The 144,179-nt window shown below is 42.6% G+C and overlaps 2 protein-coding genes across 5 annotated transcripts; both read right to left on the bottom strand.

Annotated features, from left to right (window-relative positions):
* Positions 1-41,966: 41,966 nt before the first annotated feature.
* On the bottom strand, positions 41,967-69,436 carry PARVG (parvin gamma). 2 transcript variants are annotated; one of them, XR_012040414.1, is made up of 14 exons: positions 69,298-69,436; positions 61,490-61,591; positions 60,917-60,981; positions 57,695-57,797; positions 56,491-56,631; positions 55,954-56,069; positions 53,786-53,841; positions 52,890-52,912; positions 50,873-50,934; positions 50,691-50,759; positions 49,400-49,501; positions 45,611-45,683; positions 43,064-43,688; positions 41,967-42,079 (listed from the first exon to the last, which is right to left on the bottom strand). XR_012040414.1 is itself a non-coding variant. In XM_072850179.1 (13 exons), the coding sequence occupies exons 2-13, from the start codon at positions 61,566-61,568 to the stop codon at positions 43,609-43,611; spliced, it is 969 nt and encodes a 322-aa protein (XP_072706280.1). In that variant the 5' UTR covers positions 61,569-61,591; positions 69,298-69,436; the 3' UTR covers positions 42,449-43,608. The 2 variants fall into 2 exon arrangements, 1 of the variants encoding a protein (XP_072706280.1); XM_072850179.1 differs by lacking the exon at positions 41,967-42,079 and having other exon boundaries at positions 42,449-43,688.
* A 2,008-nt stretch (positions 69,437-71,444) lies between these two features.
* PARVB (parvin beta) lies at positions 71,445-138,830 on the bottom strand. Of its 3 annotated transcripts, none has more exons than XM_072876015.1 (13): positions 138,478-138,829; positions 113,900-113,989; positions 110,952-111,022; positions 101,774-101,876; positions 98,242-98,382; positions 97,246-97,361; positions 90,902-90,960; positions 89,176-89,195; positions 87,364-87,425; positions 85,595-85,663; positions 83,230-83,331; positions 79,784-79,856; positions 71,445-75,113 (listed from the first exon to the last, which is right to left on the bottom strand). In XM_072876015.1, the coding sequence occupies exons 1-13, from the start codon at positions 138,590-138,592 to the stop codon at positions 75,037-75,039; spliced, it is 1,098 nt and encodes a 365-aa protein (XP_072732116.1). In that variant the 5' UTR covers positions 138,593-138,829; the 3' UTR covers positions 71,445-75,036. The 3 variants fall into 3 exon arrangements, with proteins under 3 accessions (XP_072732116.1, XP_072732133.1, XP_072732124.1); XM_072876032.1 differs by lacking the exon at positions 138,478-138,829 and adding an exon at positions 123,894-123,960; XM_072876023.1 differs by lacking the exon at positions 85,595-85,663 and having other exon boundaries at positions 138,478-138,830.
* Between the last annotated feature and the right edge of the window lie 5,349 nt (positions 138,831-144,179).

The following is a 144,179-nucleotide window of genomic DNA, read 5'->3' as shown; positions in this document are numbered from 1 at the left end:
GACACTCAGGATACCCAGTTGCCATGAAAATGGATGTAACTCCTGGCTGCTATGATGGTGGTCAGCACCTCAGAAGAAACTAAATGCAACAGAGCTATGAGAAAAGAGGATGGGTCCCAGAGAGCTGTTGTGAGATGGAGTAAACCTGCACCCTCATGTAGCTCTCCAGTAACGTCTGATGCCTTTTCTAAATGCCATCTCTTAGACTTGCATTATTTCAAGGGAATCTTGACATTCACTTGAAAAAGAATAAGCATCTAATATTTCCCCAAAGAAAACTTAGGATAATGCAAATGCTCAAAAGCTCAGAGGAAGAATCAAGAGTCCTTAATATTTATTTTTAATCTCACAATTTTTAAACATCCAGCCTTTTCTAGGTGCTCAAGGTTGAAAGTTGCATTTATTTTGCCCTTTTCTGCTTCATGTTCAGATAAGCAGCAGTTATCTAGAAACATGCTGCAGACCAGGTTTGGTTTTGGGGGTTTTGTTGTTGTTTTTTTTTTTTTTTTAATGTAAAGTAATAGCTTACAGAAGGTTACATAGAGCATGGAAATGGTGTATCGGGGTTGCATCACCAGGAACCAAAATAACATGGCACGTACAAGTGGAAATGAGTTACAGGGACTTTTGCTACTATTTCTACAGTGTTGTGCCATCATAGATGAGATTAAAAAAATGTGGTGATGGTGGGAACAGGGAGAGGAAATAATAGCTTCGAGGTAATCTCTCCTGTAAAATAACATCCAAGTTAAAAAAGAAATCCAAGAATGTCCTTTTTCATTTCCAGGGAGATAAAGGCAGCCAGAGGACCCCCACGCTGGGGGCAAGGAGGCAAGGTGGGATTCTTGTCTAACATCAACATCTGTACCTACACTCTTTTGACAGTTAATGCAGAGAAATCAGTGGTTGCAGGCTGGGGTGTACCGGTGTCATTTTGGATGCCCCCATCAGGCAGAGATGCATTTACTGCAGAAGCCTCTTTTCTGTCCTTGGTTGTAATGGGAATCTGAGTAGTTCATGGGTGTAGATACTTGGGGTGCCTAACCTAGCTGAGATCCCACCTGTGGAGGTTGCCAGGGTCTGGACACTAGTTGTCCAGCACCTGGAAAATATTTCTGCAAACAATGTGTTTTCAGGAAAGGGAAGCCAAATCTATTTGAAATACTAGAATCGCCAACACATGGGCTATTCCATCACAACATCATGCCCTTCACAGAAAATAAAGAGCATGGAACCCAGATTGTTTCTGATAAGATTTTGTCCTCCAAGCACCCCAGAAGAGTTATTGATATACAGAGGGATCACTAATCACCATCAGGATTTCCTTCGTCCACAATTTTTTTTTTTTTTTTTTTTTAAAAAAAAAAGCTCTGGTAAGCTGCACTGTAAAAAGAAGTCCAGGTCTTTAGATTTTGGGGACATGATTACCAACTCTGACCTTAATTGACAGAGATCACTTCACTTCTGGCAAGGATATGACCACTCCACATCTTCGAGCACATTTGCTCTTTAAATAAAGTCTGCAAAATTTCTCTGAAAATTTCTAACAGAATATATCAATTCAGGACTGGGGATAAAAAAAAAAACAACACTCAACTGCAGCTCAAAATAAGGCAGATGTTCCCTGCAGGATTTTCTACCTCTCTTTAAGTTACTACATAAAATCTAATCACACTGTGTAGTTGCTGCAATATGCACAACATTCATCACTGAAGTTTTCATTAGTTAAAATTCATTCTCATCAGTAAAAACACAGATGGCTCCTAAAAGCAGCTTCTTCTATACCAAACTGTCCTATCCATCTTCATCACACGCTTTGCAGGCACTTAACAGAATACTTATAAAATCTGGGCTCCTTTGTGGTGCAATGCTGAACATTTTAAAGTATATGCTGTCATTTGATCAACTGCAGGACTACAGCAAGTTTGATTCAAGGGGTGGTGTCAACGGGTTTTTTGAGATCTTTGACATCAGAGCAGCATATCTAAAAGCTATTAGTAATCCCTGTAAATTAATTCACCATTGTTGGTGAATTAATTCACCATTTACTCTATCTGTCAGTGGATAACAAAGAGCCATTTGCTCACTTAGGCTTCCAAATAGGAAATATTATTACATTTCATGAAATGCCTTTAAAAATTGTGGTTATGGTGGACTGAGTTTGTTGCCTTGCAAAAATCTGCACACCACTACTGCCGCTTTCTCTGCAAGCTACATTTGAGAAGATGCTGGGGGGGTTCTCTACCTGCCTGGGCGGACGGGCTGCTCCATAGAGCTGCTGCAGAAGGTGCCGAGCGAGGCACAAACACATGAGCTCCGTGATTTCCCTTTCCATGGGCTCCACTGCACACGTGCGCTTTGCTTTTCTGCAGATGTCTAGTAATGAGGTAAGAGCTCACAATACCAGCAGCTGGGTGGCTGGTAGCGGAGTGACATGGCGACTAATGAAACACTTGAAACAGCCATTATTCTTACGGAACTAATGAGAATTAGAGTGGAAAACTGAGACCGAGTGGAAAACTGAGACGAGTCATTCACACACCAATGTATTTATACAAATGAGATCTACCTATCCGGTCTGCTTCTACCAGCTGCTTTTGTTAAAGGTGGCTTGGGAACTAGCCTGAAAAAAGATTGTCTTAGAGTGAGAAATGATGTGCAGAATAATTAATCCTTTTTTCCTTACTTGCTTACAAAACATGTTCACATAGACAAGCACTGTCTCCCTTTTTCTTATGGGTGTACATGCTCTCGTTCTTCTTTCCCATCTAAAATATTACTTTCCCCAAGAACTTGTAGCTACAAAACATTAGACTAACATCCATCAAAAGTTATCAAAAGAACTACTAATCAGCCAAAATTACCCCTGCTAGCATCCAAATTAGCATCAGACTGATAAATATGAGTTAGTCTGGAACTGCTGACCCTGCAAAGCATGAATGGCTAAAAGGTCTTAATTTGACATCACGCAGATTGCCGCTGCACCTTGTGGCACATCAGCAACAGTCAGGATGCCATCCACGCCCTAGGAGTCAAAGTTTAATAGAATTAAAATAGCAAAGGACTGGACTTCAGAAGTGGGTTTCCTTTTCCATCAAAAACACACATATTCTTCATCTTTATAAGAAAGTTATAATGAAAAAAGTAGTGTACATTCTAATATTTAATTGGGGGCAAAAGCATTTCAGAAAAATTTCCTCATCACAAAGACAGGGATAGAGGAGAATTTAATTACAAAACTTACTGAAAACATGTTAGCTTTACTGTTCTCCCTCCTTCTGTCATATTTCTCCATTAAGCGTAACGAAAAAGCTTGCAGACCAGGTACTCTAATGAAAGTGGCAACTTACAAATCTAATATAAGCTCCTGAACATACTGCAAGCAGCAAACCTTTTAAAAAAAATCTCCCTTTGTCTCCATGACAAATTATTTCTACCCACAATTGCACTGACACACTAAGTACCAGGCTGCTAAGCATAATACGTGGCAGGTAGAGCATTGTGGTTTATCTTTGGGTCGGGTTTAAGAGGATGTAACATCACTGATTTCAAAGGAAAATTTTCAAGGTTGCATTTCATCTTATATTCTTGCATCAAAATTAAACTGGTTCTAAAAAATAAGCCCCTCCAAAACGGAATAAGTTTTGCTCAGTAAGCCAAAGTTATCAACCTACTGAGGTTATCAGAAGCACTACAAAATCCCACAGAGGCACCCAGACCTTTCAAAGTTTGATCGAAATGCCACTGGGGCATCTGAACAGGAATGACACTGGCAGCTCCCAAATTCTCAGTCTCATGAAGATGCCCACGAACATGTCCCATTCGTTTCTGTAGAGCTACAGGTGCACTGCCAGTTAAGCATGTGCAGGGCCACAACAGCATGTTGTCCAGCTATTGCTTGGGGATGCCAGCAAGTTTAGTGAAATAATTAAATAATTAACAGATTTAGTCGTTCCTCCAGTTCCTGCGCTATCCTAGAAATGGACGTCAAACCTTTGGAAATATCTTTGTTATGCAAAGGAGCCTGAGGTCAGATATTTCCACATACAGACCACTCACTGAGTATTACCAGCCACTACGATGGTGTAGCACATTCTCTGTCAGCTGTTCGCAATTCCTGCGTATGTCTGATCACTTAAGTCACTGGGTATTACTTCTCCTCATAGAGAGAGCTTTCAAAATGGCTGATTAGCACTGATAGAAGTAATATTTTGGGAACCACTCCACTGCCTGGATATTTGCTGGTAAATTTTTTTTTTGCACAAACACAAGTCCTTTCTACAAGCTCTAGAAATTAAAATAATGAAAAAGATAAGAAAATAGTTTCAAATCTAGCAGGTCAGTATGTCACCTTCATTTGATTACAAGTAATAATGGTAATCTATTAATAACAACAGCATGAACAGCAAATGTAAGAATCACAAAAATTAACGTGGTAGTTGTGGGATGATGTGAACCAAAACTTGAGAGAGGGTGCAATGCAAAATATTATAAGTTATAATATAAATTGTTTAATTATAATTAAATTCTAAGAAGAATTTAATACATTATTTTACATCTATAACACAAAAGAAAAAAAAAATCTCCATTCTTCTTTGCTTTTCTTTTCCCTAAGAGTCCAAAAATTATTTCCTTAGTTTGGACGTTAATTTCATCCAAAGGGATGCTGTGTTTTAACCAAAGACGATAAAAAGTATTAAGCCACATTGGGCTTTATGAAGTCAGAGAAGGAACTCATTAAAGATTAAATTCTGCTAGCAATCCATCATGCTGCCTTCAAGGTAGTTTTGAACTGAGGTATTAGACGTTGGGAATACATCTTTCTGTCCAATTCACACCGTGTCATTTCTGAGTTCCCATTTAGAAGTCACCCAAAACCTGTTCTGCTTCTAGTGGGAGGGAGCCCATCATCTCAGGTGCCAGGGAACAGCTCTTGAGAGCCATCTTCCTTGCTTCGACACAAACCAGTGTGTGTGATCTTCAACACGTTCCCCTGATTACAAGAGGAACCGGGTGCCTTGACACTTTATGAAACACCTCTCAGACGTATTGGGAATGAAATAGCTTTAAGAGCCATGACTTCGGGGGTATCAGTGCTTCAGCTCTTTCGCTGCAAAATGGGACTGACTGCACACTGTTCAAAACAGCATCTAAATAGATAAAAAAGAAAGCAGAAGGAAGATAATATCAGAAACCCAACCAAAAATGTTGCAAAAAAAAACCCCCAGAATGTGTAATTTGCCTCAGTTCAGAAGGAATGAATAGCAGAGCTGGGAATTGAAAGCAGAACGCAGATCTTCTGGCCTTAATTTTGAAAATATCTGTATCCAGCACTACCTTTCCCAAATGAGAACTGATAGAAAAGCAGCTGTTTGATTTCTTCTTCCTCCTAAGGAAAATCTCACTGTAAACAAGATGATAAAGTGAGGCAGGATCTAATCACGACCAAGACAACGTCTGGCAGGGCTATCAGTCTTGATGCTCCAAGAGCTCTTCAAGGACTCAAGGGAAGGCATTTGCTCCCCAGTCCATGAGTCTGTCTTAAAGGCTAGCTTTGCCCAGCTATTGTGGTAATTGGATGAAATAAATCCGTAAGGGAGCTGGGAAGGGGTGTGTCAGCATGGGTGGCAGGAAACGATTCAGTTTCAGTAATAACTGATGAAGCTGGGCTTCAAAAGCCATGCTAATCTTCACAGAAAAGATGAAAAAAAGCTTTGATGAAAAAACAAGTTTATATTTAAAAAAAACATGGAAAGGATGTCCACAATCAGTTTAAGGCAATCTGATTTCTCATGGGATTAGAGCATCTTACAACAGCAAGGAGCCTAGCCTCACGACAACAAAAGCCCTTAATTCCTGTTACATTCCAGCAGAATTGCAAAATCAGTAATGTTATGGTCTCACTATAACAAAACTACATCTGCCAATTTTTACACAACTAATCAAGAGTCTGGAATAAACCAAGGTGCAGTCTGACTCCATTTGCATCGAATCCGCTGTGTAACACAGAGACCTTCCCATGTGTAACCACCTACTATAGCTCCTGCAAACAGCCTGTACAGCCACATTGCTTCAGTGTCCGCACAAGTTTTCAAATGCTTCTGGTCCTTCCACCAGAGCCTGTTTTTCCACAGAAAGACCTCACAGTCAGAAGCCATTTTCATTACATCTTGTTCTTTTTTGTTTTAATTACCTGAGGCAAGTTGGTGATAGCTGGGGCAGTGATAACAGAATATGTAAATTAATTGTTTATTGTCCTAATCACATGGGGAGACAAGGAACTGATGTCAAGGAAACTGAATTTTATTTTTTAGGAAGAGATAGTGGGAACTAGGACAAACCAGGCTAGTAACAAAAAAATGTAAGGAAAATACTGGGTCCCTACAAACTTCACCACAGATTCTGGCAGAGGCTCAAGTGGAAATGCTTTTACAGCCAGGGAATAATCTGAGTGTGTGACAAAAATTCCTACTACGTGACGTTGAGTGAGGACCTAGAGACGGTTAAAAAGGTAAAATTTGATCTGTAGTTGTGGAGAGAACATTAATTAGAGCAATAAGATGGACTCTAACACACAACTTAGTCTGGAAAAAAATACATATTCTAAATGAATTTATGAAAGAAGACATGTCAAAACTAAATCTGGTAATGCTTAAGAGGCAAATGTTAATTTGGACACAGCAGAGCCTGTGTGGGACTCGACTTGGTACCCTGGGCTAGAGGTCAGAAAACAGGTTCTGACCCCAGCTCCATCTTTGACCCTTGAGGGATCACATATGTCAAACCTCTGCTCTTTGTCTTATTTCATTTATTCGCCAGCAAACTCTTTGGGACCAGTGCTGTTCCCCACACGCCACAGACAGCACGTCTCCATTACGTATCCAGAACATAACTCACTCAGTTGTGTCACATAAAAGCAATGAAATCCAAAGACAACAGGGCATAAAATAAAGCAGCAGATGACTTAGTGACTAGAGGAAAATCCTAGAAACATTTTTTATTGAAGAGCAAGAAGAGTAAGCGCTGCAGAAGGAGAACCACGGGAGAAAGTAACAAAGGCTGTAGGTGTTATCACAGCACCTAGTGTCTTGACAGTGAGCTGTAGTAAATGACTGGGACAGTGTAGAAGACAGAAGAGAGAAATCAAATTCAGAAGAGCGTAGGAAGACTAGCAACACTGGCAGATTCAGGCTGCGTAAAGTACAGCCTGATGCACATGAATATTCACAGGTGCCTGTTGGGGGAAATGCCAGACATGTTTTAGGCTATCCATTTGCTTTCAGAAGAAATTCTCTGAATCCTTCTTGTCCCGGGTAAGCATTTCATGCAAAATTTCCACACTGTTGTACCAGTGGGTGCAAAGTTCTTATGCAGTGTTTTTTCTTTTCTGGCCAGATAAACATAGCCCTTAACCAGGTTTCCTCTGTCGACAGGTATTCCCCAATCTTTTTTTTAAATTATGCACTTTCAATTATTTTCCTTCTAGTAATCTTCTTAGAAAAGAACATGAACATGTCATGAGCAAACGAAGCAGAACAAACACACTTTAAAATATGTGAGTATTAATAAAATCATTTTCAGTTAGGTAGGGGGAAAAAGGCAGGTAGATGACATATTTTATGTATTTATGCTGTAAGCTGCAGCACTGTATAGAGCAATTGAAGCTCACTTTAAAGGAGTTACCTTAGGTCTTGCAAGCCCTGCACCAGCCTGGTGCACAGCGTGGGGTAATTCCCTTGCCGGCAGCAGAAGTGGAACCAGTCTGCTTTGAGATCCCCGTTACTTCATTCAGGCTGCGAGCCCGTAAACTGCTTTAGCTGCCAGTGGTCCGAGTTGACACCGGGTTAAACTCAGCGGCCACATGATTTTTTTTTTTTTGCTTTTAGTTTGAACAATGATACGTGAGCAGTTGCGCGAGTGATGAGATAATCCACTGAGTTGGTGGAAGCAAGAGGTTGGTAATCCCCACTGGTGTTGAGGAGGAGTTTCCTTGCTGTTTACAAGCAGTGGGAAAAGTTTTCTCCCAGCTCAGCATCAGCTGGAGCCCTCCTGACCCTGCTCTCAATGAAAGCTTGTCATCTCTGGGTTACATGGCACAGGGCACGATAGACATGCTCCAACTCTCCATTGTGCAAAACCGTACGTACACCCAAAAGCAAGAGGCAGCTTGCAATATTTCTTGAGCATTAACCTTAGTTAAAACAGAGCCTTTAACCTAAACCTGAGGTTTTCTTTTCAGGTCCATGCTAAGGCGTCGTGGGAGTGGTGACCTTGTGCTCCCTCTCGTCTCCGGTGGGCTGGGGGCTCACCAGGGTTCGCCCTTTCACAGCCCCGGTGGCACAGACCGAAGCAGGCACTCAGCCCATGTGGGAGGGAGTGTGCGCAGGTCAGACCATGCTTCCCCCATCACACCCACACAAAATCTCTGTTCCGGGCTGAACTACTGAAGTTTTCTTTTTTCTAACAGAAAATTTGTGGAATTGTTTTCCCAGTAGCTTTAAAAGCTCTGTGTTCCTTAGGAGGGCTCGAAGTGTCATCCCTGGCATACTTTAACCAGTATATCCACATTAGAATAACATCCTATTTAAAATAAAAAATGGCCATAACCTGCAGATACAGCTCAGAAAAAATAAGAATAGTGATGAAACCATTGTTACAGGATAGCATGTTGGCTAATGCTATAAAATGGTGTTGTCACATTTTGAAGTGTTTGCTCATCCCTGGCTGTCCTATTAAGGATGAGAAATTAAGAAGTCGGAGAAAAATCTAGTGAAAGCTGCTGATTTAGAAAGCTTAGCTGTACAGAAAGTCCTAACAGCTCTAGCCCCTATATCATCCCCTCATGAAGGAGCAAAAAGTTGACCTTGTAGTGACATGCAGTGTTCTGAAAAGAGTAAAAAAGTCCTTACAGACAAGAATTTATGTCATGGACCAGAGACAAAGTATGAAAGGGTCAAGTTGTCAAGGAAGTTCAGTAAAATATCCTTTTGCGGAGACCAGCTAATCTCCTGTGCTAGTAAATTTGGAAAGGCTGATAGGTAATTTTGGTGAGCAAGGCTGAAGTGGGTGCACTACTGCCAAGATGAAGACCAGGGGTCTTACCTAGTGTTCAGATGTTTTCTACCTTTTCTAGTTAGTATATTTTTAGATCTCATGCCTCTAGCTCACAGAAGCCAAGGGACGTCTCTCTTCTTTTTTCTTTTTTTTTTTTTCTTCCTTTTTAAAAAATTTTATTTCTTCCTAGCTGCAACCTGTTTTAATACCATGATCAGATGTTAAGTCCTTCAGGGGGAGGCTTTTGTATTAAACAAGCTAGTCTAACGCTCAAATGAATGAGCACAGAGAATCAATCTGAGGAGTCAATATTTAAGAGGCTTGATGGACTGCAGTTTTGGTTATTAATTCTGCCTGACTATGGAACAAGATGTTTTTGTTTAAGAAATTACCACACGGCCTTCAGCGTCTCGCACATGTCAGTATCTTTTTTTTTTACCCAAAAAATGGTTTCCTTTCTACACTGACCATGTGGGAATTCCCCCTCATCGCTCCCATAAATCTCTGAAATTATGACAATATTGTAGTACAATGGCATGTAGAAATCACAGCTTCAGCCAGGGCCTCACTGCAACAATCCCAGCATATTCGCAAAGTTAAAAATATTCCCTGTTACAGTCTCAGTATAGGAAAGAAGGAAAAAGGAGAAATAAATAATCTCATTTTGTAGCCAAGGAACCAAAGCTCCAGGACATTCAGAAACAGCCCCCTGGAGCCAGTTAACATTTGTAACAGTCTTCAAACAAGACTCAGACTTATGTGACAAAATATCCAAAAACTGCAATTCAATTTTTAGACATTTTTGCCCCACCTAAACCAAAGTCACTCACAGAGTCCCTGAGCTGAGCACCACACTATACACCTTTTCCCTCCCTCAACCCTATCTGGTATATTAACTTCAAAGTGGTTTCCCCAATATTTAGCATAGCTGATACCATTGGGATCACGCAAAGAAGAATAGATCCCATACCCTACAATGGCCTCCAGCATGCCATGAGAAACTACTAGAAGAAATAATAAAATTTTTAAAAACCTCTACCTTAAATCTTTTTCCTTCTGCTTTTCCTTTCTCATTTTAAACAGGTCTGTTAACTTGTCCAGGTTTATCTATCAGTCCTTCGATCTTCAAATCAGCAAAACGTCCAAGTTTGTCTCTGTATCTATCTCTATTCAAACAAGCAGAGAGATATACATTTCACATTAATGTTTTGCTTAAATCCTGTAGGTCTCAATATCTTCAGAATGTGTTAGACAAGCAATAGGAGCTTAACTTTTTTACTTACTAATGACTGATAATTGATAAAAGATGATGACTAGTAAATAAATACACGACAAAAAAATCCTCCTCTTTTTATCTAGAGTAGAGGTGATGATGCCTGACTCTCCTTATTAAAAGGCTTTCCCTGACAGACAAATTCATTGAATGTAAAGAACCAGCGAGTAAGCTTTTGGACTGCTTCCTGAATGCGACAAGAATAATTATGTTCTTTAGCATAAGTCGGGGACGCGGGAACATTGCTTTGCCATTTAAAGTTTTGAAAAACTGTTTTACTGAGAAATCGCTGAGATTCCATGATATCACACAGTTTGAAGGATGATATTATGAAGTTTCAGAGGTCATTCCAGTATTTGGCCACCCCTTTTCCACTCTGGCAAAACATTGTATTAACTTAGTTAATAACACATCTCTGAATACAATAACTTAGACTTGTTGTATAGAGAGCTTGGCAGCTACATTCCCTAAGTATGTTATTTACTCTTAGCTTACTCTGTTATAGATTTGCAAAGGAAAATCCAGCTTTCTTACCTGCATTTCTTCTCCAAAGCACGAAGATACAGGGAGCTGAGACAGCGTGACTAGGAATGCAAGCACATAAGGATGCTGGAACGGTCTAACATAATTGCCTGTTACTGCCAGGCAATGGTATAAATAATTTTGTAGCTGACCAACCTCTATCTCAAGAACAGTTTTTCCTCCACTACCTTTACTTCAAGATCTTATTTTTCTGGCAGCTGGATGCCTTCTAATTTTCAGCCAGAGTACATGTATAGCTAACAAACACCTATTACTTTTTGCATTATTCCTCTATTAGCGCCAACATTTCTTTTCCATCCTGCTGCCTGCTACTCCTCCATCCCCAGACAGATAAATGCTCCCAACTTTGTGCCAGCAGCAAATTCCATTAGTGCATTCCTACTTTTTCTGCCTATATCACTAAATAAAATGTTAAATAAAAATAATTACAAAAGCAACAAACGAAGTCCGACTATCACATTTTCTTTCAAAACACCCTGCTACCTTCCCACTCCTGTTCTCTCCAAGACACCCCAAGAACATACCCAGATTGCCTTTCCCCTTGTGCACCAATCTTTTGCAAAAGGCCTATTTGCACCCCGGGGGTTCCTCCCCAACAGTGAAATTACACAACATTGCTCAGTGTTATACAAGTATTTTGAGCAACCACTGACTCCATTGCACAATTTTGCTGATAAACTGTAATGGCTTTGGAAAGGAATGTACCTTTGGCATTGCAAGACATCTTTTCTTAAGTCCAAACCATTCCTTAGTGATAAATAGTTGTGTGTGCCTGCATACATTCCTTCCACAGGCCAAGAAATCAGAGACTCTTCCAAGTGTCACTGATTACATACACATCCATTGGTCAGAGATTTATTCATCATATTATACCTATAGTTTCAGGAATGTCATCAACTAGCTACCTAGCAACCATGAAAATCACAGGGTCAGATAATTTGTGCTGATCAGACACCCAATCAGTTGATTAGCTCCAATTAATTTGGAGTTTGATTTCTTAATTTTTCAGCCACCTGTTCTCAGGGAGATTTCAACACTCCTCATGTTCCTCAACAAGAACTAGCTCAGCTAATACCACTGGATTTTGCATAGAACTCTTCCTCTCAGGAATTAAGATCTGTACTGCTTGTTACATATACAGGAGGAAGAAAAAAAATAAGAAAATCCATGTGCAAGAGTCTGTGGACACAGGAAACCCTCTTGAAGGAACTGCAACATAGCGAATTCTGCAGCAGCACATGAAGTTTCTGTGCACACTGAGTAGAAAATGTTCAACAGTATATATTTGTAATCAGTAATTTTTCATCCTCTGGACTTGACCAGCTAGAAAAAAACAAAGCGCTGTATTTATGAATTTGCCCAAACGCTGTTTTGACATGCTTTGCATTCAGAAACAAACTCTGGTTTAGTTTTGTTGGAACTTTCCTTATCCTCGCCCGTCTTTCTAGTGGAAACGATACATGATTTCTGTAGGCCAAGTTTCAAAGCTACTGCAGAAAAGTAAAAACATGCAAAGAAGCCAGAGAAGCATTACACATTCTTGACATTCTTTGTCCTCTTTTTCAAACACTTCAAAATAAGCGTAATCAATTCAAACTCTGTATGGCCCAATAAATTGCTAACAATCAAATGGTCACAAACTCCCACAATTACGATTCCAAATTTTGCATGATTCCCTCTTTAATATGTTAAGGTCCTACAATAAAAGGAGATCATATAGGAGAGGTTCCGTTTTGGAGTTTTGGCTCATATCTATACGGGTTTCTTAAAATCATTACACTAAAAGCAATGAAGATGTTTCAGGCATATATACTGATGCTATATACCAATTCTTGGCAGCGCTGCTCATTCTTCGGGGGAAAAAAACACAAAACCACAATGTATATTCCTTTTAAAGATCCAGCAAGTTTTAAACACTAATTCATAGAGAAAGCAGCAATGATTCATAGGTCATTAGAGAGAAATGCTCTCAAATGCAACCTGGTAAGGGGAATATAAGGTGGAACCAGAAAATACACAATTAACTGGGATACGATTGCTTATCTATGAGGTCTGGATGGTGGCTCCTCAGCTCATGGTGGTGAAGAACCACTTGCACAGACTCCCATTGAGCTCAGTGTTGCCTTTCGGCAGCAAGACACCTGAGTGAGGAAGGAGGGATGTTTCATTGCACTGAATTCACTCAGGACTCGGAGAATTCATCTGGCAAACCCTAATCAGTCTCTGATGATAACATGCAAACTGCAGGAGAGCCAGGACAAGCTCGGAGCACAGCTTTGGTACAGCACTTGTCTCAGCGTTAAATGTTAAACCATCACTTCATGCTGGGAGAGGCTGAATGTCTCAAGTAAACAGATGTAAGGGTTTTACCATGGGCAAAAGCTAGGCATTCTCCTTTTTCCTCATTCATGAGAACAGCAAAACCCTTTTTGCTGAAGCTTTCCCACAGGACTGAGAGAGGGGCTGACACCAGCCTTGGGAAACGTCCCTGCCAGCAGCTGCAGCCTCACGAGGCTGTGACCAGCCTAAAGCAGAGCCCACACAGAGACACGCTGACAGCTCTGCGTACAGGTGGCATTACCTGCTCTAGCTAACACACGTACCTAATAGTTAATTGAAACCGTTTGTAATAAAGGGAATGCACTGGGAAGTAGGCTTTGCCAACAGAGCCCCCATGGTGAAAGTTTCTAAGATACATTAAGCATCCAGGTCATTTTTCTCAGGATTGTGCCTCGCTCAGTTGTTAATGCGTCCGGCTTGCTGTCTTTGTAACAGCAACCCTGTGCTAACACCTAAGCTTTCCACATCACACGATCCACTGCCTTCCAGTTTGTCACCCAGCATGGAAGCACCGAGACACGTCAACTTTCCACTTGCTGTCAGAGAAGTCAAAAGGGGGCTGCAGACCCCACAAGAAGAAAAACAAAAAGAGGAGTAGGAAAATTAGACATATTACTGTCAACATTGCCCCTGCCTTGTGAGGAGACAGCACTCAAAGCTCCTGCTACTTGCAATCAACAAAAGTTCTTTTTAAAAGTTATAAGGGAAAATGGATGGACACTTATTTCATTCTCAGAGTGGCAGAAGAGGGGGTACATGATGCCCTGTAAAAGTCATGGGTATTAAGGCAATCTAAAGGTTTGAAGACTGTACCCACATAGAATATAAATGCTTAGGTAGCTATATAAAAATTATTCATTTATATGATTTTGCTTCAGGTCATGGTAAATTCAGAGTTTGGCAGAGGCTGGGATCTGGAAGCCACCATCTCTCATTGCTGTGAGATATCACCAGTTTCCTGCCTGGCTGCATCTTGCTTCATGTCTTTTGCTACGTTCCCAAAACAGCCCTCAATCTTTTTCTTTTTTTACCTGAAACAATTAGGAGTATTCTGATGTTCACAGCATACCTCCATGGAGAATCCTATTTTCATCTGCGCGTACATACAGATGCAGATAAAGATAATTCAGGAAGGCAGACTGAGGAAATGTTTCCTTAAAGAGATTCCACTAAAACGTTTCTTTTTTTTTTAATGCATCAACATACAAGTTTACCACACAACGTAAGCGCCTTAGTCATAAATACATGTATACGCCAAAACACCACCTACACGTGAAGACCACCGGCTGCGTGCTGTTAACAGACCCTTGATAATATATACATCTGAAAACAGAGGACTTGTTCCTGCTAGCTCAGGAACAAAAAAAGCCTTTCATCATCAGTGGGAGCCCTGCCTGTGCTCGCTGCTCAGGCAATGCATGCCAGAGCACCTTTGTGGAACTGACCCCCTGTTTTTCCCATCGTATTGACTCTTCCCTGCCTGCTCCCGATCGGAGATGTGACGATGCCCCTACCATATAACATGTTCAATTGTGCCATGTGTAATAAGGGTTATGCACTACCTGTCCTCTGCAACAAATATTGTCCTAATTAATGTGTAAACCCTGTAATAATTTTAAATAATATTCTGGCATGATGTTCTTGATTTTTAAAATACATTGATGCATTATGCAAAATACATTATCTCCAAGCACTGACTTCTCCCAATAAATATTGAACACACGCAAAAAAAGTCCACATTTATGACACCTTTAGGACCAAAGTACACTGGACCTTGAAATAGCTGTGATATTTGCATGGGAAAGAAAGGAAAAAAAGCATATATGGTTTTAAAAGGGTCTGTCATTTGACCCAGAAAGAAATTATGCACTCTGAGAAAAACACATGATAAGAGCTCCCAACTCTAAGGGCTTCTGTATGAAAAAATAATGAGACCCCAATTGTTTCTTCAAATACCCTGTCAAGCCGTACAGCAGCATAGCGACGGGAGCTGCTTTCATGCCATAGTCCCAGGCAGTGTGTGTGCAGTGGCTTGTGCAAACAGACGGCTGAGTCGGGATTTTAGAGAAACCACTCACACTTAAAACCCCCGTTCATGCTGCTAGCTGGAAGGAAAAAGCATCCATCTCCCCTCTACCACCACAAATACCCTCCAGACACAAACCGAAGCATGTGGGGGGCAGAGTCCCTCTTGGGACTCCCCTCACCTTCAGCTCTCCAAAGTCCCAGAGCAAAGCCATGAAAGGAACAGACGGTTCCTAAGGTTACGACAGCATAAAAATGAACGTTACTGTCATGAAGTGCTTTTAGGTGTCTGAGGGCATCATCCAGCCAATGTTGGATTATGTCTAAGGTGGAGGTACCACCACCCCCCCAGGCAACCTCCTGCCTATTTGCACTTCCATTAGAAAGGAAGTTAGGAAAGGGGTATAGAAATATAAATATTTTCTGACTTCCTGCCAGTTAAACGCATGAGGATGTTTCAAATAAATTTTTGGAAAAGAATTCCTGCAATATTGTGGGAGGACTTGAAGGAAGATGACTGCTACCCTTGATTTCATTTCAGAAAAAACATATGCTAATTTGTAGGAATTAATTTTCCCAGCTAATATTTTGACATTTCTACAATATGGTCAAATTAAAATGATAATAACTGTGTTTGGCTTGTTTATCCTGCATGATGTCTGAATGTATACTGGCGGGGGGAGTGTGTGTATGTTAATTAGTGCTGATTTGCATGAGATTAAAGCATCCGTTGTGTAGAAGCCATGAGATATAGCTTTGAATCTTCTTACCAGCCTGATTTTTAATTCATCCAGATTAACTAATAGTTGTGTGTGTCACTAAGACACTGACTGAAAGTATAACAACTCCATCTGCATCCAGAGTCACTTGAACTCACTTTGGTGTTGATGCACACAAACACGCATCTGATGAGGCAACACGGACCCACACCCTGACAGCACCTAGAGCTCAATAAAGGGAGCTAACACTTAAAAGGAGGCTCTGCTCCAAAGACATGGCCATTTCACCCCCTTGTGCAGCAATATCGACATCATTTCATCAAAGGAAGCATATTTTCTTCTAATTACCAGCCCTGCGCATGGAGACTTGGGCATGAAAATCAAACAGTACTCCTTCCTTTTCAAGTTTATTTATACAGTAGCCTGTGTGGTAAATCAGAGGCTATTTTATGCCTGCATACAACCACCAGTCTAAATCTCCAGCTTTGACCCAAGTGGAATGGTGCAACGGCTCCAGGGTTCAGGCTGGTGCTAACACCGGTCTTTCCTACAGGATTGTTTCAAACTACTGCTCCGGCTCTTTTTTCCTCCTTGATTTATTGATTCAGCACGTGTCATCTCTGCTAAGAATATACTCTGTTATCTTTACTCATGCAAATAACATGTGATTCCAGTGGTTTAATTAAAAATAAGACCACAGATTAGAAAAGAAAAATCCTAACAGGACAACACAACTGCCAAAAATACCTCCATAAGCACTGCTTCTGTTCCTTCTGAAGCCTACAGAAATGCTGACATGTACACTCAAAGCTAGTTCAAACATTCCAGAACAACAGTATCTCAGTCATGTACCCTAATTCGAGAGAAGCTGCTTGGCTTCTCTAGAGGGCTGCTGAAGTGGCATAACTGAAGTGGCACGCTTTTGACTTTACATCCTACAAATCCGACTGGCACAAGGCGCTATCTGTTGTCTCCCACACAGAAATCTGTACATCATCTTCAAGAGATTATCACCTTTTCTTAGGAAACTTTCAGGCCTGGCTGCCCAGATTCGCTTTGGATTTTTCTTTATTGGACACATTTCTAAAGTTATTTTAAAAAGAAACATACATAACTGAGGCCCATCCCAACATCTTCCAAAATAGCAGTCTTACCCCTGACCATCATAGGCTGTTTTCTATCTAGTCTTACCCAACAGCCAAGATTTTGTGTATTAGCACTACTGGATAAAGGTCATAATCTGATGCCCACTCAGTTCGCTTTTAAAGATTAAACCACTTGTAAAACTAATGCTACCCTATATCCACTAATAATTAGGTTGAGATTAAAACTCATACATATATCATGTAACTCACTTTCTTCAATTGGCTTGGTCCCACAAGGCCCAAAGAAATAAGCAGCAGTAACAAAAATGAGTTTCCATCATTGACGCTAGAAGACACACCTTTGACAACACAACATCTGTTGATGAAGGGAACGTCATATTCTACCATGCAGTCTGTAGACCTTTTAAATACTATGCAGATGCCAGACTAAACCAAAAGAAGAAGCAGAAATTAAATTCTGCAAGTATTGAATTACGTCTCCTGACTACCAGCCAGCTGCTGCTTATTTTCAGATTAATAGGCAGTATGGCAATGCTCAAGGCATCCAATCGCGTGCAAAAACCGAAGGAAACAAAGTTTGTCCAGCAGGTGACTGAAGTAAATGTGCATGTTGTGAGTTTTAATTCATATTTTTGCAAGTGACTTAGAGATATTATACTCTTCGCTCATGAATTTAGACAACGCATAGATTTTCAGCCATCATCCCACACCCTTTCAAACCGTATGAACAGCTGCAGCATGTTATAACTACTCTTTAAGTTAAACATATACTGAGAAACAAAGGATAGTTCAGATCATCACAGCACATTGCAAATAAGATTCTAAACTGGCAACTGGCAATTAACAATTCATATAACACATGTTAATATACAATCTGCTCGACCTAAATGATCCACAAGGACCTGGAAGCATGCTAACTGCAATGTTTTATCTCATGTGATTTCAAATATGCTCTATTTTTTCTAATTTAGGCCCAACCCTTTTTTTAAAATTACCAAAATACCACATGAGGGCATGAACATTGATGGGTGCATGTCAAGGTTTCCTCTTTCTAGAAGTTCTGGCAAGAGTATTTCTTGTGAATGGCAAACATTTCATTCCTTAGCAGATCATTTAGCAACATCCTAGCGCAGAACTAACTATACCCAGGACAGTAAATTATAATTTTTTGCATCCCATAAAGTTAAAAGCAAGTATTAAATTCAGGTCACTCCTTTAAAAAATGTCCTTTAAGTTCATTATCACCTCTGATTCGATGTCTCAGGTAGATTCTCCCTGATTGCACACAGTCTAAGTTCATTTCCATTAAAAATTGCTTTAAATATTTTCTCTATTTCCTTGAGCTAACACTTTCCTACCTTAATGACAGTCTTATGTCTAGTGCATAAAGGACATATCAGGAGATACGCTTCTTCTCCTTCGTTGTGGCTGGGTAGTGTGACTTCTAAGTGACTCCAATCCATTTTAAAAGCTGCGCTACCTACAGATAGCTGGGGTGAAGGAGGCTTTTAAACTTGATTGAGCCTTCTAAAAGTCATTATCTCAAATCACGGAAGAGCTGGCTGAGGCACGCTTTAGGTCAGCAACTTAATGCTTTGACTCCTGCCAGAATTCATGAAAAACTTACTTTAACTCTGATATTTTAAATTCCACCAAACCAGTGCCCTGTCCCAGACCTGGGGCGGGCTGATGGGCAGAGTGCTCGCTTTCTCCCTGGCACGGTGCTCTCTGGGGCTCCCGTTTATTAGGGGCGGCTCAGGGGGGTGCAGCCCCATCCCTGAGCTCACCAGCTCCTGGCACCAAGGGAACAGCCAGGCAGGGACTGGGGAGTAGCTGGCACGAACCCAGCCAGGGTCTGAGGAGCCAGGCACAGTTTTATATGAGAGGTGTTAGCATTAGGATCAGAAAGAGCAGAGGCAAAAGAAACGAAAGAGCCGTCACGCAACTCTCCGAGGGGTAATGAGCAAACCAATTCCGCTGGGAAAGCGGCTGAGCATTTGTGCCAGCACGTAATCCTCTAAAGCTGCCAGACCCAAAGGCTGCAGCGATGGGGGAGAGCTGCTGTGCAGCAGGCTCACAGCATCCGAAGCAAGGCAGTGCTAATAGGGGGTTGTCCACCGCCAGCACCCCAGGTAAACCTGGCCACAGATAGCAGAACAGGGTAGTAAAATGTTCAAAGGAAAATATCAGAGCTGAGGAAAACGCACTAACATCTAAAGCATATTTTTTTCTTACAAGATGCGCTATGAGCAGCAGGTAACTAATATTATTTGTCTTAAAACTAGTAGCATAAGGAAGCAGATTCTGCTACCCTCAACTCTGTTGAGTAGTCCTTATGCCTATGTAGTCCCAGTGAAATTAATTATTCTTTTCAGAGAGCAAGATGTTTCTTTACATGGGAAAGCCAGAATCAAAACCTCGGTAATTTTCAAACACTGTACGTCAACACACGCTATCTGCCCTGGCATTAAAAGAAAAAAAAAAATGGATTAACAGTGAGATTAATGAGAAAATGTGTTTGTTTGCCATGGACAACATAATCAGAGGAGAGGGAAGAAGGCAATTGCTGACACTTCTTAGCTGCATTACAGGATAAAAAATGCCTGGCAGCAGAATACTGCATTGTGACAGTCGAAGCAGTAATTCTCTTTATCTGTCTCCCAGGAAAAAATCCATTTGCCCTAAGGAATGCAGCAAACATAGAAAATGATGATATGATAATGATAAGGTAAGAATTACTGAGAAGGCAGACCAACCTGCAGAGAAAGTTAATACTTTGTCTCTAATTGAAAAGCTAAAGAATACTAGATAATCACGAAGCTCTGCAATTTAAATAAAGTTGCACGTTGTGAATGTTATCTGATACCAATTGTTGACAAAGGGGCAGCAGAGGTTCATAGAAGCAAAAACTTTCTCTGTGTTAGATGCATTTCAGCATGGAAAATTAGACAAGTCAATATCTAATTTGGTATTTAATATACCATTTGAACATTATAAATGTAAGCGAATGTTGGCATTCAGGGATGATAGTGGCGAATGAAAGCAAAAATTACGTGTAGCAGAATGCTGCTAATTTGCACATCATTAATCTTCATGCCCTGTAATTCAAACGCATAATAACAGTATTCTCTCCCCATGTCTCAGCAACAGCTGAATAACAGTACTGTACTGTAATCTCACATTATGCATTCAATTCTCTTGGAGGCAGAGCTGATAATACCAACTATTATAGAAATTGCTCAGTATTGCCTGCATAGAGCCACACTTGCGGTTGCTTATAGAACTGTGCCTCGCGTTAGCCATCTAGATGGATCTTGGGTGTCTTCCTTAAGGAGTTTTGTTGGGTTTTTTTTTTCAGATTAAAAGACAAGATAATTTACTTGCTTCTGAAAACGTGGGCTCGTGAATGGGAGATGTGTTTTTCTCTGCTGATCTTTTTGGAAAACTGCTACTTTCTGCGTTAGGGTGGCAGCTTGAACAGGGCAGTAGGTGCTTCTTCATGATCCCATATTGTTCTTGCCATCAGCAGAACAGCTATGATGTGAGAGCTAAAAAATTACCAAAGGCTCTGCCTCATCACGTCTCGCGGAGGTTCCGGGGCTGAGCAGCCAACACGTGCACCGTCTGCTTGGTGCCGCTAAGCGCGTTCCCACCTCGGGAAGGCTTTACGCCTGTTGGCAGAGGAATGTGAAGTTTGAGATCTGGAGCACAGGGTGGGCTAGGTAAGAATGAGATCATCAGTGGGAAGGCAGAGATGGACCAAAACAGGGACAAGTGGGAGGCAACAGCAGAGAGGAGTCAACCACTGGGGAAGACCGAAGCGTGGGTGCATTACACCGTGATTGCCTCCAGCACGAGGGGTGGAAGCATAAGTCCCCAGCTGTTTTCCAGTAAGCGTATCTCATCCCCCACTGGTTTTGCTTCACCATAAAGTGTAACCACCCACTGCTGCTACTGTTCGTTACCACTGCATCGTTAGCCCTAGAGCTCTCTGTGGTGGACCTGCAGCCCTGCTGGTGGTCTGCATCAGCATCACACTGAGGCTGCACAAAGGAAACAGCTTCATTTTCTTTTCCGCAACTTCAGAGAATACACACAAACATACTAAAAAGAATGTTATAAAAGCCAAAGAAGGTGGCAGCCAGCAGTTGGGATGTGTAAAACTGAAGGCATAGAGGGGGATCTGAATTCATCTCCGTTACACGTATACACAAAGATGCAGTCTTTAAGTATCTGATCACAGGCAGGTTTTCCACAGGGTGCCTCTGAAGGCATCTGCATGCAGGAGACCCCGGACGGGCAGCCTTCCTGCTTCCTCTGCCACTGCCCCCAGCTCTATTTACTACCTGCTGCTCACAGTTGCTTCTGAAACCAGAGCAATTAGCTTTCTTATGGAGTCTCCATGACATTATTGCCAACAGTACTGTATCTGTTTTTAAATAAACAGCCTCTACCTGGTGAATGAATACAACAATTAATATACACAGAGTAGCTTGACTCCAGCTGTGCTCAGCGTACCCACAAATACAGATACCAGGGTCTCAAATGAGGACACAGTTAGTGATCACCCCTGAAAAGCTGGCCTTACATGACCAAGTATCAGATAGGAACAGACCTGGGCACGGAGCAGATGTTTATTTATTATTATTATTATTATCATCATCATCATCATCATTATTATTATTATTACTACTACTACTACTATTATTATTATTATTATTATTATGCCTTAGTGTCCAGAGCTAGGTTTTCTATATATAAATCAATATTATTTGGCTTATCCAAAAAAGATATACAAATTTTTTCAGCAAGAAAAACTGAATTTCTGGTCAACCTGCACTATTTCTTTCCAATAGAAACAACCTATTTAATTTTCTATCAGGATAATTATTTTACAGACCTTTTTAATGTCATTTAGTATATGTCAATTTTCAATGAAACTACTATTTCATACTAAGAAGTCAGTAAGTTTCATTTCAAAAATCACGGAAACCAAGCTTTTACAGAGTTTTGCCATGGGAAAGGCCAGAATCCATATCTCCAGGGCAGAAATACAGTCGTGATTAGGCAATCATCTGTTCATTCACTACCCAAAAAATGCACCAGGGACATGTGCACAGTAACTTCTGTTGCTGAAGTTCTATGGCAGGGGGAAAAAATGCTTATGTGATGGTGATAGCCTTTCTGTAGTTTGTGTGCAAAAGCCAGCATGTTAATTGATCAAACTTTCTAAACAACGGCACTCCCTGACTTCGAAGCTTTAAGAGCTTTTGTTCTTAAACCCAGTTTCGTGCATATGTTGCTCTCCCCAGTAAGTTGCAGCTTTCTGATGAACTCTGCTATTTCTCATGAAGAGTCTTGACTAGTTCTGTTTTGAAGCAATTTTTGATTTTATGGGTAGCATTTAAATATTAAACTCTCAGGATGGAAGAAAAAAGAGATTATCACAGTTCCCAACAAAGCCACAGCACGAGAAGGCAGTATATCTTGATGTCTCCATCAGAGGATGCTCCACAACCTTCAGCACAGGTTTCTGATACTCAGACTCTCTTCTCTGCCTCAGCTGACCACAGGCTCAGTGTGAAGGCAGCCAGGGACAAGAATAATTAGGTGTAATTATAAAAACTGAAGTCAAGAGACTCTTACATTCCTACCAAGCTGAATATCGCTGCCTCTTTTTGAACCTCTATAACCTAACACACCACACCTGCTCCAAAATTTCACTACTTTCACAGATTATTTTTTTTTCAGAAAAAATCACATTGATTTTGTATATAAAATACCAATTCTATGTATTTATACACACATATGTATAAAATACAAGCATGCATAAATAAATAAATAAATAAAAATCCATTTTTGGTCACACACAAATTGGATAAAGGGCATGCCATGGATTAAGTGTCATGTTCACCCCTAGCCTCTAGACTAGGAATGTGGTCATCTGAATGACTATCAGGATTCACCGAACAGACTGTCACGCTGACCATGAGTGCCTGAGATTTCTACCAATCATTAAAGTGGTGAGGAGACCCTGAGAATTCAGGGGGACAAAAGACCCCAGAGCCATCTTCTGATGCCTGGGGCTCCCAGTTTAGAGTTTGTGAGATTGTAATGACATTTGTCAGTATTCAAAAATTTCATTCCTCCTTCCAAGCCATTTCTACACAAAACTGAGTCAGAATAGAGAGTTAAACCAAGATATTATTTCTGCGGCACGTTTATAAATACCCAATTCCATAAGACAGCAGATTCAAAAAGCACTCCAAAGGATTGTCCTCATTAAGACATAAGACATCATCGTGGAAATATGCCTTTTGCTGTTGAAGTGATTTCCCTGGATTACAACTGAGCGTACGCCAACGAGTTGGAAGGGTTCCCATAGCATGGGAGTGAAGTGTTTGAGGCATGCAAAGTTATGCTTTAGCACATGTTTCTGCTTAAATATACTCTAAAGGGAGTCCTTTTGGAGATGGAGAGCGAGTGTTATTGATAGTACTGCAGTAATAGTAAGTATTCATCATGTGTTGAATACCAACAATACCTTTCACTCTTACCCAGGTTATATGAAAATTAGAAACCTACAGAGAAAAAGTGAGTTGAATGTAAATAGTTTCTGATGTTACCTGAAAAATCTCAAAAAAAAAGTCAGAAGTAGCAACTCGAATTGCTAACACCGTCCTGAAGGTCTATCAGTTCATCCATTTTACAAGATAAGCAAACTGAAGTACCTGGGGTTTTTTTCCACTAATTTACTGCAAATTAGGAAAGGAACTGGACAGAACTCAGTCCCTAAGCCCTTGAGAGTGAAGAGGCTTTGAGAAAAGCCTTTTATTATATCTTTCTCATTGTAGAGGCTGAGCACCAGAGAAAACACGACCAGACAGGCAGAATCCTCAGGTAATCGGCTTTGATTATGTTTGGATCCTTTTTACTTTCGCCTCTGCTAACACTGTAGCCAATAAGCATAGAAGTCTGTTTTAAACAGATATTGGAGAAAATATCTTGCATGAGAAATATTTGCATGAAAAATATTTGCATGAGAAATTTGATGAAGTATCATGATTAGCTCAGCTGTAATAAGTGATTGCGATTCCAGGCACATTTCAGTCTCACTGCCAGGGTGATTTCTCTCCATAGAACAGATTTATTCTTCTGTTGCACTAACAAAAAAAAACAGAATAGAAATGCGTAAAGGATTAAGCCACTGGAAGGCCTTAAGGTGTCTTATAGCAATCCACTTCAAAGTCCCATTTCCAGCTAAATTAGCTGTAATTTCATAATTAAATAGTCAATCACAGAATTTCATTAAAAAGAAACATTCCCCTAAACCAATTTTTTTTCTTTAACACTCCCAGTCATTTCTCTTTCATTTATGGGTTCTTCTCCATCAGCTGGCAGGTGACAGTAACACATGCAGAATTCAAATTTCTTTCCTGCTGTGCAAAGTCTTTAGCACCACAGCCATGTGCAAATTTGACCCACCCAACCAGCTTGTGTACCACAAGGCGCTGTTTGTCTTCAATTAGACAACCCAAACCCCTCTCATGGGTATCAGTGGGTGCAACACGAATATTCAACATGGTACTTGCAGCTCCCTCGGATCTGTATTGCAACATGCCACTGATGACCTTTCTGTCAGGTGTTCAGAGCAATTCTTGTCCTGTCATGTAATTTAATATTTCCAGTTACCCTTCACTATTCTGAGAATACACGTATAGCTCCTCACCTCTTAGACATCTCACTTGAAATATGAAGTCTCCTGTGAAGTATCAACGAAATCACAGCAAGGAAGTTTTGGAGAAAGGGGCAATAGCAAGTTAAAGTCCTGATGGAACTGGTTTCTTAAGAAAAATTAAGGTAGCTAAATGTGTTGGGCTTGGCCCAAGAAAAGCTAAAAAGCATGTAAAGTAACATTAAAGATAAACAGTAGAGAACTGCAAAGAGGAATATCACTAGAGGAAGTGAAATGCAACGGAGCAAAAGAAAATTTTGATAAAATATCAAATTAAAAACAGAACAATGGTGCAATTTTCCCCATGGAATGGCTCTGCCCCCTTGCCTCAAACATCCAACACAGAGCAGCTCACCAGACTCTGTCAGGGAACAATTCTGTTATGGTAGGGTAAAATAGATATATGTATGTGTGTATACATATCGGGGGAGGGTTGTGTATAAATTTAATTTGTGATGAAGTCCTCTAAGCAGGCCACATTCAGAGGTGAAAAGGCCTGGAATAAGCTCAGTGAGTAGAAGGTAGGTGTTCTAAGCATCTCTACTTAAAAAAAATGGAGTAGGGTACAAAATCAGTGTAACTTGAATAAAAGGTAGAGGGAGAAGTAGGTACAGTAATACTCCATCCACAATGGATGGATGGCTAATAAACAGGTTTATCAGGCTAATAAACAGGTGGCTAATAAATACCATGGACATAACATTCATGACCTACCTTATGGAAAAACTGTGCAGATCAGTTAACCGGCATTTCTGAAACACTTTAGGGGCCTCAGAAAAATGGGATTTATTATATAAAATGCTTGTGTTTGGGAATTACTAAACAAAGCTAAACGATAATAGGGAGCTTGGCAGCGGTTAGTCACTCCAGGGAGTCCTCCATCCTTGCCATTTGGATACTGAAAACAAGGACTGTAAATGGAAGCAAATGAACACACTTGTAATAGAAGAGGAAAATGCATATGGTAATGAGCCAGCAAAGCCTCGGCAAAGCCAAGGGGAGCAGAGATGTGTGGCTCGGTGACTGCCACTGCATGACTCCAGCAGGGACTCGCTGGAAAAAGTGGCCTCGTACTATGCCAGGAGGAACCAACTCTCCAGAGCTGCCATGGGCCCTAGAAAAAGGAGAGTATTGCTGAGTAATTAATAGAGGTAGCTCTCATTCCACATGGAGGATTTGGACTGGTGGGGGAAGCTCTTTGAGTCCCCAGCAGTCCTCTGGCAGTAAAATGTGCCAAAAGAAGAGCTTCTGCAATCCCTTGCTGGAGGTAACTCGTTCTCTGGGATTTTTCCTCTGTCCAGCAAGGTAGTAGGCCATATTCCATGTCCTTTGTCCACGTGGGCTTGGGAACCTGACTCTGAAATAGGTATGCAGAGTGAAATCGCCTTTTCTGTTGCTCTTTAACAAAGTAAGCCAAGCAAACATAAGAAAGTCTAACACAAACAAACAGAGCAACCAGACTGCACCTCCCTTGCACTTCATTATCACCATGTTCACTTGATGCGGCCACTCCTCAGCATCAGCTGTCCCTCAGCCCCACAGACAAACCGTGGGCCCACGGCTTTATCGTGACTTGCCTGGGCAGGCTGTCCTCGCTGACCACCCTTGCTCCAGCGGGGGTGCTCCAGCAGCTGTGGAAGCACCACCTTTCCCAGGACACGTTGCAGACCGTTCTGATGATTCACTTGTTGATAAAAAACACATTCACTCAGAAAAGCCCCTAAAGTATGGCTTCAGCAAGCTGTGAGTCAAAACGGCAGTTTGCAGCATATAGTCATTTGCTTTCCAGCCCAGGAGACCTTGGGCCGCCAGCACACCACTCACCAGATAGCAGAAGGTCATCTCCCATATTTCTGCCTGCTTGTTTCCACTCCGTGCCACACAACTATATCAGCAGTCGGCTTACCCATGGTCACGGAGAGTGACACTGGTGCAGCTGAGGTGGCCCTAATTTGCTGCATGGTGCAATTAGCTCTTACACCTCAGTCCTATATAAGAATAAGGAAATAAAGAGGAACACTAATAGGCACTAGCTATAGTCCCTTGTCCAAACTATCATCTTTTGGGAGTATTAATCCATCTAGAAAGCAGTTCACCTTCCAGGCTGCTGGGGAGGCTCAGAACAAGTGCCCCAGCACTGCCCGAGCTTCAACACCGAACCGTCAGTCTGGGGACTGTGCACACACAAGGGAAAATCAGGACTTCGTGTACTTACCTGGCTCTTCTGCTCTCCCTGTGGGACTGCAGGGCCTGCCCTTCACAGGTGTGCAGTGTGAAGGAAGTTGGCGTCTCCACCACACAGCTATTTTTCACCAGAAGCTTCTGTTTTTTTAATGAAGAACAGTCATGATTGAGCCACGTTCTTCCTGCCTGCCCTTCTCCTAACACCCTTCTCTTCTGGAGTACTAGGGTTTTATATTACCAAGCTGCAAAAGCCTGAAAGTCTAGTAGAAACAAGAAGAACCCCACACACCTAAGCCTCTGCCTCCTTTCCCTGCTTTGAAGCCTCGTTCTGCAATGCCACGCTCTGCCATCCTGGTCCGCTCAGTTCAGATATGTGCATCCAGACAAGACCCTTGCTCTTGTCTCCTCGGAGCTACAGCCCTCTTTCCCTCTCCTATTTTTTTGCTTCATCAGCAAAGAACAACTATGTGTTTACTGGCTGTCTGCATCATTTCTTCCAGGAGCAGCAGCCCCCCAGCCCCTTGCTCAGGCATCGCCAGCCATCACGGATGTTTCTGCTCCTCCTCAATACTTGTCAGCTGCCAAGTCCCTTCAGGGATGCTGAGAAATCAAATGTGCCTCCTCCACATTGCCCTTCGCTACTGGAACTGACCCAGAAATCTTTATTTTCCCTACAAAAATTAGAAAAATTTTTGACCAAGAGTTAAGAGCACCTTAAAAAGAAATATTTTATTTTCTTTAGACCTCCACCTTTCATGGAGGAGAGGAGGTTGCAAATGAAAAACTTCAGTTCCCTTTACTGAACATCTGGGTCGTGAAAGGAACAGGCAGTGAGAGAAGGGTTTTTTATTTGCCTCCAGGGATAGAAAGTGGAGGAGCAGGAGGAAGGAGACAAGTGAGCAAATGTAAAAATAAAGCTATTTTGCATTATTTTACATTAATTTCCTTTTAATAGGCAAACAGAGCATTTCAAAGTAAGTTTTCCTTCAGAAGCCTTTCATTAAGAACAGCCATATTTCTGTGACACTACCTGTAAACAGTTTTTTTCTTTTCCAATGATTTATAGCTAGTTTGTTTATTTGTGATATAGTAGTTTAGTTTGCTATGCTCAATTAAACCGGCTTATGGCTTCGTTCTTTTGGTTTTTATAGCTCTAGCATCAACTGATCTAGAAGGCAATTTGCAACGGGAGGGCAAAAGCAGCAAGTTACAGCCTAAAAATAAGCCAAATAAACCATTTAATATCCACCCATAAATAGGAGAATATCTTTCTTTTCCACACCCCTGATATAAAATGGAAATATTCCTTACTACCAGCTATTGACCATAAAAGGTGCACTTTGGATTCAGGCTTCCTGCTTTTCTTAAGCATACACATGACAGCATCCTTTTGCTTTACCACATCCACTTGTGTACCAGACCTCTGGCAGAGCACTCATTTTTCTGATTCAGAAACAATTTACCAGCATAATTACAAGATGCTCTCCGTTAGAAAGATATATGTGTATGACCAGTTCCAGATATATTGTCTTTTCTTTCTATGTGTAAACAAGCATGGCTGTACAAATTCCAATGATAAGTCACCTTGTGGCCAGCCATCCTCTGAAGCTTGCTTCACAAAGCATCACTCACCACTACTTTCTAAAGAGACAAAGGCAGATGTTTTAGACTTTGGCCAGCTTGAAGAAAACCAAAGGCACATGGGAAGAGGGCTGCTAGACGAATGCATGCTAGGCTGCCTCTGTTGAGGTTGAAATTTCCATATCTACTTCTTTCCTTTGCAGAGAGACTCTGGCACTTTCCTGTCGTGAAACGTTAATCCTGTGTTGATCTACCTCTTGTAGGGTTTTTATTCTGCGGGACAATGCTGCGATTCACGTGCTTCCCAGAAAGAAATCAGTAGCAATAAGCAAGGCCTCGGGTGCGGTCTATGAAGTGTCGGGCACTGTCCTCCTGTCTGTGTGTGGTCAGGACTGGGGCAAAGGAAATAACCTTAATATGCATTTCCTTCTTGAAAAGACTGCTTCATCATAAGATGACTTTGCCTATTTTAATTGATAACAGTTTTGCAGAAGAAAGGGATATCAATGCTGATGCCATTTTGACCTCATGGTAAAGAGGTCAGGAAGCAGAGTCAGACATCCCACGTATTTAACGCAGTGGAAATATTCCTGTAGGATGTGAACCGCACCAGAAAAAAATGCTGTGCTTTGGCAACACCTGGCTAACATGGTTAAATTCTTTTTTAACTAAATAGTTGGTTACTGGAAAGAACTACTGAAAACAAGGTCCACCTCAAGGCAGTGAGTACCTGTAGGAGTCTTTAAATAAGGCAGTAACTCTGTTAAGTTACAAGTGCTTCTGTCCTTCCTGGGTAATAAAGTGCAAATCTCTTCCAGCTGAATCTTCCCTCTCCTTCAGATCTAGGGAAGAAAAGTTGCAGAGCATCTTCCAGCAGTCTGAAGAAGAAACATATTTGTGGAAAAATAATATCAACACACATCCCTACCCTAAAACTAGGGATAAGTCTGAAAAAGGCTAATTCTAGTCAAACGACCTGTTGCTGACCCAAGGCACAAATTGATAGGTAGCAAAATCTTGGGCCTTTTAGGGAGTTGGTATCAACACACACCCAGCCAGTACAGAACAGCCATGTAGTGTACTTGTGATGAGACACTCCGCTGAAGCTGTAGGCTGTCCTGTTCCTCACGCCATGTGAGCAGTGCCAGAGGCCAGGGTGAATTCACTTGGAGGATGTACACCAGACAGGTACAACTTTGGTTGCTGTGCCCTTGCAAAGACCGGTGTACGCACAGTTCCAGGGCTAAACTGAAGCGCCTGAGACTGGACCCTATGCCCAATATGGATACCAATACAACTACATCCTTCCACCAAGTTATTTTATGTATCATTACCAGAGGACTGTCACTTAAAAAATAAAGGCAAAAAGGTTCAGGAAGTCCTTTCACATCTTCTCATCATGTTCGAGCACTTACAGCACCTATAGCAGTTTCCAATACTGGGAAGTTTGAATTATCATACTGAGACTAAACCTAGCATCCCTAACTTGCACAGAGCATATCAAGTTGGGTTGTTGCACTACAAAAAACGAACTAAGCCCTCACTGGTGCTCTTCTTGATTTATGGAATGTTTCTATGTTACTTCACTCCCCAGCATGAGTGCTGAAACATGGTGTTTTGTTTCAGTGTTTTAAATCTTAGCTGCTCAGTACTGACAAGACACAAAACTTCAGCCTTTCATCTGTAAAGACTTCCTTAGCAAAGCTGCACACTACAAAGCTACCATTGTCCATCTTAACCATTCTCTTGCATGACTTTTTGATTATTAACTCTTCAGATTATTTATAAAGCAGTTTCATTTACCAAGTCCATTTCCCCCAAGCAAAGAAACGTTAAGAGAGCCAGGATGAAAGCAGAGGAACAGAAACCCTTGTTCTAGCGGCTTCACAGCACCTGGAGCTGAAACAGCTCTGAGGCAGGGACAATTCTCCCTCTAAAATACTGACAGAGGCACAAAGGAGGTGAGGTGCCTCTCTCTGGCCCCACAAAAGCTCTGTGAGAAGTTCAGGACGACAGCGGCAATGTCAGAGATCCCTCTTTCCACATCCTCGCTTCTCTGCCTTCCCCCGCCCCCAGCCCCCCATAGCACCAGAGAGGGAAGGACAAGGCAAAACCAGGCAAAAATTAAGAAGTCTGCAGCCAAAATCTGCATCTTAGTGCATTTATTGACATGGTCTAGGATTAGGTGCAAAGCTTAAAGGGAGGGGAAAAACAGAAAGAAGGGAAAAAACACCACACACAAATAACTTTATAATGGCATTAGATGCTGAGTGGGAAAGAAAGGTTAGCAGCTCTTGTCCCCTCCACACCTTTTTAAATAGCAAGGCAGTGGAGTATCCTTTGAAAGCAGATAAGCCTGGATATTTCTATTAGGAATTACTGGGAGCAAGTTGCTAATGCTATTATTTTTCTAGACCCATTATCTGAGATTTGCTCTCACTTGCCCCCCCACCTACTTGAGGCTATCGTTGAAGAATGTTATTGAAAAAAAGAAAATTCAATCACCACTTCAAAGGCTTTTTCTTGGCTTTTCTTTTTTAAGAGAATACAAAGGTTCCATTATCACAATGGCTTTCCCCATGGTAATTATCAGGAATATACCTCAGACACTGGAATCTGGAAAACAGAAGAAAGGCTGGAAGTGTGACCACTGTGCCTTAAAAAAAATAATCTTTATATAGTAACTGTCTCAATCGGCTTGCTTAGACTTCACAGTATTTCCAGCCTTACGAGTTTCCCAGGCTTGAAAACATTTATCTCAGCAGGTTGCAGAGCTTTCCGCGTCTGTCTTTATTACATGTAGTTGGACTGTCTTCATTTCTTGTTTGCAGGGGGTTGTTTTCATAGGCGACCACTGTGTGTTTTGAAAGATTCATGATCTTTCATGTGCCAGTGCACAAGCCATCACATCACTGAAAGGCAGGAGGAGATTTTACCCAAATATAGCTGTCTTCCAAGTGTCTAACACAGAATCACTTTAAAGCAACTCTGTTAGACATATTGTTTTACATTAGTGCTTTTTTCTTTTTCTTTGCAAATAAAAAGAGTATCTCTGCCTTGACTTGTAATCATGGAGAGATGTGGATTTGGAACTAAATATAATCTTTATGGTAAACTTGGTATCTCTCCTCCACCTTTAAGAAATATTCCTTAATTCAGCATGCATTTGTTCAGAGTCTTACTTTACGTATCAGAAAATGATTACTGAAATTTCTTACTTACTGGATTATTCACAATTTAGTCATTATTTTCATTTAGGCACTTTGAAATGCCATTTCATACAGAAGTTAGCCTGCAGAAAGCCAGATGAGCGTGCGCACACACCCCCTCCATACACAGCGTCAGACACTCAGATGCCCAATGAAAGAACACTTTAAAATGAAAAATAACAGAGCCTAAAAAATTCTGAAAAGGAAGTTATTTGACCTCTTTCTGTGTGCACCCATCAAGATTCCTGAGCCGGTGGATATCCCCCACGCTGTGTGTCAGGAAAACTCACGTCCCGCCCGGATAAGCCCCCCAGGCCAGCTCCCCAGGAGCGTGCTCTACATGCCGACCCATGGCTGCTCTGTCTAGGAGAGCTAGCTATGTTTTGGAACTGCTTCACATTCAGTGATCTCCAGGGCCGCGCCGGTGGCTTTATAATAGATGCCTTTACCCCGCTGAGCCTTGGGAAACATCCCTGCCTCAGCAGCCGCTTGCTGCAGAGCAAAACAAAGCACACTGGCTTGTGTGCTGAAGGTAGAGACTTTGGGAAAAGCCAGAATTAAAACAAAACAAAACAAAAACAAGAAAAGAACCAAGGACAAAACAAGAAGCAATAACTTTAGGAACTGTTTCAGCAGAGCTGGAGGGGGAGGGAGTTGCAGGGGTTTTATTCCAGGTCTCTGAAGCAGCAGAGCTGCTACCCCGGCGTAGGCGGGTGTCGTGGAGCAGTGGGCTGAGCCTGGCGTCTTGCCCACGAGCAGACCCAACAACGTTAATTGCACACCTCCGTGAACGTGCACTCCCGGTTAGAAACAAGCCTGCTTACGCGAGGAAGAAGTCGAAGGCCACTCAGGGAGGCAGCCGGTCGGGGCAGGGGGGTGGGAGGGCTGCTCCCTGGGGCTGCCTCCACCTGTCCCCCACGAACACCACCATTAATTAGTTCCTGAGCCAGGAAGCCACACCGAGTCGTCCTGGCCAAAACCGAGTAAGGATTTGGGCAGCACAGTGCCCAAGAGACGTGCTAACCATGCTCACACCTCTCCAGCTGCTCTTGCCCCAGCGCCCCTCCCCTTGCCCCGTCCCCTTGCACAGCCAGGCCCACGGGGACCCCCATAGCAGCGGCATCTCCCCGGAGTCACCTTCCTGCCCTCAGGAGCAGTGCCTGGCCCCGCTGCGGGGCTGTGAGGGCACACTTTCCTGCAGAGACCGCTGCTAGCCATACCCGCTTGCAGCACGTGGCAGCTCCCTGCCACCACCACCCGGCAGGGCACAAGGATCACCTCGTCCAGAAACAGCGGGTTTCCTTGCTATGTCATCAATCTAGTTTGCAAAGCACCTTATTTAAAAAAAAAAAATTAAAAATAAAAATCCTCATTAGAGGGCAGCAAGCCAAAGCAACCATTAAAACGCATCGTCACAGAAAGATAAATATGAAATTAAACTCACAGCCATTGGCTTAGTAGAGCTGTCAAATCACAGAAAGAATAATTTCAGAGAGGAGCATACTTCCAGCTATTAGTTAATTTTCCAGTACACTAAGTCAGGCTATTTGCTAATGGATTTTGCCATGTTTGATTATCCATCGGTTAAAAACCATTCCCCTTCCTTGAGAAGTACTGGTTGTCCACAGTCATTTCTCCAAAGATAACGCAAGCAGGATTTCCATAAACTGTTTGCTTCAGCTCCCCGATAGACAATTAATTCTTAAACCACTAATACTGGATTTGCTTCTGCGCTTGGATGAGAGGAAATCCGAGATATCGGAAAGTAATAAGGAAATATCCTTGTTCATGCCCAAATACCCTTTGCTACATGCAAATATGGCTAAGTATGTGAAGAAGCTGCCGCTGAAAAGTCAGCACAAATGTCTGCATTTAATAAAAAATAGCTTATGAGCAAATTGAAGTGAACATTTCATGCTGTTACTAGGATTCCAAATAAGGGTTTCTTGATTGGACTGGCTCCAGGCTAGCAACAAATGGATTTTCTAGAGCCACCAGGTTTATAATAGCTTTTGTTCCAGGGAAAAGTTGTGAGCAGGAGGTGGGATCACCTCCAACACACGTGTCCGTAGCTCTCCCCGTAGCAGGTCAGCACGCAGGTGCCCACACTCATCCCAGCCTTGCTGCCATTTGTGTCTCATGGGTGGCGACTGTCACTCTCACAAGCACTCGGCGACGATCCTGCTAGGCCTGGGAGCTGCTCTGGAAGGCGTCCAGGCAACATCCCTGCGAACGGCAGACTACATATTTTGAAAAGGATTTTCCGAAATGCTCTAAAATTTGGCTTAACTCCCACTGAATTCACAGTTAAGTCAATGGTGGGCGTCTTGAAAAAAAACCATCCACAAGACCCAAAAAGTACAAATTTTGGACAGTGTCAATGCTTCCTCTGGGCAGAGGGGGGAGGAGGGAAGGCATCGTCTACTCCAGCACCCGCTCCACCTCTCCTTGCACACGTTCGCCTCTGAGGGACCTTCTCTTCTGCCCTCAATACTGTGTGGTCACTTACTCCTGTGCAAAGCTGCCTGTGTAGTACCACCATTATGTGCTGGCAGCACCTCATACCCACTTTCTGTAGGAATAAACTCACAAGGAGCAAGGCAGTGAGAAGTCAGAGAACAGATAGTTTTCCAGTACGCTCAGTAAGGTTATTTGCTGATGGATTTTGACATGCTTGATTACCAATCCATTAAAAAATGTCTTTGGAAGTACTGGTCGCCCGCCATGATTTCCCCAAATGATGTTATCGTGAAGACATTATGTCGGTGCCAGCTTATATATGGTAGGACCCCAGCAAAGACGCAGGTCTGAGACCACCATTCTCAGGCTCTGCAGCAGTAGAAGCAGTACAAGATTAGGACCTTAGTAGCTGGCATAAATTGCCAGTAGCCTGCTGGTCACTAAACCAGCTTTAAGGGACCCAAACTTGAAGGTTCCCAAGCACCCAGCTTGCTTCTGCTGTGTCGAGGTTTGGGCAGGTTTCTTGACTGTACTACAATGTCCTCCTGCAGTCACCATCTCATTTGAAGGTAAGACATGAAGAACTATGACACTGCTGAGAAAATATGAATCTTCCCTGTGCACCTTCCACCTTCCCCCTTCAGTCCCAGCCAAGTCTCTTCCTCCTCCAGGCTACCTGTGCCCCCTTACTCTCCTCCTCCAGGTAACACGTTTCCCTGCAATGTCTTCAGCCCTTAAGTCCACTTCCCTCATTGCCCTGCCAGGACTCATGTCTGTCACGGGGTCTTTGCTGCTCCTCACAGGTCGTATCCTCACAGAGATGCTGATCACCTCCCCTCACCCACAAAGCTGTAGACTCCGGGCAGGTTTCACTCTTCCTGGAAACCCTAAGAGATGGCAATGACCGTGGCAAAGAGGTACATAAAATGGTAGTCCCCACGCCCCACTGGGGACACGGGCAGCTCTACTGGTGATAACGAGAAATGGCAGTCAGGCTGAGCAAGAGAAAACTGGCAAATCATGATTAATAAAAAAGTCATAATAAAACCATGCCAGCTGGCAACAGCATCGTCTGTCAGCGGGCCGGATTTGTGGGGAGGGAACCTGCTGTCGTCTGTGTCTTGAAAAACTCAGAGTCCTGTAGGAATTGCGTATAGTGAGGGTGCCAGCGCACCTCCTCCTTCCCCCACCCCCGTCCTTGCCAACACAAGTCTTACCTTGCACCTACAGACAAATCACAGCATCTGACACATGCTGGCCACCACTTTAGCCAAGGTAGTGACTGGACTAGTGGTCTGCAGAACTAAAAATACGAGTTTTTTAGGGGTCACACTGAAGAACTCAGTAATATTACTGACTCTCATCCTCTGAATTTGGCACAGATGGGTTCACAGAAGACACACCTTGGCAAATGGATTTCACATGCAAGATGTGCAACAAGGGAATGAAATGTGAAACATGCATAGTGATTCACAGCTACAGATATGATATTTTTTAAAGAAAAAGTCAATTTTAAAGACATTACCACCACTTGGAGTCACATACAACCACAGTCTGCAGGACTTTAAGCTCCTCAGATATCATCTGTAAACACTATACTGTGACTTGGTCTTTGGGATACTCAATATATTAGCTCAGCTTAATAGCAAGCGGGTAACTTGACAGTAGTTTCAGATTGTCACCCATCCGACAAAACTAGAAGAGCATTGCAAAAGTAAGCCACTTTTGATGTAAAGCCTTGAGCTGCTTGCTGAGCATACCAGACCAGTCCAGGTGACAGCCAGCTCAACAAAGTACTTCTGCCTGGATTACGCTACGGTGTTTTCGAGAAACTGTTTCAGAGAAGAGAAAAACATGCAATGACACACAGAGAGAGACATGAAGAAGACAGTCCTTCCCAGGATCCCTTCACAATATGATCATGCTCAATGTGATCAAGCTGTACACAGATTTCCTTATTATTATTTTAATGTCTATGTTCGTGTTCTTATTGTTAAGAGTAAACAATTCTTTGATTTATTGAATCTGTCTGATCATAGCTGGTACTGAATCTAATAGACTATTCTGTGTAGCTGTTAAAAGTTTGTAGACACTGTATTTTTTGTAATAACTTCTGAGATGTTTGTGTTTCTCCTATTCCAAAATAAAGGGAGGAATTATTTCAAAAATTATTTCATAAAAAGAGAATGAAAATATAATGTTGTACCAACTGGAAGGAGATTGTGGCTTTGGAACATGAATCGATTTCATGGATTTCAGGTTGTTTTTTCTACTCACACAGTCGAGACTTCTTTCCCCACCTCTGCTCAAGAGAACAAGTAGGGACACAACTTCTAACTTTTTTTTTTATTATTTAAGAAACTTTTGGTATAGCAGATGACATAAAATGTGTTAGCTGCCTACTTTTGCAGCGATGCGCAGTGAACTTCAGTAACATACTATGAGCTGAATTAAATTGTCTGCCAAAAGCAAGCAAACTTTTCTAGACAATCTGTTGTTTGACACACTGCAACCAGTAAAGCCTGTTGCACCATCTGCTCTGTATAAAGTGCATGGTTCTTGTTTTACATGGTTTCTAAACTTAGCAGTGAGCCAGAGTCAACATTTCTACAGTGGGGATCCCCTATAAGTTCTATCAACAGCTCTTGCCCTTCTGGCTTCATTATCCAAGATCCTAGAAAATCGCTTTCCCTATAGACTTCATTGCCCTTCCAGACAGAGTACACTGTCAGGAGAACCAAAAGTCTTTTCAAACCATATCGTGCTGGTGATCTCATGAGTAACTTTAAGGACTAAGAAAGCACTGAGATCAAACCTGTGGCTCTTCAAGTTCTGTAATGCTACTAGGATGCAAACTTTGCAGGTATTTGCGTCTAGAAATTAGATGCTTAAATTTCTCTTACCTGAGATACACTAATTTGGAAGAGTCTTGGTGTGAGAGCTGCATTCCTCTTGTGCTGTAATTGTCCCCAAAACAACCTCCGAGCTTCACCTTAGGAGATGTCCAGCCTTCTGTCACTGTTTGCTATTGATGAAGGCCATCATCATGACAAGATTTCTTATACAGAAGTATGTGCACAAAACCTGCAGAGTGCACAAGAGTGCAAACCTGAGGTGTCACAACTATGAGGTATGTCCTACACATACCTAATTCTACCTGCACACTGCAAACCTGGCACTTCTAGGGGAAGTTGCACTGCTACACATGACAATACAGCAGAGGGTACATTCCTACCAGTGCCAACTGGGAGACCGGTATCCAGAAATCCCACACACGACCACAAAAAATCCCAGCATACAACAACTGCGTCAGAGGATTCTGATCTGCTAGAGTTCTCAAAGATTCAGAAATTTTCAAAATCTCCCTATTCAACATTTTCCTACCAAAAAGGGAACACATCCAGGAAGACTACACACAGACACACATATATCCTAGCTGCCTTGCATCAAAAGGTAAAATGGCGATGGAAAATTGGCTTGTTACTGTGATCTGAATGTACTTCTGCATCCCTAATATACTGGGTCAGTGAAAAGATCTTCTATCTTTGATTTTTTTTTTATGTTGGAGGAAGGACAAAGGAATTCTTCTTGCATACCACTGAGAAACATTTTAAATTCTTATACACAGCAGCCAGCTGGTGTTTCCAGATTTTTTTCACAGCTTTTTTGCATTGCAAATATGACTTCTCTAGAAGATACCTTCCCAGTGACACCCTGGCAGCTCTGAGCACAGAGAGGGGAAGGAGCAGGCGCTGCAGAAAGGCAGCTGTTTGACCACCTGGGCCAGCAGCATGAGGGGGGCACAAGGAGGAGGAAAACTGGGGGGCCAAGGAGTCAGAATGCCAAAGTACTGAAATATGCAGGGGGAAGAACACATAGAAAAGTCAGATGCTAGAATGAGGCTGTAAACTGAGGTTGGTTCATTTTTTGCATAATTTTAGTTGGTGTGGCTGTAGAATAACCTGACAAAATACATAGATCTGATTCCACTAAGACTTCTTTATATTACTATGACAGTATCATAACTTAATGTGGTCCAAACTATCTAAACTCTTTTCTATTTCATAACAGAATTGCATTCTTTAGATGCATTTAGGGTCATATTATATGCTGGCAATAGTATTTCTAGGAAGAACATCCACGACAAGAACTCCTTTGAAACTTGTGGCTTTTTTACTCTGTACATTTTATTTTTCCTGGATTTTTGTCCCTAAAAGCCTGACTAGCACTGTGCTTACAGACTTTAAAATATTTATTATGTTCTCTGGCCCGGGGCTGGCAACTGGATTATGTGACAGGTGGCCCTGAAAGACATCCAAGCCCAGGGACAAACCGGCCCCCATCACCCCCCTGGACATTTCACTGAAAGTACACTCTGCAGTTTAGGATCCTGAGACACAGACTGCCCTGGTATGAAAGTGATGATTGAATGTGATGGTTGACATTTTTCATTAAAATAAAATGCTTCCCCAATGGGAACATTGGGCTTTAGATGGAAAAAAGGGGGGGACGGGGAGTTAAGTGGGGAAAAGATGAAAAAAGATGGAAAAAGAACATATGCACATTACACCATAGGCATTTCAGTCCATGTATTTCAACTCTCCATTTACCGTCACGGGCACAACTCCACAGTTGGTCTCCATTTCCCAAAAGAAACTATACCACCCAACTGCCGTGGAGCACATGCTCCCTACAGCATGAGGAAGAGCCCAGCACAGACTGCAGCTCTCTACAGGAGGTAAAGCCTGATGGTCACCTGGAATACAGGTGAAGGGGACAGCATGAAACACCTGAACTGCAATTCCCCAGCATTTCATGACAGCAAGATTTTAGGACCTAAATTTAGATAGTTCTCATCCAAGCAGCTAGCCAGTGTTCTACAGATAAAATTCATCAGTTTTTGACCAAGCTCCTCCTTTCCTCTCTAACATTTCTCTGTTATTTCGTATTATTTTATTGGCTTTGTGCCAAGGTGTGTGAAATTTGCTAAGTACAGCCTGAGAAAGGACATCAGTGGATAAAGTCCTTAAAAATTTTAGTTCTAGCCAGTGGCTGGAGCAGAATGGTTTAGGGGACTGCTGTTGTAATGGAACGACATGGGGGGGAAAGGCTTAGAAATCTGGAGGTGCTAAGGGGAAAAGTCAATGGCAAAGGTGCCCTGATGCACTTTGTTCAAATCAAAACGCCAAAGAAATAGAGGTGGTTTGTTGTGGGTTTTTTCATTTTAATATTCCAGAAAGTACAACTGGCTGATGGAGAGGACAGGGGGAACAGGGACGTTCCAGTCTACAGTCCTGCCCTCTTGATTTCACTATCTCTAGTCTCAAAACTCACCTCTCCATATATTACTCTTTGCGTTCTGCTCACCTTGTCACCATCCTAGAAAATTTCACGTAGGACAGGAAACCCATCCATCCCCACAGCAAGTAGAAGGGCTCATATACATTATTTTCTTTCCTCCAAAGTAACACTTCCATCTATTCTTTATTACAATATTAATTGACTAGAAAAAAAAAATCACTTGTGTAAAAACTGACAATGGCTTTTATTCTTTGGGGAAATTTTAGAAGCCTGAAAGAGAAAGAACAGCAAGAGCCCTTCACAGACACAAACACACACATGCCCTTCGAGCTCATGGAGAGGAAGAATTTGAATTAGCTGCTTTCATGGTTTGAAAGCCTAATTGCCAAGAGACTTTTGGAAGTGACTGTGGGGATGTGTCCCTGCAAGAAGTAACACAATAGAAACCATAGGACAAGAAAAAGAGAAGGGAAAAAAGAAGAAAGAAAGAAAAGGATAGGCATTAAGAATAGGCTCCACTTCAGAGGAGTATAGGTGCTGCTCCCACCCGTGAAGCACATTTGGGGGCTGCCAGTGTTTTCCCTCTGGAGTTTAACTGGCCAGTTCCCAGACAGGCACACCAGCAAGGTCCTGGTTAGAGGGGACCTCGACTAGACTGTAGCCAAACGAGGGCATGAAAAAATGGCTATGTAATCCTCCTCCCAAGGAGGAGAAGGGGTTTTGACAGCAGGGACAGATCCCCAGTTTGCTTTCCCAGGCTTTACAGTCAGTACCTGTCTCAGTCCCTTGATCCCATTAACAAAAACTTTTGTGCCTCCACTGCTTCCCTTAAAGTCTTCGTGGTAACTCTGCCCCTTCCACCTCTGCTTCTCTCCACAAACCCTTGCCACTCTGCCTCTGGAAAGACATCTTTATAGTTATGAGGCCATGTATTTTGGAAAGACAAGACAACAGAAAGATGACAGCAAGCAGGAGTCAGAAACACTTCAGATCTGTTCCACGTCCCAGCCATTGCCTTGCCACAAAGCCACCGTGCCACTTGTCTTTGAGACAAGGATAACAACAGAAGCTCCTGTAGGGCTCTTCTCTGGCTCAGAAATTCTTGGACCATTTACCAGTTATTTAAAAGAGAAACAGACTGCATGTTCTTCCTTGGAAACAGAGTAAGACACAGTCAGTCAGTGACTCTGTTGGAAAACTGAACAGTCATCGCAGTTAAGCTTGCATACCTAGCTACACAGCACGATCAAAAAAACCCAACACCTTAAAAGTCCACCACACTTTTCAATCACAAACAGCTTCCTATCTAGGATTTAAACATGAAAATTGTAAACTTAATTATGTGTCAATGAACAGGCTCACACAGAGAGAGCTTAGTTTCTTCAAAATATCATAGTTACTTTGCCAGCTTAAACAGTAAGCAGCTTTGTTTTTATTAACTTAGAAAAGGGAAACAGGTTATCTTGATGTAAGGCAAAAGTAGCATCTGAGAACAATAATATATCTTTCTTTTTTTCCCAGTTTCATACTATAGGAATATTCTTTTTAGCTCTTTCACTTTATATTTACTATTAAAACTATGCCAAGTCTGTGACTACATCTCAAATGTAAATAGTGCACTAGTATATTCTACACCAATTTATGGAGTGGGTGCCTGTATGATGGATTAGTAAAATTCTGTAGCGTGTTTCAGGAATCAAACACAGGCTCTTTATCAAAGTGTTCAGAGACATCAAGCGTGTTATAAATTGGCTTGCAGCATAAAAAACAGATTAAAACATTCATTTTTGGCCTCGCTATATTTTTGATTCAAGCACATTAGCTGTCATTTTTTCCCCTGTATGTTTTCAAAAGAATGACTTGTTCATAACAGGTTTAGGCAAGCTGGTGTTGGGAAGGGAATGTGATCCTTTCATTTATTAAATACGAAGAACTAGACTTCCCCTGCCAGGAGTCTGCAGAAGTACAAGCACTGGATTTACTTGTGCCAGAGGAGTGGACCACAAAACTGAGAACATGCAGAGAAAAATCCAACTGTTTCCTTGAGCAGCAATAACGATCTAGCCAGGGCAGCACCAGCTAATCTCCTCACACCACTGACTTTTTCATAGCCTCTAGGTTATGCCTAAAGTCATGCACTGGAAATGACTTCTGGTCACCAGCACCAGGGAAGAGATTCAGGTTGGCTTCCTCAGTGGAAAGGGCCGTGCTGCCACCGCATCACCACCAAATGCCCTCCTGCACCCTCGCCCCTGTTCTCCACAAGCCACATCCCAGTTTTATCTGCTCAATAATGATTTATGCTACAATCCGCTTGCCATGTTACAGCTATGGCAGCAGGGATCTGTGAAGCAAGAACAAACTTCTGAGGTCTCCCTGTCGATTGTTTGAAGCCCATTAAGGAATAAAGCAAGATACCTATGGAGACTTGCACATGAAAAAACAAGTATTTTTTACTTAAATCGTTCAAAACAGCACACACGACTAATTCACTAGGGAAGCAAGTTGATCTTCTTGTAGCTCATTGGCACCACACATTGGATTTGTCTCTGTAAAAACATAACAAGGTAATTATTGATGCAAGAAAGATTAGGCTCAGGGCAGTTTGCAGAACTCTCTCCTCCAGCAGCTGTGCAGTATTACCGTTTTCAAAGGCAGGACTTGAAGACTTATCAGCATTGCTATCTAAGGATCTTTCTTAGGCTGTGTGATCCAGAACTAGACACAACAAATTCTCATCTGTAAATGTCAGTACTCGCACTAGGCAAGCTGTGGTTTCCCGTTAACACACAGATGGAGGATCAGATCAGAGATCAAATGTCAGAGTCACTGACAACAGGAAATTAAATCAGTTTAGATGGAAGCCAAAATAATATCAAAACATCTTTTTTTTTTTTTTTTTAAATTAGATCTCCAGCTTTATGCAATATAAACATGACATAATTTTAAGGTCAAGGGAGTAGATGGAGGTTTTGAAGGAATTCTGATTTAAGACCCCTGAGAAAGACTGAGGGTGACAGCTAACAAATTGTGGCTAGCCTCACTGCATCCAGCGGCTGCTGGGATGCTTGGGGACGGTCGCTGGACAAATTCAGCTAAGAGAGTCTCAGAGGGGTTTGAGAGTCCCCGCAGCACAAGTATGCTGTCAGAAGTGGCAGAAGCTGAGAGTTTCACTAATCCTGTCCATGATGGCCTCTACTTCTACCAGCTGCAGAGGAAGCCAGCACCTATGAACCTCTTACTGGAGAGAAAGCGCGGTCGTGTTAGTCACTCCTATAACCTGCTTGACAGAGGAATCAGCATTCCCACTAGTCAGACATTACGTTAGGGCTGGAACAGGCTGGAGCTAGCCACAGTTTGGCATTAGCTTAGCAAGGAAATAAGGGCAACTTTCCATAGTTGTGCAGGAGACCTCTCTGTTACTGCACAGTCTCACGCCAGCATGTTATTCTGGGTGCCTTTTCCATATTCGAGCAGGCAAATGGTGAAACGTTTATCAAACACTTGGTAAGTTCAGATTTCATTTCAGCTACCTATTCATTTGGTGCCCAATCCACATCCTCTTGTGTGACAACAGCTGGCCATCTGTGTAAAGAAGGTTTTGAACTTGAGCTTCAAGCGTGTCTGCAATCTTCCCAGAGATGTCATGGTGGGTCTTTCACCTCTCTAGTTTCCACAGTGAATCAGAAGCAGGGAAGCAGGGAGGTTGCAATAACAGCTTCCAAATTCATCTCCAGAAGCAAAGAATCCACAGTCCAGAATAAACACACATTGCACTTCTTTGCAGCATTAGGGGAGCTCAGAGAGAACAAGAGATAGGGCTGCAGCAAGAGCTACAGCCACAGAATTACACAGTACGCCGGCTCTGGACACACACATATTTCAGTTATTCAGGCGGTTTATGTGAAACCTTGCATGAATACATACTTGCATATACAATGTTAATACAGCAAGTGTCAAACACAAGTGCATGCACATAAACAGTGGCAAACGGAGCTGGGAATCCTAAAATCAGACCATGACATGCTAGGAAAAAAAACGAAGAAAAAAACACCACCCAAGCTCTTATGCTTGCTCTTCATGTTTCTTTGGTCTTGTATTTGGAATACAAGCAATACAGAATCCGCATTGTAGTCTTCATATCTCCATTCACAATATCTGTAGATACACAAGAAACAACAAAACCAGATGGGAAGTATTAGAAATCCCTGGAATAGAAAGAGACTGCAACTGCCAAAAACAATCTTCCATCTTTCCCCAATTATAACGTGAACTTAGACAATCTAATTGTAACAAGAAGCAACACAGGAACTACACAGCTAGCAAATTATTTATTTATTAAATAAACTTAAGGAAAAGGGACCTTCACTGCACTATCTTGCTGGAAGACAGGATAAATAATGCATAGTAAGAAATAATTCTTCACTAGCAGAGAACAGAGTAGATAATGTAATAGGACTTTACAGCTTTAGGTTTTTTATTATTCTTCTATGGCAGGAATCATGTTGGGAATTACCTGACACTTTATTTTTTGGTTGTAATGTTTCCATCATGTTTTGTTGCTGTTGGCTGTTTTCTTTTTTTCATTTCGTTTTCAGCTTCCGTGTTCTTGGCTAAACAAAGTGCTCTTGTATTTAATAATTGCAGTGGAAGAGGCTAACTGATTTAGAGAGTTTACTGTTCTTCTTACAGTGCTGTAAATCACCAGGAGAAAGACTAACAATGAAACACTAGTAAATGAGATCCTTGAACAGTCTAAATAGTGTAGCTGTAATAAGTACCCTTAAATCATATTAAACTCAATCACTAGCTGAGGATTTTCCCAGTGAAGCTGAAGGACCTGCAGATGTTGAGACCAGTATTTCTTATACTGATCAACTGCGTATTTGAGGCAGTGCAGAATAGCTAGAGGGAAGGAAAGAAAGCATGGGTTTAACTCCTTCATACAAAAGGTGGATGTCCACATGGAGACCCAAGCTCACGCAGATTACTCCTTTCAAAGTTAACATAAATAGCTTTCCAAACTCCTGGCTCTATGCAATACAGCAAAAACCCCACAGTTTGTGCATGCCCATCATGCAAACGGCTAACATCACCAAAGCATCAGTGGAAAAAGAAAACAAAAGAAAAACCAAAGGAAGTCCTAAATTCTATCCTTCCCTCTCCGTGATGCCATGGGTTACATACCAAACACATGCACCCACTTGCTTATGAATAACCAATAGGGGAAGAGAGAACACTTTCTATTTTTAATAAAGATTCGATTTCCTTATTCAATGACAAACTCTTAGCTTGAGGGAGGAATGATGGGGTGAAGTTATGTGCCCTGCAAGAGGTCAGGCTAAGCAGTCACACCACCATCCATTAATGTAGCCACATCCCTCATACCACCAGGAGCTGGTAAAAAATGTTTCTGTGGAGCATTTTTTTAATTGGAAAATTGGACTCATCCAAAGGAAACTTTTTGGGTTTTTTGTGGTGGGGCAAGAGAGAGGAACATGCATGTACATTGACTCAGCAATGAAAGCATTCACTTGGATGTAGGAGGTCAAGATTCATCTCCCAGGTCTGAACTAGGCAGAATAGCAACTTAAAACCTATGAATTTCACTTTCAGGAGACTGACCCACCAGCTCTTCTGGGTTTGAATAGAGCGGTCAGTGTTTCTGATTTTCAGGACATATTCTGCAAGGTGTCCTCCTATATGAAACAAGCTCATTTTTAACACACTAAAACTTTTTATGAGATAGGAAAACAGCTTTTCCTCTAGCTCAGCTGCTGTAATTTCCCTAGGAGCTGCCACTGGTTTAAATCTTTAACAAATACTGACTTATTAAACAGTTTAAGTTTAGTGCAAGGTTACTAAACTTATAACAGTCCAACATTTTTAGTATAGAAGTAAAGATTGTTCAAAAGAATTCTCAGCTTTATTATCATTCATTCTGAGTGAGGAGCTATGGGGCAGCCATATAATGAAATCTGTGTCACACTGCAGAACCTACTTTCTTCAATTACCCTAACTTTTGCTAAGCCAGGATATTAGCAATTCTATTCCAGACAAGTTTGCATGCCATGACTCACCTTCAGGGTTCACAGAAAAATTCAGAAGACCTCCATCTGTCAGCAAGTCCAATGCAAGGTTAACATTGTGAAGCTGTGGATGAGAGAGAGAGATATCAATATAACAGAAAATATTTTCCACCCAACAGTGCAGTGGCCAGGAGGTTTTAAAAAGTATCTCTCTAGTAGCTGAAGTAAGATACCGATTCATAAATATGTACTCATATTCATCTCCTTAGTTTTGATGGAGTGCTCTTCAGAATTTCTACCAATTATCATATAAAATTGGATGTAAAATCCATCTCCAACAAAACGTATCCCATGAGGTGGGCAGAAGAACCCATTTATTTAAAAATAGACCTTTACATGTGAAAGTCTTGTGTTAATGGATGCTTCCACGGGGAAAACAGGCTAGATTAATGACTGGATCTAATAGATGCATGCAATTTATTTCTATTTTTTTAGCAATGCCCATACTCTTACCACATTTGGAACAAACGAAAAATACATAAGGAAAAAGTTCTCTATTTTTCCCTCAGAATTATGAAGATTGGAAATCTGATCAGCTATATTTGTGAGAAGTTTATGCTTTAACATATAAAGATGTCTGCACACAATAACTGTAGTGATGATACCCTTAATGTTACTCATGAGAAATTAAGCACACCTCTATGAATGAAGGCTGGGGGTTTTTTTCTGATTTTTCCTCACTTGTTTTTCTCTCCCTTCCCCACATAAAAGCAGCATCACATGCATATGCAGTAGTCATGAATTATTTTTTAACGTAATATAACATCCCATTACTAGCTTCTTACAGCTTAAGGGCAGTTGTTTACTTGGCTGGTAATTAGCAAGCTCCCTTCCTCTAATGAAGTAACAAGACCTGAACGAACTTCAATTGTCTCTTCATACATTCCTTAGGCTACTGAGCAATTTATCCTTCAGGAGGCTCATCATAGACGCTGCCATGCTGACAATAAGCACAGGGGTCCCCCACGCACAAGCCAAGCAAAAACCGTGTGCTCTGAAGTGAAGCAATAGATTTATGTTTTACCTGGTTCTCTGATTTACAAGTAACTGAGACTGACAGTTTGGATTCGGGCTTGTTTTCTTCCTCTGATAGTCAGAAGCCAGGAGAGCTTAAGCTCACAGAGATCTACACAATTTTCTGATCGAATGAATAAATCAAATGTTTTCTTAATGAACCAGCATAGGTAAAAGGGGCACATTTTCCTCTCTGTAATGTGTATGAGATTTGCAAGGAACGATAACATGCGGATTTCAAAATAAATCTTCAGACAGAAATACTGATAATTACCAAAGAAAGGCAACCTAGAAAAATAAGTCGTTTCATCCAGCTGTGCTTCCAGACTCAACAGAGTCTCTAGGATTTACAAGTGGACAGAGGTCAGGACATCTGGGGTATTTCATCTCTGGGCCTGTTTTGGCAAAAGTACCCAGTTCACATAGTTTTGATAAGCACATGGGCCTCCTCCATCGTCTTCTTCATCTCCTGACCGCACAAAGTTCAACCTTAATTTCAGCCTATTTTGCAATTATATTCTTTGTCTCAGAATACACACCTTTCTGTACACATGAGCGCCCAGAGCTAGACCTTCTTTACAGTTATCTGTAAACCTCAGGTTTTGGTAATAAACACCAAAAAAACCTGCAACAAACCTACCCACATGCAGTGTTGTCTTCTTACACCTGCAGGCAGGTCACCTCCCAAATTTACACTCCCACTTTCCTCACTCCTCCTGTCCCTCTAACATGGGCTCCTGCCCTCCCTGGCTCTAATATTTTGTTTCTATTTCCTTCTCACTATCACTGCTTCCATCCCAATTTTCTCTCCTTGTGATTCATGAGGTGTACATACCAGCTTCAAACCTCAAGCTTTCAGCTTGAATGAAAGTCAACGTGCTGCATCAATCATATTGGTGTGTATGGTTGTCACCACTTTTATAACGCAAATGACATGTTTTAAATCTCAGCAAAGGTTACATTTTCATACTTTACTGTACCAATTAACGTCTAAAATGACAGGGAGTTAGAAAGCACAGGGGAATTGAAAGACATATTTTATGTACAAATGACAGTTGAACTATGGTGGCTCAATATTTTTAGTTATATTGTCATCCTGCTTTTCATCTTGTAATGAACATCAGAGGAGAAACAAATGGTAAATACCACTTTGGCAAACTGTTCAACAATAAGTCCAGTACTTGGAAGTAACTTTGCTAAAACGAAATTACTAGGATGTCGAGAATTGTACTGAACCAGTACCCAACCCCATTGTATTCATCTCTGAGGCCAGTGTCCAGCACATGCAGGGTAAGAACTAGAAAGTCTGAGCTCTGATTTGTACCTAAAATGTAAGGGTATCTCGTTTCTTGAAAGAGATCTGTGAGGCTTGAATAGGGATGATGCAAAAAGAAAAAGGTTATCTCTGAAATTTTAAATTTAAAAAATATTCATTGACTTCCTTAGAATGAAGTTACTGGAAATATTAAAAATTTATTTCCAAGTCAATGGACCAGAGCAAACCATTTTGAAAAATGAGTGGAGGAGGAGAAAGGGAAGAAAAACAACTGCAAGGAAATGCTTTGATTTTGTTTGATTCCACCCTTCAAAATATATTTTTCCAGTTCAGCATCATCTTAGAGAAAAAAATCTGAATTTTCCTAATACTTTTAACAGTCACCAACTGATAGCAATGAATTTTTGACAAAATTTGAACCTAGGTCTCCGACAATTGTGCTTTTAAATGTTTTGATGAAAAGCTCCAGAGGAGTATTTATTAATTAATACAGGACCTCTGAGATTTTCATTGCAAATAAATACTGCCCAAAGAGATTAACTGTGGTGAGGTCAGGAATCGGACTAAAGCCTCATCTGTGCGGGGAAGCTGGAATGCAAACCACGCCAGAGGAGAGATTCCCTTCTCAGGCAGCTCTCAAGCAAAAAGGATCTGACACATTTCACCTTCAGAGATCTAAGTGAATGTAACCCAGGAAAAATAGCTATGCTTTCAAGATTTTCAGAGCTATTCAGTGACCCAAATGAAAAATCTCTACCCACACCACAGACAATTTGAAAATATCTCAAATACCTCAAAATATCTCAACATCCTAGATCTGTGTAGGAGGCATTTATGCTGGCAGCCCAGCACGCGCTACCTCCTGGCTGATGCCACCTTTTTCTTTTAAAACACTGATGAAATCTGCCTGGTAGACGTTGAAAAAGAAGTCAAGCAAGTCTGGCCCGGTAGGTTACAGCTCCCTGCCTCGGGGGAGGAAAAGATGTAAATTCTCAAGAGCTTCCTCATCACAGAGGGGGCCTTCAAAATGTTCTGGTCATGTCTTGGTTAAGGTATACTTTTAGGACAGTGTAAGGAAACCTATAGGGATCCAGTTCTGCTGTGCAAGAGGTGTCATCCACTTAAAGATGTTTTTTGCAGGACAGACTTGCAGGAGATAGCATATCAATTCCCCACCGCACAAAGCCTCTGTATTTCACTAAAAGGCTTCAGAAGTATGTATCTGCCTAACAAATGCAAACAACAGTAGTTTGCCTCCCATGAGATAATAATTAATTTTGAAGAAGACACCAACCTGTTCCAAGGTATTTTTACAGCACCAAGTGCATGCATTTGTACTGTCCCAAACCACCATCCTGCAAACACTGCATGCACACGACTTCACATGCAGCAGTTAAAGCAAGAGGCAAAGCTCTTCACTGACATACGGAAGCATTAAATACACAAGATGTTTGAAGCCTCAAGCTCTAAGTAATGAAATAACAACCTACCATCTCTGTGGTGCTGGCTGGAGTCAGGAAGAAATCTTTTAAATTCAGAAAGTAACCCTCCAGTTGTCCAATTAACAGAAGTAAGATAACTCCATCTGCAAACTGGAGGAAGAATGATCTGAATATTATTTATTACATTGGCTTTTAGTAAATTACTTCGATAAATGCCATTCTAGCAATAAAGGAATTTAATTGATACTCTGGCAAGCAGACAGCCTAATGACTCACCTCCCTCAACCCCTTCTACAGTGAACTTCGTATTTAGTTACATAAGGCTCCCAAGTTCATGTTAGTAAAAATACAACCTTGTAAAAGGACAGCTATTAAAACAAATTATTCCAGTTGTGAAGAGACTTCAGATGACCACAAGCGACAAATGCATAACTGTAAATAAAAGAAAATTGTGCCTAGTGCCTGAGATTTACGACAAAACACTTGCAAAAATTCCTTTCTCACAGTTGCCTACCAGGAAAACCCGAAAGAGCACTGGAGCACGGCTTTGCTTTTCTCCGCGTGGCATAAATCACAGGGACCGCCACTGCACCGGGGTTTTGAAGGCCCGGAGCAAAGCAAGAGCTGTGGGCTGATTTCTCCCGCAGTTGTTGCATACACTCTGCAGAAGCAGGGAAAGAAAAAGCCACGAGGGACATCCCTGAGCTCATTTCCCATTGCTCGCTCGGTCCCCGGAGAGGCACGGGGAGGACGCTGCGGCTCCCCGGCTCTGCACGAGCTGCCATCCACCCTCCCCAGAGGCAGCGGCAGTGGAGGAGGACAGCGGAGGTGCGGTTGTGCCGCTCTTCATCAACGCCCAGGGAAGTGATCCCGAGGTGCCTAACAAGCACTTCTCTTGCAATTTCATGGACTCTAAAGAAGCTTGACATTCAGAGGATGGGACTTTGAAATGTAATGAAAATCAGGCCTTCCCACCGTGAAGCAAATCCAGCATTAAAAATCACTAAGCACCAGCAATCAACTTGGCTTTCAGTTTAATTGTCAGAACACCTTTATTCCCATCCCAACAGAAAGAGCATCCACAGGAGTTGGACAGACTCCAAAAATTACTCCCTGTAGCATTACAAGGGCAGCATTCAATACAAAGCTATACTTTTTCATTACTTATTAGCTCAGAAACTTCAGAGACTGAAGCCTAATATCTTAACCTGAAGCTAGAAATAATTGTTATGTTGCCAAGCTTCAAATCACTACCACAAAAAGGAGGAATGCTAACAGTGAGGGGAAACACTCAAATGGCTGACAAAACATAGTTAACATGCAGCTTAGAGCAGGCTACCTGAGATTCGATGTCTTTCACATTTAATCCTAATTTTCCAACATGTTGGTTGACAAATTGCAAAAACACCTAAAGAAAATGGAAGGAGAGGAGAGGGTGGGAAAAAAGATTACTTTTTTCAGTGAAGTCATGAATTATGTTTTACCTTACATATTGTGATGTCTATTAAAAAAGTAAATTACCTTTTTTACAGCATCCAGTTTATCTGGAGCACGGCTAAATAATTCATCAAAGGCATCATCTTCTGTATCAAAAGAACATTAATTGGTATTATTTGGAATAACTGTCAGATCAGAGGTTTAAAGTGGCTCCAGAAAGAGAAAGGTGTTCACATATTATAAGCCAAGGAGGAAAAGAGTCGTAGGGAGATGGGGAAAAATCCTGCTTTTGTATTTATCAGAGGACAGGGTGACAGGCTTCCCTTCAGCCTGACTACATCAGAGGAAACAATTTACTTCATTCAGCTCTGTAATTTTCGCCTGCAGAGGTTCTCAAGATTTGTGCTGCCACCAGTCTGAGCAACAGCTAAGTTTCGCATCTCTACAGTTTATCTCTTTTCAGTTACGTTTTTTTAACCCTGAACCCCTGGGATAAAATATTGTAAGCAGGGAAGAAGAGCTATACATTTTACTGTTCTCTCCCAACAGAAGCATCAGTTACATCAAATTTGCAGAAAAACAGCCCCCTTCCTTCAAAAAAACACAAACTAGATACTGAGTTTGGAGACACTGCCCTTCCTCTGAAAATCCATGGACCTCAAAAATGACCAGTGCTGCCGTCCAGTTTAAAGGCAGGCACCGAGCCAGTGCCAGCAGCGCTGTGCCAGAGAACTAGCACAAGCTTAAAGATTTCCAAGGAAGTGAGATTCACCGAAGTCCCTGTGAACGCCCACCCTCTCCTCCATTTTCCGCCCAGGTTTAGCAAGAGCAGGATACGTCTCCTCACGGTAACCCAGCCACAAGACCGCTCTGGTTCAACCATGAACAAAACATTTGAAACACCCTTAAAAATCAAGGGCACTCTGGCAGCATAACTAAATGGAGAACCAGTTTCTACGGTGCAGGAAAGCAAAGGTAGCTTTGCTTAAGGAAGATTCCTCCCAAAAGCCAGCGACAGAGAAGCCTCCGCTGTGAATGGGTTTCCTCTGGTTTCTCTGTTCTCCCTGTTCGGGGGTTGCTGCAGGAGCAGTGTCAGGGAATAGGTGAATCCATCAAACAAATCACTGAGCAACAGCCTGAAAGCTGCAATGGTCTCGCAAACTAGAGAGCCCTCTTCTGGAGCCACGCTTTGGGATTTCTCCTTTGTTAAGCAAGCTGTGTTAAAAATAGACAGAGGCAACATTTTGAAGAGTGAATTGCAGATTTCTCTTTCCAGCAGAATCAGCCCACTCGAAGAAACACCTAATTACAGGGTTTTTTTCACAATTTCAGCCCACACTAGAGGCCACTCAGTGGAATAAGTGATAAATATGTATCAAATTATATAGTTTGCACCTCTGCAAAGGATGAAAACGTTAACATAAAGGGCACAGCAGAGAATTAAAACGGTTGCCTTGATTCACTGGGGATGCAACGTGCTCCTTTGCAGCAAGGAAGAGCAGCTCACACTGAAGCCTGAGCAGTACCCAGACCTTCTGCAGGCTCTGCGCATGTGCACATTTTTCACCTCAAGTGTTTTGCAGCCCTCAAAAGCCCTAAGGGTAAAATCTCGGGGGACATTGGTTCTACTGAGCTGCCATCCATAATCGAGCACCAGGAGATTTCAAAATCTCGTTTGCAAGCTGCAGAAAGGAAACTACATTGAAACTGGTAGCAACAAGGAGGCAAATTCTCAAGCCATTACGCTCATAAATAGTTCCAACAGTGAATGAGGTCAATGTGTAAATCCAAGACATACTTTGTCCCCCAGCCAGGTCTTCTCTGTTGGGTTATCAACCCACTGTATCATTTCTTGTCTCACCTCCCATTTGTTGCCTGTAGTCCACAGGCAAAGCGACCACCCAATTTCCAAACTATATTGTGTGGATATGAACACACATTAACGGAAGACATTTGGAGAAAAACACCAGGGGAAATCCATGAATCTCCATTAACCCTAGTGGGAGCATACTGATTTTATCATGAGGTAAAGAGGGATCAGAATGTGGTATATAATAGCACATAATAGCGAAACACTGAACTTGGCAATGCCAGTACTTACTTGACTGTGCTTCTAAATTCTCTCTAAAAGTGCAATAAAAAAAAGAATTAGAAAAAGCATTCAGCAGAACTAATCTTGTTCATAAGCAAAGCTTATCTGGGCCATCAGCTGTCTTGTAAAGCAGGAGATACAGTACAAAGTGCCATTAACTTTATGTCAGGGTAACCTTCCAACAGACATTTTTAAGTACACTGGGTATCTGTATAGGCTCTTGGAAGTATATGAGATTTTAACTGGCCCACAGACCGATGAACATTGATTTTATAAGCACAATCCATAATATCCTCTTCCAATAAGCTGCTCATGATATTAGAATTTGAAGATGTTCTAGCATATAAAAGATGATAGTAGGAAAATCTGTTTCTATGCTTGGGCTGATGTCCATATTTTCTCAGTTTATAAATGGTATCCTGCTACTTAACTCCGTATATAATGACAGCACCTCAGAAATTCAGCAAGCTCAAACTGAAGAACTGTCTCCTTTCTCTTTATTTAACGACACAAGAGCAATAAATTAATTGTAGATTTAAACCTCTATGGCTTTACCAAATTTCCAGTTTAGTCTGGGACAGGTGAATTTACAGTACTGGATTTTTATTACTATATTTGTTATTATATCCCATGGCAATGACAAACACTAAGCCTCAGAAACAATCATAGACATTATTTTAGACAAGTTTATATAAAGAATAAAGCAGAAGGGTATTATACCATAATAGCCAATCTGAAGAAGGGGCGGGGGGAGGAAATCAGAGAAATAGTTCACATGCATATGCATGCCTGGGTTTACGCTTTTTGTCATCATCATGATCCCAGCTATTTTTTCTAAGGGGGAAAACACCCACAATATTTCCTTTCTGATTGACAGTGTAAAAACTAGATATATCCCCTCTTACTTGTTTTCTGTGATATATTCCACCGCACTTGCTGTCTTTAATCCTCTGGAGGTGTTCTGTTAAAAAGACAATAAATATTTTCGGGTTTGTTACAGAAAAAAAAATCTGAAAGCATTAATGAGGCTTTCATTAACTCTTTGCTGCCTTAAATGATTACCAGAGGGCATTTATTCAAGAAGTCCAGTACAATTAGTACAGGCACTTTGAGAGGCTGCTGCTCCCTTCTGCTCTCTTCACTCTTCAACCAGAAATTACCTACTTCCTCATCAGAGGAAGCCAAAGGAGAAGCACATGGTCCCTCAGCTGGTGAAGTTCAGAGGCTGGCATGTTTGTCTGGAGCCTTGACGCTGCCTGGCAGCAGCAAAGCTGCTTTGGGCAGGCAGCGATTTCCTTGCACACCTCACTGCATTAAGGACTCTTCAGTTTTACAGCACTGGAGGTGGTCACTTCTGCCTTATAACAACCTCACAGCATGGCCTGCCACCCATCAATGAATCCTCCCTACAGAGGACTTGTCTTGGGTTGCTTAGATTTAGGTTGGCAATTCTTACTATTTCTGAAGCCACTTGAGACCTTTGCTTATGTCCTTGTACCTTTTTTCCTCTATATAGATCTTAGTACTCCACATAGCATCAAAAACAGTGCTTCAACCCAACTGACAGTCTGAAGAGACAGGAGAGGATGGGCACGCCTGCTGCTTTATTCAGGCACCTGGCAAACATCTCTTATCACAGAGAAGTCTTTGGTGTTTGCCACTCTCCCCTTTTAGGCAGTGAAAAACACCCTCTGTTTACAGACCGAGTCAACTCCTTTGGGTCAACTCATTGCTGAAGAGCAGCACACCCAGCCCCACCGGGCAAGAGCAGGTCCTTCCCGCAGGCATGTGTTGCAGAAAGGCCAGGACTTCTCTGGTCTCCTTTGGGCTTCCTCAACATTTCCCCCTTCCTGCATTGCCCCCTTCCAACATTTCCCCCTTCCATTTCCCCCTTCCCCTCGGCCCCTCTTCTGAGCCTCTGCCTTCATGGGCTTTCCTCACTTCTGACCTAATGACTGCCGTTCCCATCAGGGGCATTAATTTATCCTTCAGGGAATCAGCTCACAACCACAACCCCATTATCTCCATTGCGGCTCCTTTCTCTCTCTGGGTTAACAGCCCTTTCCGATGCTGCGGTTTCACAAATAATCCCTCCCGATTTCTGCACAGCTGAGGCACTCACAGCCCCATAAGGCACTAGACGGAGGGCTGCGTTACTTGGAGTCTGGGTTGTCACTGATGAGACCCACACGACAGGAGCGTCTGGCTGCGGGCAGCAATGTGCAATTTGGACTCCCATTAGATACCATAGGGACCACTCCTCTGCCAAAGTACTCGACTGGAACGGGGCCACAACGCCTACCTTTGCAGAACCAAGCCCCAGAAGAAGCTGTCCCTCCAGGACACTTTTAAACCTCCTAAAGTGACATAAGTAGCTCAAGGGCATGTTTCGTTTCAGTTCCAGTTATGATCCTTCAAAGAGGGAAGAGCGCTAGGTCATGCCATACAGACCGTGTGCTGGGCTCCCAACACCACTGAATTGCAGCCCCTCTGTTACAACTGTAACACAGCGGTGCTAATTTTTGCAATTATATCCCAAATTGTTGGATATTTGATGTTCTCCTAAAGTCCCAGAGCTGACTTTAAGAAACAAAATAGATGAAGAAAGCATGTAGATCTCAGCTTGTAGAGAAAAATACCAAAATGTGACCCCAGTGGAGGGGGAGAAAAAACTCCCTTCCCCTAAAGAAATAAATCCTCAGCGTTAAACCGGTGTCACGATTTATGAGTGCAGGCTTCTAAACACTTCTTAAAACACTTGGAGATAGTAACAGCAGAATTTCTTCTTTTTCTTTTTTACAGAGATCAACAGCTGTTTTCAGTTTGGACCATTCCTTTTTTTGATCAAGGAGAAAAAAACAGCATAGTGTTTCTTCTTTTAAAGATACAGCATCTGAACTGAGCCCAAAATGATAGTCTAGTCCAGCAAACTCAGAAATGAAAAGGCACGGTTCACAGAAAATACAAGTATCTCTTTCACAGCTGCACGCACAGTTCTCCCTAATTCTAACCAAACTAAGTCTTGTGGAAGGTCTCTAGGATCTACTGTAAGAAATATTAAAACTATAATTACCTCAATGGTGATTGTTTCCACTTGAACATTTGGAGGCATGGCCAGGTTGGGTTGGAAGTGCTTTGCTATTGCAACCAGAAGATGCAGTGTGCTCAGTAAGTCCTTTGCCAAGATAGCTTTTTCGTGTAAAGAAAGAAAACAACATTTAGTGTGCAAAACAGGTAAATCTCACTCTAAGATCCTAAATTCTCCCTGTGCAGAGGATCCCAAAGTCATGGAGGGTCATAACACATATGGGACATCAGATTGGGGTTTATATAATATCATAATTCAGCAATACGACACCTTAAAAGTCCTTTTTGTGAGACACACACACAGATGCTGAGGGCTGTTAAGTGGTCCATAAGCCACACACTTAGAGGATGCAGCCTGCATGACCCAGTCAGGGTCAGATATTCCTGTCTCACTTGTGATTCAACTAGTAATTGAAAACAGGTTGTTTAATTACTGTTCTGGCACCCCTTTGCCTCACAGCAGCCTTATAGCAGAGGAAGCCCCATGATGGATAATTTTCTCCAGTTTCACTTCTGCACCTACATTCCACAGTCCATTTCAGCTGACTTTCTTCCAGTTGCAAACACTTAGCCACAGCTTCCAGAATCACAGAGAGTTTCTGTCGCTGTTTTTTTTCTGTTAATGCGATCTTGTCAACATCCAGCTTGAAAGATCCTAGGTTTTCTTTGACAGACAGTCCATATGAAGGAGAAGGAAGTATTTTAACACCACCATAGGGAAAAAAAAAAAAAAAATCAGAAACATAAAATGACAGCAAAGCACACAAAATCTTGTTTTAAATGTTTGATACCACTTAATAGCTTCCACAGACCCACATCCCACAGCTGTATGCCTTGTTAAACTCCTGCGCTCTCTGAAAGCCTCAGTAAAATCAGTGAAGCTCTGCAAAAGGGAGAGGACTCAAATCATTCCTTGCAGCTTCATCCCCCAACCCTAGCGTTCCATGTTCCTCCTTTTCCTACTGGAAGCTACAGGAATCCAACGAGTGAATCTTTCCTGTAGACAGTGCACAAAGGTGATATCAACTCACATGTATAGAAGAAATCCCAGCTCATTACTCAGGCAAGTAAACTATGAAAATAAGCCAATCCTATTCACGCTGCTGTCCTCAGCCTTGGTGAAAAGGAGATATGATTTGAAAGACATCCCCAAAGAGAGTGAAAGGGGAAAGAAAAATGAAGTAGGGACAGGAGAGATGGAGAAATAGAAATGGACCAACAGGCTGTTCCAAGAGGTCACATCTTTATACAAGCATCTCGTAATGTAGAGAGCCTCTCAGATTTTCATCCATTTCAGCCCAGTGCTTTAGACCTAGAACTTTTTCTTTTTTTTTTTTTAAAAGGAGGAAAACATATTAATTATAGTGCTGATTCCATCCAATGTTTCTGGTAGCAACACAAGCCACCTTTGTCTCCTGGTTTACGAAGCCCTCCCTCCCTTCAGAGGCACCGTAATTTCACACTTCAAAGTTAACCTTTTTATTATGTTAACTAGCAGCTAAAAAGACCTTCTTAAAAGAATAATAATTGTATAAAAACAATAGTGGATCATCAGGCATTTGCTCAGAATTGCAGTTATCACAGATGGTCCACAGTGCCCTGCTTTCTCCATTAGTGAGAAGCGAGACTCCAGCAGATCACTGCTATTGCAATTTGTGAGGTTTATTCTTTGATCTGGAAGTTCCTCCATGATGTGCTTGCAAGTTAAACTCAAAGCAGCAGCTTACCCAAAAGATGATGAAGTACCAGCCCATCATGCAGATCTTCTTCCAGACTTTTAACTACTATGTGTTCCTCTTTCAGAGTTGTGTTAATCCAGTCAATCAATAACTGCAGAGGAAAACAAAGCAGCTGGCAGTTATATTCTTGTTGTTTAGACAGTATAGCACTCAGTGCTATATTGTGTTTCATCTTTCTCTTTAGTCCGTTATCTCATATCTTGGCTTGCTTTCAATCTCCACTTCCTTTTGCTTTTTGGTTGTTTGCTTCCTTCCACGTGCTTTTTGGTTGTTTTTTTAAAGGGAAGTTAAGTATCAGTTAGTTCTCCCTAATAATACAGGGCTCACTGGCCAATTTGGGGCAAATTTTCAAGTGAGACAGACAACTCTCAAGTCATATTCCTATGAATTTTGGAGAAATAGTTATACAGGTGGAGAGACAGACTCTATTCCCTCTTCCATCAGGGAAAAGGCTGCAGAGTACACTTCCCAAGTCCTGCCTTTATTAGACATCAGAGAATTCACACACAAATGCAACTGCCAGACAAAAGTGTGTAAGAAAAGAGGCTTCCCTCATTCTGTTGGCTGTTTCTTGTAGTCATCCATGTTACTAGCACTCCTCCCTTTCCTCTCCTATTTTCGTTTTCTTTTTCTTTCTGCAATTTTATACTAATCTGTCTCCAAATACCTTTTTTTTTGGGGGGGAAAGCATTTTGTTTATTTCACTTTCTTACGTGGCAGTCCTTCCATCGCCCTTTCCAATATCCTTCCTGCCTTTGCAAGGGGATGCTGACCAGGAAGCTAAAGGGCTGGCTACAACTGGAAAGGAGCCACGTTCCCAGTTACATCCCTTGGGCCCTGCAGCCCCTTCCCTGAGCACTGAGCTCCTACAGAGGACACCTTTCAAAGGAGCTCTGCAGCATTTCCCCAAGCATGTGTTTTATCCACATACGTTAATAAAAAGGGAAGATGACCTGCTGAAGCAGAACTGAAAAGCAGTAGCCCCAGCTGGCTGTTAACGAGAACCTCTCGAAAGAGGGATGGGTATCGCTCGTATTGCTGTTATTGCTACAAGTGAGTGTCTGGAGTTTGCTGTGTGGATAATATCCTTCTCACTCGCTGTAAACGGAGGAGAAAATTCATAGAAGATCCCTGTATGTTAGCCAACATTAACAAAAATGTGAAAAGCAGTTTGAAAAAAAAAAAAAATCTCTGAGATGCTTGAAACTGCACAAGAAACAGAAATGCCTGGCTCTGGCAATTGCCTGAACTGAGAAGTTGTCAAAGTGTTTGTAATACACTTACTTCCTCAGCTAAGAATTAACAACAATTTTCTAGAGCAGAAAGCTGTGCTCCTCAGCTAATGCTTGCAGGTTAAGACCTGGCGACGCTTTAGATGTGCAAGGGACATAGTGGTACCTCAAACGTAACAGTGCAACCATCTGGAGGTCACAAAAGCAGAAAGTACTGCTGAGTACAGATCTATGAGATCCCTCGTTTGCTATCTCGGCTCTCAACAGCTACCTCCACAGCCTGCACCTCACACAACTCTGCTTTCAGTCCAGTTGTGGGGGCCCCACTCAGCTGCAGAGCAGAGCCTTGTGTCTAAAAATTAATAAACAGGGAAAGGAGAAAAGGAATACTTAAAGAAGTTTGCTCCTGGCTTCCAAATGCAACCATCTTCTATTTTACATGCAGTTCGATATTTATAGTAACTACAGTGAGCCATTTCACATCCCCTAGTTCCCCAAAGCCACCTCAAAATAACAACGCAGTGGAACAGAGTCTTTCTCCCAAGCAAGTTTCTTTGCTTCCCTTATTCTTCCCTTGAAGATACCTCCCTCTCCTCCTCCCCATGCCCATCTCTTCTCTAGAGGAGCCATGAACTCTTTTGACCAGGAAGGCCATCAGTGGCACCAATGGGCACCCAGAGGATTGCCTCCTTTGGGACCCAATTTCCACCTCCTCATCATCCAAAGAAATTAGGCAGTGAAGAACACTGTTTCAGGAGTCTCTGACAGGAAATAGATTAAGCACTGAAGCTCACAGAAATCTTCATAAACTGAGGAAAGCTCTTCATTTTTGGCAGTCTGGAAAGAACAAATTCAGTGTCTCTGTAGACAACATAATTGCATTTTGCAGCACCACCTTTCAGATTTTCTCTTTTGTATAAAAACATTATGAAAGCCTGACACAAATATTAAATCTTTTTGATCAAATGTGCACAAAGGTTTAAGAAAACGTAATATAGAAACACACCTATTTATGGATTTATGAATGCCATATAATACGCACATCAGCACATAGCCTAAGCTGGTTTTCAGAATATTTATAACAATTTTAGTATCTCTGTAACGCAAGAAGTGCTGGTCTCAAAAGAGACATGCCACTTTTCTTCCATGAAATTTCAGTATGCTAGCCTTCCCCTGGGCTGTGCCATTAGAGAAACATGGTGATTGAATGCACAGGGGAGATTTTCAAAATTACTTGGAAATAAAGTACTTTCCCATGAAATAGGATTCATCCTTCACAGTTACCTCAAGCAGACAATGTACCATGCAACAACTTGAAAGCTCTTCTCCTGACTTTCAGTGGTGACTAGCATACCCTTCATCCCTTCTCCCTCTGCTCTATGCTATCCTCGGCAGGCTGCATTGCAGCCGAGCCAGCTGCCACTGGTGACTGGCAGACAGGAGGCAGAAGACAAGACAGAAGACTGTTGCAAACCAGCAGAGCAATCCTAAAGCTTCTTATCATGGGATCAGGACAGCAAACTTGCATGTATCCGAACATTTCTCTTTAGCCACAGCAAATGCTGATGCGGGTTTGCTTTCAATCATCGTTCGCTGTTCCAGATGGATTCTCTTTGCTATTACAAATGAAGTAGCAACTGGGTACTTCTGATGCGACTCATCCACGTGTCCCAAGTTAGGAGAGGTATCATACAAGAAGAAACTCAGTTTTTAAATCTATGCTCCGCTTTACGCTTTACACAGTGACCACTCTTGGGTGATGCAGGCATTTGAAGCCTGGTCCTGTGCAACCCCAGCCACTCTGGCACTGTGCTTAAGCAAAAGCTCTGGTTTACTTGCACGGAGCCCAACTGCCAAAAGCAGAGCTCATCCCCATCTGTAGAGAGTGGGGGACTAGGGCCAAAGAGCTGGGTAATTTACAGGGCTGAGCATTAACACAACAGGTTAAAACAACTTGAGGTTGTAAAAGAAATGGTACCAGTTTTAATTCTTCCAATTTGGGATTGTTGCTTGAGGTCGGTTTTATGAGTTTCTTCTTCTCACCTGTGAAAGGAAGCAAACAAGATCCATTACAATTATCAGATATGACTAATGCAAGTTTGCTGTAAAATCTGCTATCAGTTTAATATTACCCAATATCACTAATTGCCATATGTAGAAACACTGTCATTTTTTATTTTAACGGATTCCTTATGAGCAAGAAAATGGTATATGAGACTATTAAGACTACGGTTGGAAATTATGTTTCAATGTAATTCAAATCAGTAAGATCTAGACAGACAATTTTGGAAAGAGGAAAACAAACTTGGTCAGATCCTTATGTGTGAAATTCAAGTTTCGGTTAAAGAATCAGCTAGAATTTGTGTTGCTTCTTCATGATCTGCCTCTAGAGAGTCAGCAGCCAAATTACACACACAGAGCTTACTTACTGCTGATAGAACCATGGGACTACTGCTGAAAAATATACAATTCGTTCATACTGCACATTTTCTACTTAGTTCTTCAGGTCATCCCTTGGACCTTTTTATGTGCTGGTTCATAAAGTACATACCTTGAGCGATGACAGTCTCAGCTAGGACTTGATTAAGTGCAGCAGGCTGTGTAAACACATTTAAAAAATCTGGATCCATTGTCTTTTCTCACTCCTGGTAAACTGGTAAAAAATATAGGGGGAAAAGGAACATGATCAAAGGCATGTAAAGATGAAAATTTGTGCTAAGAAGAAAACAAACAAACTGAAGGGGTTTTTTCAGTTACTATTTCATGACTGGTGGATTGCTTTTAAAAAAAATCTGAAAATGTATTTAAATGTGGGTAAAGAAAAAGAAGTTAAAAAGAACTTTCCTTTTTTCTGTTAGTCATCAATATGTAGGAAAAAAGCCCTGAAGTACTAAAACTCGCCTTAATTCCATCTAATTCTGTTTAATCTGAAATACATTAGTAGAATCCTATTTCAACTGAAATGAAAAAACTTTCATTTCCTAGGTATCAATGGATATCTGCTATAAAAATGACCAATACTTAAGAATTATTAAATCAAGAATACAGTAGTTAAATTACTGGGCCAAGCTTATAAATATAAGCAGTTTCCTTTATTAGACCAGCTGGTATAGCTGTGGGGAAACAATGACATGTTTCTGGATAGACAATCCCATCTTCATGTTAGATTCAGTTGCATGGCTTCTCAAAGATTTTTTATTTCAAACACAGATTGGAGAACGACTTTCCTTCCCAACCCAGATGTCCTCAAATGAAAGCAGAATGACAATACACAATACAGACGTGAAAATACCTTGTTAACAAATACAAAAATACGGGTGAGGTTTTCCAGAACAGCTAGGAGTTGTGTTGGAGGACAGCAGAAGTCAGAGAAAGGAATTAGATTATTGGAGCTGGGTGGAGAGGCTGCATAGCCATCCATATGCACTGTCCTACCAAACACCCAGCTGAAGTTCATCTCTATTACCAGCAACTATCTACGAATAAGAGGCTGGCAATGCATCTCCCACTCTTCTAGAAGCCGTGACTCAAACCACAGCGCAAGCGGAGATGAGTCTGATTTTTTAACCATAAGTATGTAAGGCTGTGCCATGCTGCCTGCATAGGCAACACAAAAGATAGAGCCAGGCTCTATAGGCAGCTTACATGGTAGAAATGTTCAGTTTTAAGTGCTTGCTTTTGCAATCTTAATGTTCGTGTAAAGGTTTTTCATAGAATCATAGAACCAGTTAGGTTGGGAAAGACCTGTAAGATCATCAAGTCCAACCATTAACCTAGCACTGCCAAGTCCACCACTAAACCATGTCCCTAAGCACCACATCTACATGCCTTTTAAATACCTCCAGGGATGGTGACTCAACCACTTCCCTGGGCAGCCTGTTCCAATGCTTGACAACCCTTTCAGTGAAGAAATTTTCCCTAATATCCAATCTAAACCTCCCCTGGCACAACTTGAGGCCATTTCCTCTTGTCCTATCACTTGTTACTTGGGAGAGGAGACCGACCCCCACCTCTCTACAACCTCCTTTCAGGTAGTTGTAGAGAGCGATAAGGTCTCCCCTCAGCCTCCTTTTCTCCAGGCTAAACAACCCCAGTTCCCTCAGCCGCTCCTCAGAAGATTTGTGCTCTAGACCCTTCACCAGCTTCGTTCCCCTTCTCTGGACACGCTCCAGCACCTCAATGTCTCTCTTGGAGTGAGGGGCCCAGAACTGAACACAGTAGTCAAGGTGCAGCCTCACCAGTGCTGAGTACAGGGGCACAATCACTTCCCTAGTCCTGCTGGCCACACTATTCCTGATAGAAGCCAGGATGCTATTGGCCTTCTTGGCCACCTGGGCACACTGCCAGCCCATATTCAGCTGGCTGTCAACCAACACACCCAGGTCCCTTTCCGCCAGGCAGCTTTCCAGCCACTCTTCCCCAAGCCTGTAGCGTTGCATGGGGTTGTTGTGACCCAAGTGCAGGACCTGGCACTTAGCCTTGTTGAAACTCATAAAACCCCCCTCGGATCAGATCCCTGTCGAGTCTTCCGACCCTCAAGCAGATCAACACTCCCACACAACTTGGTGTCATCTGCAAACTTGCTGAGGGTGCACTCCATCCCCTTGTCCAGATCATTGATAGATATTAAACAGAACTGGCCCCAATACTGATCCCTGGGGAACACCACTTGTGAATGGCCGCCAACTGGATTTAACTCCATTCACCACAGCTCTTTGGGCCCGGCCATCCAGCCAGTTCTTTACCCAGCAAAGCGTACGCCCGTCCAAGCCATGAGCAGCCAGTTTCTACAGGAGAGTGCTGTGGGAAACAGTGTCAAAGGCTTTACTAAAGTCTAGGTAGACAACATCCACAGCCTTTCCCTCATCCACTAAGCGGGTCACCTTGTCATAGAAAGAGATCAGGTTGGTCAAGCAGGACCTGCCTTTTATAAGACCATTGTCGTGGTTTAGCCCCAGCCGGGAACTAAGCACCACGCAGCCGCTCGCTCACTCCCCCCCAGTGGGATGGGGGAGAGAATCAGAAGAGTAAAAGTGAGAAAACTCGTGGGTTGAGATAAAGACAGTTTAATAGGGAAAGCAAAAGCCACGCACGCAAGCAAAGCAAAGCAAGGAATTCATTCACTGCTTCCCATGGGCAGGCAGGGGTTCAGCCATCTCCAGGAAAGCAGGGCTCCATCACACGTAATGGTTACTTGGGAAGACAAACGCCATCACTCCAAATGTCCCCCCCTTCCTTCTTCTTCCCCAGCTTTAGATACTGAGCATGACGTCATGTGGTATGGAATAGCCCTTTGGTCAGTTTGGATCAACAATCCTGGCTGTGCCCCCTCCCAGCCTCTTCTGCACCTGGCAGAGCATGGGAAGCTGAAAAGTCCTTGACTAGTGCAGCAACAACTAAAACATCTCTGTATTATCAACACTGTTTTCAGCACAAATCCAAAACATAGCCCCATACCAGCCACTATAAAGAAAATTAATTCTATCTCAGCTGAAACCAGGACACCCATGCTGACTGGGCCTGATCACCTGGTTGTCCTGTATGTGCCATGTGATGGCACCCAAGGTGATCTGCTCCATAACCTTCCCCGGCACCGAGGTCAGGCTGACAGGCCTGTAGTTCCCCAGATCCTCCTTCTGGCCCTTCTTGTAGATGGGTACCACATTTGCTAACCCCCAGTCATCTGGGACCTCCCCGGTTAGCCAGGACTGCTGGTAAAGGATTGAAAGTGGCTTGGTGAGCACTTCTGCCAGCTCCCTCAGTGCCCTCGGGTGGATTCCATCTGGCCGCATTGACTTGTGTGTGTCTAAGTGGTGTAGCAGATTGCTAACCATTTCCCCTTGGACTATGGGGGCTTCATTCTGCTCCCTGTCCCAGTCTTCCAGCTCGGGGTGCTGGGTACCCAGAGAACAACTGGTCTGACTATTAAAGACTGGGGCAAAGAAGGCATTGAGTACCTCAGCCTTTTCCTCATCCTTTGTCACTGTGTTTCCCCCTGCATCCCATAAATGATGGAGATTCTCCTTAGCCCTCCTTTTGTTGCTAAAGTATTTATAGAAACATTTTTAATTGTCTTTTATGGCAGTAGCCAGATTAAGTTCTAGTTGGGCTTTGGCCCTTCTAATTTTCTCCCTGCATAACTTCACGACATCTTTGTAGCCCTCCTGAGTTGCCAGCCCCTTCTTCCAAAGGTCATAAACTCTCCTTTTTTTCCTGAGTTCCAGCCAAAGCCCTCTGTTCAGCCAGGCCGGTCTTCTTCCCCGCCGGCTTGTCTTTCGGCACATGGGGACAGGCTGCTCCTGCGCTTTTAAGTTTCCTTCTTGAAGAATGCCCAGCCTTCCTGGACTCCTCTGCCCTTCAGGACTGCTTCCCAAGGGACTCTGTCAACCAGTCTCCTAAACAGGCTAAAGTCTGCCCTCCAAAAGTCCAGGGTAGCAGTTCTGCTGATGCCCCTCCTTACTTCTGCAAGAATCAAAAACTCTATCATTTTGTGATCGCTATGCCCAAGACAGCTTCCAACCATCACATCACCCACAAGTCCTTCTCTGTTCGCAAACAATAGGTCCAGTCAAGTCCACAAGACTAAAAGAATGAGAATGCTTTAGCTTGGCAAAGACTAAAAGTCAATAAAAAGTTACAGATAGTAGAATCTAAATAGACTCTTTTACAAACTGCATTATAATGCAAGAAGTAGGATGGCTCTTTATTAAACCAAATGTATGTTGATTAAGTGCAAGAAATCAGAGTTATATACTGCAACTGTACAAATAAATGGTTGTCTGCGGAGGTGAAGGGAACTACAGAAGGATCACAGCTCTGAGCCCTGGACGATCATGGCAGCGTATGGTTTGTGTCACGGCAGCATCTGTACTAGCATGAGTAAGAGATCTCATCTTTCCCAACAGTCCTAAGAATCTGTGAAAGCCAGAGCAGAGAAGACAATCATATGATGACCAGGAAGACTTTTTACACTCCTCTGAATCATCAAATCCCAGCTGCTGCTGGACGCAGGGTAGCCGGTGGGATGGACTGCTGCTCTGCTCTCTAATTGGAGTGCTACCTGCTTGTGGATGGGAAATGCTCTCCCTTCTCTCTGAAGTTTAGTGCTGCAGGGCCACTGTAGGAGAGGGGAGGCTGACTCTTTTTGATCTTTTTTAACAGAAATGGAGATGCCCCATGTTAGAGGTTCATACAGGAGAGGACTCCTACTGTCTACCTGAGATGTCTGTATTAGGAGCCCTGTCTCTCAAGGCTCACTCTGCAATCAGCGGACACGGACAGGCACCTTAAAAGAGCAATCCAGAGCATTTAAACAAGGGTCCTGCCCCAGCTTGCATTTTTCAGTTACCTCCTCCATTCTATTACCAAAAAGACAGTCTCAGCTGCTACTACAGGTGCCTGAAGTGAGGTGCTATGATGACCCAGCCCTACAAGCACAATAGAGCAAAAGAGTTGCTGTGAGTGCTGTTGCATGCTGCCCAGTGAAGATCTCCAAAGTGACATTTCTCTCTTCGATAGCTTTATATGCCAAACACCATGGTGCTGCTCTGCAGGCTCTCTCTCACATATTTATTAAAGGCTCCAGTCAAAGTGCATTATGAACATGTATTTTAACACAGATTTTGCCAAGCCAAGAATAGAAAATAGCAATCGGATGCTTTTGCACATCAGTCTGGTAAAACAAATTAGGTACAAAATTCCCAGCAAGCCACTAGGGGAAAGGGTCACAAGAGAATTAGTTTCATTATGGTGCCTGCAAAACTGAACGCTGTCTCTAAAAAGGTGCTTGGTAAAATAAGATAGGAGAAATTGAGTCATTCAGTGCCTGAGGAACAACTGAACTATCTGAGATAAGTCTGCCCAGATGAAATTAACTGAGAGAGAAAAGTGAATTAATACAGAGCAACCTAAGGACAACTTACTTTTAAATTAGGTTTCTGACAGCTGTTATGCATTGGGAAGTCCTGCTCATAAGTCTTCTGTAATCATCTGTGTAAACCGCAACTTACACTAACTCAGCTTTGCTGCAATACTCAACCCGTGTCTCTCTCACTTCCTTTGACTACTAACACAAAGTGATGTGCACTGCCTGCCACATCCCTGGTCTCTCTTTGGCCAAGGAACCCAAACATCAGAAGCCACTCTTTAAAATTTGGAAGCCTGTAAGAAAAGGCCTGAAATTAAGAATTTGCAATACGGTAAGCTAATATCCTCTAAGGCCTCGGTCCTGTGTGTCCTACTCAGTCAGAGTGTTAAAATTGCTATACTTGGTAAGACTAGCTTGCCTAGTATCCAGTCCCTTACAGCACCCAAAAGCAGAAGCTTAGGGGGGAAAAGAACATAAACAGAGCAAGCATATACAGATACTTCCCTAAAACACTTCAACGGCCCACAGCTCAGCCTTCCTAAATCAAAACTGGGGTCCTGGTAATTAGAAGCTGTCAACACATTTACTTCCCATGAACTTCCCATTCACCCCTTGAATACGTGCATCTCCCACCGTTCAGCAGTGAGGAGCTGAACAGTGTGGCTTTACCTTGGATGAAGCACCACCTCCTGTTGCTTGCTTTGGCCTGCCACCTGCCAGCTTCCCCTGAAGCTCCCCACTACGCACAGGGGAAAGGAGACCAACTGGTGCACATTCTTCATGTCTCTGTGTTACTACTCTGTCTTATTACTTTATTACTATCCTACACCCTCAACAGTCAACTCTTTCAGAAACCGAGGAAGCTCAGCCCACATCTTAGTCGTCCTTCACAGGGAAACCACTCCGTAGTACCTTTGATCATCCCGGTCGCCCTTTTCTGAACTCTCTCCAGCACCATCACATCCTTTTGAAGCACTGGGAACCAGACCTACACAGATTTAGGGAGGTGCACCGCAGCGTTCGCTGCGTTGTTCTGCATTCCTCTTCTCCTAATTCCTAATACTGTTTGTTTTTTTGATCACCGCTGAACTGACACCTTAATGGAACTATCTATTATATCCCCAAGATCTTATTCCTAAATAGCAACGCTTCGCTCAGAGCCCATCATTTATCTGGAGAGCCAGTATTGTTTTTTCCTCCATGTGTTTCACCTCACATTTATCGACATTGATATCCCACAGCCATTTCAGAGCCTGAGAACTGACGTTCCTTAGCATTTAACAGACTCATTGCTTATTACCAATAATTAGCATTTGCGAGCAGTCCTTCATGTGGCAAGCTGCATTTCTGTGAGGCTTGGTCCTAGGCAGCAGCCTTTCAAAGAATAACATATTGCAGAAACAACGTAAAACGGAACATCACTGGGTTTGGACACCTTCTTGGGGTTAGCTGTTTAATGAGAAATAGGAAGGGATGGAGGACTAGGTTCTCACACGCAAGCTTCCATGTTTGCTGCAACCAGCCTCTGCAGCTCACCGTTCAAATTTGCTATTCAGCGCTGTGACTGACGTGCTCTTTTTTTCCGGCCTCCATCCTCCTGCACGTGTTACTTACTAGTACTTGGAGAATAGATCATTGTAGGAGACAACTGCTTGAATACTGATTGTAGAGGCATTTCATCGTGACATTTTTTAATAAAATTGAGGTTTAATTATCGGCTGTTCAAATGAAATGGCATAATTTGGTCTTTCATTCTCTGAGAACATCATAGATGTACAGGCTTGTCTGTTTTAACGTCAAGAGGTGGTTTTTTTCTCCTGTGCCACCTGCTGAGGCAGACAACAAGTGAATTTTTCTTCGGCCAAGAGATAGACTGTGTTGTGCAGTTGCACAACATTGCAGTGCCACAACTACCGATAAAACAACTAATTCTCTAGTTGGGTCAGATCAGCTCACTTTTCCTCCATGAGTCTTCACACAGCCTGGCTCCCAGATACCCCTGATATACGATATAAAGCATTAATCTGCTACCAGCGGTTTCTAGCATACAAACTAGCTGTAGAATATACACAAGGCACTTACCGATGTTACCAAATTGTTTCAACTGTTTTATTTCCTGTTTGAAAAGACAAAAGCCCTACTCTGCATTAGCTCAAACACATTTCCTAGGAACAGTTGTCTAAATAGATCACACAAAGGAGGGAACAAAAACCAAGTGGGAATGTTAATGTTAATAGTAATATTTCTGCCTTCAGAAAACCAGAATTAAAAAATAAATAAGAAAAAAAAGAGAATATGCATTGTGTGCCCAGTTTAAAACTTACTTTTACTTCCTTGTTTAGTACCAGACCTTTCAAGAGCCATTTTTGCTCATTAGCATCAGAAGAGATGTCATCTTAGCAAGAACAATCCACGTGGACACAGAAAGCCTTCCAGTTAAAAATAAAATAAAATTTACAAGCACCCAAAAGAGTCCCTTTTCCCAAACTTACTATTCTTTCCTTTAGTAACTCTCCAGCTCTTCCAAGATCTTCTCACAGCAAGCACGATGAAATTTATGGGGAGAGGGGACTGACCCCCAAGCTCGGAGCGTCCTGCGCCGAAGCTGCAGCCTCCCATGCAGGGCAGCACGATGCACACAGAGTATGCAAGAGGGAAGTTGCGCCGCACGGTACTGACTACTCTTAAAAACGAAACCACAGTCGTATCCGGAACTTAATTGTCTATGTGCTTGGTCCCTGCTGGAGACTAAAATAAACAGAAATACAAATGCAGGAAACATGCAGCTCTGCAACTCCTGAAATACCAGAAAGTATTAGAAAGATATGATCATTCTTCCATGCTACTGCACGGCATGGCTGTTTGCTAGTCTGCGTCTTCGGGGCGACTCACAGTGCACTTTTCTTTGAATATAATAATAGAACAGCCAACAACAGAAAAAATCATCATGCTGCATCACACCTTTTACTCATGGTCCCTTGACCATTTTATAAAGCTCAGCACTATATCAGCCCTGTTCTACCTACCTGGTAGAAGGAGAAACCTAGGCAGAAGGAGATTAACTCATTTGTCCTTAGAGAGCTAGTTAGCCACACCAGGGCCCAAAATGCTCACCTGAGACAAGAGTTATCTCCACTAGGCAGTGCTGCTGCTCTTCCTTCCCTTTTCCACCATTGATTAAAGAGGGAAAGCTCCCTACAGCAACCACTTTCCCTGGACATTTCCACCAGGTACCAGTTACATTCATTAACTCTTCCAGAAAGCACAAGCAACTCTGCAGTCCTCCATGCAATCCCCAAATGAGACTGTAGACAGCCAACACTAATTAAGCTGGTCTGGTTTAATGCTGTTAAGGGACTCACTCCTGTGTTTAGCTCCATGCCATTGACAAGAACGGATAGTTTGGCATGAGCTAAATGGGATAAAGGAAAGTGGGTTGAAAACAGATGTCCAGCTGCCGTGAATTCTTAGTAACTGAGAACTTAACCCAAAATCGTTAATCAAAGGGCAGACTTAACTGTATTTTCTAAGCCGATCACAAGCACAAGAATACCTCAAATTAGCAAAGACCCAGGGTACCTTCTTACCTATGCAGAAGTGCATGCCACAGCCTAGAAATGTAGTAAGTAAAAAACAAAAGGAAGGTATAGTTGGAGATGCTATTGGGAACTTTGGACAAATCCAGTTTCCTATCAGCAGGCAGAGGAGCAGGAAGAATTAAACGTTGGGAAATCCATCTGTAATTACTAGGTCTCTCCCTCCTTCAACTGGCAACTCAAAGGACTTCTTTCTTGAAAGCCTCATTCACAACACAGCACGCCAGTGCTAAAAGAACAAGTCTGAAACACACATAATTGACAAGCATCTTTTTTCCTCCAAAAGCTGATGTTGCCACAAGTGCATGAAGTATCCTGTCTTCTGTAAAACAGCACTAGTAAATTCTGTATCAGAGTTGCATTTGATTCCATGCCCATCTCCCCCCCGGAGTCTTTCTGTACATTCCCAAAGCATACCTCATTGCACACACACACACCCCCACACACCTGGCCCTCACATAAAAATAGCCACTGAAGAACAATTCAAGGAACCAACAGACTCCCACCAACAACAAGTTCTAATAATGCATTTTCCTGCTTCTCCACACGGCCTTGCTTTATTGGAGAGCCACGCTATACTCTCCATACCAGAGCAAAGGGAAGCACACAGGTATTTTCAATGTCACTCCAGACTTGGGCTTCTGGCTTCCCAAGTGCTCTGTAGACCCATATGGGACTGGCTTCAGCATGCCAGACTTCCCTCCTGTGCTGCTGCGGAAGAACTGGGCCCTAAGTCTTCTAACAGTATCAGAGAGTGTAATTCAGTTATTTTTCTCTTGTGGAAGGAAAAAGGTAAACAGCTTGATCAGGTCCAGTAGCTGAGCAATATAAAAAAAAAAAAAAAAGCAGCTGATGAAACCTACCAAAGAGCTTATTTGTGTCTGCCCATACAATCTCATCAGCTGTACCAGGGCCAGAAACCTGAGATCACTGCTTTGCTAGGTCTGCATAGGTCATCATATATCAATGACCCTTGATGAAGAAGACAGCTGAAGCCCAGCTTTCAAAAGTTCTTCCAACAGATTTGTCCATTTAGCCAAAAAAAGATGTAGAAAACCAAGTGATCATCATTTATTTATTTGAATAAATAGTACAACTGTCACAAACCATGCACAACACTCCTGCTGTGATTTTTAGCAAACATAGCATTGCATTGTAACTTGCTTACAGTACACAACTCCTGTCACAAAGCTGGATGTCTCCAGCATATGACAATTCCAGAATTTTATCTGCAAGGCTGGTTTTTAGTAGTTAGAAGTCCAGAGTAAACACTGTTAAAAACAGTAGAAAAGAGTCTTTAAAAATACATTAATACTGAAAGCACTGGGGTGTGGGGAAGAGGGGTAAGAAGCCCTGTAAGATTTAAACTGATTTTAAAAAATCTGCCACTGTTGGTTTTTCATCTTGAGAAACAGGATGCAGCTGAGGAGTATCTTGGCTTCTTATGTGGTAATATAGCTCACTGGAACTGAGTATGTCAAGCAGATGCACCTAAAAGGCAAGTTGTATAGACTGGAAAAGACAGACATTCATTAAGTACTTACAAACGTGGAAGCTTAAATGCTGCAGAGCATTCAGCATTCCAGATGAACTCAACAGGATTCAGATCTACCCCACTGGCACCCAGGGAACATATCTAAAACTCCAGTAACACAAAGAGTTCATGAATAGCAATAACATTTTTAACATTGACTTATCTTTTTGAGAGGAAAAGAAGTAAGCATCATGCATATGTAAGAGAAAGGCATGACAAAAACAGGTGTTTAGAGAAGCTTTACCTACACTGCTGTTCCTGTAAACTGGACTGCTTGAAGCTCAAGTTCAGTTAAATCCATCCTGCTCCCAATTTGGTTAACAATAAATACAGCATCTACAGGAAGAGTGACCTGGCTAGACAGCAAGGAGCTAAGGAACAAAACAATGTATTTTCCTTATGCAACATTTACCAACAGACTTGAAAACATAACAAAACAGGGTATCACACCTGCCCCCAATCTGTCCAGGGCATCAAGCCTGCAGTCTTGACTGACATGGATATTAATTGAAGGAATGCTAAAAGGGACCCATGCCTCAGGTTGTAGAGGAAGGACCCGGGTTTCTGCAGAGTGACCAGAAACACCTAATTGAACAAAACAGAGACTGTCTTAAAACTTGGTGGTATGTTCACATCTGCTCACATGCAATGAGGATGCCAGCTGTAAATCCCCATCTCAGAAACAGCCACCCCCCCCAAAGCCAAACTGCTCTTATCAATCTCCTCTTGTTACTTTCTGTTTGCTTTTGATATTAATATTGCTTGCAATTTCAAAAACCAGATTTCTCTGGAGGTCTTTCCCAGCATCTCAGAGAATATAAACAGCATTGGCACTTCCACATCAGCTGAAGGGAGATGGGTGGAATGACAGCTCTTTAGCAGACTTGTTTCCCACATATAACACTGCATTAAATTAAAAGTTCAAGACACCTTTCAGTTCAATCACCTTCCAGCTTCATGATACCCCTATTTCACAGCATGAAAGTTAGACCAATTTCATTAACTTGCCAGGAGAGCTAACTCACCAGGCCTTGGTGCCTCTGCAAGTCTCCTCTGTAATAATTGCTAGCGTCACCGTAGAGTCTAGTGGCCCCATCTGAAATTCAAGTCCAATTGTACTAGGCTCTGTATAAAAAGTGGGAGGTCAGCTCCCTCCTGAAGTACAGACAATCAATGATTCCCCACAGAACCTTATAGGGTAGAGGAGATCTGAATTTTTAATGGAAAGAAAGGGCAATTTCCTTCCATCTTTGTTCTGGAGGTATGAGAGGAGGTGACCCAAATAAATCAAATACTAGAACTCAGAACCCAAAAATGTGAAACAAAGAAGCACAAGCCTGTTTCTCTCCCTCTGAGATTAAAAAAAATGTTTAAGGAGGGAAGGAGAAAATCCCAGTTGTAAAATTATACCATTCAAATAGCAAGTTTCCTCTTGAACTCAGAAAGGTAAATAAAGGTTGGCATAAGAAATCCACTTTTAGGGAAAAAAGATGCCTACTTACAACGGGACTCAAGTGAGCCCATGGAGCAGGGCAATGGTACCCGCTTCCTCTTTGGGGCACTCAGCCCAAGTTTTGCACAAAATCATGGCTGCCCATAAAAGAAAAGTTGCTGCTGTGATACATAAAAGCAGCAGTCAAATCTCTCCCCTATGCACCTCAAGGAAAGGAGTGCTATTATATGCATATTCCACAAATAATTTACTCTGGAAATTATATTCCCATTTCCTTTGCACAGCTCACCTCAAAAATCTATGGCTTATGTTTCAGCACAACCTCCTTGTAGACACCACTACACCTGCACATCCCCAGCCAGGAACAGCTCCACAGATGAAACCTGTTAAGTACTATGAGGTAACAAGACTCTATCAGATAAATCTAGCAATCTTTTTTTAAAACAGATTCCTGCTAAAATCCATAACAGCTTAAAAGATTACAGGACTAGGCCAGAGCCTAGCAGAGTATTTCTTGTGATGGCACAGGACAATTCAATGAAATTAGTTTAAAGCATAACTGATCACTGAAGAGCTTCACAGGTAGTGCTAACCATCGGCTTGCACTGTGTATACGACGTCTTGCATAGCCCAGCACAATCCACAAGTAAAGGCAAGCTCTTATTTATACAGTAATTCAGTTTTACTCTTTAGGAAAGAAAATACATAAAACTCTGTTTATAAAAGCCTGACCCTCAGAACTGTACAGCTGCTAATAAGTCCAACAGGAATGAATCTGACCCTTTAACTCAGCTACGTGAAATGAAGAGTCAGCCTTTAAACTGCCAAGCTCATTATACCACATGTACGTTTCAGAAAGGACTGGGGGCAAAATGCATTAATCCATCCTGCACCTATTTGACCAGCTCCTGACCGACCTGATTAATGCTGCATGCTTAACAGATGACAGTGGCTCTAGCAACCAAATTTATCCCAGAAAGGAGATTAAATAAAAAATAGGCATCAAAAGGTTAGCTGGTCATCCCATTGCAAGACTTATTTTGTGTAAACACTGAATGGAAATAACACTGAGCAGTATGAGGTTAACACAAAAACTGAAGCTTTTGCCATTAGCTTCAGATAGTGCCTGTAATTCCCCCCAGTCCCACCCACCCAAAAGAAAATAAAAAACCTTATTTAACAGAAAAGGCTCAGCTTCTAAATAAATTCCAATGCTGATTTCCTACTGCTAACACTTAAGCCTGGTAAATTATCAAATGCCAGTGGCAAACAAGGAGTATGCAAAAGAAAGTCTATTATAGAAGCAAAGAGTCTGCAGCCATGAGGAAGGTCTCATGTTTTCCCTGCTTATTAGTTAGTGGTGTATCTCCTTTATCAAAAGAACATTTGTTGATGATAACAAACAACAGACTCAACAGTATCTTTTGGTAAAAGTGTGAAATATCTACACATTTTCAAGTGACTAGAGAATACACATGCATTATTTTCAGTGGGATTGTCATACATACAGCTACAGACAGACCACATCAACTGTAGAAAGAATGCATGAAGTATAGCATAAGGCACAAAGGGAGTGTGCAGAGGGTGTGTTTATTGTAATTTCTGCCTATGGAGGTTGGAAGGATGAAGACCTCAGCAGCTTCCAGGTTCATTCAACATTCTTGTACTTTGTGAACAGGTTGTACAGAACCCTGAGGGTAGACTTCAGGTCCAAGTTGACAACATCTGTGGAAGAAAAGGAGAAATTCTTAATTTGCTTTTTGTTCTCCCTTGTTTGCCCTCAAAGGAACAAAAGTCCCCACATCTCTGAGCCAGTGGGATCAGCAACAAAAAACCCCACAGAGTTTTGATCTCCCCAAGTCAAGCTTTTTAAACGTCCCATATGATGCATTTCAAAACACCTTCATGATAATACAGTTACAGCTAACTTCTCTGGGAAATGGAAGAAAGATAATTCCCTTCCTCATCTAAAATTGGTTACAGCGAAAGTCTACTCCTGTCTGAGACCTGGGATAAAGGCTTTGGGAAATACTACCCGTGACTTTAATAGGCCACAGAAGCAGCAAACAAGTAGCATATACATCATATGAGATACTGAACCTCACACATCCACAACTCTGCAATGATACAGTCCACGAATAAACGAAGCCTGAATTCTCTTAGCAGACTCAAAGCTTTCTATAATCTAATATCCCTTCTTAGCATGCTAGGCCAGAGAACAGGTCTGGAACAGTCCTCAACAAAAAGCTTTTCTGCTAGCACCTCCCAACCTATTACTATAATAAAATGCCAGGAAATACCACAGACATGTAATCCAGGGACTATGAGGGGAGGCATAGCACAGAGAAGGCTGAGAGGTGGAAAGGTTGGATATAATGTGTAAGGAAGGAGGAGGAGGAAGCCAAAAATACACAGTAAACTATATATGGAAGCAGAAGTAAGGAAGAACAGATAATTTAAAAAAATCTTTCAAAGAACTAGGAAGACAGCAAACAGTTAACAGACTAAGTACAATTAACGTGAGGTCCAGGGGAAACACCTACTGCCTGTTTTGAAGAATCATTGCCAGGACCTCTCCACCCTTCCCTCCCATCCCATACTGGATAACACCCTAACCCCCACACTTCATCTGGTATTTTCAGTAACCTCTCAAACTTTTCTTTCTACCTCTTTCGTGTATTATTTTACATATTTCAATTATGGTTTTGTATTTTGCATTTGCAAACGAATCTTCGGCTGACCCAAAGAAAAGAAAGGTCCTAACTGCTGTGAAGTAATACACCCTGAAAAAAGAGAAGTCTTACCTGGATAACTGAAATATTAAATATTTCAAGGTAGTTGAAAGTTCAAACAAGGAAGTTGCTTACTACCACAGAATCCTCAGTAAGATAACAGCCAGAATCAGCATTGGTTCCTCTGCACCAAGACCCAGTTCCCTCAGAAATGGATTTAAAATGTAAATTTAGCCATGAGACACAACACTTCGCAACAGCCATGCATTTCTAAAGATGGCGAATTAAGGCAAACAACTGCAGAAGAGGCAACTACCAGAAAATTTGACCCACTGATGCTGGCAGCCACTTTTGCTTGCTAAACAAATAAACAAAATAGTGCTGACACTATGAAAATGCCAAAAAAACCTGGCCCAAACAGTTAGCTCTGTAGTGGTCAGAGATTTTTAGTGTATTTGCCCTATTCCTCCCAAACGGTTTCCTTCTCCCCATGCCATCCATCTTCAGCCTTCCACTGAAAGCAGGATGGGTCTTTTCCCTGAGCCACCATAACCTCCATCTCAGCTGCCAAGGCACGAAGCGGTGTGATCAAGTCTTGTAGGGTTCAGTTCCTGCCTCTGGCTGACATCAGTTCAGAGGCAGGAACTGCCTATGCTATAAACCAAGATCAAGGTGCCAGTGGAGATCTAGAGGGCAGAGCAGAAATCTAGAAATCTAGAAACAGAAATCTAGAGGGCAGAGCAGAAACATCGCTGGAAGCCAGAAGAAGAGTTAGGAAACCAGTTCACGTCCCAAAGAGAGAGCAGCTGGGAGTAAGAGGCAGCGAAGTGCCAGACCAAGAACTACGGGCACCAGAAAGAGCACAAGCAGGAGCTGGAAGGGGGCCCAGATCTGCAGCACTGGGCTGGGCAGGCACCCTGTCCATCTGCCCTCATGAAGGTATTTAAGGCTGACTCCTACTAATCTCCAACAGCAATTTGAGCTAAATACCGGCTGCTGATCACCCCTGGTGACTACCCTGAGGAATGAGAGGTATGGGAGGGCCCATCACTAAAAGAAGGAATGGATCCAGCTCTTTTATTTGGCAGTGTAATGGCATGTAAATTTAAGGTCAGAAGAAACTATTGTGGTCATATAGTCTGACCTCATGTACAACCCAGTCCTTGCAGAACTTTGCCTTAGAAATCCTGTATTGAGCTTACTAACCAAGCTGTGGTTGAATTAAAAAAATAAGCTTAACATTGCATGGGTTTTTGTTTTCTTTTTTCTTTTTAAGTCTTCCAGTGGTAGAAATTCCACCTCCATCCCTTGACAATTCACACTGATTGTTAATTACCTTCACTGTTGCAAAAGTTATACTGTAATTCTAGTCTGACGTTTTCCTAACTTTCAGACCTTGTTATGCCTTTGTTTCCTGCATTAAAGAGTACAGTAGTGTGAGATGCATCCTCCCTGTGTGGGCGATTACAGTGTTCCTCGTTGATCAGCTTTGAACAGGCATTCCCAGGAATAAGCATATTCTCAGCCTCCCGTTTCTTATTGTAAGATGAAGCATGCACAGTCATTACATTACCAACAACAACTAATAAAATGTTAACTGAAAGTGGCCATAAATCATCAAAATAGTTTAAATATTCCATTAATTAAAAACTTTCACACTCCATAACAACCCCGTTAGAGGCTAATAAATTAATCCACTACAACATACTTTTGCTGCAATAACTCAGCATCAGGTACTGCTGCTGGCTCAATCTACTGAATTGGGCTGGAAGAACACAGAAGAGGAGCTGTCCTGTATGCTCCTATTTTTGTTTATCACCTGTACAAAGACACACTAAAATATTAAACAAGACCTCTTTCTTCCAAGCACTGCAGAAAGCATGGGCTATAGAAATAAAAATTGTGATGTTCTACTCTAGACAACGTTTTACATGAAAATCCTACAACCATGCATTCACCTAACAGGTTTTCCAGCCTATTTAGGAATGAACAATAGATCAGTACGGCATTAACAGAGTATACCATACACAAAACTTTTTGCAGAGCATGGAAGTCTATGACAAAATGAATTCTTGTTCTAAGAAACACATATTACATGACTGTACTGACTCTCAAGATCCTACAGAGGATTCCATGAAAATACAGTGACAAGCAAAGCCCAAGATGTTACTGTCCTCTCCACAGAAGCAGCTTTTCAAAAGCAACAGTCAGTTTTACAGGTAATTCCAGCCACACAGACACCACACGAGCACACTCACTCCAACAGCTGTGAACTATTGCTGCCGGGAGTGGGTACACACACAGAAGAGGAAGGAATACACACAAGAGACTGTACATCCTGCAGCAGCGAAAAGCAAAAAGCAATGTTCTATGAGCTAATTTGGCTCTCTAACTTCTATTAATAATTAAATTTTCTATCAGTAAAACACTGAAACATTCTGCTGCTTACTGAATCTACACACCTTGTCTGACGCGAACAAAAGATCTGCTATAGTGTCCTACCACTCATGATAGTGTAAGGGTCTAAGATAGCCTTATGGGAAGGTAATCTCCTCTGTTAGATCAACTGATTGAAACAAAACAAAGAAAAAGGACAAGCTTTCAACTAGAGAGTCTTCTCCTAGGTTTTTAACATTTTCTCTCTCTCAAAACAGGCTTATCTAGCTTACCTGGTCTCCTACTGCAATCTCTTTAACCCTTCCATTCAAAAAACTGCCATTCCTGATTGTGCATTCATATTTCTCCAGTTTCCTTGTCCTCCTCATATACCCACTGACTCAGCTCCAATACTCAGAACACTCCTTTACTTTCCCAAGTCAGTGTCTTGTTTCACTGAATTTTTCAGGAGCACTTTTCATCCCCAAATTTAAAAGAACAGCACTGACACGATACACATGCATTTAATATCGTCTTTTGCCATTTTTCCCCACTAAAACCAGCTCCACTATTTGTTAATCTATTTACTATCACCACTTCGTCTCATTTTAAGTCAGACTGAACATTTCTTGGGGGCTCCTCATTTTTCTTTGTTCTGCGGAAGCCTCTAACACATATGTAGTTTGTAACACCAGGAATAAAAATTGCTCATTTAGCAGTCATAAAGTTTTAATTCCTCTTTTTATGCCTAGTGCAAGCAACAACACAGACCTCATCATTAATTGCAAGGTTCAGAGACTTTAAAAGAAAACTCAGTTTTTACACTTTTCAGTTCTGACTCCCAAGTCCACATAAATCAAGAAGAGAGTTTGCTACCAGTTCTCCTAAAAAAAAAACAAAAGCCTTTCAGTTATCTGTCACTGAAATCTGATCACAAGAGTCCAAACTAGCACTAACTGTAAGAATTATGAGAATTAGACCATGAAAAGCTTCCTGCTTGGATTGTTACTGAGAATACCAGCTGAATTTATAATATAGCACTGAACAGCTCTTGGATCATTCACTAAAGCTAGACTTGTACACCTCAGTGAATCTATTCCAGACAAGAAACACAGGTAAGGATATACCCCAGACACAGACAATGAATGCTTTGGAAAACCGTCAAGGGGCGCATTTACAGCTCCACTTTGTGGTACTACCGCTACTGTCTTCAAATGGAGTTGCACTTCAAATGCACTTGTTATTATGTCTTTATATACAGTTTAAAGCCACGCGGCATGTCCATACCTTCAGGGCGAGCTTTTGGTTTCTTTAGTCCTCCATCTTGCATCAGCTCAAAAGCAAAGGAAACATTATGGACCTGAAAGAGGTAAAGTGTTTAGAATCTTAAAGTTATATAGGCATTAAAAACTTTAATCAAATTTTAAAAATGCTTTGTTCTCTCTATGCTTGATATAGAGAATAATTCTATTTAAATCAATATTAAACATTTACATGTTTAAACATGGCAGAAAGTAGATATGAGAGACTAAGAAATGAAAGCTTGTATCATTATAGGGCAAATATTCACTTTTTGATACAAAGGAAGTAATTTAAGATTTCCAAATTTCAAGTGTAAAAATGTGACTGGGTACCACATGAACCAGGAAACCCCATTAAGCCCTGATCTCAGTCTCTATGGCAGAGGCCAGAGAGCTCCCAGTAACAACTACAACAGAGCTGCACTTTGTTGAGTTCTTCCTGCCTGTACCCAGGATCAACATTTCCAACTCCAAGGCAAGAGATCACTTGCCATCCAGGCAACAAGGAATGTAACAGAAGTGACATAACTGAACAGAGATGAGAAAATACATATGGGTGTGTAAGAAAGAAGAAATAAGGACACTAAATGGAATTATTTGCAAACAGCATTAGTCTTTCCTGCATTATTATCAGCTGCATATGAAGCAACATCAACATCACATCATCAAGGAGCCAGGCTGCTTGTTGCATGACCTTGTGCTAATCCCTTAGTCTCTTGATGCTTTGGCTTCCTCTACTTGAAAACAGAGATGAAAGTCAAACTAAGTTTCTCTAATGAAGCAAATGCTTCAAAAAATGCTTGGTGGTGGCAGTTCCTAGACAGACTGTTCAGTGAACTTGCAAAACAAGCAAGGCACAACTGTACAGAAAGAGCTTCCTGAAAAGCCACCAAGGATCATACATGAACATAAAGTCAGAGGAAACAAAATGGACAAAAAGGAAAAATGCAATAAAGTGGGTGCCTTCTTTTAATATCTCCTTTGAGGAGCAAACATTGTGGTCTGAAGAGATCTGCATAGCAGCTTTCTTGTCCATGATTACTGAAATTTAAGCAAGGTAATTTGGATTATGAATTCTGTGCATTTTTGTTGCTGCAAATGACAGTTCTGGAGATACATAGCAAGGGGAAGAGATTTAATTAAAGCTACTCATCTTGAAAATCAGGGAGTTACACATACAAAGCTCCCCTACAACAAGGAAAAAAAGCCCCTTTCACTGCTTATTGCTCAGGACTTTATTAATCTCTTTTTACCTGCTACAGTTCCTCCTCACTCACTGTGACAAAACCAATCACTTTCAAAATGAAAATATTTTTTCCTTTCCCAAAAACACAGAGTCTACCTCTCCTTCTTTGATTTACAAATCCCCTTTCCTCAAGGCAGAGTCTCCACACAAAACCACATTACTTAAGGAATACTGGATAATCTTTATGAATTTAAACCATTAACAACAAAATCATAACTGAACAGGTGCTGGCTACAACTCAGCATCCTGCATTTCTACAAGGGCGAAAATTCAAGATACTAGGATAAAAAAAGCAAGAGAAAGCTATAAAGGAGAGCTTGTATAAAACATAGTAGATGACCATTTTCCCACTGCTCTATCAAGTTCCTGTGCAGTATACAACATTCAAAATTAACTAATCCCCATCCTATCCACACACTTAACATCTAAAGAAGCCCCTCTTACTGGAGCCTGATTTCCTGCCTTCAGGGAGCCCCTTTAAGCTCCCAAATAGCAACTAGTCACCTCCTGAGGAAGTCAACAAACCCTATACAACCTGTAGAACCAGCAGGCTCAGCACGTTAGCCTGGGTCTGCAAAGGTGCTTATTTGGTGCAGCTCAATTTCCTCTTGCAATGCTGCTATGATCCACCCAGGCAAAGCTGGGTTATTGTACAGATGATGAAGTCTCATCCCTCAGGAAGCATGTACCTTTGCTGAGGGGTGCTTGACAGCAAAAATCTGTGCTGAAGTCATTATGAAAAACCCACTATTTTAAACAGTCCTCGCCTTACAAAGCATTCAATCTTTTAACTTTTGCCAGTGTTTCCACTCTTGACCTAGCCATCTCCTGCTCCAGCTCAGCCAACACAATACTTGCATCCTCTCCACTGCAGAACATGGAAGAATAAAAAGCAGGGGGCAGATGCAATACTCCAGCACAATCAGGCTCAGAGTATTCTGATACCAGGCACCAAATATACACAGATGTGTGTGCATGTCCAGGAACAATTGCAGAAAGAGGCAAACATTTGGTTATGACAAAAAAATATGTGTTAAGCACTCTACTCATTGTTAACACTAGGAAGGACACAGGACAATGGAGCAAGCGTGGGGCTAAGAGCAAGACACTTATTTCGTCTCCTTCCGTTTCTAATACCCTGATTATGAGTAAGACAATCTAAGACTCAAAGAATCCACTCTTCTTCCTCAAAGCTCGTTTTGTCTGAGACACTGTTAGGCAGTGAGTCATTCACTCCTTACCAAACAGAAAGAAATATCCAAAGACAACAAGCTAGCACATTCTCTCAAAAGTTAAAGTCAGCAACATTGGCAATGATCCTGCCGGGAACTGGACACAGAACCAGATGTCTGTGCTCACAAATTGACTTCAGACAAGCAATTTTTTTCATGCTCCCTCCCTGGCAGGATCAGGGCATCCATCTTGACTTTAGATCAACTCCAAAACATGTTACTTGTGAGCACTCAACATATAGTTTCTAACCCCAGATCAACCAAAGATCATGGCCCAGGTACCACCTCTTCTACTACAGTATCTCATTTACGTACCAAGTAATGATATTTATTCGCTTGGTTTGTAGGAACATTAAATAAACTACAGAAAAATAACTAATGGTTATTAGGCAACTGACACTAATGAGATGAGGGAGCAGTTTTTAGGGATGACATTCTGTGACCTTGGGAACAAGCTCTATCCATGTCAATCCCAGTGTATAGGATGCAGCTAAAGCAGAGCTTCCCATCTCTCACCTTTTGTTTTTCTTGCCTATTTACACAGTACATACTAGACAAGGCCAGGCATCAGCTCTGCTGTCTAGCACAATAAGGCATCCCTGAGCACAAAAACACTTCAGGCAGTACTACAATTTAATAAATCACTTGGATTATGCAAAGTACTATACAGTACAAAGCACTTATTACTGATTTATTAATTCCAGATATTCATGAGCTTTACGTGTCGTTTGGTGCTAGCAACAGAATACCTTTCTTCCTTAACTATGGGGAATTTACCCATTCATTTCACAAGCAACTTTTAGTGGTATTAATTATCAAGTGTCACAGCCAGTACATCCTTGCTACAGCTCCTGAAAAGAAGAATATACCAGGTTCTGATTTACTGGGCACAATGACTGGAAAATATCATGTGGTAACAAAGCAAAAAGAATATAACCTGGAGTTTCTACCTACCTTTTGATCAAAACTTTCAGGTGTTAAGTAGAAGTTGTGAAGTGGAACAAAGTAGTCTTCAAGGAGACCCATGAGCAAAACCAAGTAAACACCATCTGCAAACTAAATAGAAATACTGATGACATTCCTAGGTGAAAGCATCTGTTGTCAAATAAGCATTCATAAACAAGCAGAACAAAGAATGCTTGGCCCAAATTATGTACTTCGATTTCTACCACTGTTGTTTGCTAGCACAGAAGTGTAAGATGGTTCAGGAGTCACAGACTGCTCCTTTCAGGCATAGCAAGGAATTGACAGCAAGTGTAACAAGCATTTAGGGCTTTGTTTCATCTGCTCCCTGGATTCACCTATACCCTTGCAAAGACCAGTGCAGCTGAGCAAGCTAAATCAGTCCCTTCTTAAGAGCCTGTTGATATAGCTGCTTTCTTGTCAGTTCTCTAAAGAAAAGAAAAAAAACACAGGATACAAGGCTTTCTCCCTACATCTGGTAGCATTATTTCCTCTACTCTCATTTCCTGAGCAAAACAAGGAAGCCCATCAGCTATCACTATAGCATTAACCCATGCAAGATCATGTGCCAACAACTATTTAAATTACTTACATACAGTAAATAGCTCTAAGCAGAAGAAATTAAAAGCGATTCACCTGGGAGTTATCTACAATTTGCACTCCTTAGTTATGCAGAGTATTTGGTCTGAAAAGGCATGGATTGAAAACAAGATCTTCTTTATCTCCAGCCAGTTACCTATTTACTAGGCTACTGAATACTTTGGGGTGAGGTTAGAGTACGTATGTCTGTTCTTGATTTTCCTCACATTCATTTTATTCGCTTGAGGAATCCTGCCTACTTCACTACAATATTTAACAAAGCTTTTCTATTTTAAAAAACACAAGACTTCCTGTGAAACATGGTTCCACATTATATACTCCCAGTCCTACTGCTACAGTACCTGGTCATTTCAACTACAATCCCTCTTAAGTTGTGTGTGCTGGACATTCAAATCTGTGCCCTTAATCAGAACTTGAAATTAAGTCTCCCCTGTCACAAGTAGGAAGTTTAACTTCACAAAATAAATTTTTTTTCCAAGTCAAAAGAGATTATTTACAGTTTCAGTAAATACTAAACAATATACTACTTTCAGCAATACTGTTCAGTATTCCTACCAGATAGGACAACTACTTACTGGCTAAGGGGGGTAATGTTATGTGTTTCTAACAGACTTCTCACTTGTGATCCTGATATGGTATATGTGACATCCTCTAACCTTTTTAAAAATAAATTGTTGGGTACTTCTAAGGCATTAAGCAACAATTTCTTGTGACAGATCAGATCCAGTCACCCATTTATTTCAGCAAAGCTATAAAATAGCAGTGAATGACTGGTATTAAACTAAGCCAGGCTCAAAAAATTACCCATACTCCTGGTATAATTATCTAGATGCTGTGCTTATTTTTTTTGCCGCGACAATAAGATAACCATGTCTCCACAGTTCAGTGAACGCTGGAAAGAATATCTGCTTCCGCTTAGCCAAGCCCATGCCTGAAAATTGCTTAATTTTATCTGTAAAGTGAGAACTACCCCACTGACACTGAAATTCACACTTACTTAAGGTTTCCAAGCATATTCAGTACCCAGTTCCTCGCTAGAGACAGAGAACTCCTGCGAGTAGATAGTGGTGGTTGACAGTCACCTCCGCTAGCTTTAAACAAACTAACCTGGATACCACTAGCAGTCAAGCCACTGCCATACAGGAGCTCTGAGTCGTTAATCCACACTGCTGAGAAGCAAGCACAGTGCATGTGCTCACAAGACAGCAGGGTAAAGAGGAAGATATGAAGGCCTTTGCTGCACCAGCAAAATTGTTTCCAGTCCCACTTTGATGTGGTCAAAGCTAACACTGATATCTCTATGATGAACTGCACACTGCAGTCCACAGTCCTCCTGAGAGCCCCAGGCAGCCAGCTATTAAGAGCTTATACCAGTTCATCATGAACCCTCACAGCCAGAAAAGACACAACCCACCATCCACCCATAACTACAGCAACTGCTTTGCAGCACTCCACTTTGATCCGAGAGACAAGTCGCCCTGAAATCCAGCCATATTCTACAGTCATTAATATGACCCTATTAAATATCCAAGAATTTCACCTTATAATACAAATCAACAGCAACATGAAGTATGTGTAAACATGAGTAAAGGAAGCAAGCATCAGTGAATGTCATTGCTACTTAAAAGACAAAGCCTTGATCCCATAAATTAACATGCCCAAAGATAAACAGTTCCATAACAAGGTTTTATGGAGCAAGGGCCTAGATTTGGAACTTACACAGTTAGATTACATACAAAAAGACAAAGTCCCCTACCTGGGTTTCTAACTCCGTTACTTCCAAATTCAGTTTATTCAAGTGTTTGTTCACAAAGGTGATCAGAGACTATAAAAAAAACCACCAGAACCAGTGATGTTAGACACTACAGTCAGTGCCTATGTGAAAGGGTTAACATAATCTTTTAAGACATTTTTTTAAGCTTAATAAATATGCATGTGTGCTATTTGCTTTTGCATAAATAAGTACATAAAACTGAAAACAACTCAGTCATATAGTCATTTTTGTTGCACCATATGCCAGAAGTCACCAGATGGTGCTATTACATACAGCTTACTAGTTATTTTTCCTAGCGCATAAAGCATACTTTAGTGTCGTCGGAAAAAGCTGTGATGACATTGGTTCTTTTGTAGGTTCTTTGTGAAGATGAAGCAAGCAGTAGGTGCATTTACTGTCCACACTAATCTCTTCTGTTCTTGGAGAAGATCCACTGCCTGGGAGCAAGGCATCAGCAGCACTGAGCTAAGACTCCCAAGAGAAGATGCTAACAGTACACTGCTCTGCACATATCTCTGTTCCTGGAGTGATATGTGCATATCAATTAGCAAATTACAGTCAGGATGTAACCCAAGTCTGGCATTTCTATTCCAGCAGGAAGCAGACATGCAAGATCCTGCTACTATGAGCCAGATACGTGCTAATGTATTGAAGCACAGAGATCTGCCAGCCTGCTTACAACACTTCCAAAAGGGACACAGAGTTTAGTGTTAACACTTTTACTGAGTGGATAGAGTTAACTTAATTCTCTATCAACTTTAAAAACACTCTTCTAGAAGACGTTTCAGACTGGAAAGATAAAATCTTCCAGAGACTTCAAAGCATTATTTTAAATGCATACATCCTCTGTTTCATATCAAGCGAAGGGACAAATTCCAACACTGATCTTTGCATACTACTGTTCTAATAAATAGCTTAACAGCCATGTTGGAACTAGCTGATGGAACGTCAAGTCTCTTCCTTATGTGTTCTCTAAAACTAACAAGAGCTGGCAGAGATCAACTGCCACTTTACCCCTCTGTTCTGCCTAGCACAAGAGCCACGTCAAGAATATGTCTGAATAGGTGTGCTTTGCGATGATACTCAGCCTTGGAGGAGAGAACAGAGGACCATATGAATTAGTGTTAAGCAGAAGAGCCCTAGGACAAAAGCAACTCTTCTGTAAAAGCTTTATCTTTAGCAAACTTATTTATGGGTGAATCACATTTCAGGGTATGGTGGAAAATATCTTCCAGTTGTGGAAGATCATCTTTAGTACAAGAATGAGCTGAAAACCAAATAGCGAGTGCTTCTTGGGGAGACTGAGGCTGAAGACACATGCATGACTGGCTGCTGTTGAGCTTTAGCGAAGGGGTCACCACCACCAGCCGCTCATTAGCTGACAGCCCAGCCCCTCCTCGCTGGAGGACAGCACCTGCGATATAAAAGCGTGTACGACTGTCCAGTCAGAATGATCTGTACCACTGTGAATACTTTGCAGAGTAGCTTTTTCTAACCTGTATCATTTTGATTGAATCTAGCAGCGCTACCTAGAAAAGCCTTGGCCAATAAACCAGAGTAATGAGACAAGCCTGACCAAAGCCAATGAATCCAGGTATCATCTGGCTTTGCAACAGTAATCTTTGGGAATAAACACTCTTTTCACAATTTCAGAATCCTCTTCTGCTGTTTTCCAGATCTTTCTGGATATCTTTCCAAAAGCATAAGAAAAAAAGCAATGTAGAAAATAAAACTTGAATTTTATTTTTTACCTTTTTGACTACGCTGAGTTTGTCTGGTGCATGATCAAAAAGTGTGTCAAAGGCATCACGCTCTGATTTTAGGGGGGGAAAAAAAGAAAAATCAATACACCTCCAACAGCCACGTATGGGAAGCAGGTTATGCGTCCCAAGCTTAAAGGTCTTTCTCAGAAAGCCACGTAACAGAGACCCAAGCTAAAAGTTATCACCCTATTTCGGTGTCTAACTAAATGCCAGAGCGAACTCCCCTGGGAATTTTAGAGGTAACTGAAAATAAACATGTAATTCACTGATTTCCCTTTTCTGACATTCATAATCGGTACACAAAATATGTAGGTGGAAGAAAAATTAAAACGAAACATAAATTTGACTATGCTCCAATCCTAACTTAAACCATGAGACACTGAAACATCACCTGGTTTTGGTGCACTACAGCTACAGTGATAGCTATGGTTGCATCCACCGCTCAGCGTCAAAATCAGATATTCATTTGGTTAATTTAAAATTACTGGTATTACCCCTGACTTCATTAAAGCCTAAAACTGAACACGAGTGAAACTTGATTCAGCAGTGTATGAACAGCAAAGCTTACATACAGTATGAAGATTTAAATTATGTTTAGACCTTCAAAGCATTGTATACCAATGTCTAATCCAAACTAAAATCTACTAAATTGACTATATTAGTGCAACATTTCACATTGTGGCAGCTTTGGGCTGACTGAAATTTTCCAAACACTGAGTGTTTTGGATGACAACTGTCATCATCAGGTAAAACAAGAAAAAATTAGAAATCTAACCATTTGGAGTTGCATTAAAAAAAAAAAGAATAAAAAATGCTGGAGAAGTGTGTGGGTTTTAAGCTGTTAACATTTTCAAGATAGTTTTTAACAGTATTCCCAAGTTCAAATTCTTTTTATTTACAGAACACATTTTAACAGTTTTCTATTGTTAAATACACAAACATATTTATTATCCAAATTCCTTTAGTATCTGAAGATATGTTGTTTAGCCCCTATAACCCCCTGACATTACCTATTTTCCAAGTACCTTATTAATTTTTAAGGTAGATACTCTGCAAGAGGGGAAATGGTAGTGTTCACACATTATAACTGGGGAACAGAGAAACCAAATGACTTGTTCTTCATCACACACAGTCCTTTACAGGAGCCCACATCTCTTCAGTGAGAACAAGTGACTTAATGCCCCTAACAAAACTAAATGCAAAAAGAGTAGTCTCTCAGCAGCAACACCAAAAAAATTGTTTTTTCTTTAGAAGACCAGATCTATGGTTGGTAAGGTCTAAACTCTAAAATCTAGTGAACATGGAGGAGGTAAGATACTCCATGCAAAGGAATTAGAGAGGGCTGACTGGTCGATGAAAGCGGACAGATAAAGAGAGCTTTCTTACACCTTGTACCAGACACCTTTGCTTCAGTAATTTTCACATATTCATTTATATATAAATTAAATGGTCACATTATGAAGAAGGTGTAACTCTTATGGCTGGGGGTTGCAAAGATTTTTACTTCAAACCACTAACAACAGTACTAGGAAATATTGCCCTGTGCATCATTTTCGCTATTCGTTACTTACAAATGAAAACAAATCAACAGAGACCAGCCTAAAGAGCACAAGCAGTATACTGGATGATCTGGTTCTACTCATTATGCCCCACTTCTGTGTGGAGTAACAAAACCTGCCCCCGCAATACATTCCAACCCTGCAGAATTCCGCAATCCATTGTCTTGATCTGCTGAAGGAAAACAGACAAGATTTCTGTGCCTGACATTAAAAAAAAAAAAAAATTTCAGAGTCAACTTACCAAATCTTCCCATCATCATCCTGCAAGTCAGAGCATTCAAAAATATTGGGTTAGTTCATGAATAATCACTTTGAAAAGACAAGACCACGGGCTTAACGGGCCTTTTCCTGCAAGATGCCGAGGGCTAACCACTCCTACCAAGTCAGGAGGCTGAGCATGTCGCACACCAGACCCAACGTGCTGCAGGAATGTCCCCAGCAGACCACCAGTGATGTCAGGGAGATACATTTGAAATGAATGGAAATGCGTAATTATGTTTTACACATAATTATGATTTCTTATGCATAACTTTTTATGATGAAGAGTGAATGAACAAATGTACTTCTGTGTACAGTTTCCACAAATATAGTCATCAGACGCTACACCACACAGCTCAGAAGGAGCAAGGCTATCTATCTCACTTTAATCTGTTTTCTCTGAAGAAAGAAAACATATATCATATCTGGATATTATGTAAATAAAACTGCCACATATGAATTATATACACAGCCAGTGACATCACCAGACATATGCAGATGTTTATCAGCTGAGAATCAGGCCCTGATTTGCACGGAAGAATTTGAAAGTATTCAATGAATGTTGGATTCTGCTGATCATTGTATTTTCCATAGCTACACTTATATCTGGGTATGCAACACATTAAACACTAAACCTCTTAATATTACATAATATTAAATAACTTAATAAAATACATGTATAAACACACATGCAAATCTGTAAACATCTTTCTTGCTAAAAAATGTCTAAACCCCACTCCACAGATTACATCTTACAAACCACATCTGAAGGAGAGGACAAGCTAACTACATTGTTCAAGAATATAGGAGTGAGGGGAGGAATTTTGGCCCACAAACCTGAGGCAGAGCTCTGATCCTACAAAAAACACTATGAGATCTTTAACGTCCACACAGAGATGTTACAATCTCATTTTTGAGCATTTCCATCTGAAAGATCTTCCCCACTGAGCTAGCCACATGGTCCTTCATTTATCTTCAAAGTCATAGAAAGCTGAGCCAACTCTACAGGGAGCCAATACACCGATAAACTGAAGGAGGGCTCATGTAAGCCCCCCTTAGAAGAGTTGCCTTCAGGCCATGCAAAGGAAAATCTCAGCTTTTATTTGCAGCCAAAGTGCATGTCTAGCCTTCTCCTTATAAAAAGGACTGTAAAAACACAAAGCAAAGTAATCTGTTGCAAAAACTGGAGAGGGAAGAGGTTTGTTTATTTAATTTATTTTTGCTGAGCTCTAGTCCTGAGGTACTATTGAAAACAGAGATCATCTCTCCTTACAATTTTAACAGGATATCACTTCCGTTTTGAGAGGTATTTCAAAGAATTGCCTTTTGTCAAACTAATTCTTCCCCAAAATATCTCCATTGGCCCTTCCCTTGAGAGAGGCAACAGCACTGGGCAGAAATTAGTTAGATATGGCTACCTCCAGAAGCAGGGGGGAAAAAAAAAAGGCCCACAAAGGTCACTTTCAATGAACTATTCATTTAAAAGCTTCTGTAACATAAGAATGTCAAGAAGACACTTTTCTCCTTTGTAACATATTTCCAGAGACCAAGTTATTTCTCTATATTTAAAAAAGCACCACATTAAAGGATTTTGTTAATTTAGCAGAGGTGGGGGGAAGATTAAGTCTCTCTTTCGTCTTTGTAAATGGTCTCACATCATGAACCACAGACACACTAAAGACAGACACGCTAAAGGGTTTTGTGCTTACTCTGTTGTAGTCGTCAGCTCCTCTGTAACATGAGTGGTCTGAAGGAGGCCTTCGCGTTTCTGGAAAGGAAGACGGAGTTAGAAAGTGAGACTGCATTAGTAAAGGAGAAGCTTGTTAGGGGCTCTGCAGCATTCAGCATCTTTCAGAATCCCAGAGGAGAAAACTGGATAAAGCGTGCTCACTAATTTTTGTAGAGGTAGAGGTGAAACAGCTGACACAGGAGGGCTCACTCCCAGAACAGTGGCATTTATGAAGCTGACAGTCAAATGGATGTTTGGGAAATGTATATGTATATATTTCCAGCCAACAAACTTGCTAACAATTCTCCTCCTGAGAGCAGAGTCAACATCATGCCTGGAACACAAATTAGAGTCTGTCAGCCCCGTCTTAAATTCCCAAGGGCAGTCGTGCATGTCATGGTGTCAACCAACAATTTGACACAATAGGCAGCCTGGCTCTCCGGAGCGGTCTGGGGCTGAAATAACACAGACGGCTGTCCCCAGGCCAGGGCTCCGCCAGCAAAGCTCTCCAGGCATGAGGGCGGCTCTCCTAGAGCAGGTATGTTACTGAGGCCACCAGCCGCACGCCTGTCAGGAACACATCCACCAAGGAAACGTAGGGAGCATAAAAAGCCCAACTAGAGATTTCACAATGAATAGTATTTCCCTGTTACTGGGTTTTCTCTCCTTGGGATAATTTTCTACATGAATAAGGAGTCTCCTACTCAACAGAGAGTTAGCATGTGGTGAGACTCAGTTTCATAATAGCTTTATAACACCTTCCTCGGCTCTGTTAAGACACAGCCCCCCCGACACAGGTGGGATCAAATATTTCTGTGCCTCTCCAGAGTTTTGAAGATATGGCACATGCCTCTCAGAGGCTGGAAGTGCTTTTACCCGAGTCAAACACTTTAACATCTCTATGGGTCCCTTCCAAAACTACTGGATATAGCCTTATGTCCGAATGGAGGAATTTCTTTCCTCCCTTCTCTGTGCTTAAAAAGTGGACACAAACAGCTCAAATCTCAGCAGCCATCTAGGAACCGCGTCTGTCAGAATGACTTACGGCAGGGTTAATAAAGCTGCTAGCTCAGGTAAACAGGGAAACCACCCACCCCAGAGACAAGCTCCGTAGACATATGCCATCTCAATCATTTTTACCAGCTGAACTCCAAACAAGAACTTAATAGGGAGAACAGCTTTGAAGAGAAACACATGCTTCCCCAGAAGCAATCTAAGAAATAAAAATTGAAATCTAAAAACCAGTAAGAAGAACTCCTGCCCTTCCAGCCCCTACTCAACGAACGAAGGCAGCATCACTTTCTCAAGCCACCACCCAGGGAGCCTGGCTGAAAGCACGGTGGGAGCCGTGGTCTCCCATCGCTGTGCTGTCACAGCTCCGTGCCTGAGCTGGGCCCTGTGCTGGATGCCGCCAGCTGGCCATGTCTTCACAGCCTCTCACCTCCCTATCATGCATACATCTCATCCTGCTCTCCCGAGGGAGCCACAGGAACAGCGCCAGAAGGTTTGGTGAAACAAGCCAGGATGACAGCATGGATGGAAAAATGAGGAAGCATCTGACAGGGCAATGTTTTCTTGCATACAAAACAATGTTGTCTTTATTCCATCCCACCACGTCTCTGCTTTTTTAACACAGGTTTCTGGACCTTCCAGGCACCATGTACCCCAGGGAGAAGATGCTATAAACTGTGAACAAAAACTCAGTAAGTGGTGACTAGTGAATAATGCCTCCAAACACCTGGTAAGAAAGAGGAATGGACGCCAACACTGACTCCCCAATACGTGGAAATGACAGCATTTCTGCATAGCCCCCTCCAAGGCAGCTGAGCACGCTGCTCGCACAGCAAGCCTAGGTCCCTTGGCCTTGCAATCCAAAAGCAAATGTAATTCTTTGATAAAACTTTGATTGCTTGCACCACTCCCATCAGACCCATTTATTCTTCATCCTGCCTTGCCTCTGACCTTTCAGTCTGCAACTCAGACTACAAGGTAATTACTGTAAAAATACCTCAGAACTCCCAGCAGCACCAAGGTGGGACATGCTGCAATTTTAAAAATGAGGATGAGGAAAGCTAAGTGCAAAAACAGCAATTCCTGAGCCTTGTAAAAATAAGCAACACAGCGAGCCTTAAGAACAATTTTTACACTTATTTCTCAGAACGTTTTTGTTTTCCTGAATTAGGGTATTTCTTCATCATGCAAGCTTACATTTCGAATATTAGGCAGTAGAGTCAGCTGGAAGAAAAATCTCAGGATTTTCAGTTCTCACTGGAAGCACGCACTGAAACCACAAAGTTTCTCTCCTCCCTTCCCTCACTGAGGAGGACTGGAACAACAGGCACATGCTGAGTGACACCAGTATTAAAAACATGTATCATCTTAGCCTCTTAACTCAGCACTTGGAGTAGCTATCAACAGGATCTTAACTAGAAGACCCACCTAAACCCTTGCTCTGCTAGGACATGTGTAACTTGGACATATATTGCCATGGTTACAAAATTTTCTGTTTCACACAAAAAACACCAAAAAAACCAATTCTGGAGGCTGATTTCAAAAAGGTTTGAAAGTAACTAGGTTTCAGGAACTCTGCTCTTGAGAGGGGCTACCTCATGGTGCCCATTATAAAATAATATAAACAAAAGTGTTTTTCTGATGGGTTAGTCTTGTAGTTGTTCTAGGTAATATCGACAGACAGATAGATAGGTAAAGGTTCTTCCTGCCAAGGAAGGTAAAGCAGAAAGTCCTCTCCAAAATGCTTGTGGGTTTCTGAGCAAACTATACACTGCAGGACCAAAAAAGGATCGTGTATTGTTTGACAGATACAGATCCAGCTACAGATCTTTCTCAGACTATAAATTAACTATTTTTAATTTTAAAAAATGCAGCACCTTAGGAAAGTCTCAGTCTGTCACCTCAAGATGCTAAAGGAAGGGAAGAACTTAAGGGAAGGGCAGAATCACCACCAGTCTCTGGAGGTCTTGATAAATACTTTCTGTGTAGCACAGTGCTATCATAATATTATCTCATTTTATGGAGCAGGACACTAAAAATTAGAGAAGAAAAAGCCCACAACACTTACACAAGCTAATAAGGTAATCTGCATTGCTCTGGGATGGGCTATGGAAATGCACACAACTTGGCTAAGCAGTAACTTGTTAAACCAGTATGCCTCTCTCATTTTCACAGTGTAAGCACAGCCCTTCTGGGCAAGAAGCACCTCGTGCATCTGCACAGTGTGAGGATGGTTCAACAAAGCTGATAATGATAATCCTAAGTGCCAAAGTCACCCATGAAAGTGAGACTTAACCAATTTTGAAAATGTCAGTGTGGGTGTGTTCTTGCACCAAACTCCCACAACATCTTGCAAGGTTTTCTTGCTGTGGGGTCAATTCCACAAAGCTTACAAAGAATTCACTTAACAAACTGTTGATTAATCCCCTTAAATGCATATTCAAGCAAGAAGAGACATTTGAACTAAAACCTCTTAGAGCAGACATCATCTTATGTTAATTGTGATCTAGTTTGACAGAACCCTAATCATTATTGGGATCTGTAATAAGAGATTATTTAACAATAAACTGATAATTATAATAATAATAATCTTCTTAACAGTTTTCTTACTTGGATTAGGAACAATATTAACCTCATTACCATTCTTCTGTTTTTCATTAGTATAACAAAGGCTAAATAAAATCCATTTAAAGAGATCTTTGTTGCTGAACCAGCATGTATTTTTAGACTAGATTATAGATGCTGAACTACAAAAATTCAGTTTACCAAACTATAAGGCAAAAGTTATTGTTCCAGAAGAAACATGCTTCAGTTTATACTGTGCCTTGCTTTCCATTTAAATAAACAAAGCTGAAGAGTTGCAAGCTTTTCCTAGCAATGGGATAGGGGGGCTGAAACAAGCCTCCTCTTGCACAGGGCCAGCTGAGGTAGGCTCACAGCCAGCAGTTGCCATAACCATCTCCAGGACTCCAGGCTCTAGGTCCAAGAGCAGGAGCTTACAGCGTCTCGAGCTTAAATTAACTCTCATTGTACCATTGCTCTGACACCTTCAGGCACTCCCTTGGGGACACAGGAGTTGCTCTTTCTCTCTTTCTTTCCCTAGTTTCTATCAGCCTTTTGTGCTGGTTCTGGCTGCGATAGAGTCGATTTTCTTTATAGTAGCTAGTATGGGGCTATGTTTTGGATTTGTGCTGAAAACAGTGTTGATAATACAGAGATGTTTTAGTTTTTGCTAAGTAGTACCTATACTAAATCAAGGACTTTTCAGCTTCCCATGCTCTGCCAGGTGCACAAGAAGCTGGGAGGGGACACAGCTGGCACAGCTGACCCCAACTGACCAAAGGGCTATTCCATACCACACGACGTCATGCTCAGCATATAAAGCTGGGGGAAGAAGAAGGGAGGGGGGATGTTTGGAGTTATGGCATTTTGTCTTCCCAAGTAACCACTACGCATGATGGAGCCCTGCTTTCCTGGAGATGGCTGAACACCCGCCTGCCCATGGGAAGCAGTGAATGAATTCCTTGTTTTGCTTTGCTTGAGCACACGGCTTTTGTTTTACCTATTCAACTGTCTTTATCTCAACCCATGAGTTTTCTCACTTTTATTCTTCTGATTCTCAACCCCCATCCCACTGGGGTAAGTGAGCAAGCAGCTGTGTGGTGCTTAGTTGCCGGCTGCGGTTAAACCACGACACTTTATCTCATCCTGTCTTCACCTCAGCCTTGTCTAGTCTCAAGATGCAGGGACTCTGGTGAACCAGATGCTTCTCAGTAGGTCTTCTCTATGTCCCTCCAACAGGAAAAGATGTGAAAACACCTCCTCCACAGCCTTCCCTTTGCTACAGAGGTGGACGGTCCTGAAGCTTGAACTAAGGGAAAGGAAAGGGAGGCTTTACCTCTTTACCTAAGGTTTTTTTCTGACTTATCAGTTACAGAAGACACTTCACTGTACTGGGCAGAAGGAGATTTCTAGCATCAGGGTGTCAGAGGACTGTTGACCACCTTATATTTCCATTTTCCTCCTTACCTTTCCAAGACAGTCAAAAGAAATTTAAAAAGAAATTAGTCTCCTGTTTACATTCATTACTTTATACCTAACTCACTGTTCTTAAAATGAAAGAACTACAGCAGCCTGAAAGCAGTTCAAAATCACCTCTTAAAGATAATACATACATTTATTGTGAGCCAGGGAGTATCCATCAATTACTCATGTACATCACACCCTGTACCTCTAAGAGCATTCAGGCAGGCAGCCTGGAAAATGCCATTATTTAAATGTAAAGCAAAATGAAGCTTGCCTAATCAACCACATGCAATTGCATCTTGTAAGGGGATCCACATTTGCAAAACAGAGTCCAAGATCACTTTATCTTCTTTATTCTTGAAAGGAAATCTACTACAGCCTGACACCTCTAACAGTAAATGGCACGTACAGAAAGCACTTCCACAGCCTGCTGCCAGCAGCTGAGCCTGACTTGCAACAACAGCACTGAGCACCACAGCAAACAGTCACGGCATGATCAGAGTGCCAGCTGGAACAGCTCTGCCTGGTGTTTCCACAGCTATTGAGAAAAGCTGGGTTCACATGCTACAGACTGTACTGCCACAGGAGCTTCAGCTGGGACAGAAGGTGAGATAAAAAGCATATGTATATGGTCCAATTGTAGAGTCTTTGTAGAGTGAAAGGAAATGGTCAACACCAAGCAGAGAAGGGAATAACTAGAGCAAGATCTAGGGCAGGAGGGAAGAAGTCAAGGTTCCTCAGGTCAGCTCTCTTCTCCATATCTAAGGAAAGCTAACAAAAACACAAGGCTGTGAAAGAAATTATGAAAGTCTATTTGCATGCCAAGGAAAACAACATGTCTAAGTCTGCATAGCAAGTCATTAGGGAAAAACATCATCAGTAACAGGCTTCCCAGACTAGGGAGATTCTACGTGCTGAAACTCCTTTCTGTGCTGTCTGTGTTTCAATGGCTTCTCTACAAAAAATGCATGGCAAAAATCATTTACTAAAGTGCCAGAAATTACAGACACAACTCTCTCTTACACAAAATCCCGTCACATGTTTTTAGCTTGATATTGCAGTAGCAAATGGTATTCCCAAACACATTAAAGATATGATGTTCTCGGGATCACATTTAAGCACACAAAAAATGCATTCCCAGGACTGGGACTCACTAAACAACTGGGACAAGAATTTTCTAAATTACAAGAGGTCAGGGGGCAATGGATGGGAGCAGCCTAGTACTGCAAAATCAGAGTGATAAACAATGATTGTTCTGATCAATTTTTCTTATGAGTTCATACTCACCCGTACAACTACGACTTGTACAGACACGTGTTCAGGCAGTCGAATGGGAGCCCGGAAATGCATTGCCAAAGCTACCAGAAGGTGAAGAATGGAAATCAGATTCTTGCCATGGATCGCTGCAGGGAACAAGGAAAATGAAGCAAATAAAACAATACTGAGGCATTATTTTAAACAAACAGCTCTGGGAAAAAGGCAGGAAAAAGGCAGTGAAAAATGCCTTTGGTGGACACAGTCTTTTTTCTTTTTATCCTTCTTCCTCTTTTTCCTAAATTAACAAGGCCTACAATATAATTTTACAGGTAGCAAAGCCTAGATTCAACTTTCCCTTTAAGTTACATGCCTAACTTAGGAGTCCAAACACTTCAGCTCCCTCGCTAGTCAATGAAGACAGGAAGACTCAATCACTTGCCTTCCACTGTACTGGAGAATACTGGAGAATTCTGCTTTTAGCAGACTTCCAAAGTGTTAACACAAGCCTTCCTGGCTGTAAGAGATGAACCCCACCCACTACCTAGGTGAAGGGACTTCTCAAATTCCATTCTCGCTTTCGGATTGTAACAGGCCATGCTTGAACAGAGGGCACCTTCTGCTTAGCCTGTCAGAAGCTGCATCCTCCAGCAGGATGCAGGATCCTTTTACTCTCACTGTGGTGGCCTGAAGGATTAAATCACCCTCTAGTACTTGAATGACTAACACACTTCTCATACCTGTAAGGATTCAAATTCAGGAAGCAAACAAAAAACTTACTAATGAAAGCATATCTTTAAAGGAACAAATTACTTCAATTATCCCATAGCCATGTACATCTGTCCTTAAACAAAGACCACAGAAGAAGGTACCAGTTACAATCCATACATGGATGTGGTAACAACCTCTATGCAAATAAATAAATAATTTTAAAAAACACACTGCATCACAGAGAATATGATCAACCTATTGATTATCATACCCTCCTTGCTTGTGAAGCTGAGACAGAAAGCATAACAGAGCCCTTACAGTCAACGTTCCACTTGATTGTCCAGCCATGGGGTCGGAGTAAATCATGGACAGCTTCCAGGACCGTCTGCAACTTTTGTTTCTGACCAATTTCAGACTGCGTCACTTCTGCCACGTTCAGTTTACGGTCAGCCAATTTTTCTGTATTTGAAAAAAAGAACAACAAAAAGAATAGCCCAAATCAGATTAAACAAGAGCCTGGGTGGGAATAACGAGCACAGAGCACTGGGTAGAGCTGGACTTTGCTAGAAAATTTCCAAGAGAATGATTTTCCTCAGAAAGCAAATCAGCTAAAAGCAAACCTTTCATCAAAGTGTGTCAATTCCAGTAAAACCTGTGATAGAAAACTGGTAAGGTCTGGCAGAACATGGTCATCAATCAGGTGTCAAAATATATAACACCTTTCAGATAGGCACCAAGTTAGTAATAATATTTATTGTACCTCCTGTTTTCTTTCACTGCTGAAAAGCATTTGGCACAGCACAGCCTTCACTACACAAGGAATCTGCACAGGTTTAATGGACTCTTCTAATAACAAGTTAATTTAGGACAAAAAGGGGGAAATATTGTGTGAACATTTACTTCAGCTTGATAAGCTTTATTTCAGGTTAGCTGAAGGTATAAATTTAAGCTAAAGCAAACTTTGCCTCCTCAAACCATCAAGAGTCATAGATTCATATGACCCAGAGATTTGTACTGGCTTAGTGGAACTAATTTAAAGAAAGAACTAAGTTGGTACAATCTTGTCATGTTGTTATGACATTGTCACATCATGGCTGATTACTTCCAAAAATGAACTAATGCAGGAAATTTTGTAAAATGCCATTACTAAAATTTGAATTCTGTTTCTGTAACATAATTATTTGTTGCCAAAGTATAAGACAAGTCATTCTTCTCTTCTTCTGCATTGTGGCCCTTGCCAAAGACACAGGAGCTGAATTTCTCTAAAAAAGAAAAAAAAGAAGAAAGAGAGCTGAGGAAGAGGGTAGAGTCCTCCAGCCACCAGAGCAGTGGGAACAGCTGATCTCTTTTCTCCCTCCACCCTGGGGAAAAAAATGGTCAAACTCACTCTGCTGCTGGGACTAGGAGGTCAGGACTGGTTGAACATATTCCAATTATATATTATTATTCCAGTCTTTAAAACAAAAAAACGTACTTTACCAAAACTGTTTTCACAAAATGGGATGGGCTTCAACTCTGAACGATTCTTTTGGAAACATTTCAGAGTTGTCAAAACCTATTATTCCAATAATGGAAATATTTCTGCTCTCAGGTTCAAGAGTATGTTTCTTCTGGACATTTTACCTAGCTGAAGATATATATATCTATTTTTTTAAAAGTGACAGAAATACAGAAGTACTTTAATAACCCAAATATAAGAGACTTGCAGGTTATCAACTCACAAATAGTTTGAACATTTTGACTGCTTCTATCAATCTACAGTAGGAAATTTTTATCAATATCTGAATAATATTAATGGGAAAAATGTTCTTTAGCCAAGATGTCTCTGAGTCTTCTTTAAACTGACTACCAAAACATGCAAATATTATTTTAAATTATTTTAGACTTTTTAAAAAAATTATACTACAAGATTCATTTTTTGGTCATGTGTTATGGCTCCTATCTATTCTCAGCCCAGGTTAAGTGCCAGTCAGCAAGCAGAAATTTATTTCCTTTCACCCTGACACCATGTGTACCAAGCCACTCCAGCCTTTCTGAGTGGCACTAGTTGTACCTTGATAAAATTAACTAAACAAGGAGCTCCACCTCCATCAGTCAGACAGCCATTTGCTAATCTCTTCCTCCAAACTGCTTCAAAATAAGCCCACTGACAAGCTGTTGTCTTTCACCTTTTTTTTGTGTCTGCCTATCAAGACAGATCTTCTTGAAACATCTCTCACACACAAGGAATGACAACTACTACTTGAAGTTTAATCACCCTACTTTGCTAGTCTCTCCTGCAGGCACCAGAAGAGAAGACTTGCACAACAGAGGGCTGACTTAATTCTGAGGCCTCAAGCATCAGGAGCACCACCACAAGCATGATGTGCTTTGCCTCTTGCATCAATGAGGCAGCACGAAGATGGATAGACTCAGTAATATAAGTCTTGCTGAAGAACCCAAAACACCACTGAAGAACAACACAAGATTGGGCCTGAGTTGCGATAGCTTCAGGTCAGGGGAGAAGCATTTGCTCTCCAGTCAGAAACCCAACAGGAAGAAAAAGAGGAAAAAACAGTCCACTTAAAAGTCTCAGGCTGCAAGATGTACATGCCCACCTTTCCTCCTGTAAGATACGCTAAGTCCAACTGAGCTACATATGTACGTATGTATGTATGTATGTACAACTAAGCACTTCCTAAATGTCTGCAGGCCTGAGGGTGGACCCATGGCCTCCACAGGGAGCGTAAAAAAGCAGTGATACCTCTGACAAATGGCTACAGTGAAATGCATTACCACCTGCTGAAACAGCAGTGTCTATATGTTAAGAAGTACAACTGTATTCACACAAATACTCCCCAGCTAAAATTAACTCTACACCCCTGCTCCCCACCACGTCTGGAGGGTCCCAGCTGCAGTCTAACCAAGCAGTGTTAAAAGTACTCTTGTTTTATTCCTCAGGTTATTTATGAGGAGTTTTAATTGCACACAAAGTTAATTGTTGTTAACCAATTTTAAAATCTTGTGAATGTTCACCAAAATGCTGCAGACCTGTTATTTAAGAGACATATGCAGAAAATTCAGTAAGCAGCATCCATTAGCACCAATGGAATTAGCACCACTAGGTCCTCTTGCCCCACTCTGACACATACGCCCCACAGCCCAGCCCACTCTTGAAAACACGTCGTAAGTAAACTGAGAGCAGTCTGACCACCTGTCTCCAAGAAAGTGTGGATTTACAATGGCACTTGAAGCTTCAAATCTCTTTGTTTGCTAAAAGCACCCCCATAAATCACTGCATCATCATAAGGTTTTCTCCACTGTGCTTCTTGCGTGAACACACACATTGCAAAGATGTAAGGGGGTTGCAAAATCACAATTGCCTGACTATATCCTTTCATGAATCATCCACACGTAAGTGCACATTATGAGTATGTGCCTGCTGCCATGCATTCTCTTTTTCTCAGTTTTTTTTCCCTACAAGTAATTCTATCAGGACCTCAAAAAATCTCTCTGCCCAAAAGCTTTCAGAAGCAAACTATACAGACAAAATTTTGGACCACATGGCTTCTGCTTGGTCCCCCACTGTAATCACAAATCTCTTTACCTTTTTTCTGCACGTATTTCAGCTGTCTGGACTATACTTAGTCCATGAAACAGACATGTAGGAATCATCTGGATTTCCTCACCTTTCAGCAGACAGCCTGAGAAGAACAGATGGAGAAGCTGACACTGTAGCTTATCAGTGAAACAAACTGTATCCTTGGTGAGATGGCAAGTTACTGCACAGACCTGCTTTCTGCAGCTTTGGAAGAGATTAACTTTGGGCCCCTTCCAGTCTTTGGGGCCGCCTTCTCTTGCGTGAACTCACCCAGCAGCTTTTGCAGCACCTGCCCGTCATAAAGGTCCTCTTCAAGCTGTTTGACAATGATTCTCTCCTCGACCAGCACATCATTAATCCAGTCAATTAGAACCTGGAAGTACAGAAAAAGCAGGCAAATGGCTAAAAACCACTGAAATATGTTCCTTCCATTCAAGGCAGTAATCAGGAATATAAAACAGAGTAAGAGTAACCATATTTATGTATTTCCAAGTTACAGAGAAATAACAGATAAAGAGATGCTTTTGCTCTATTTTTTTAATTCAGGTCTTGCAGTATGGCAATTTTAGTGCCCTCTATTTTTCCTCATTAAAATGTCTCCTTATTGCACCAATTCTAAAGCAAGTAGCAACTAGCAGCTCTGCAACAATAACCTTTGCTAGTATCTATGTTCTCCAGGTCCCAAAACTCATGTCTTACCTATTTTATGTGAACAGCAGACCTGCCAACGGATGGCAATAGTCCCACGCTCTCACCACGATCTCTAGACTTAATAGATGTGAGTGGTGTGCCAGAAAGAAGAGCTTCAGAGCAGAAAGAGTGAATGCTCCTACTAACAGGAGCTAAACAGACCCACTAGCTAGATCCCTGTCATCAGCAACAGGACAAGGCATTTTATCTTAAGCTACTGCAGAATACAGAAGTCTGGAATTAAAATTTTGGTCAAATGGGCCTGATAACCATTCTACAACATATATAATAGTCCCCATATGCTGACTACTGTAACTATAAAAATCATTCAATCACCTGCAAAACAGGAATGAACATAAAGAACCTTTAAACAGAAAAGGAACTGAGTTAACTAAGTTTTCCAGGTGCCAAAGATAATAATTTCCAAACAGTTACAGGAAAAACAGCCTTGACTGTTTGAAGTTGGCAGCAGTGCTTTCCTCCAATTTATTATTTGGAAAATTAACTTACTTTCACAAAAATAATATCATTCTGTGGGAAGAGATGCAATGTTAAATCCTGCTAAATCCTTGATTCTATAAGAGGAGAAGAGTATTGCCAATCACAGACATGCAAAATCCATTAACTAGAGCCACCTAAAGCAATAAGCCTCTTTTAAATATTCTGCAGTTTTTAATTTGCTTCATATAAAATTGTGGATTCTTTAAATTCACTTTCTGATTAGATCCCATACTTCTGCCTCTTCTTGGCCGTCATAATGGCTAAGAAAGTTTTGGGGGTTTAATATACAAGGGATTGTAAAACAAAAGCAAATTAAAAAAATATAGTCAGGCTTGCACTGGAAAACACCCACCTTGGCAATCCTAGCAAACACGAGCATTTGAATATGTTGGTCACAAGGACATTTAAGTAATTCAGCATGGCTACTGAGGTTCATTGGATCTACCAAGCTCAAGTAAGTTTTGCTAGGATTAGTGTCCCCTAAGAAGTTTACAATCCAAACATGAAATACCAACGCTTGATGTACCTCTAATCTTTATCTTTAGTACTTCCAAAGCATGCTGAAAACATGCAGGGCTGAAACTCAGCTCTAAAAATAGTGTAAGTGGCAAATTTTAGCTGAGTGATATGGCAACCAGTCAATTCATGGAAAGCAAAGATCAGCATCAGTGCTCACGTATGTAAATCCCTTTTGCCCTCTAAGCTGCCTAGAGGGATGAAAAATCTCAATAATAAAAATTACTCCTCTTAAAGAGCTTTCTTTCAAAATACAGCTTTTCTGATAAGTTATTCACTAGTCAATATCAGCAACCTATATCAAAAGTGGTCTTCTCTAGAGCAGGTAAAGGAAAAGTGGAGGTGACGTTTGAAGACAGATGTGGATACACAAGGATGTGCTCTGCACCAGTGTTATTGCCCCACTGGTCCCCTGTCACCTTGCAGGAACCTTACCTATCACTCAGGCCATTCCCTCTATCAGACGGCCTCTGCTGTGTGGTTACAGCTGCCACCACTGTTCCAACACATGCCGCCAAGTTGTTCCACACTCTCACATCCACCTAATGCCATTTGTTGGGCAGAAGAGGATCATACAGTTCCTCCCTCTCCTTTCCCTGCCTCGTGCTCCCCTCCTGCAACCCCTTCATGGCTCGCACTGCCAACGAATTGACAACCGCACTTCTGCTTGAGCAGCCCAGCCTGCTGGCACACCAGCTACCCCTGGCGCTTGGGGTCCTGGATTGAAAGGGGTATTGCAGCACTGCGCCCTGGCAGGTACAGTCATCCTCTCACTTTGGCTGTGGTCATAGGAGCAATGCTGGGAAGCCTGTCTCCTGACACATGCTCCAACATGCCCTGGAACCATCTTGCTTCTGTGTCACACAGCCTGATACATATATCACATATGGGCAGGGAAAAATGTTAAGACAATTGCTCTTCCTGCATTTCACCCTCTAGCAGTTCTCAGGATGCCTGAGATTTAAAGCTTCTCCTTTAGATTTAAAGCTAGGGTTTTCAAAAAATCATAACATGTCAGCTATCATCTGGCATAGGGCATCAAACCTTTGGATTTCCTTTGAAAACCCCAACCAAAATGAGCTCATCAGCGATTATAGCTAGCAAAAGTTAAATGCAAGAAGATGTAGCCTAAATAAAAGTTAGCAGAGCTCTGCTTCGCAGGTGGGGAACCATGACCACATTTGGAGAGAAAACTCCAACCAGCTATTCTTGTCTCCTTCAATCTTTTTCAGGGGATAGAAGGACATTTATGGTAAAGGGCCGGAGAGAGACATTAGACAAGTTAGCAAAGGATTACCACAGCTGGAAGACAATGAGAAGAGGGATACCATCTTTCACCTCAAAAACCGTTCACCAGCGATACAGAAAAGTGAGTCCTAAATAACAAGATACATTCTTGTCCCAGATCATCTAGAAAGAGATTTTCAAAGCCTGTCAATAAGTTTACTGCCCGATTCCAAAATGATACAAGTTTGACACACATAAACATCAACAGAAAAACAACTGAAGAAATCAAAGTCATAGAAGATTTAGGTATTCCATGAGATTTATAGAGCAGACTTTCAAAAAGTATCTGAAGTTCAACTGAAATTGTCATTTGATAATCAGCTACCATTACCGTCCCTATAGGAAGAGGCCAGATTTCCAAAAGTCCTAAGAAGCTTTCTTAAAGGAAGACTCGGGATGCTAAACTATTTGAAACCATTAATAAACATTTTATTTTGTCTGTCCTGTGCTGAATGGTATTGAAGTCAGAATCTACAAAATGGCAAAGAATTAAAAATAAAAGTCTGGAAGTACCTTCTTATGTAGGAGCCAACATCCCATTTCCAAGAGTGTAGGTACACAGGAATCACAAAGTGGCTTTGGGTACAGGGTGTTAAAAAAGGGAAGTACTTACACTATGTGCTACTTAAACGTTTCAGAGAAATTTAGCACTGAAAAACTTTTGGCAAAAAAGTACATAAAAGAGATAGAAATTAAACAAAGTCTAGCCATAGTTATTTTATTATTTTAATAGTTCAGCACCTGAATGAAAGAAAAATATCCCAAAGAACATTCTAACTTCTTTAGTATTCAGACTACAACTCCACCTCTGCTAGAAAAAAATGAATTTGCAATGTATATTTGAGAAAAAAAAAAATCCAAGTGGTTTTTTTTAACAGCCCTTGAAGACTGGCAAGTGCTGTAATTAAAAAACAAACAAACAAACCCCAAAAATCTGCTGTGCCACCTCTTGATTTCCTGACCATGTCTTAATTAGGAGACTGGAAAAATCTTTCTGCATGGAATTTTTTTAACTTTTACAAGGCAAATAAAGCACCATATTGCTTATTGAAACGATAAACATGCAGAAATACTCTCTGACACTCTGCTCATGGAAAGTCAGCTCTCCAGTTCTTTGTAGTTGCTCCTTCATGGAAAGACAGAAGCAGAAAACATTCAATAACTTGAATGTCTAAAAATTTAAACACCTTGATACAGGCACAGAGTACTTGGTGGGAAGCAGACAGAAGGTGCAGACAGAGAGCTTTTCCTGTGCATGAAAATATGCTTAACTTCGATCTCTCTGGTCTCACACTCCTCTACCCATTCCTTCATTTCTGTGCCTGCACTTCATACATCTGCAGTTCAATACTGCCGTTTAAGCTCGGGCTACATTTGCTGCATTAAATAACGGGCGTAAGAGAAACACTGCAGGACTGAGAAAGTACTTTATTGCAAAGCCTGTTCTCCCAGTGTCAGCCCTAACACCATGCCTCTCCTTACATGCAACAGCTGGTGAAGATCCCACAGGTAGCTAATGATCTTCAATGCACCTAAGACTCGTCTTCTTGTTCAGTACTTGGAGTACAGAACAGCATGCAGGTACATGGAAATGTTTGTTAGGTCACTTAACTTGTCATACCTTCATAAAAAGCTGCTTTTCTATAGTCTTCTATAGTATTTGGGATTAGCAGCATGCTTTTAAAACTTTAATACAATATCCCCATGTCCTCAAAACCATGCCTGCCCTTTCACGGATATCCATACTCATATAAAACATCTCTGAACTGCGTCAAATGCTCAGACACATGCGTTTGGAGTTGTAAAATTTCCAGTGGTGCTTTAAATTCTGACACATCCATTTATCATATAATTTTTAGGACAAATGCATATGTCTGGTTAAATGAGCCATGTTGCATTACTAAACACTGGGCTGAAAACTGAAATTCGCCATGAGGCAGACAGCTGAAACAAAAGAGTGCTAGAAATCTAGAAGGAAAAATGAGTCTGCCTAGCTGATTTGTTTTTTTAGTTATGCAAGATGGGTTTTTATATCAACCTTCACCAGCTCAGTGAAGTATTTTTGTTCTGCAGGCTGGCTGCTCCCATGGTGGTGAGGCACATTCAGAGTTAATCAGCAGAGTTCAACAGCATAAGGACCCCACAGTCACCGCTATACAGTAATGAACAAAATGAAAAACAAGACAAAATACATGAACACATCTGGTACAATGGGAAAACAGGAAACCCAGTCACCAAAAACAGCAAAGAAAGAAAACCCTGATTTCAGTGACTCTTTCCCCCCCAACTTCTGGGAGAATTAGGAAGCAGAGATCAAAGGTATGAAAGCTTAATTGCCTTCAGGGTTGCACATGGAAATTAATATTAAAAATTCATATTCAGGCCTGGAAACTATTGCTTAAGCACAAAGCACTGGCAGCCTGTAAACAAAGAGAAGGCTTCTTGTTTTCAAAAGCAGACCACGGAGCATTTAGGAAGCACGGTTTCATCTGGTCACACGTGAAACCTTCCAAAAGAGCAGTGGCTTCATTTTGGTTTTCTCTTCACCACAGTAAATTTGAAAAAGCCATAAAATTAGACATGGGAAAAGGTGATAATTTCTAGGACAGTGAATGACTTACTACAAATGAGGACGTTTACTCATTTCAGGCAGCATCTAGAGCAGCAGTGTTTGGATCTGTATTAAGTTTAGATGAGGCTTTAAAGGCCAAAAGTTGTTGCCATATCAGCTGATCTTACAGAAGTCTTTGCAGGGAGGGAAAGTAGCTTGCAACTGTGGCTTGCTGTCTTTTGTTAAGGCAAGGCACTTTCAGACAGGACCCAATTCTTGCAAGCTGCTGTTCTAAAATTTTGGATTCAATTAGTAGAAGCTCTTCTTCATACTTTTCCTACCAAAATACATGAGAAAACCCTAGGAAATCTGTCACTTATGTGAAACGTTAAAATATCTTTTCAAAGTCTCTGACTCAATTCCTACGGCCTATTAACTCTAATTGTGTTTAGGATGACAACCAGCAAAATGAAGCTTTTGAAACTTTTACCCTTCAGCCATATCTGAACCAGAAGGGGAAAAAAGATTCCTTCCACCTTTACACCCAGTACACAAAGAAGCACACATGAACAACAAGGAAAACACACAGAGGTTAGCCTCTTTTTTTTTTTTTTAAGTATTCAAAAGAGAGCTAGAAGAACCCCCAAACACTCTTTACAATTAGTGACATGGACCAACTAAGGGAATTTTACATCTTAATGGAAACTGAATTTTAAACAGATTCACGATAACATATAGACTAGAAACCTGACTCTGAAGTATACAAGAAGAAACAATGTATCACAGGACACCTCTGTATCCGATCACAAAACAGCCCAAACTTGTAATTATAACACTTACTTTAAGTTAGTTGTGCACTCGTCATATTGGTGCACTTGGTAAAGATTGAGCAATGAGTTAAAAGAAGCTCACACAGTTCAGACACCAGAAATAGAGTATTTTGCGAATAAATTATTTATACATATATATAAATAAAACGATAACTCATCTCTCTTTCCCTGATCTGAATTTTCAGCTTTAGGTCTGTTCAGTCATGTACCAAACTGTGTTTGATTACACACAGAGCAAATGAAGTGAGGGAAAAAAGGCTGCTGGCCACAGAGAGAACTTAGTTGAATACTTCATATTGACACATTGTGGCCAACTATTTTTAGAATACCATCAACGATGATAACAAACAACACTTGGTGGCGTAATTCTAGTTCCTGATGATTTTCATATGTGCAAGAGGACTTAAAGCAGGTATTTTAGCATCCCCAACTAAGCAGCCTTCAACAAGGGGATTCACTGTATATTTGCTTTAATAAGAGTGAGGAATAAGGCTTTTTGTTGGGTTTTCTTTTTCTGTTGGTCTCTCCGTGTTACCACAATGCTATACAATCTGTCTCTCCGGAGTTACAACAGCTCTGTCAAAATCACTTCCAAACGCTCACACAAGCTTGCGCTGATCAATTCACTATGCATATAATTCCTATGGCATGAGGCTAGCAGAAATTAAAACAACATTTTGTGGAGACAAAGAGATATTAAAGCAGTGTCAGCAACAGACATCTCTGCTGCTTCTTTGCACCGAGATCCATTTACCGAACTGCATGAGACTGACAGAACAGAAACACTCAAAATCAATGATGGCAAACCATTGGCATGTCTAACGCTGGTGTTGAAAGAGATTTGGGCTGGCATCAATGAAACTAAGTCATACTGCCAAATTTCAAAAGGCATGAGGCTCTGTTGCTGCTATTGACATTCCTCTGAGGGGAAAAGAGAGAGAAACACTCTGAACTATGAAAACCTCCATCTATTCAACTCCTCACTCCTTGCTAGTCCGTGGAGATCTTTCGTTTCAAGCTCTGTGGGGCAGGCAGTCTTTTCTGCTGGCTGCTGCTGTATAGCACTTAGCAAGGCTAATTCTGATCCAGCACTGGGGCCCTTGGAAAATGTCATTAACCACCGAAGAACAGAAAACAAGGAATAAATTGCTCATTTTTTTGCATTATCCAAACTCTGTGGCATAAAATAGGTTTTGCCAACATAATTCAAACTTCTCTCTGCCTTACAGATTCAAACCAACCTAGTGTTAAATATTTCTCTAGCCGAATCTCTGTAAAAAGTCTCAACTGCTGAGAGGTATGCAAATGATTAGCAATTACCTAAATTACATAATTTTCAAGCAGGCGCTCTACAGGACACATCTCCCCTTTGAGGATGATCCCAAGGAAACAATCTCCAGTTACATGCTGTTCCCTGCACCAGCTGCTCCAGTTCAATTGGTAATAGGTTACTCTCTCTTCATGCAAGTGTAAACTGCCATACTGAACCAGAGCCTGATTCTGCGATGCACTGTAAGCACTCAGACACATTCTCAAGTGCTGCTCTAGCCCTGATTTTCATTCCTCCTGAAGGTTTTCAGGTTTTTAAACTGGAAAATATAACCTTGCTAGACTATGACATCCAGGGAAGACTCACCAACTCATATTAAATTCAACAGCAAAATTCCAAATTTAAAAGCAATTCTGATCTCAGTATCAAGCCTCCTCCTGCATCACAGAGTGCAGCTGGTTGCTTCACTGCAACGACTCTGGTTCAGCCGAATTACTCATGATAATATTGCTGCTCCACTAGCAAAGAAACCACAGTACATTTTGAAAGAGTGGTGCAAGACCACTGTACCTTTTGAGAGTATTAATGGATTTAGGTACTAGCAAAGGAAGAATGTGCAAATTCACTTAATTTAAAACCACAATGTACTCCAGGTGAATTAGAATAACGAAGAAATTTGAGCATAGGTCCTTGCTAAACTCAGTTTGATGTGGTTTTGTAATCCTAAACATGTTATTGCAGTGTTAATAACAGATTACTGGGCTTGTTTTAAAGATGTACCAGGTGAGCAGTTTCCTGAGGCATTCTGTGAAACCTATGTGGGCAGCCAGGGTGCACAAGGTTTCCTGAAAGGAATGTGCCACAGCTCAACCCCCTATCTGGAGACAGTATACACTATCCAAAGTTTTCAGACCCACCCAGCTACAGCTGCATTGTTGTTTCTAACAAAAATAATTTTTTAAAATAATTCTTAAAAAATAAAGAGGAAGTGTGGTGGGCAGTATAATACAAGCACAAATGCTTTTTGGAAAGAGGTCACATTTGTCCAGAACTGCCATCCCTTCTCTTCCTGCTCAAGCCTTCGCTATGTTAACCTCAACAACTTACTGCATAGAAAAGGTTCTCCTAAACACTAGTCCCTCAAGATCAAATCCTCCATCATACCTGGCAGAAACTATGAGCTCTGCTGAGGCAGAAAGCCATGCTTCACACCAGCACAGCTGGGAACACCATTATCAATACCTTGGGCAGGTGTCTCCAGTGACAATACAGATTCAGGACAATTTGGCCCCTGCCCCAGCACACGGGTAAACTGAGGACTTTTCTTTTAAAAAAACAACAGAATATAGGGCAAGAAGAATCTCAGTTCCAACCTTCCTATAACACCAGCGGCCTCCTCATTGTCCCCTACCATGCCCTTGCTCATTTCAGTCCTACTCTTTCTTCTCCTGAAATCTCACTAATGCTTTCCAAAGCTCCTTCCCTGTTTTCATAAACAGAACCTAGGTTTATGTGCAGTGACTGCAGGTAGATTCAAGCTAATCACTGATCCTCACTGTGATAATCACAAGGATATAAATGGACAATGGAGCTTTACTCCTTAACTACCATGAGCACTCTGACATTCAGCCTTTTCTTGTTTCTCTCATTGTTGCTTTTAGCCTTACCTTGTTGATGACCACAGTTTTCACAAATACACTTCAGTAACAAGTTGTTATTCAACTGTGTTCTTGGTAACCAGCTTGTAAATGACTCCAGCTCACTAGTAAAGATTTGAAGAAGGACAAAATAGTGATTTCCTACCTTGATCAGTTCTTTGAACTTGGGGTCTTCTTTTGAGTTAGGATCAATCATAGTGCGTTCCTCATTCTCCTCTGTCCAAGTAAAATGGGAGACTTTAGTGAGATCCACTTCAAATGCACACTGCTGAAACACTGCAACAACTCCTAATCATGAAGTGGCCTGTCAGCTGATCAAGAAATGACAGCGCCTAGCCGTCATCTTAGCAAGGGAATATCCAATGACCAAACTGTTAGGCATTTTTAGAGACACACAGAAAGATAACACAGCCCTAACTTCCCTAAAATAAGATTGTTTCCACTGACCTTCCCCAGCTCAGACCCTGCTGTATGCAGACTACTTCAGGAAAATCACTGTACTCTATACCCTGTGGGGCATGTTAATATTAACATGCCAAAAAGTGCAGTCAACTACCTTTCTCCCTCTCCTCAATTTGTATTTAATTTCTATTTGAAAACACCTGTCCTAAATTACACCATCTTGAAGAGTATAGCAAGCTTATGGCACTACACTCAGTGCAACCGCTGAGACGTGGGCTGACAGTTTGGGCCTCCGCTCTCTGGTTCCCTGAAACTTGGTCATGCCTGCAGCCCTGAGTGCATGAACTCCTTAACCTCTGGTTAAGCTGGAGAATGAAAATTACCCCAACTTATATCAGTTTTACTTGTGCATGGGGGAAGAACATAAAATAGATTTCTCAGGTGTAAAGTCTTCTATTTCTTCTGTTGCTGGGAGATGGAGAAATGTGAGAAATTGCTCTCCAATGGCCAGCAGGACAACCACAAGAGGCATGAATATAAAGATTAATTTTTAGAAGGGATGATTTGATACAGAAATGTTGGTAGCAAAATCAACTTGAGCTCAGTAAGGCTAACAATCAAACAACCTTTGGCAGAATTATCTTCACAACAGCACATACAGACGCATCATGCATGTTTATATGCTACTGTAGGTACGGATACCAGTATTTAGGAAGCAGCTGGAGCAATTCTCATATTTTAAATTCTGGTGCTTGCTTTCAAGTAGCAGACCTCTCCCTCCACCCTTCATTTTAGCTCCTTTAGTAGCCCAGTGGTAGCTGTGATCTAGGTTAGATCTGTTCCTTTCAGTGGGGAGCTAACCCTGGCTACTACACAACAGGAACACAAGGATGGGTGACAGTGTCACAGCTATGGGAGGAGATCCACATCTCATCAGCTACAATAATTATTTATAAACCCCATGGATTTATCTTAAGCTGAGTCTAGACAGGCCACATGGAATCCTATTTTTCTATTGATTTCTCACTTCCTTCCAGCATGACAACAAAGGAGGGGTTTCGGTATGACCATTGGTCAGGCCATTGCCACACTGCATAGAGGAACCCTTTAAAACCTGACAATGACCAGCCTACAGTGACCTCCTATTGCAGTGCTAGACTTCACTGCTGTCAGACGGCAAACATGACACTTGCACATCCTAGACACAAGAGAGACTATACCATCTAACTGGTTACCTTAGACTTCACCCAGACATTTGGGTTCAGTATTTTCCAGGGCCCCTTATCTTTATTTAAAAAATAAGACCCTGCTATCTGAACATACTTGACAAATTTCCACAAGCCTATGAAAAAACATGAACTCTTTTGTTGCTTTTTCCCCCCTTGTTCCTTTACTTCCTCATTACAGCGTAGGATGAGTCAGGCAGTCTAGTCGTAAGGAAGTGACACCCACTACACACCCAAAATACTGCTAACTGAAACCCTGAACAAGATTTGACCCATAATGGTATATTTGCTTAAGGTTCACCAGTGGTCATGTCTTTGCATGACAGGCCTTCAGGAGTGGTCCTGCATCTTCTAAAGTCATACACACCTTTAGCAGTACCCAGAAGAAATAATTGGAGACACTCCTGATCCATACATATACACAGAGCAACCAACACTTTGCCTGTGTCTCAGAAGAACAGTACTTTGCATTTCCTACTACTCTTCTAATCAGAAAATCTAAATGACTAACACTTTTTTGTTTTTAATTTACTGTTTTATTATTTGTCTCCACGACAGCTTGCTTCAGCTAATTCCGTAGATTAAGAGACATATGGTCAGGAAAGAACAAAGTGTTTTATTCCAACAAGTCTTAAACACTTTTCGCTATTAAATTATGCTGTTGCTCTTGTAGGGACTCGGGGAGGGGGGGAACGGAGAGAACAGGACTTTGAATATTTACCTTCTTTCTCTAAAGCATTGCTTGTTTTACATACTTCTATCCTAATCACATTTAATTACTATTTTCAGCAGCCTAAATGCTCATCTGTTCATTCAGTATCAGGTCCCATTTTGCTGTACTGTCACCTGCAAAGTGGCAGCAGTAACCCAAGGAGGAACATGGCATCCACTAGTTAACAACAGTGTAGTATGTACGTTGAGGCAAGGCAGTCTAAGGGTTCCACAGGAACCACGACACACACTTCTGCTACAGGCTTTCTGTGGATTGGTCCTTTTTTATTTCAGTTCCCCATCTATATAGAGAGAGAAAGATACCACTCCCTTACCAAAGAAGGATGTCTGAGATGCACTTGGCCAATGGGTTAATGGAGCTGAAGTAAATCTTAAGCAGGCAAATTCAGCAGTATTTTCCATCTAATCCTTTGCAAACCTCAACTTACTATCTACTTTCAGGATGATCACAGACAAACTCGAGTTCTCTGCCAATTCATTGAACAAGTCAATTTTCCCATAAACTACGTAGTTTAAGTGTATCTGCATAGCTGGCACTGCTCTTCAAATTCCATTTTAGCCCTTCTAATTTCTAGTCTACATGTGACATGCAACAGTTCTCAATTCTGATGCCCAGTTCTCTCAGTTTCAACTGAGCAATCTACATTCAACAGTAAAGCAATGGATATGGCGGTCACAGTGGCCACCTTCATTAATAATCGCTTAGTCGAGTTCTGAAGCACAAATACTTTACCTAATAGTGTGTCTTCCGGATGGATGTCCACAGTGCTTGGGTTCATTGGTGCATTGATAGCATTTTTACCTTCTTCCTGGAGGTCACTCACTGAATAGAGAGAAAAAACAGAAAGAAAGACTGTAATAAATGCAAAGTTTGCAGAAATGTAGGGGTTGAAGAGCGTATTCATAATAAGAGAAAACATCTGGTAGAGCCATTTCAAAATGGGTCCATAGTTTATGGAATTAAGAACTGCAGCCGCAGTGGAAAATAAAATCAAAGTAACATCCTTTTATAACTTCTTATTAAACTGAGCCACCACACAACTGGCTGAAAATATTTTGCAAGAAACCCAATTCTGTGGTAAGAGCAACCTCAGAGGGCTTGTTTCTCCAGAAGGAAGGGGTGTGAGGTTTGTCTGCAGGATGGCCCAGATCTAGAGCAGACAGCATACTGTAAAAACGAACTTCTTTTCTGATAGCTTGACCATCACTCATCACCACCTTTTCCAGCTGCAGAACACCAGGAACTGCAACTTGCTACTGGCTTATTAAAAGCCTCAGAGAATCCCAGGGAGACCTACCAAATAAAGATGAAAATGTATTTAATTCTAGCATTGCCACTGGCTAAAAATAGATGCAGCATGATCCGGTGAACAGAAAACTGGAATTTGTGATTTCAGGCTCTTGTCCTAAACCTGTAACTCTCATTTGGGAAAGTCAGTAAAGTACCCTTCATCAATAAAATGGATATTAAAATACTTCCCTATGTCCTGCCACATGGGAGGAACTGAACTTGAGAACAAGTACTGAATAGTCTTTAGTATCTTCACAGAGCTTGACAGTAAGAAAAGCACTAGCAATGCTATAACACTTCTACAGTCTCCAAGGCACGTCTCCCCCTAAACTCAGATAACGATTATATATTATAAACCAAGCTATTGAAATACATGCATTTGTAATAAGAGATACAAAGACACCGTAACAACCCCATCTATTCAGTGACAGTTCTGTGTTAGCATGGGCTAAGCTCATTTGTGGCAGCATTTGTGGTATTGCAGTCTCCTTTGGGAGAGGTCCAAGTCCCATACTCTTTTCAGGGAAAAGCAAGGACTTCCAAATAAATAAGGCCTGCTAGCCAAACTTTTCTGGGGAAAGGAGGAACAGTTAACTAATAGTCACAGTATCCCAACAAGCACTTCCTTCAAGAACAGTCACTATTTCCCTTTCCCACTGGAAAATCAAACCACAGGCTAATCATTTGCACGCAGACTGCAAAGGTTACAAAATCCTGCATCAGTACTTGCTTTTTTCCTGGTTGACAGAAAGGGAAAACACAGAGATCCTACTGCCCCAAAGGAGGACAGGGAAGAAGAATACACTACAATCCCCACTACTTCTCTCACGGATACTTGAAATAAGTGCTTAAAACAAGTTACCACATTTCTTAATTGCAGTTCCAAGATGTCAGTTAATTCTGGTTCACAGCATGATATTGAACATGACTAAAATCCTCAGTTATGAAATGCTGTTCTTATGTTCTGCAAGCAACAAACACCAGTCTCATATTTTGAGACCTTATGGCTTATGGACCATGTTAGAGCAGCTGGTTAGAGCTAACACGGCACAAAGTCTGGGGGAAGAGGGGCTGCCAGCAGTAAGCATGGCTTGCTTTCTGTGTTGTGTACCTTCTGCAAAGGGAAGAAGGGAAGAGAACAGCATTCTCGACTGCAAACAGAATACAATGTCTGCAGGCTGAGATTTAACCTCCTGAAAAAATGTCGTTATTAAAGAAACTCTTAATTACCCCTTTTCTGCACTCACTCTCATTTTCTTGGAAAACTCTCCAAACAAAAGCCAGGGAGCTAAGAGGCCTCACACAACAGACCAAAACAGTTCTAACAGCATGCCTTACCCAGCTCTGTTTGCATCATGCCCAACTAGAGCTTTCTCACCCGAGCACCTCCTACATTGTGATGCCAATAGGAATACAGCCACCAGGAGGCACAAGAAAAATCGTGTGGAAACGGGGCGTTACAAGTAAGATTTTTAAAACCCTGCTACGACTATAAATACCCAAATTCCACTTGAATCAGACTCTTTTTGGAAGTACCAGCCTTGCTTCTAGATGTAACTTTCTTTTCATTATTATAGCACTGCTGTCATTCTGGGAATGCCAAGCATTCAATAAGGTCAGGGCATCGCTGTTCCTAATGCTCTGCAAATGCAGAAGAGAGCTGCTAAGTTCCTCTGGGCAGTGAATACATGGTACTGTCTGTAGTGTATGCTATATAAACAAAATGCTGCATACATTTCAAGCCAGAATACTTTTAAATGCAGCTAAACTAGTTTTAGTCCCAAAAGTTCAATTAAGATGATACACCTGTTCTTTTTTTTTTAATATTTTAAAAATTATCTCCAGTCTTCATAACAAAAATACCTTGTTTCTCAGCAATTTACTAAACTGAAAGAAAGCATTAATATGAATTTATGTATTAAGCTCCCATCCCTCACAACATGAAGAGCCACATAAAACCCTTACGCTTGCCTTCAGATCCAGTTCGGCTGAGCCAGATCCCACAGGACCAAAACATCCTCTTCTACTGCTAGTGGCAAAGCACGGCTATGTCAGCGGAAAGCCTCCCAAAGCCTGCTGCCCAGGGAGAGCCCTGTTTACAGCGAGCCCATACACCAGGTCCTAGGCAGACAGCTTAGGAAGAGATTGTTGCTACAAATGTAATGTTTCCTACCTCCTTTTTTGCGCCTCTTACACAGGAGCCCTGCCATCCCAGCCCCAGCAGCACAAAAGGTCGCAGATGAACTGCATGGGCCGTCTGAATGCTGAAGGAGCAGCAGCAACTGGATAAGGGGCTGCCACCTCGGGACTGCCAAACCTACGTTAATTCGGGCATGGTGACACAGGAGGAGGCACTAAGATAGCCTCCCAGCTGCTGGGGGGTGGGGGGGCGCTGGGAGGGAGGACACAGCACTTGGCCATGGACTCCCAGCCAGGAATCCCTCCCTACCCTTGCTGCTTCTGCAGATAGCCAAGTGCCTCCCTTGGCCTGCTGCTGGCCACCTAAGAGCAGGCACCTCAAAGATGGCGTTTTCTCTGCAAGGAGCTTCCTGAGAAAGTCATCTCCACCCTCTGCCCAAAGCACAGTCGGGTTCCCCACCGTGACAGCCTGCCCCAGAAACACACAGGTTCACAGAGCAACAGCCAGCATGCAGAGAAGCAAATTGCACTCAGGAACATAAATTTGCCAGGGTATTCCCAACACCAGCTGCACTCCAGAACCTTTTCATGCTGCGCTTGAACAGAAGCTGAGGACTTTTTTTCCCTGCTCGCTGCCCCCAGTATTCACTTATCACCGTTGAGCAAAGAAACAGAAGCAGGAAAAGGAAACTGAGCCACAACACTGGAAAAAAACAAAGAACCCACAAACGAGCAAGTGGAGACAGTTAAAATAATAGTCAGGATGGAGCAACAGGTACATTTCTGAGAAGAATCCGATAGGTGTTTTAGTGTAAATTTACAACAAAGAACGGCTTTCAGCCCATGCTTTCACAAACCCGAAGGTACTGTAAAAGATTATGGATATTAATCAATTGGCAAACGTCAACCTCCTCGGCTTTGTATCAGCAACAGTGGCTTTGCTGTAAAATTTATACCAGATCCTTACATCGAGCAAGCCATCCATGCAAGAGGGCATTTTACTGGTAGAGCAGAGCTGCGCTTGCACAACAGGTTCTAGTCATGGTAGGTCCCACATGAGGTATTACTGCTCCTTGCCTGCTCTCCACCTGCCCATCCACAGGTCCCCTTCTTTTCCCCTTCACCACAGGAAACATCTTCCCCTGCTGTGTTGGCATAGTTCTTTGCTCTCTAAACAAGATCTGTGTAAAGCATCTCTCTCTAAAGCCTGATCGTTTAATTTCATAGATTGGTTGGAGGAAACCTGCAGTAGGGGAAGACAGGAAGGGGTAGGAAACTGAGTACAGGCTGGAGTAGCATCACTTAGTCCAGGCTGGTCCCCAGCAGAACCTTTTCTGTATCTGTTGCCCCGGGCCAGTTTGTTGACTCCCGCTGGCACGCCACGCCACGCCAGGGCAGAGGTCTCCCTCAGATGTGCCAGCAGAACTCGTACGAGCAGCCCCAGCATCCAGGGAACATTCTCCTGCCCACAAAGAGAGTTTGTCCCCACCTTGACCCACAACACATACTCCGCTAAATGGTTACAGCCTTAACAAAAAACTTGTCGATGATCTAACTGAGTCAGCTGTGAACTTACACAGGACAAGTCAGGTGTAACTACAGGCACAGAAAGATGATGCCTTGGAAAGGTATCTGGCAGAATTAGCCACAATTTCTCCCAGATGTCTGCTATAGCCTCCCTCCCTTCTGGCTGGAGATCTCCTCTCTGAGCAGATCTTCAATTAACAGGCAGCACTAGTCCTCCGAACCGCTCCAGCCGGCACTTGCAAAATCCAAATGTAACAAGGGACAGGCAAGTGGCCAAGGCATTCAGCAAAAACCCTGAGTATTTCCCTAAACCAGAAATTTAAATTCATGAGTAAAAGGTCACTTCTCTACCAGTCCCCAGGAAAGCAGCAAGGGATCCTGGCAGCCCTCCGATGTTTTAAAAATCTCCTGGCAGTGTCAGCAGTCAACATGATTTAGTCACATTGGAAGCTGTGCTGGCGTTTCAAACAAATTAATATAATAAGCAGATTGCATGCACTCATGCTATACAGCACTACATCTGTAAGCCAGGCAGGCTGTCTCGGTGCATGGGATGACATGCAAACTGCACAGAACAGGAGCAATTAGCTGCAGAAAGTTGGAAGCACCACCAGAGCTGTCAAGGACTTCTCACAAATCAGAAAATGGCCTTTAAAGTCAGCAGGAACACTATAAAAATAAGAAAAGTCCCCACTTTCTCTTTTTTATAAGGAAGAGCAAGCTGATGTCAACCATTTGATCCTTTCTACCCTCACTCTTAATAATTTTAGTGTAATTTTAAAAGATCAACAACAGCACAGTTCACCTCTTAAGACTTTACCATTTACTGCCTTGTTATTAAAAAATTGACCGGAAGCCTCTGTCTCTTACAAAAGCAGATGGTAAATGCTACTTAATTTTAGCTCTAGTTATTTCTGACTGCAAAGCTGAATCCCACCCCACAGAAAGCAGCAGCTGTCGTGATGCTAATCACGGTTTCTGGATACGGTGCTTTCCTTCGCATTCAACCAGTGCTGAGCTGGCTCCGCAGCACTGCCTGACCACAACTTTTACACAGTGTACTTTCATCTTGTGATTAAACCCTAACTTTGGAAGCTATAGGACTGGTTTGTTACCCTTGGCTCCATTACAGCTGATTTGTTCAAGTAACTTTGTCATCCTCTTTGGTCAGAGCAGCACAGAGAAGGGAAACGTGCAATGACCATGTAACGTGAACTGCACAGGAAGCTCTTTTCCTGCCCCCAACATCTTACTGCTTCCCAAGTTTCCTTGCTCTTCCCAGAGACAAAACCGCAACCAGCTGCACTTTTTCAGACAGTGACTCACCTGCCTGCAACTCATATCCTAAAAGTTCAGATAATCACATGCAAAATGGAAAGTCCGTATTCAAGACCATTTCTAACCCATTCAGACCAGTGACACAACCCTCATTCACTCACACCTCAGGTGAGACGTGGCCATGGGACAAATCCCCCTGATGAAGCAGCCAACCCTTGCATAAAAAGGTCAGGTATCTGCTGGAGCTCCCACTTCCCACGTGAGGCATCAGACCAGAAGGTAACAGGTCCCTGGTGGGTGAAGACCCTGCAGTCTAGCTCTTAACCTGCTCCTCTGTTTGCCTATCACAGACCAACACATGCGGAATTTCCGCCTGACACCTAAAACTCTTTCACGAAAAGTCATCTTCAAAACTGTAAGCCTTCTAGGAACATTAAAAAAAAAAAAAAAAGTTTTTAAAAAACTGGTATTTTCCAATAAAAACTGTTGCACTGAAGTATTTCAAACCAGCCCCAAACGTAGTGCATGCTGATACACTGAGACTCTTTGTCTCTTTTCTGGAGACAAACCACACGCAACTCACCAGTCTGCTACTGCATTACTAATCACTTAACATTTACAAAAGGCTCTGAAATCTTTTGATAGAGACTGCAGGAGAAAGACAAAGCTTCCTTTAATTATAATAGAGAATTAATAATCACAGGCAGATCAAAGGCAAAGACTTGATCAAATCCACATAAAGGCACTGTATCAAGGGACTGCATTCAAAGCAGAACTGTGGTAATAAAGGAAATTATTTATATGTCTCAGTAGGCAGACAAGGCACTCACAACAGCCAAGCTCTGTCACTTAAAGAAATGAAAAGACCTAAAAAAAGGGAAGAGTAAAGCTAAAGGCAACTTTTAGGAAAGGGCTGTAATAATCCTCTTGTTTAGTTGCAAAGAGCAGGCCCTGCCTGCTTATATGATGGACGTGTCAAACTTACACAGACGAGTGGTCTATTCTGTGACTGCCAGAACAAAGATCTCCCCTTTACGTTTGCCAGGGGTAAAATATATCTCTAGCATGGTAGGAGCATATCCAATACTTGAGCCAGTGAGAAACGTTTATGAGAAGCTGGGGGTTTGTTTTGTTTTGTTTAAGAGGGTGAAATACTGCTTTCAGTTTTTCTCCCATGAAAGTTCTTATCTTTCTATCAAGTTGTTTGCGTTTGTTTTAAATTTTGGTGAAAAAAGAATTTGCATTTTTTGGTGGATGACACCTGTGTTGAGACAGCCAATATTAACACTGCTACAGCAGCTATCCTGGCCAAGCCCTGCACAGGTACCAGCCCTCCTGAAAAGAGGAAGGGTGCGTTGAGGCAGAACGGGAACAGGCAGAGAAGCAGCAGCTTGGGAGAGAGGAGCACTAAACAGACCACGACGGCCGCGAGCAGCTTTCAACATGACCAGCACTGGCAACTAAACAGCAAATCAAACAAAATGAGACTCTGTAATTACTAAGCAGACAGATCTTTAGCCAGTTATGTGGCCCACTTCAGTTCAGCAAGAAAGCCAAATCCTGCGAAATTACGTTGCTGTGTGCTGAACCAGTTTTCTGCTCCAGTTCCCTGCAAGGCCCTGCCAACGCAGCGCCGGTGCTGCCGAGGAGGAAGGAGGATCCTGCCCTCACCCAGCCGCTGCCTGTGCTGGGCAGCCGTGGACAACGCAACGGCCAGCGAAGCAGGACTGGCTACCAGCGCTGTTACACTGCTGACATAACTGAACAGAGAGATCCCCGCTCCCGTATTATCTGGCTCTGATAACAACTGACAAAGCCGGAGCTGACCTGCAGCTGCCTGGCCATAAACAGGCAGTGATAAAAGCCAAGATGAGCCCACAGTACCAACACAGAGCCACTGTATTTAACATTCAGGTCTTCTTTCCAGCAGTTGTACTGATCGCATTCAAGCCTCACAGCTAGCAAAGCACCAAGCCAGAATTCATCTCGGCATTTGGTTCCTCGGCTGTTTTAGTCCCTTTCTGCTCAGCTCATGCAACAGGTCTAACACCCACTTAGTAAATACTTAAACAGGAATCCTTCAAAATATGTTCTGCAAGGCAGAAAAGCAAGATGCCGACTTTGACAGAAGCTGACAGAGAGCTATGGAGCTAAAACTAAAAGTCAAACTTGGGATTCATCATTTTGCTCTAAGTCCCTGTTTCTTGTTTCTTTAATTATTATCTTAAGTTATGTAGCTGTCTTTATCATGCAGGCATCCATTTGCTGTCAGCAAAGGGGCCCTCCAGACTTCACCTCCATCCCTAGCTGCCACTCACCACTTCTCTTTTGCTGGCACTAGTGGTGGCAGAAGCCACATTATGGCACAGACCATGGACGCAGCATGCCTGAAAACTAACCAGATAAGAAAGGAAGAAAATATAAAGTTAATTTTCACTGTGTAGACACACAAACACTAATGCTGGCCCAAAAAAAAAAAAATCAGCAGAAATAAGAATGTGGACAAGAATGGTGTTTTAAAGTATTTACAAACTTAGACCTACAAAAGCAAGGTTTTCAAGTATAGAAAAAGCCACCCAGTAGGATACTGAGCTGACACACCGACCTTGTCAGCTCTGCTTCAGCCTCCCTACATTGACCTTACAGCAGCAATCCCACAGCTTTGAAAATGGCATATTTTTTTAATCACATTTCCTCATGCCTGAGAGGCGTAAGTGTATTTTTAAGCAACTCCCAGCAAACAGTTCTGACATTTTGTCCTCCCTGCCCAAAACGGAACAACACTCCCCTTCACACAGATGAGCAAGGAGAGGTGAACAAGCTGCATTCGTTACTCGTAACGTGCTGCAGTGTTCTCAGGACGCACGCTGGCTGTCACAGCTCAGTGTCGCTTAGACCCTGTGCGCTGAGGTCTGGAACCAGCACCTGGCTGGGAGCAGGACCCCGCAACTTAACATCGTGTATCCATTCATTTCACGGACGTGAGATTTTTCTCCTCCATTTCCTGCCCCTTGCACTAGCTTTTGCACACTTGTTAATAAATGGGAAAATGTTTCAGGTAAAGAGGGTCCCAGGCCCTCATGTGTATTTTATTTCTAAGGCAAAAATAAAGCAATCTCTAAAGCATCTGCCCTTACCCAGCTCTCCTAAGCACTAACATAATACACACCAAAACTATACAGCTTCTACACTCCAGGACATGAAGTGGGCATACCTCTGGCACTTGTGTTGTCCTGAACTTGTAAACAGATGGCTTCAATCCCAGAGTTTTTTGAGAGGGAAAAGCCAGGCTGCTGCCTCAAACATCACAGGCAATAACTGCAGCTTGAAAGGACCCTAAAAGCAACTAGAGAAAGCCACACTCCTCCCTGTGCACACAAATTCTGCTTGAAAACAGGGAAAACTTACTTCCTCAGCCTCCCCCAGTTACAATTCCATCACAACATACAAAAGGTCATTTCTTCCCATGAAGCAATGGTGGAGGATTATGTTCTCCCAAGCATACTGCGTGAGCACCAGGACAACTTCCACCTGAAAGAAGGATGTGGAGTCAAATCTGCCTGATGAGAACAGAGGGAAAGAAAAAGTCTGATAAGAAGAGGAAAGGACTGAAGGAGACTTCTGGCCTGTATCCACCCCCAGTAGAAAACCTGCAAGGCATTTTAAATTTCCTGCCATCAATTCTCCATGAAATACTGTATTCTACTATATAGTGCTTAGTACTCTTCAAGGCTTCTGTGTACTCCTACAACCAAAGATGATGGGCACAAGCAGGTAGGGAACAGCACATTCACAGTCTAGGAACTCAGTCTGAGAAACCAATGAAGCAGGTTGATTTCCGCAAGGACCGACAGGACTCCTTTAACCAAAAGCAACTCCAGAAACCAGAATGAGCTCACTACGTAAGGTATCCATGTTTGATGGGTCTGGCCAAAGCAAATCACCAAGGGAGAGACAGCAGAAGCTGTCAGAAGCAGAGCTAATAGCATTACTCTGGAATAGAGATGCCTAGTCCATTCATTCAATTCCTGCCTTCTCCATCATGAAGAAATCAGGGAGAAAACAGCACTTCAGTTTACAAGCCTACAAGCTTGTATCCTACAAGCTCTATCTCTGATCCCACATACAAATCTAACTGTGCAAACACTATCAAGCAGAACACTCGGCATCAAAACAGCCACTACTGCGGCTCGTGGTAATGCACTTTACAGCTGAGCTGGTTTCCATCTCTCCACCGACTTCTTTCCACTTCCTTCTCATGGTTTGACACTTCATTTGTAGGTACCCAAATGAAATCCCTCAGTTAATTAACAGCCCAAGCAGTTCTACCTGCTTCATCTTACTGCTTTCCCCATATCTTTCGTCCCCCTTTGCAAAGGCATGAAAAGGTTAACAACCACCACCAAAAGCAGTCTACTGTGCAAATATAAAAACATTTGATGCTGCTCGTTCTTCTGAACATGTCAAGAGAAGTACAGAGTAACAGACTCACTTCTGAAGGCAGTGATGGCAGGTGAGCATAGGAAGTAACAGAAAGGCACCGTCTTCTCCAGCTGATAGTACAGAGCTCAACAAACCAACTTCACGCAAATGGAAAGGAGGCTACAGCTATGACTTGCAATTCAAAAAAAGAAACTTTCTTGCTTGTGTAACATTATTCTACAGGAAGAGTAAGCTGAGATAAACGATTCTGCAAACCACAAAAAGTGTACATGCCTAATCACTGGAGTTGCCCAAATGTCACCCAGAAGACAAGGAAAACGCTGAAAAACACTCATATATAGCAACTATATTTGCAACACGCATGTTGAGGGTTTTCTAGTAAATACTAGTTTTCAGTTCAACAGAGCACAGGACCAATGGAGGGATAGGCAGTGCTTCAGACTAGAAGCTTTAACCTAAACACTCAACACACAATTTTCAGAGCACCATATACTCAGGTCTACCTTTCCTGTGTACCACCTGCATCCAGGGCAGTAAAGCAGTGTATTGAAAATGAACTGAAATATCTCACTATACAAGCAGACGCTGCAAAATACAAAGAAGTTTTCTCAATGGTTTCCAGACAAGTCATATGTGGAAAATTATTTTACTTGTTGCTTTGAGCACCAGAAGAGCCTGCCAAGACAAGCACTTCAGTGATAAGCACTACAGACCTTACAGTAAAAAAAAGTCTGGAACTCAGAGCCCACGGTCAGATAAAAAACAGTCCACAAGGGAAAGGTACAGTGAAGATAGCAGCTGCCATAAAATCATTCAGATGTTTAACTCCGCCAGGTTTAAGTAAGAAATAGACACCACCATGTCCTAACGGAGCTGCTGAAGACCATGTAGAAAGAGCGGAGCCCAGGCCTCCGACTGCCATTCCAGTCCAGTCTCCCAAACACAGCCCTCAAGGGATAACAAAATGCAATCATGAAACAACAGCCAGCCCAAGAATCAAATCAAAACAAGTCCAAAGCACAAGAAAATGTCACATTTCACCAAGCATCAAAAAGACCTGCAGCTGTTATTATCTGTTTACTTAGTCAGCACACCAAAGTTTTACACGATTTGCAGTTCTAGCTTTCTGTGGTCTCTTTTAAAACCTTTGCGCTGATGATACCAGGTCCTATGAGCTAGACAAGGTGGTGTTTCAGTGGGGCTAGACATCTTAGAGACTTTCAAGCTCAGCTACTGGTCAGTCCCCAAAACAGCTTTCTAACTACACAGCCCCTCCAACTCACCCTCACGGAAGAAGTAGACAGAGCAGCAGCCCAGTGGAATCTGTGCCTTCCTCCTCACTAAAAAGTGAGACAGGCAAAAAAGACAGAAAAAAACTGTACTCCTACTAGTACCTCAGTGCAAAACCAATAAAAGGGCCCTGATGAGAAGCACAGTTCCACTGCATACCCTTGTATGCACATGCTCATAAATCATTAATCCACAGACTTCATGCTGTTTAAGAAATGTCCTTACTCCAGCCTCTGAAGGGTGTAAGCTGTCAGGGAGCCACATAAGATCATTGGATAATTCAGGGTGGAAAGGACCTCTGGAGGTCTCTAGCTGAACCTCTTCCTCAAAGCAGGGTCAGCTCTGAGATGAGACCAGGTTGCTCAGGGCTTTATCACGTCATGTCTTAAAACCTCCAAGAGCGGAGGCTGCACAAACTCTCTAGGCATCCTGTCCCACTGCTTCATAGCATGAAAAAGTTTCTCCCTTTGTCCAGACTGAACCTCATTCGTTTCAGTTTATACCTGTTGTCTCTCTCCTCTGCTATGCACAACAGTGAAGAACCTGGCTCCACCTTCTCAATAATCTCCTCACAGGTATCAGCAGACTGCTTGTTAAAGACATCCCTGAAGCCGTCTCTTCCATAGGCTGAACAAGCCCAGCTCTCCTCACAGGACAAGTGCTCCAGCCGCCATCCTGGTGGCCATCTGCTGAAGGTGCTCCAGTTTAGCCATGTGTTTTCTGTATTGAGGAGCCCAAAACTGGACATCGTGTATCAGCTGGGATCTAAGAAGTGCTGAGTAGAGGGGATAATCACTGTGCTCAATCTACTGGCTGTGCTTCTGTTAATACAGCCCAGGATATTGTTGGCCTTCTTCACAGCAATGGCACACTGCTGGCCCGTGGTCAGCTCGCTGCCCACCAGGGCCCCCAGGGCCTTTCCAGCAGAGCTGCCCCCAGGCAGGCAGCCTCCAGCCCGTATCACTGCACCGGGCTCTTCCTTCCCCAGTGCAGGACCCTTCACTTGTTCTTGTTGGATTTCAGAAGGTTCCCCTCAGCCCATTTCTCCTGCCTGTTGACGACTCCCTGAATGGCAGCCCTGCCCTCAAGTGTATCAGCTGGTCACCCAGTTTGGTGTCATCTGCAAACCGTACAAGCTTGCACTCCATCACCTCCTCCAGGTCATTGATGAAAATGTTAAAAGAGGACACATCCCAGGATAGACCACGAGACAAACAGATCACACGACACAGGGGCAGTGCCACAGGCAGCCATGAGGATCTTTTTCCCCCTTTCCTTGCACAGGGATTAGTTACTTTTAGTCTTCCAACGTGTATGAAATCCTTCACACTCCCAATACAGCTCCACAGAATCATCTGGCCAGCTTCGCTGCGACACGCCAAATTACTCAGCCTCCCTGGAACGACAGTGCCCATCTCCTGTGCATTCACTACAAAAGTGGAATTCCCCAGCTCAGACAGTTTCAAAGTAATTGTGCTTGCATTCTTAGAGAAACCTCTTACCAACCACTGGATCAACAGCACATTTGTTTAGCAAATGAAGGAAGCCAGCGAGGATGCCTTCTGCCAAGATTCTGGGCGGTACAGCATCTGCACGTAGTGCCATTCATGGGAAGAAAAGTCACTCGCTAAAAATTACAATTTGTTTTACAAGTTTGTCCACAGAAAAGAAAATCCACACGTGTTCCCCATTGGTTAAAGAGCTGACGGAGAAAGGCTTTTTACCAGGTGCTGAACTAGTCTGGCAAAGGTTGGTACCTGTCATCTGTTTGTTAACATGTAAATGACAGGAATTAAGGGATTGGAAACATACAGTTGGAAAGACAGTATAGAACAAACAAACACCTTAAATGTCAGAGTCACGGCTTGGTCAAGCATAGCTCCCTAGCTTTCTTACTGCTCTTACTACTGATGTCAGCAGAGCAACAGCCACCACAGTTTAGCTTTTTAAACTAAATGATATGAAGCTAAATGATACTGAGGATCCAAGGTGATGATTTAAACTGTGGTCCCTCACTGTGTTAATGCAGCTACAGCTGCAGTGCTGCAGTAAAAGTGGGCATTTTCAAGACAGCAGTCTAATTAAGCACATCATAAGTGGTCAAGAGGGAAACTATTAGTCTGAATCTGTATCAGCAGTCAGAAGAAAAACTCACAAGTATCCAGTTATCCCAGATATGTCATGGAAACAAATATATACCTTTCTCCTTCAACCATACAGCAGAGCGTGGATACTAAGGCCAGTCCCTCTTCCCTTCCCATTACCATCTGTCTCTCTCCTTGACGAGGGACCCTCAAAAAACCCAGCTCCACAGAATCAGAGAAATGTTGCTTGGAAGGACCTGCCAAGGTCCAGCTTGAAGCTGGGCTATCGCCACATTAGATGAGGTCAGTCATGACTGCTTCTCCCCTTCCACATGTAAAAAAAACCCTATCAGTTTGCGTGGCAGACAGCATCAGATCTGCTATACAGGCAGCAGATCTGGTTTGCTCCTGGCACAGCAGGACCATTTGGAGCGTGACATCCTGCACCCCATTAAAATCCAGTTTCCCAATGATAGGACTCCATTATACACGCTTATTTAATTACCTAGAGAGTCAAGATCCCTGTCAGACCAAATTCAGTGCAGATCCAAGATACATCTATAGCGTTAGCATTCTTGCAGCCTGCCTAATTTTCCAATGGAACCAATTCACTGTAACAATACTGGGAGCCATACACAGGGAAGAAGGCAAACAGTAATCCCGAGGAACAATTTCATAACCCTGTTCCTGAGGAGAAATATTAGGCAGAAAATGCAAGCCTGGACGCCTTGGTACTTTCTCCTATTCTATCATTTCTGAAGAAAATCCTGTCAATTTTGCAAAGCCTCTAAATCCATCTGCTGGACTAGGCAAGCCAGAGAGCAAACACCACCATGCTATTTTAAAATGACAGAAGTGTCTGCATCTGTTTAATAACACACATGCATACATCTGCTAAACAGACCTAGTGGAAAGACACTTTCTGAGGATTACACATTTTTCTATTTAAAGACAGTAAAAAAGACACCGTGCCTCTATACAGACATCAGAATAGCACTCCTCCTCATCCAGCTCTCTCAGTCTCCTTCCTTACTCCAAATAAATTGTGTATGCAACCATCTCAGCTAATTAAAAATTAGCAATAAGGCCATATGGCAGCTATAATGGAAAATATACTATTTCTTTTTTCAGTGGATTTCATTACGGTTTAACCACACAAGGAAAGAAGTACTAAAGAAGGAACCGGAATTCCAGGAGCCAGAACAGCTTGCTTGTTTTATAACCAAAATGCAGCATACATTGAAAAGAGATTTTATAAGAGTTTGTATCTGATCACCAGACAGGTCTCGGGGCTTATAAAGAAGCCTTCTTTAACTTGGAGAAACAATCACTGAGAGGCAAAACTGAATTCCCAAAGATCCTGTTGCTTGCCGCTAGCAAAGCCAAAACCAGAATCCCGTCCCATGGCCTCCCCTCTCAGCCTAAGGGCTCCAGAGAGGGGTCTGCAGCGGGTGCACGGAAACAAATTGTGTGTACAGGATTTATAATTAGAAGCTTCATCATGCGGATATATGTTGCTCCATGAGGAAGTGACAGTGATTTAAGGGCCCGAAGAGTACGGAGCCACTGCTCTCAGCCAGTACACGCTGCCAGGTGTGCATGTTCTCCCCACATCTGGTTTTCAGAGCAAGACTTAACCAGATTCAAATTACAAAACCCTGAAACCACATATGTTAGCCATAACACTTTTCCAGCTAAACTACACATACACAACAGAAGTCACGAATTCTGGATTGCAGCTTTCTACTTGGCCAACAGAAGAGTACAAATTAGGAAATCTATACCTGAGCAGAACATGCTTCACCCTGGAGAGATCACTTGGCCACTGACCTATTAGTTGTGCAACACAAAGGTTCCTGTTCCCACTTCCCCTCCATGCTCAGCCCACCCCCAAAGATAAACGGGGGTCACTGTCACCCACACAAAAACTGCTGGTTTAGATCCCCCGCACACAGCCCCTCCTGCGATGGTGGGGACGGCACGCACCACCACCGAGCTGCCTGTCCTGCAGCAGAGGTCCCACAATCCAGCGCTCCTCCTGAGGGCAGCCTGGAAGAGCTCCCTGAAAAGCAGGGCTCTCCCACTGCTCACCCTGCCCCTCCTTCCCTTCCACCACCCTCCTGCTCCTCACAACACATGCCACACTTCCCTCCACCGCCCACCCCTCAGCCCAGGGCAAGAAGTGCCAATGCAGCCTATGGCAACAACCAGAGGCAGGTACACCGAAGCCGCCAGGACGGCATGTAAAGGAAAGGGCCAGTGCACGTATGCCATACAGACCCCAGGAAAAACCTGCCGCAGACGCGCATACTTTGCAAGTCAGAGTAAACAACTCTGACAACGGCATCAGTTGATTTTGCTGTGCCCTGAGGAAAAAAACTAAGCTTCATCAGTGACAATGCACATATATAACACGTTTCACAGAGCAGGCAGAGGACGTAAGAGGGAGGGGATAAGCAACTACCAAAGTCACCATGCAGAAGAGCTCAATTAGAGGCCTGTGCAGAGTAAGGCATGTGGACATCATGAGAGCTGACCAGAACAGAGCCTGTGCCATCAGTCAGGTCCAGGCACTGGCACAGGTCAGATCTTTCTCTGTAGCCACCTGGTTGACTTTCAAGTAGCTGGCTTCTGCAACAAAATACCCAGATCCCGTTAGTTCAAAGAACCTGGATGTTTGCTGAAGTCATGATTGCTATAATGAGCAGAGGTCAGCACAAGGAGAAGCCTTTGGGAAACAAGGTTTCCCTTCCTTCTTTCTTGCTGGCCTCCAGGTCTCCTGAAATTACTGTGAGGAGTTTGAGGGCTGGTCCTTAGCCTGCTGCTGCAGTGAAGACCTTGCCCCACCGGCATAAGAACATGGACAGACTGAAAACGCTGAAAAGGGAACAAGACTTCAGGGTTAAGAATGCACCCACGGAGCCTCCTGCATTACCAGCAGCAGCAAGGGTGACAAGGATCACAAACAGATGATGTTATAGGTGAGGCAGAAAACTCCTCCTCCTTATCACACACGTCAGTGTCTCTGTATGATCGTATGTCCCCGTCAAGACATCATGTCCCAGGAACCCTGACACAGACAACCTCTCAGGTGCGTATTTGCGGGCCAAGATTTCTAGTGGTGCCCAAGAGATTTGTACACTCGACTCCCTTTGAAAACTAACAGCAATTTGGCATCCAAATCCCTCACGAGCAGCTCTGAAGTACCAGCTACACTGGCACTTCCACAGCTACAAACTTGCATCTCCTCAGCTGTGTCCATGACACATGTATGCATAGGGTACACACACTAAATTTCCTTCCCAGTTGAACAGCAAAGCTGTAACTGCTGAAACACCAATTCCTGCAACTTAGCAGACCCTGCCTTGCGCTGGTTTTGCCACAGACCACATAACCCTGGATCCCTTAGCAACAAGTTGTTCTGACATGCTTTCACAGTGGAAAGAACTTGCCGGCTAATCTCCCAAATCTCCTAACATCAAAGTATGATCCAAAGCTCAAAGCAGTGCACTGGAAAACTCCACCAGCTTCATCTGTTTTCGGATCAGCTGGCCTGTAACAGTTCTTGAAGTACATAAAAAGACATCTAGCACTGTTACGTGTAACTATACTAAATCTTCTGGACTCCTGCATTGCCGACGTGCAAATCAGTAGGATGCATTTATATTAATAAAGAGATCTAAATATCACAACTCTTAAAAACACAAGCACTTAAGTCAAGGTGATTAATGCATTTGTGATAATGCATTGCAGAACACATCCTAATCTCCCTGCACACCAGTGGGACCAAGAATCCCCGCTTCACACCATCCAGCAGAGAGTATCTGCACAGACTTTGCATGAAGTCGTGACTTTGCAGCTCCCCCCATTCATATCAAGTCCACGTGCAGCCCTCCATACATCGAAGTCTCACAACAGGGCTCACCCACACGCTCCTCGAAACAGAAACAGCCAGATGCCAGCTTCTAGAAGTCTCTCCCAAGACTTTAGCATTATCAAATCCTTTAGAAGAAATTAAAACAGGTATCATTGAACAATTGCTTTTAAGTAAAAGTAAGACTTTAAGGAGAAAAGGAGTCCCTTTCCAAATTATTAGTTTATTATTTCCAAAAGTGCATTAGTATTGTTAAGACATTTGAAATCTGGTTTTGGAAAATTAAAAGTGTTGATAACCACCTTGCTAAGGTTTTATGATGAAACATAACAGTGTTCTTACAATGAATCTTATTTTAATGATTGCAACTCTGAAAATAAAACAACTTTAAAATGTCTGTTTTTCTTGAATAAAAGCAAGTCACTTTCTTCAATCCACTACTGAAGAGCTACAGAGCTATTTCGTGTATCTTGCTGCATCCTGTCTGGAAGAAAACTTTCAGCTGTGATTCAAAACTCTATTGTCTCACCAAGACACTGTGCCTAAAGCTGCGTTGGGCAAACCATCCTAGCCTAGCTGCAGTTACAGGAGAAAAATATGGGGTTTATGACACTATTAAAAGGACGATTCCTGTGCATGTAAAGTTAATTTCAGTTGAGACATTGACACAAGCTATATCCACAGTACAGCTTTTGCCAGAATAGAACACAGTGTCAGAACCCAAACTGGCACTGCTCTAGCAAGACTGAAACCAGACCTGGTCAGAGGTATGCCTGAGCCCTACAGGAGAAACTCAGCAATTAGGCTACACAGGTTCCAACTGGAAATTTAGGTCTCTGTTTAAATTAGTAGTAAAAAAGATAATAAATTCAACCTGAATTTGCATATGTCTGCACAGTCTTTCTATGGATATATACACAAATGTGGAACAGTATGTAGCTTCAATATAATTATATGCAAATTCCTCTCTTAAAAAGCAAGTAATTCTGCTTAACCAGCACCCAACTCATCTTCTGTTTGAATATTTCAGCAGCCATAGCCCATTACAATGCACAAACATGCTTCCCCAGCCAAGTATCCTCTCAGACTCCAGCAAATATACTTGTGTGAACCAGGATCACAGAATTAGACCCTACAAACTTTGTGTTTGTCTCTCCATCTGACTAAGAATTCACTGCCACATACTGTGAGCATGGAAAGTACGTTAAGATGGGGGCAAGCTCCCACACCAGTCTATTGAAAGGAAGAGCCTTAAAAATACATTGAGTATCAGGTCAGGAGACAGTAAGAAGCAACCAGTTGAAGCTTATCTCACATTGCACCTCAAGGATCTGTGAGAAGCAGATTTGCTCATGAATTCTCCTTGGTGAGAAATACCGCAAGACTAGCCAGCACCCTGCCAGTTACCTGGCACTTCACCGCTACTTAGAAATGCAGACATACCTCAGGACAAAAGCTAGAATGCAGGCACCACATCAGTAGCACACCTCCACCCTGACCTTTCTAGGCACCAGGTGAATGCCCAAGTCCCAGTTCTTCCACATCAGAGAGGTTAGAGCAATTACTCCACCAGTGCCAATTCATAAAGTAGGACACATGGGCACAGCCAGCATGAAACACAATCTGCAATGGCCAGGAATGATTGTGAGCAGGACAAATCCCAGGCATGAATAAGACCACCAACATGAGTGCCACCTGCAAGGTGAATGAAGGTTGAGTTAAGCGTGCCTTACAGCTTTACATCTTTTTAGGATCTCTTGAACAGGCATCTTTCAGCATCATTTTAAAGCTAAATACACGTTAGAAGTCTCAAGCAGCCACTAGGCAGTGGCTAAAGCAAAGGTGGAGCACACTGAGACAGAGAAGTTAAATTTTTTGCAGTCTGTTTACACAGATACACCTCTGGACACTGCATAACAGATGGCATGAAAAAGAGATTTTAACTATTTTCCGTATACCATATTCAAATGAAGGATGAGATCCATTTTCTAAGCAAGTCCAATTCTCCTATCCTGTTGTGTTGAAGGCAATGCCTTACAGACTTGAAATGTGCTCATCAATACAAAGGCAATGAAGTAGATCTGGTTTTGAACCTCTTTTCCCTACAGAGAGCAAGCAGGCCTGCACAAGCAGGCCCATCAGTTTCAAAGGAATGATAAAGAAACTGTTTTCTCCAATGTAATTCTGCTGTTGAGCTTATTTCCTCACGTTCTTCCCTCCAGAAAGCCAAACTGGATCAGGCAGTACAAGCAGTCCCACCTGAACAATTTGGAGATGGGTTTTAGCATATGTAGAGCTGTGGGAAACGGGCAGATTATGCAGTGCCTTTGCCTAAGGATCACGGTACCAGAGAGGACGCAGGAAATAGAGTTTCTTTCCCTGGCTTTGTCACTGGCTTGCCAGATGACCTTGAACAAATCACTTCCTCACCCTCCAGCTTTTCTCCCTGCAAAATAGAGGCAACAACTGCCACCTTTCTCTGGGAGAAGAACCTTGCCATCTAGCGAAATACGCGTCTACCAAGCTATTTACCAAACTGGTGTGCCCGCAGGCAAATGCAACAGCACGCTTTTCACAGCCACACCATCTCACTGTTACGCTGAGCCACAGACCCCAAGAACAATATTTTAAGCTCCCTTGATATGCATAAAACCTTCATATTATTCAGCTGCTGTTGCAATAATTCTGCCCTCTGTAGCACCGTCATCTCTCCCCTTCTTTCCCTCCTTCCTATTGATTTCATCAGACACAATAAATTGCTCTTTTCTGGAGCAGTCTCCTCACCCCTATGCCCACCCTCCATCGTGTCACTGGGAAACAACACTAAGCAATTATGTCTGTTGTATTTCTCTCCCTGACTCCTCCATATAGGCTATATATATACACACACATACACAGATACAATAATAGAAGGTTTATTTAGCCAAACACCTGCTGCCCAGATCTTTCATACAGTGTATTATGAGGAAAAGAAAACAAAGCTTTGCAAGTAGGCAAGGAGCGAAGCTTGCAGCAAACCCCCTCCTTTATTTCAGTACAAAGACATCACTGACCGACAGGAAAGGGGAGATTTTTTTTTTAAAGTTCCTTTTACAGATGGAGATGAAACACAGCACTATCTTTTACAGGGTCTGAAAAGAAGCTAAGGGATCATTCAGCTTACAAACTGTATCCTGCTATGGGCCCTGCCAGCACCCCAATAGTTTCCCAAGGTATTTAAAGCAGATTTTGGAGCTCCTGAACACATGTGCTAAAATTTAGTAACCACATTACAGATGTGGTACATCTTGAAAGCCCAAGATACACCAAGACAGAATCATGTCGCAGAAACATCAGGCAAACTTAGATTTTTGCAGATTTCCACATAGCCTAATGGGGGGGAGGGAGGCGGGTATAAACCAAGGGGTCGCACGAGCACTGGAACAAACACATCCCGCTTTTCTAAGGATTTGTGTCATGACTGATTGTAACATTTAAGAACGCAGTGCTCTTCCCATAGACATGTCCTTCCTCCAGCTGTTTCCCTCCCACCTGGGCTCTCTAGTAGCGTGTAAGGGTTGAGCACATTTGCAGGTTTTTCTGCGGTGGGGCTCCATTGAGGTCTTTCTATAATCAATGGTCGCCCTTTTTAACACAACCTGCAGTCATTTAATAATCCTTAAGTGCGGCAGTTTTCTCTCAGGGGCATTTTTAGACAAACTATGGGTTAAAAATATTCCTGGGAAGGAAGAGGAAGGGAGGAGCCAAAGAGACAGTGAGATCACCCACCCCATCCTTCCATAGGAAACCAGGGTAAAAACGGCTTCCCCATGAGCAATGGTGGCTGCTGTCTCTTTTAAGTCACGGCTGCCTAAGACATCAGTTCAGCCATAAAAATTCAGAAATGTAAATATAAGGTGTAATAGTGTAAAGCAGAGGTTTGAGGTAGAAATCCAAAGGCTTCCTCAAACAGTTAAGCAACCTACAGAATTTGACTTAAAATGTTGAAAAATTTGACCTGAAATCTTAACCCTACCTCACTTACCAGCACCCATTTACAAAGCACTATGTCACGCCATACTGCTAAAGCAAGAGCAGCAGCAAAGCTGTTTACATGCTATGGTAAATAGTTTGAATACTGCCACAGTGACTATCACCAGCGTACCTAGGAACCTTATTTATCCTCCTGTCAGAAAGCAATGGTATGAGCTTACGCTGACCGCTTTGATAAGCCTAATGAACGCTCCTCTCCCAATATAACCTCTCTAAAAATAGCTTGCAGCATGTTATAAAGTAGTTAGCCAAAAAAATATTTAAATTTAGTTGCTGATGGGATGGTAGCCACACATTATGGTTATTTACGACATGGCTGCCACCCATGATTAAAAAAAGAAAACTGCCTAAGTAACCAACAAAAACTTTTCCAGTGTCATTGTACAGAACTCTGAGCTGCGTGGCTCAGAAATTGTGCACGAAGACGAAAAGGATTAATACAACTGGATTACAACTCTTGCACAGACCAGGTTAAAGGTCATTGTATGAATGCAGCTGAGGTGGTGATAGCAGGCCCATATTTACGCTACGATACAAAGACAGGCAGTAAAAGCAAGAAGTACATATAAAGAGCTCTCTGGCTTGCTTGCTTGCTTTTCATGCTGTTAGAGGGAGAGGAAGCAAGAATGATTTTTGGTTGTGGCAAATCAGCAGCCAACATTTCGATTTGCTGTTGTGGAGAGTAGTTGGTGGAGAGGGCAATATTTACTCTGGGAAGATCACTCTGACCTCTGCTGGTTCCCTCAGAGAAAACCAGCAGAAACCGCCCGAAGGGAGGAAAACCCCCATGGCAGAGCGGTTCCCAAGCACACAGGGAAAGTTGACCACATGGCTCCTGTATGGTCTATCAACTCATTCAAAGAACGCCACTCAGATGAGCTTCCAATTTACTTCTGCTTCACACCCACATACAAAGATTTAGTTTCTAGCCCTGAAATTTGCTCCTGTGGCTGCCCAGGCCCTACCACAAGCCATGGAGCAGCCTCTCTGGTGTGGACCCCACCCCACCACCTCACCACTGCTTAGCCCTTGGCCCGCTCCAGTTTCACAGCCGTGGTCTGGACAGCCTGCATTTGAGAGCTACCCCACAAAGAAAGTGCAAAACGTAAAAGGGTAATAAGCCATTTCCCCTTACAGCGAAGGGCCAAAGCCGCCTGCAGCACCACAGTGTCTCACACCCAACGGGTGGCTCCACGGGCTTGCAGACGGTCTTTCCTCCCTTCACATTTTCAGGCTGGAAGGAATACTCAAACTAAAAGCTGCGTCATGTTTCAGTTTCCTCCCCATCGCGCTGACAGAAGCGTGACCGCTGTCCTTTACATTACTGCAGCTGCTGCTCCCCACTAAGTACCGAGGGCGGTAACCAAAACGGGCCCTTCCACCGCCAAGAGGAGCTGCGGCCACAAGAGTAGGCAAAATAATGGACAAAATGAGCGGGTGGTGGCCCCTGCTGAAAGCAGTCACCTCAAAAACATCGCCTAGCGATGCTGAAATTCCTCATTTAAGAAGGGACGCTGCCAACCTGTTTAAGCTTAGAAGTCACCTTTGAACGAAATACACTATCGGAGCGTGTGGTCGGCATCCCCCGCTGGAGATGAGTTTTCTCTACCATCTTCCTTCAGAAGCAAATGAGATCATCAGGAAGGCATGACCACTTCTGCTGCTCCTCAGCAGAACCATGCTGGAGAAACTTGATTAAAAATAGATAATAAAGGAAATACCAGTAAGCCACACCAAAACAGCCAGGAGAAGGAAAAGGAAGCAATTTCCTTGATCCAGATTTTGAGGCCAAATATTTTATTTTTAAATATTAAAAAGCTGCCTTTTAAATGTCGCTGTCAATTAATAGACTCAATATGGGTAAAACGTGCTCGCTCAACAGCCAGCTGAAAGGAGGCTGAAACTTGAATTACGTCCCTACCCTAGACCCATCAGACACTAGAACAAAACCAAGGCCAGTTTTAACGAGCCAGAAAGTCAAAACTGCATTAAACCGCAAGGCAAGGACACCCAGATTTCCTGCTAGCACATGGCAGCAGTCTGGGGATTCCACAGAGGAAGAGTTTCTCTGCAGAAACCAGTATTTGGTCAGTCGGGGAAGCAGAGGAGGACAGAGTACACCATCCTCAGAGGAGCCAACACTCAGGAGAAAGGTACACTTTGTGTATACAGGGCTGGACCATCTTTATCAAGTCTAGCGGCAAGACACCGCCTCCCTATCTACAACAACAAAAAAAGTCGTGTTGCTTGAGAGTAAACAGTGCTATCTCCGCACAGCCTCTGGTGTAAGCAGACCGCTGTGAGAACGCCTCGCACGCGTGCCCACGCGAGAAGGCCGTGCCAGGGGTGCTGCGCCAAGGCGGGTCTGGGTCTGCAGCAGCAGGGGTGGGTGCGCAGCGGGGCCTGAGCCACCCCGACGTGGGTGCCGGTCCGCTGGGCTCAGGCTGAGGGAGCTTCTCCAGGCTCCCCGCACCGAAGGAGGGCACTAACACTTCCCTACCTGGCTGGGTTAGGGTTAGGTAACATCCCAAATGAACACACTTGATGTACCCCAGTGTAAACGTACCCATGCAAAATCCTGGTGCTCAAGGGCCAGGTGGTTTTGCTGAATATATTTGGTTATGAAAAACACTCTGGGCAAAGCCTCTATGCCAACATAAAGCCTATGGATGAAGCCGGCCTGGAACAAAACACACGTGGATTTAATCGTTCCCTCGCGGCTTCCTCAACTCTCAGACGAGAAACAACGATGCCCACAGTCTCCCTGGTCAGCAGAAGTTCATTTTACAGCAGAAAGCGGGTTCTGGGGTTCCCTTCCCAGCTGCGGGCGGATGTACGAAAAGGGGAGCCGGGAAGCGGAGGTGCGAGCGGCCAAGCCCGCAGCCGGCCCTGAGGCGCGCCCGATGAGCGGCCACCCCACGCCGGCGTGCGGCGGGAGGCGCAGGCACCTCCCGGCAGCCCCCCGCTGCAACCGCCCCCACCGCCCGCCCGCGGCGCCCGGGTCCCGCGGGGCGCACGAAGCGCCCTCCCGCCGCCGCCCCCCAGCCGGGCTGAGGTGGGCGAGGCCCCGTTCCCCGCCGGGGCTGCAGCCGCCGCGGGGACAGAGAGCAGGCACACCGCCCCGCCCGCGGCCCCCTCCCCAGGGGCGCTGCCCCCGCCGCGGGGGCTGGCGAACAAAGGGGGCTTCTGCCCCGCAGCCGCCGCCCGCCCACACCGCAGCTTCCGGCGGAGGGACGGGACGGGACGGGACGGGACGGGACGGACTGGACTGGACGGGGCAGGGCAGGGCAGCTGCTGCCAGTCACGGCGGTCGGGTACGCTTTCCTTCCTCCCCTCCGCGCGGGCGAACTCACCCTCCTTGGCTTTCTTCTTCCTCGCCAGGGTCCCGCCTAGCTTGCCCAGGAACGACTCGTCTTTCTTCATCCTGTGGGGCCGCAGCGTCGGGGATCGGACGGGCGCGGCGGACATCGGCTTTGCCAGGGGGTCACCGGGGGAGCCTGCCCGAGTCCTGCCCGATCCCTGCCCTGCCCGGGGGCTGAGGCGGCCCGCGAAGCCGAACAAAGCCCGGGAGCGGGTGAATCACCCGGCCAGTCGCGACCCAGCGGGGAGAGCCGGCAGCGGGAGGCGGGGGGTGTGCGAGCTGGAGCCGCACGGAGGGCAGAGGGCGGGCTGGGAGCCGCTGCCGGCGGCCACAGCGCCCTGCCACGGCCTGGAAGTCCGCGGGAGGCGGGGGCGGGCCGCCACAGCGACCCGGCCCCGCCGCCTCGGACGCCCCCCGCGCCCGCCGGCGTCATCCCGCGCCCGCTGAGGGGCCGCGGGGCGGTGGCCGCCCGGGCGAGTTGCCCGAGGCTAACCCCGAGCCCTGGGGCACCCAGCCGGCCTCGGGCAAACCCCGAAGTTTCACCCGTAGAGAGCCGTGCGATTCCCTTTGCGGCTGTGCTGCGGCGGCCGAGAAAGGGCCGGGGGGCGGAGGGGCCGCAGCTGCGTGTGTGCGGTGGCGGCCTGGCAGGGGGCTGCGCACCCCGCGCCCCACGGCGAGGCACCGGCGGGCGCACAGGGACCGGGTGGGCCGGACCCACGAGGGTGGGGAAAAAGCGGGTAAAAAACATTCCAGAAAAGCAAAGCCCCGGGTCCCGTCACAGCCGGACCAGAGGACAAAACTGAGGGCAAACTCAGCGTGTGCCATTTGTCTGCGCTTTGCTTAGCAGTTTCTTGCTGGCTACATTCAGATTGAGCTCCTAATTTTGCAGCCAAGCACCTCTTCTGTCAGACTAGCCTGCCTTCTCCTCCTCGCACATTGCCCGTTAGGTTTGGCATCTCCCTTGCAGTAAGGTTGAGGAGGAGGGGGCCGTAGGCTCCGTGTTTGCCAAGCTCACGTGTACTGAGACCCACAGGCACCTCCGAGAAGGAAGCCACCACCTCCCAGGCCTCCGAGCGCTGCTGCCACTGTAAGCATAGTGTATGCACACAAGAATGGCCAAAACAGGAAACTTGGTTTCGATCTCCCAGAGAGAATTTCTTATTATTTATCATTTTATAGCACCTGGGAGTGTGATAAGGGCTTTGTGGAATACACATTAAAAACAGATCCTGAAGAGTTTATAGCATTAGGCTCTGATCCTGCAAAGTCTTAAGGCACATACTTAACTTTAAGCCCCTGAAGTGGTCCCATTGACTTTAATGAGACTACTGGGTACCTAAAACCCTGCACGTGCCTTTGGCTGCGCTCCTGCAAGCGGTTCCCCATCAGCAGCCCTTGCCCCAACAAAGAACCACATTCAAATCAACGCTACTTGACACTGGATCCACACACCCAGCTTACAGGACTGATTTTCGTGCTTGACCTGACACAGAAGTAACGCTACACGGCACATCCAGAGCATAGGATAGCAGAGATAGTTTTCTGAGTGTGTAGTTTCACAAGAGATTTAACCCAAGCTAATCCCCTCTGTCATGAAGACCTACTCTTGTCCCTCAGCCCCAGCTGCTTGTTGCTTTTCTACAGGCACTTAGGCAACTAATCCAAAAAAAACCCCAACAAACTAAAACCAAAATCGCCCTGCCCAGCTTTCCCGTGTGACTGAGCGTAAAGTCACCCAAGGGCAAGTGCCAGCAGAAGGGAAGTGGAGGGAACACATGACTAGGGCTGGGAAGACCCTTTGGAATGGCAATGCAGACTTCCATTAACTGGAGGTTATCATGAATTTGCAGCCTGATATATGATGGAATGATGACTTATTTCAAGTAGACATTAATTCTTTGGGGATCCAACTCTAAATACATTCAAGTGTGAACACTAACTTTTTTTAAATTATATTTTATTTTTTTAAGATGATGCTTTCAGGGGCACATGCCAGACTGGACTGGCACATTTTAATCGAGCTTTGCAATTACAAAGACATTACCAAAGAACAGGAGGGGTATTGCTGCTGTCAGCGGCAGAACAGTGGATACGGGAAGTTCAGATGCTCTTTAAGAACTACGCATTTCAGGAGCGGGCAGTGCAGTCCACCAGCTGAGGCACGGCAGGGAACTTCAATCAAGAGCCTGTAACTCACCCTGCAGTCACAGGCCAAAGGGACCCACTGCACCCAGCAACTATCCCACCGTGTCTGTTGAGAATATGATACCAGTCAAAACAGGGCAGGGCTGCCCTAAACTGCGAGAAAAGCAAAGCTGCACAACACTCGGCATTTCATGAAAATGCCTTTTCATTAAATGAGACGGCAGCCATGGAGGATCCCTCAGAATACAACCTCAAAATGGGAGGGTGTTTGAAGTGGCATGGGGCTTTTTGTCCAAAGAGGAACACAGCACAGGATGCAGTTTGATTTTGCCTGAAAGTGTTTGTGAGACTGAGCATTTTGCATTTCTGTCATAACTGCTCTTAGCAGAACATGGAGCAGTTTCTAAATATAAAGATACTGTTAACTTACCTATGTTGCATTTTAAATCTGTATATTTTTGTATAAAATCTGTAAATTTTTGTATTAAAATATTTTGCTTTTCCCTTTTGAAAGTAATATTTAACACAGTAGCTAATGAAAGATTCAAGAAAACAATGCTTGCTCACCTGTTTCTGTAACTGGTTTTCTTTCTGCATTTGAACCACAGGTTTGCCTTACAGGCTCTGTTTCTGTTGTGTTTTGCAAATCAACAGGAGAGCAGCAAATAGACAAATACTGTTTCAAAGCACAGAACTGAGAGGTAGTGACAGGTTTGGAGTAGGACCTGCAGCTACTTTTAGTATGTGCCTTTAATGGATTAGATTTCAAGTTTATAACGTTCCTCTGCTCAAGCCACCTACTTCTCCAGCACAGCGAGGTCTGAAGTTGCCTGCAGCACCGCTGTGCATCGCTGGCAAAAGCAGCCAAGAACCAGGAGTGCTGTTTCTGTGTCTCAGAAGTCCTGCATTGTAGGGAGCTTGGACCAGGGGTTCCTCATCAGATTAACGAGCAGTATCTCCACATCCGCAATTTCCTCCAGCCCCATACTACCATTACGTTATGTGTTACCACATCATTTAAATATCTCACAAAATAATATATACTGTGGGTTTTAACATAATGGTCACTCTCACTGGCTGTGCAAGCAGCATTAGCTGTTCCTGCAAGCCGTGTTTCTCGTGGTCTGCTCTGCCAGCCAGGCTGCTGAGTCGTGATCCTGCCCAGCTGAGCTTCTCCATTCAGGAGCCTCCGGAACACCGAGCTTACGAATGGATTGGTGACAAACAAAAATCTCAGGAAATCCTGGACAAAGCCTCTCTGAAGAAAGTATGACTTCTCTAAAAACAAGCAAGGCAAAACCAAAATTGTAACCACACTACACTTGAGAACTTCAGGGAACACAGCAAGCCCCAGTGTAAATCAGGGCAGTCCCTCATACCTGGCCCAATCCTGAGTGCAGCATATGGATTCACTCTAATTGATCATAGAATCCATCATGGAAACAATTATAAAACTTCACTATTTTGTTTGCATAAAGAGCAGTGAGAATTATTACAAAGAACATACAAACAAGGCATGCCCTGGCACCGTTGCATCAACAGTGCGTTCTGCACATTTTCCAGCTTCCAGTAGGTCTAGCCCCCAGACCAGAGCAGACCAGTGGTGCCCACCACTTCTTGCCAGGGTACTGTAGACTACAACAAAGGCTCCAGGCACCTGAGGAAATGACCTCTGCTGACCAAACCACTCATTCAGCCCATGTACTGTCTTGGAGGGGTGCAAAACAGTTTAATAATTATGGTGACCCATATGCAGCCCTAGTATGTAAGTGGCACTGACCGGAATGAAAAGAACCACTCTGTCAAGTTTAGGAGGTGCACAAGCAGAACATGATGCCAGAGATCTTTAAGGGCTCATGTGATAAATTGGTGTCCAGATAAATATGCCCTATATTTGCAGTCTAGGTTTTCTTTTAAGCGTAGTTTCTTGCTTTAAGCACTCATCAATAAGGTATCCTGAAACGTACACAAAATCTGTTTTCTCATTCCTTCCCAAAGTTTCTTTCTCCTGATTTCAGAAATCAATTTCAATAAGCGGAAATCCTGCTTAAGACATTGGTTATAACCTCAACTTCTCTTCCTGTTTCCTTGGCAAGTCCCAAACCTGCCAATGGCTTTCAGTTCTGATCTGGATTTATTGCAGGATATGAGGAAGCATTCTGCGATCAACATTGCATGGAGCATACAGAAGGGATTTTATAAGGGTCTGTCTGCACTAAATGTTTAATGCATAGCTAATGCAAGTTGCAGTGACCACACAGTCTCGTTCCACATCGTCCCAGCTCCACGTTCCTGTGTGCAGAGCACCATGATACTCTTCTCACATGCTCACCTCTTCCCTAACCAGCTCAGGTTTTCTTTAAAGGTTACTGCTGCACCAGGACACTTGTGTCTTGCTTTGTTACAGAAATGTTTGCCTCAGCTCATAGATAACACTGCCTTTAAAAAGCTGTGAACTTTATGCTATGCTGATTTTGGAACGCGTAGAAAACGTAGAACTTAAAATGGAGCAGTTCGTTCTTAACTAGACAGCCCACTGCCCCAGCTTTAGTCAAATAACGTCCTCCCTGCAAATACTTGATCTTTATACCTCACAGCAAGGTAAGCCTGTCTTGTGTTTGCCCATAAAGGCAATGAGGATGATTATTTTTTATTGATACTGCTTTGGAAGAACAAATAAATGCTCTTTCCTGAAACAACAGTGTGTTGCCCATAGCAAAGGCTTTTAGACTGTAAGTGAGAACTTACCAAGGCTGGGATCAATACCAGTTACAAATCCGCCTCTCACTTAAATGACTTTGAGGTTTCAGGCTGCCCCTAATGAATCTTTTATGTTGATTTCCTGTGCAGGAGGGAGTTCTTCCCTGTGCTCTTGCTAGTGGAAAAAGGGGATTAGCATACCAAAAACTTTAGCTATTCTACTTTGTTCAAATACCTCCACTTCAACTATTACACATTTTTCTAGTGAATATTTCAACCCTTGGAGTTGCTAATGAGATGCACACCCAGTTTGCCATCCAGATCCACATACGGTATGAATACATGCATCTTTCACGCAGTTCTGTGTCTACATATCCAAAAACACAGCTGCCGCGCTCCTTCAGTACCAGGTTTGCCAGTCAAGTGTGTTGTTGCAGCGTTTAACAACAGTAGCGCCAGTACTGTGAGTGTTGAAAAGTTGCATCATTTCTCAAATAATTTAATTCAAATACAGCTCCTCCAGCTTTTTGGAGGAATGCTCTCAAATCTTCATAGAGTGGAACTTACGACCTATGAGACTTGTGTGTACAATGCAAGCACTGATGGTAAAATCAACTCCCATGCAGCAAATGCGCCCAGGCAAAGACCAGGCACACATCGCATCCACAGAGAACAACAGTCCCTGCAGTTCTTTCTACGTTGTAAGTTAACATTACAATCAATACGTCAGGAAAAGAGAAGAAAAAAAAAAGATTTAAAAACATGAGTAGCCTTAATTATGCTGAGGAGGTACGTAGAAATACATTCATTGATTAAATTGCCCATTTCGTTTCAGGTTATTATACATCT

This window comes from Ciconia boyciana, chromosome 1, assembly GCF_034638445.1.
Source record: "Ciconia boyciana chromosome 1, ASM3463844v1, whole genome shotgun sequence".
NCBI lineage: Eukaryota > Metazoa > Chordata > Aves > Ciconiiformes > Ciconiidae > Ciconia > Ciconia boyciana.
The sequence above is the reverse complement of the archived record's forward strand: the minus strand, read 5'-3'. Positions and strand labels throughout refer to the sequence as shown.

Excerpts from the sequence above, each read along its gene's own strand:
- PARVG (XM_072850179.1), bottom strand. The coding sequence starts at position 61,568 with ATGGATCCAGATTTTTTAAATGTGTTTACACAGCCTGCTGCACTTAAT. Across the intron at positions 49,502-50,690 it reads TGAAAGACATCGAATCTCAG|TTTGCAGATGGAGTTATCTT; the intron begins GTAGCCTGCTCT and ends TTCTTCCTCCAG. Across the intron at positions 45,684-49,399 it reads CAGCCAGCACCACAGAGATG|CTTCACAATGTTAACCTTGC; the intron begins GTAGGTTGTTAT and ends TCTCATCCACAG.
- PARVB (XM_072876015.1), bottom strand. The coding sequence starts at position 138,592 with ATGTCCGCCGCGCCCGTCCGATCCCCGACGCTGCGGCCCCACAGGATG. Across the intron at positions 111,023-113,899 it reads TCCGGAAGACACACTATTAG|AGGAGAATGAGGAACGCACT; the intron begins GTAAAGTATTTG and ends TTACTTGGACAG. Across the intron at positions 90,961-97,245 it reads TACAAGTCGTAGTTGTACGG|AAACGCGAAGGCCTCCTTCA; the intron begins GTGAGTATGAAC and ends CTTCCTTTCCAG.